Here is a 143038-nt window from a genome sequence, read left to right as displayed (position 1 = left end):
TCTGCATTCGGAATGTAGAAATTGGGGTTTGGGGTAGTAGAGATTATTTTCTCATTGCTGTCCATGTTAATTCGACAAAAATATATGGGTCCCAATGGGTTATGTGCATACTCCCTCTGTTCATTGTCCGGACAGCGAGTGGCCATATTAACGAGGCGTAAATGTATTGTAAAAGTTTGGTGCCCAAAAAAGTTGTCCATAATTCGAGTCGTCATATTAACGGGGGTCGTATTAACGAGGCACGACTGTATAGATAACACGACAACTTTCCTGCGACCGTTCCCATTGCGAGCCGATGAATTTTCTCGTTCGCTTTTCTTAATTTTGCTGCCGAGACCAATAGGTTGAGATGCAGCCCGCTACAGGAAGACGCTGTGCTTGTTTGTAAAAGCTATCTTGAAACCCATGATTACCGCATTTTTAATGGGCGTTGCGAATTTAGACGCTGACAATGCCTCGCTTTATTGCGTGGTCAGACGAAAAGGGGAGGAGTGGATTTTTACCTCTGGAATCATAGGACCATCAGGAATTAAGGTTTGGCGGGAAAATGAAGCCGCAGATCCAGAAATCTCATAGAGTTATGTTCCGGATTTTCAGATCTCAAAGAGGGTGGATGCATACATTGTCCGAATAGGGAGAATGCTTCGGGAGCTACTGTTTTGAAAGCTTCTTTGCTGCATTTTAAAAGGACGAGATAGCCATCGACAAACCGAAAGATTTTCGCAACGCACGTGCTACGAATTCTGTTGTGAAGCAACCTGTCATAGTGCGCGAGGAAAAGTTCGCTAGAAACGAGCTGCACGAGACACTATACAAACAAATCCTATATTTTGTATTCCTATATTCCTATTTTCTTATATTCGAGGATAAATCCTGAAAGGACATTCGGATATCATCAGGAAGTGCAGAAAAACTACCGCGGACGCATCCCTCACATTTCCTTCTGGCCGCACTTTCTGTATCCAAGGGAGGGCCGTAGGAAGTCCCGGAGGCTCTTCATAGGCCTTATTAAGGACATATTGGTTATATTGGTCAAATGATGGTAATTTTCCCTGAGCATTTTTATAGGCTCACGAGAGAAACCTTGCTCGGCACACGTTAAAAATATTCGCAAAGTCTAATTTACAATTTCTGCGATTTAGACGTGATGAAAGATATGAGTACAGCTGATTACAATATATGGTGTAGTTCCCATTTATACGCGGGTGAATCTAAATAGCATCACACGCTGTCACAGCGAACATGTCGAACAAGCATATGTGAAACACAGTTCAGGCTACAGAAAAGCTACAAACCAGAAGCCATGCAGCACGAACACATTGAGCATACATCGACAGAATAAAGAATTTCCACGACTTTATGCACTCCAAATGTAAGACCCTCCTTTTGGAGCCAGTGACCCGTGCAAGTTAGGCAATATTATTTCATTCTGTTATGAATCTTTGATAACACAAACAAGAAATGAAAATGAGCGGACCACGTTGCAAATCTATTAGAAAAAAAAAACGTGTCCACTCTGCTGTTTGCCGCGAACATTACATAAGCGAGCGTAATATTACGTGATTCAAGTAAATGTGCGTAACATCATACCGACGAGATATCCACAGGATAACGTGTCAGCACATTTCTACAGAAAGATTATGCACATCAAGTTAGAGTCCTTAATATCGCCCAAACGGGACGGTCCACTGTATAACGTGTTAGGACATCGAAAACGCGGACTTCCCATCGACATCCATCGCAAGTACTTAAATGTATTTTCGCAAGCACAAGGTACTAAAGTGATGTGGTTTGGCGACGTAATAAGGATATCTAGCTATGATTCGGATATCCCTTGGACCTAATGTTGTCACTTTGTGTTGCACTTTTCAGTGGACACCTCAACCGCGACGTGAGGGAAGGGATGAGGGAGGCAGTGAAAGAAGGGTTAAGAAACAAACAAGCACCGCAGTGGAGGGTTCCGAAATAATTTATCCGTCTGGTATTCATTAGTGCACTTTTATTATACATCGCACGACACAGAAAAGCGCCTCTGGCGCTTCGCCTCCATCAGAACGGGGCTAGCGCGGCCAATATTTGGTCCCGCGTTCTCGTACCCAGCATCCGAACGCCGTAGGACTTAAGCCACCATTTATTCGGCATCGTCGGCGACGACACGCCTTCCCACAAATTTAACTCAACGTCCTTCCCGTGTCCGTGCGCAGGAGGAGGGGTAGCGATGGAGGAGGACACATCCCCGGTCAGCCCATCACTGGCGCCCTAGGGTTGCTCAGTATCAGGGCGGCGCACACGAACGCGCCGAAGGCCAGCGTGAGGGCCACCATGGGCACGGCCTTCTCGATGCCTTCCTGCGAGAAGTCGGGCACCCAGCTGCGCGTCGGCAGAAAGCGGTCCTTCCAGGAGGGCCTCGCGGCGGCGACTGCCGGCAGCTTGGGCGGCGGCATGTGGATCCTGCCCTCTTCCTCGGACGTCTCCAGCTCGGGCAGGTCCCGCACCGAGTGGGTGTGCGCCTGTTTGCGGTGCACAACACGGCCTCCGTGGGGGAGGCGGCCGGTGACGCCCGTCGAGTCCTCGGAGCGGGCCACGCGGATCACCTTCTTTGGCCGGTTGCCGCCGGGCGAGGCTGGAGAGCGGTCGCGGTTCTCCGAAGGACCGCGCTCTTCCATCAGCAGTTCCATCGTCGAGCAGCTGCGTTGGGATCGCGGCCGAGGTAGCCGAGGGACGAGTGCGGCTGAATTACGGTGATGGTGATGATGATGATGATGTCCCCAGGCTTTGGGCTGGTCAAGCTGCCTGCGAGCAGCTTTTTTCTCGCCGTCCTCCCATCCAAATGTACGATGGCAAATAAAGATTATTATAATAATGATAGTGATGAACCCTGATGTTTCGTCCCCTTAATTTTTCTCCTCTTCGCCGCCAAAAGCGGAGACAGTTAACGTTCTACCGTGCTTCAAGCCATCATATTTTTCCCATGGTATTTATTGCAGTGGAAGGCATGTATGTACGAGAACTTATTTGCAGACCTAGATATAAATCAGGAAGCGGCACCAAACAGCACTCACACAAAACACCTTACAGTGAAGACACTTTTTTTAGGACTTGCCATGAGGAATAAGATGGCCTATACCAGTATACTATAAAAGGTCGTAGATTCTATTGGGGGCGTGCGCACACATGCAGACGCATACGCTCAAGGGATGCAAGGCTGAGCAAGTGGCAAAAGGGTGGTACCAGCCTGCTTTGCAGTAAGTTCAGTCACAGGCATATCTGCAGTCTGGAAAAAAATTGAATTTTGACGTAACAATAATAGACCCGCCGCGGTGGCTCAGTGGTTAGGGCGCTCGACTACTGATCCGGAGTTCCCGGGTTCGAACCCGACCGCGGCGGCTGCGTTTTTATGGAGGAAAAACGCTACAGCGCCCGTGTGCTGTGCGATGTCAGTGCACGTTAAAGATCCCCAGGTGGTCGAAATTATTCCGGAGCCCTCCACTACGGCATCTAATTCTTCCTTTCTTCTTTCACTCCCTCTCTTATCCCTTCCCTTACGGCGCGGTTCAGGTGTCCAACGATATATGAGACAGATACTGCGCCATTTCCTTTCCCCAAAAAACCAATTATTATCATTATTAACAATAATAATTGGTTTTGGGGGAAAGGAAATGACGCAGTATCTGTCTCATATATCGTTGTACACCTGAGCTGCGCCGTAAGGGAAGGGATAAAGGAGGGAGTGAAAGAAGAAAGGAATAGGTGCCGTAATGGAGGGCTCCAGAATGATTTCGACCACCTGGAGATCTTTAACGTGCACTGACATCGCACAGCACACGGGCGCCTTAGCGTTTTGCCTCCATAAAAACGCAGCTGCAGCCGCCGCGGTCGGGTTCGAACCCGGGAACTCCATATCAGTAGCCGAGCGCCCTAACCACTGAGCCACCGCGGCGGGTGAATTTTGACGAGACAAACTCACAATGGCGTCCCGTCATCAACAAGAAGAGTAAAAAAGGCTAAGGTCAAACGAATTCCTCTGCCAGGAGTACCATGACCAGCTAATCGTAGTTAATCCTACTACGCGTGCCGTAGAAATCTTAGAGTCCCTGGCGCAACGGTAGCAGGGAACAACATGGTACAACTTTTGCGCCCCCTTCCCCGCAAATACTGGGGGGGGGGGGGGGGGGGCACTTCCCTTCTTGCAATGTTCTGCTCTTGCCCGCCATCTGTTTGCTTTTGGGAACGCATGTAGTGCGACAGAAATACGAGGAACAGCAGATGAACGGGACAAGCGGTTGTCCCGTTCATCTGCTGTCCCTCGTCTTTTCGCTCTGCGCACGCTTATGCTGCTTAGTGTAGCTGACGGTTTAGTACTTTGTGTTTGTTTTTAATTTTGAGTAATTTTAGGTCCCCGCCGCGGTGACTCAGTGGTTAGGGCGCTCGACTACTGAACCCGCGTTCGAACCCGACCGCGGCGGCCGCGTTTAGATGGAGGCTAAACGCAAAGGCATCCGTATGCTGCGCGATGTCAGTGCACGTTAAAGATCCCCAGGTGGTCGAAATTATTACGGAGCCCTCCACTACGGCACCTCTTTCTTCCTTTCTTCTTTCACTCCCTCCTTTATCCCTACCCTTACAGCGCGGTTCGGTAGGTGTCCGCCGATATGTGAGACAGATACTGCGCCATTTCCTTTCCCCCAAAACGAATTATTATTAGTAGTAATAATTTTAGGCGCTGCTGGTTAATTGATGTCCCTGAAATTTGTGTTTCTTTTGTCTCCTCCTGTCATACCCTCATATGAGGTTGCTATGTGCAAAAGTAAAAAGAAATGAACATGTCAATATGGGAGAGAAGTGCAGAGGGAAAACCATTTTATTCGAGAGCACAGACCAAGCGCTCAGTTCGATTTCAAGAGGCCTAGGCTCTATCTAGGCTTGTTTGAATTTCGCGCGCTTTGGTCACTGCGTGAAGCAAAGCGGTGCGGCGGTGCTTTTGCAATGGTCGTTGAAATGAAAATATCTGAATGTCATATTTCTGTTATATTTTGTCTATATATACCTTTGTAAATTACTTTATTCTTCAGCCATAGCAAATGCTATCGTGCCATCCAAGTCAATCCAAGCAACGGTAGCATGGCGCGCGCAAATCTCTCTTCCCGGTCGTAGCGGGAGCTCATCTGTGTTTTTACACGATACGTAGTTTCGTTGTTAATATCGTGAGCAGGCTTCTCTAGTTTTCGAGTCAGGCTAAAATGCCCATGGCTGTCGAGGGCAAGTTAACCGAGGTCAAGTACACGAGGCCAGAATGCGCTTTTTGCGATATGAGCGAGCGCTTCACGCTCCCTGCGCGCACCTTCAACCGGCAATATGCCTCTTTCTACTGCGCCCGGTACAATGCCGTGCGATCCGTTCTCGAAGAACGTGCAAAGGAAAAATGGGGTAAGTATGGTCTTTGATTTTATTTTTCAAGTTGCTTTATAAATTTAATCCGCCGGGCTGTTGAGCTGTGGTAATTGCGGAATCGTGCGGTCCTGGGAAGCTTGGAGCACAATCGCGTTACAGTGATGAAAACACAAGTGGCTATCGTGCAGTTTGTTCGCATGTGCGATGCGAAAGCAAAATTGAACGCAACAAGCACGGATCAGTGTATGGCAATTAGCTTGGTACACTGCCAGGTCTTCCAACTGTTGGACACCGCTCACGTAAAGGAACTCGTAAAGGATTCATTAGGAAGAGTTTCGATAATGTGGAATCCAAAATATGTCACAGTGACCTCAGAACGAAAAAAAATAAGACATTAGCTTGTTTATCACACTGCCAGCATTGTTTTTTTCCTTTTATGACTTAATGCGGGTGTTTGAGTGTTTTAGCACAGCGCGATGCGCATTCTACTGCCATGATCCTCATACACAGAGACCCAAACGCGCCTGGACAGTGGCAGGTGCGCGGCCGCACCTGCCCCTTCGGGGTCATTTTTGCCTGCACATTTTGTGGCTGGAGGTAACCGCATGTCAAGATGCTCTATAATGTGTACCAGTTAATAGTGAGAACACTCGAAGTTCACTTCAATGAACGTCTTGCAAGTCTACCTTCTTGAGAGTGCATGCAGCCAATTAGTTTTCGTCTTTGTTTGAACCAAAAGGGCGTCATTTTTCAATATGTATTTCTCTTTTTTTTTTTGTGCAGGGAAGTTGAAAGTTCCACTAACAAGCTTGTGTGACCTCGTTGAAGACAAGAGGTCAATAGTTGTAGGCACACTGTTCAAGATCATGGAACTTCAACCGAGCATCTTAAAGGAAATCAGCGAAGAGGTGAGGAGTATATTGCAGGCTTCAGTTGTCAATGCTTAGTGATTGGTTATCATTGCTTGTTACACCTGTTTCTTCCAGCTTAATGGTCGATTTGATCTTTGGCTCCATAGATAACTTAAAAGAGGTCCATCTGGGAAGTGTTTTGCACTGAAAAAGGCGAAAGTATAGAATGGACTTTCTGTATATTGCCATGTGGTTTTTGAAATGAGGAAGTTGAAATGTCTCGCATGCTCTGTGCGGTGCGTCGGCCTCATCAAGCCTTCTCACTGGCTCTTTGTCAGCACACGCAACATCATCATGATGTTAAATAAACATGATTCTGATTCTGACTCTGCTTTTGCTCTTGGAGTATGGCTTGTTGAAGAACCATCTTCCTGCCTTCCATGACATATTTTTGGTAGAGGTGGACGTCTCTAGTGATGGTGGTTCAATATCTGGTTGAAAATTTGCAGGATGTGCATGGGACAAGCCTTTGTGCTAATAATAAACTGTGGTGTGAGATGGAAGCGCAACCTACTGTGGGCTTCCCTTCCATTTCGAGCATGGGCTGCGTCACTTGCAGACATGGCTGATTCTAGAAACAGAGTAGTGAGGATGTTGTGGTTTACATAAACTGTTGCTTTTCATTTGTGTGAATACTACCTTTGGTAGAATTTTCAAACATGTCAGGCAAAAGAAGTTTCTTAGTGTCTGTTTTTGTTTGCAGCTGGAACATTGCGATCGAGATGCTCGATCGTGGTGGAACGTGTTAGCTGATGTTAACAGAATAATATGTATTGGGTTGAAAGAAATGTCAGAAACACGCTACTGAGGTTTGTAACTCACCCCACATGGTAACCCTGTGGGGTGTGTTACCACACATTGGTTCACATTGAGATTGCTTTTGCAAACTGTGTTTAACACCCACTTCAGTTTAATTGTTTAACCTCTGCTTTATTTAAAGGTATGACACGGACTTTTTTGTGGAACTAGTACCTGCTCCTGGATTCTTGTGTTTGCAGCATTGCGACTAATTTCTAGCACACATTCAGCTCTGTATTCTTTTTAATTATTCTTTCTTGACCAGCACCATGTAGCACCCCAGCCTCAGCGCAGCCACTTCACAGACAATGCAGATTCACTTGTTCTTGAAGACGACAAGCAGCGGCTTGCCCTGTCTGGGAGTATTGACGTTCACACCCATGTCACAGGTCAGCAATCTATCACTTCTTTGGTGTCATTGCTCATTAATCTATTCATTTATACATGCATCTGGTTTGCAAGGTGAAAAGACAAAAAAATCTTGTCAGTGTTGGTGAAAAAACCTGAAATTAATGAAGTATAGGCACTAAATATTTGCTTGAGCGTTTTATTCTTCTTAGTGATGCATAAAACATTACTATGCATGGATCACCCCGTGGCATTTACCTGTAACTGGTAAATAACTTATTAGTATTGAATTTTTTTCTCTCATGCAGTCAATTTCAGTTTGAACAGCCGAACAGAGGCTGCGACACGAGTGTCTAGTATAGGTCACATGAGACACGAAAAAGCTGTGATATAATCTTTGTTCCACGATCTTAATTCACCACCACGCTTAAGCTAACCTCTCTCAAGAGCTGGAATGTTAAAGAATCAAGAAGCAGTGCTTTAAGTCACCAATTTGTTGTCACAGCCATCATTTGGCTGTTCGAATGAAAGTTGAATCAGCATGAGAGAAGAAATATTAATTATTATAAATTATTTAGCTATCGTAGGTGAATGTCACGCAGTGACTCATGTGTATTCTAATGTCTTGTGCATATTTTAAAGAAAACAGGCAGCCATCATTTTTTTTTTGCACTACTTTAACAAAATTTTTAACATGGCTTAAGAAAAGTGTTCTTGACAAGACATTATTATACAATAACATAAGCTTGTGCCACATTCTACAGGTTTGAGCAGCCTTGGCCCACAGATTTCACACAACTTCCACATGTACATTTGTTGTTTTCTTTGACTGGGTTTTCTACGTCGAATACTTTTTAAGTGCTAATAATTGGTTGATAGTTCGTAAATGGCAGTCTTTGTTAGCTTTTTGATATGGTTCAGTGGCCCACACCTTATAAGAAGTGCATAAATATTAACCACATGAGTAAATTTAATTGTAAAAATGAAAGCAAATAGCCAAAAACAGCTGTAGTCGGCTATGAGGCAACCATATTCCCACTGAAACATCCATGTATTTTTGATCTTTTACTCAAAGAATTAATTTTGTTTTTTATTCAGTCTCAACTGAATGCTGCTTTAGTGAATGTGTTATGCATAGCTTTCTAAGCCTGCACTGTGTGTTTTTTCTCTGTTTTATAGATTGTGGGTGTCTGTCCAGTTTCTTACTTGAGCGAAATTATTTCACACAAGGGTGGGAAATATCGTCAGGAAATAACTGTGGAAAAACTTTTAGGTTGCTTCCTCAGTTCCTGTCTTTGTGTTAAAGAAGAAGAAAAACCCTCACAGGCTCTTTTTATTGACTTTTCGTTTATGAGCCAAGAAATGCATTAATCCAAGCAGCATACTGTTTTGCAAGCATGCTTGGGGCCTAATTTCCACTCTATGTAATGTTAACGTTCACGCAATTTGCATAGTAAATCTGCAGACAGTTTAGCAGGTTTTTTTTGTACTGCACTGTGTTAGTACTCTGTTTTCACAATGAAATAACAATTCAATTCAAAGCAAGAACTACTGTAGTTGGATCCGGCTATGCATAACCGTAGTTTCGGTTGTCACTGCTGTTTGGAGCAAGTGACATTTGCCTTTTCTCCTTACGCTAGTATAGCGTGAAGAGGCTATTTTCGTGCTCACGTGCATTCCTCAGTCTTTAGCAAATCGTTTTCACTTTTTCATGTGAAGCTGGGAAAAGAAACTGTGTTTTGCACCCATGTTCGCATCATTTTTAATGCCATTGAATTGGTGGTTTATCAACTCAACAGCCAGCTGAGCACTTGCAATGGTCCTTGAGCCAGTAGCTTACCAGGTTAATGAAGTGGCTCAGATGACTGTCAAAATGTTGAAGGCCTTCAAACGACAGCAGTGCGCGTCCACAAGCGCAGTGTGCTCATAGCCATGTGCTGCTAAGCTACAGTCAAAGGAGTATGGCCTAAAAAACGAGTGATTAAACTTATAAAGGCAACCTGTGTTGCAGAAGCAAATAGTAGCCCGGCTATAAAATCACTGCAGTGGGCACACTTCCGGTGTTGACAGGCTCACACAAGGCACTGACATCTATGTCCTTAGTTGTCCACATGTTTAAAAACGTTGTGTCTTAAAGGTAAATAAATAGACATGCCAAAGGACATTTTGCTTGTTGCGTCTTTAGGTTTACTGCTTTTTGCTTTGGTTTTTGAACATTCAGAACCATTGCTGGCAGTGCTAGTGCCATGAGTGTTTGATGTAGAGTTCTTATTGGGGACCCAATTTACCAGGCGATCATGACACTACTCCACCAAGCTTGTTTGAGTAGCTTGAACGCCCTGTTCTGCATTGTCAGTATAGTAGAAATTTCTATGACATTGGTATTAGACATTTTAAATTTGTTGTGAGTCTGTCTTGCACTCTGTTCTCTGTACTCACCGATATGAATGAAGAACAGATTCAAATAAGTATAGTTTTCACCTTTCGACCGTAGAGGGGAAAAGAAGTAATAATTTCTAGTCATGCGTTGACTAATGTTGCACAATCGACACGACATGCGCAACGTGTAGCATCAGCTCTTGTTAACAACAGCATACTGTTTTTTTTTTGTCTATATTTACCATCAAAATTTGTTGTTGGCATTTCAGAAGCTTGTTTCACACATTCGGCTGACACAACCACATTTTATCTGTGTTTTTGCCGTTAGTGGCTCCTGGCCTGTTCTGTTCCTGCGTGCTTGCTTCTTTCATCTCCAAGGTGCACTGTTTTCTTGCTTTTTGCCTCAGGGCCACCTTATTCTCTGCGACTATTGCAAAATGTTCAAGCTGCACGAAATTGGCTACAAGCAATGAAAGATACACGCATGACAAAGGCAGGCACAGGTGTTCAGCCTTGTGCAACATTTTGCTAAAGCACATGCTCTTGCCATTGCCATTCTGCAGGTGTCCCCATAGCGGTGCTTGGCCAGGTCGGCACGGATGGCCGTTTCACAGTCGAGGGATTTTGCTACGCCGATTTGCCGGAGCAGATACAAAGGCCGCTTGTCGAGGCTGACCTGTACGTTTATGTCTTTGTATGACAACTTCTGTCATTTGTTTATCTCTCAAGGCGTGGTACTCACTGTTTCTGTGTTCATGCTACATCAAGAAGAAGGAGCTGTAATATTGGGATTTTGTTTTGGTAAACTGACGATGTCACGTAAATCGTGTCAACTTTTTCACTGAATGTGCCAAAGTCGGCAAATTCAGTCTGTGTACTGCAAGATAAAGATACTGCACCAGGGCAGCAAGTTGTTCGAGTTAGTTAAGAAGTGCGAAGCATGAGCTGTGCACAAGGAAAAAGACAATACACGTGAATTGAAGGTGATGCATGCATCTATAACTTAGGTTAGTTTATGCATGTCGCTTAGGCTGAAAAATAAATAAAGGTCAGAAAGAACAAGCACGTGTGCACCCCTTGCAGTTTGCTCCTCGTTTCGTAAGAAAGCAGCACTATTGGACTGCTCTTTCTGTTCTCCTTGAAAAGTCCACTTGATTAATTGACTCCATTTGCTCTTTCAAGAGAGAATCACTACGGAGCAGCTAGCCAGTGATTCAGGATCAAGGTCGTAACAGTGCTCCCTGTAGTACAGACGTCAGGCCTTTGCTCGAAGTAGCTCTTACAAGAGACCATACCTCGGCAAACTCACGAGTGCTCAATCAGGCTCAGTCACAAAACTTTGGTCGACTTACAGGCTCACTCAAACTCACACTCATGGAGGTCGGGCTCACTCGAGCCCATGAACTCAAACTCATTTAGGCTGAGAACTTACTTGGGCTCACTCAGACTCATCACTCATTCCGGGGGAACCACTCATGGTGACTCACGTCTCACTCAGACTCACATCTCATCTAGGCTCACTCACTCATTTGAACTCTCGATTCATTTGGACTCTCACTCATTCAACTCACGACTCATCTGGGTTCACTCATTTCGACTCGACTCACCTGGATTCAGTCACTCACTTCGACTTACGATTCACCTGGACTACTCATTTCCACTCATGACTCATCTGCTCTCACTCATTTCAGCTCATGACTCACCCAGGCTCACCTTGACTCAGGACACCTATAAGCTCACACATCGGACAGCTGAATCAATTTTATGCCCAACAGCCCAAGATACACGCCTAAAATGCCAAAAAAAAAATTGTTTAAAAACGGTGATACAATGAGCTCTTAACTGCAGTTAGCCTTAACCAGGCCTGGCTGAGAGGTCTAGAGGCCTGTAGCTGCTGCTCGCGGGACGTAAGATGGGAGGCTGCTGCATGTTTTTGGCAACCAATTAAGAAACAGTAAAGAAAGGAAGAAGTAGAACAACCACGATACAACAAGCCACAGCTAATATTCAACGAGCCCAAACGCAGCAACTAATCAGCGTTTGTCCCCTTTAAGTAATGTGCTAGAGTGCAATAACCACAAAAATTAGATGCCCAGAAATAATGAAATTTCTCTATGTCATCAACCCGACCAAAAGCGCATTCAATATTACGAGTGTGCAGGAAACTTGCATTTATGAATGCTACAAACTCCTGTCCAATCGTTGTCATGGATTCACTTGGGATCATGGGATTTTTCAACCTCACATCATAGACTTATTTGGTTTGGTAGGCCCAGCGTCTACCGGACTGACCAGGAAGACTCAGATCGCGACCTGAATATGAGCACACTCTCACCGCGACTCAGATCATGATCTGAATGTGAGTCCAAACTCACAACTCAGATCGTGATCTCAGCATCAGTCCAGACTCACTCACGACTCAGATCATGATCTGAATGTGAGTTTGGGCTCACTCACGACTAATATCATGATCTGAAATGAGCCTGAGTGAGTGGACTCACGAGTGAGTTCACCGACCTATGCAAGAGACTGTGTTATGAAGAACTAGCTCTTAAATGAGCACTGATATATTCATAAATCAAAAGACAGAAAGAGGCGTGGGTGACTTAAAGCAGTCCCAAAGAAAGATAGAAAGGCAGGTTTCTTTTAAAATGTCGCGCGCTCGCTTGCTGATTACAGCCATGTTCTGGCAGCCATAACAGGAGTGATACGAAGTGGGGAATGGCATAAAAGTTATGCAGAGGATAGGTGGTCAAGATGTGAAGAAACAAATTCTTTTCAAGTGGTTAATTGGCCCGAAGTCTTGCTCCAGGGCTTATTTCACACAATATCTTTTGCGGTGCTCAGCAAATGCATCTAGTTCACACTGTAGATGGTACAGTATCACGTGTTATACCCCTGTCACACGGCCAGTTTCAATCACCCTCGAGTCGAGGGTCTTCGAGATTCTCAATCGCCATCGAACTCGCCGCTGCTACACGGCAAATCTCAATGGCCATTGAAATGGTTCTCGTGTCTTACGCCACAGATGTGTGGCGCCACAATCGCTACTTTGGATTTTGCAAAAATAACAAATATTTGTTAAATGTATACTAAATGCTGAAATACAGGCATACGCGAAAGTCGTTAAAAACCCTTTTAATTGCACGTACGCGACGTACATATGCATACACTGCTGTAGCCACTCTAATACAAGACGAGCCAAAACCAAGCCAGTCCAACTGCGTCGGAGCGCTGCTTCGTCAGGCTTAAGACTGGGGAAATCGCCATATCTGAAAAACAAGAGCTATTTTTCTCTTGAAACTTTATGCGAGAGTAAGAATGGGCAAATCGAAGGCGAATACAACAGCTTAGAACACGATATTGCTTTGAGGAATTAGCGACGAAGCTGTTATCGCTGTGAAGCGGGCGGGCAGGGTGCCGCCATGTTGTCAACGTTAAGTACGCAAGCAACGCAAAGACTGCAACGCAAAATGAATGTGCTTAATGCACTTAAAACCAGTCTAATATAATTTTAAAATAATTTTACAGGCTGCTTACATTAAATTTTATGCGAATAATGTTTGTTCATGTTTTTGCACCGTGAATGTGTCGTGTACGAAAGTGCGCTTGGCGCCGCTCGGAGCAACGCTAGCAACCTTGGGCAGCGCTCGAAGGCCCTCGAAATCTCGATGGAGTTCTGCGCTACTACAGTGCTCTAGAATATGGGTAGTGGGTTCAGGGAGCGGCCAGCGGTGAGGCGACTTGTGTGACGATACCAGATGGCGCCACCAGAGCATGGGCTGTATGAAATGCGGCGCGCCGCGCCGTGGATGCGCGCTGTGCATAGAATCGTCGGAGAAATAAGCAAGGCTCTGTCTTTTAAAACAGGTCCTACAAACAGGTGAAGCTGTACACAGATATTGTCGGCGAATCAAGAAAATTAGATGTAGTAGTAGCCAACAGCCGATAGCGCGGTGGTGCGGACGAGCGGCCCCGTTAATGCTTCGCAACGCTGATCGTGCTCTTTTGCAGGTACGGCTCCCATATTTCAACGTTAGTGCATACTAGTATTATCGCCGCCCACAGGAAAGGCTGAGTACAGGGAGAGGAGCAAACATTCTATCGATCATCGGGGTTATCCAGCGGCCAACTCGAAGCTGTCGGCAAACGTGGCCGAGTGTACTCCAGCTTGAGCCATCGGAAGGGTTTTAGTAGAGGGGCGGGGCAACAAGAAATTGCAATAAAAAAAAACGCTTCACTTGGAGACCGTTGTGTGTACAGCGTACTATATGTGAATGCGATAATTTTAAGTGTGGTATGCATGCCTCTGTTTTGTAAAAAGGAAAGGAACGCCGACCAAAGGTTGTTAAAAAAGAAGACGTTCTGACATTTGGTCCGCGTTCCTTTCCTTTTTACATGAATCTTCTACCTGAGTTTTCGTCGAACTTTACATTTCATGCCCCTGTTTTAATTGTTATTTTGATGCATGCATTTTTTTCATCAACACGAAGGGGCAATTGCCGCCGATGTATAAACGCTGATGAATGCAAGACAAGATAAAATAACTTTTATAAAACAAAGCACTCCTTTATTGCAGCGCTCCAACTATGCACAGTGTGAAACCTATTCTTGAATTACTCAAAGGAATGCTGTGTTTTCTTGTTTGCACAGTACATTTAGCCGCGCGACTATGAGCACTTGCCCATCTTAGCATGAAGTTTCTTTTTCCTGCCAGCTTCTCGCGACTCATTGATTGATTTAACATAAAAATGCAGCCTTGTCAAAACATAAATCTTGAGAATGCTGACTGTGAGCGCTTCTGAGTGCTGGCTGCACCATACACCACATGAAATCTGAGATTTTCCCAGCACCATAACATCTACTATGCTGTTACTGCACAGCTTTTCCTGCCAAAAAAAAAAGTTGTGAAAAGGTTTTCCAGCCTTCTCACCATCAAAAAAAAAGCACACGAGACGGGTAGAGCAACCCTCCTTTGTCACAAATTGCAGTAAACTCACTGTCCTGGCTTTGAAGGAACATCCAGCTTAGAAAAATCGTCCGGCACAGATGCTTCGTCAACTTCACAAGGGTCTTGGTCGTTCGCCAACACGCTACTCTCAGTGTCAATGCCCGGACACCTTGATTCCTTAACGTCGGAAGCATTACTTTGTGGTCTTTTCGCTTCATTAGGATATGTACTTGTGCTTTTCCTCTTTCTAGGTGGTCTCTGTAGCGGTGTTTTCTTTGACAGATAGCTCGGCGCGTTCGGCAGCAAAGTTGGCACCGCATCGGGTAAACGTTCCGGCTTTCCACGCGGGATGCGGACTTCTTTGCCGTCAATGATGTGTATAAAGTCCCTCACAATGCATGATGGCTCGAAATGTAGCTCACACACACAGCAGGTTTCGTCCAAAACCTTATCTTTTCGATGAAGGTTGCGTTCCCACTGCTTCCGTCGGTTCTCATCCTTTGGCACAGCGAAGAGCGACGGCTGATCGCCTTTCGTCCACTGGTATCCTGTTTTGCACCCGGGAGCAAAACAATGCCGTTGACGCCGACGATTCGGCATGACCGTAGTCTTAACGCCGCGAACTCACAAAGAGGAAAAATGCACCGCACAAAAAGCAACAAACAGCTGCAGGCAGCTTGGCGGGACTGCTAGCCGCGCGCGCGGGCGCGCCGAGCCTACAGCCCACGCTACAACAGCGCCACCGCTTACATCCGGGACCTGTCGACACTCGCCGCCTCACCGCATCGCATGGAGCGCGCTGGCTCCTGAACCCACTACCCATATTCTAGAGCACTGTAGCGCTACTCCATTGACTCGATAGGCTATTGACTCGATGGCCATTGAAACTGCCCGTGTGGCAGCGCTCGATCGCCTTTGAGTCGATAGACTATCGGTTCGAGGACCCTCGAAATGCCCGTGTGACAGGGGTATTAGCCGTGTTTCTGTTGTAACCTTAGTCTTTTCATCAAATTCTGTTTTGCAGATACGGTTTTCTCGGTTGTACTGTCTGAACCAGTTCTTGTGCTTTTCATCAATGTGACGTATATTTGCAGTAAAAATGTGTAACTCTGTTTAACGCACCATCATAATTGGAGTGAAGCTCGATGTTAATTAAGGTCCACTGCACTTAATGAAAAGAACTTGTAGCCTCTTGAAATCTAAAAAATCACTACTGTGACAGGTGGTCCGGAAAGCTTGAAAGCCTGAAGGAGAGGGCATATATTCCCCTTAACTGATTCTTTAGTCGTATCTCTTTAACTTGAGCTCGATTCACCCTTTTGAACACTTCATTCAGTCCACTGTAGGGATATTTTGTGTTTTAAATGATTTTCATTGTGAACCATGGTTCTCATAACGACTCCTTTGTTTTGAAGAGATGTCGTTACATCCTATGGCAGGACAGGTGAGTGGGTTCAACTCGTAGCAGAAAGTTGAACCGTGAGGAGCAGCGTCTGCATCTAGTGTAGAGTTCCAAATCTCTGGCAGCACAGCAGCTACAGCACAAAGCAGGGCCACACAGTGGTTGTCTCTTTGGTTCCATTGATCTTTAGTGCTGCTCTCTTCGTTAAAGTATGTCTTTACAACTCACCCTTCAGTCGCACCTGTTAACACCTGTTGTTCTGTCTCGCAGATTTGTCCTTTTGGTCTCGGGAGTGGGCCTGACCGAAAAGGCAGAGAGCCTGCTGCCATTTCAGCTGTTGGTCGACTACGTGTCTGGCTTCCTGGGTTGCGACGACGACCAGGAGAAGGCGTCGCGCATTGTCCGCGTCATCCTGGCTGGCAACAGTCTGCGCCAGAAAGGATCAAGCAAGGACATGGCTCGGGTACTGCAGCAGCGGCATTCTGTGGATTTCCTGTTGCTTTTTGTTTGTCTCTCGTATCTGCCACAAAGACTCAGTTGTCGTGGTATTCTACTACTGAATCATGGGGTCAGTGCTGGCTGCGGCAGCAACATTTGTGATTAAGGTGAAATTCGCAAACACCCGTGGGCTATGCGGTGTCAGTGCATGTTATAGAACCCCAGGCGGTCAAAATTTTTCTGGGTCCTCCTCTTCAGTGCCTCTCTTCTTTCTTCTGTTCTCCTCCATCCCTTCCTTCATAGTGCGATTGAGTTACTGTGCTTTTCCTTTTCTCATGCTCAGCCTCATCCCACAGATGTAGAGGCGTACCATGATTTGATAAAAATTTTTAAGTGGTCACAGCTAATGAGGACCCCTTTTTTCTGACATTCCTCATTGCTGGCTTGTAGCTTTAGTGCATGAAAGTTTATTCATTTCTTTATTTTATTTTTATACTTCCTAACCATAAGTTTAATATGCTCTTGAAGAGGCTCCTAAACCCTCTTTAGCTGCTTTCTCAGTTCTTTCTGTTTTTTGCCTTGCTTTATGGCTTAGCTGTGTCAGATTATCTCTGCTTTGTCGCTGTAGATGCAACTCTATTACTAGCCAGTTTCCTTGCCAAAAGTGGGGTTTGTTCATAAGACCACTAGCCATCACAGTTGCGCAGTAGTTATGGCGCTCGGCTCCTGACCCGAAAGATGCTGTGTTCGATCCCGGCCGCGACGGTCGAATTCCGATGGAGGCAAAATTCTAGAGGCCCGTGTACTGCGCGATGTCAGAACACCTTAAAGAACCTCAGGTGGTCGAAATTTCCAGAGCCTTTCACTGCGGCGTCCCTCATAGCCTGAGTCGCTTTGGGACATTAAACCCACAAAAAAAAATCCTAAGGTCACTGTTGAAAAAGAGAAGAAGAAGCGTGCAGCATTATTTTCAGTTATTTTCCGAGCACAGGGAGCATTGCAGGGGCTGCCTTTGGCCCCTACAAAGTAGTGGTGCATGCCAAGGTATGACAGTGGTTTACCTTCCAGTATGCTATCAGTGTTAAAGGGGCTCTGAAACGCCTTCTGAGGAGAGCACATCAACTCGCTCAATCACTGCATTGGGTTGTGATAAACACCTGAGCCAAGCAGTACACTTCTGCACGCAGCAGAGAACCCACAATAACGCGCGAGAGTTGGTGAGCCCTTCCCAGCGACTTTTCATGCTCGCACCTTCCTCCGTTGCTCGCACCTGCATAGACAAGTTGAGAGATGGCTATTGGTTAGATTCTTTCAGACATCAGGCAGCTACCAAGGCCGCGACCAATAAGCCGTGTAGCTCCGGCGGGCCAGGAAGTTCTGCTGCTGGAAGTGGGGCCGGCAGAGGAGCGCCGATCTTCCAGCTTGCAAAAAGCGACGAGAGGAGAGGGAAAGACGCAAACATGCTGAAATTCAAATTTTGACTACAGATAACTCAGCTTCTACAAAGCGCTTTAAACAAATACTTGCCGGACAATATTCGTGAAGCAGCATACTTTAACATCCCAGGCATACCGCAGCGTTATTAGAGCCCTTTTCAGAGCCCCTTTAAGAAGAAAAGGAACACTTTTGTTGCACACAAAAAAAAAAAAATTGCTGCAGGTCTGTCTACAAACTTCTATAATAAATTTCATTGCACTCGACGTTATTTTTTTTTTTTTTTTGTCTGTAACTACTATGGCACATCAATTTCAGGTCACTAAATTTCTGTCACTTTGTCCGGCTGGGAAGTGCAATGTGCAACAGAATGAACATATGTTTCTATCTGCCGCATGTGTAATCTGCATGAATTCAGTGCACTAAACTGCATTTACATAATTCTGCACTTAAGTGCTTGATGTATTCATGTACTTTTCATGCCACCTAGCAATGTTTTTTCTCCTGCTTATTGGCAGTGCGACTGACCTACAACATTAGTGCAGTTTACTCTCGGTGCTTTGAACTTAAAGGGGACCAAAAGTTTACCTGACTCATGCTAAGCTCAAATAAAGGGGAGCCTTTTAAGTACACACGATGTTGATGGGACCAAAGCACCGGTTCGAATAAGTGAGAAGTTCGAATTTAAGAATTATGGTCACCATATCTTTTATTTTTATTTTTTTTTTGTTGCAGGTTTTCTTCTTTGTTATGCTGTGCAAGACATTAGTCAACATTGATCACCGTGCAGTATTCTTCTGCGACTGCAAAATAATTTATGGTCAAATTTTTTTTCTTACGCTCTTTTTGGTCTCAACAACCGAATAATGGTGGATGGGAAATCAAAGTTCAGAGTAGGTCATGTGAGGCATGAAAAAACTGAGATATGATCACTGCTTCATATTTTTAGATCGCAATGTATCCCACCTCAAGAACCACAGTGATAACAAATGAAGAAGCAGCGATTATATTGCAGTTTTTCGTGCCTCTTGTGACCTATACTAAACTGTGACATCATAGCCATTGTTCGGCTTTTGAAGCTAAAATGCAATCAGCATGAGAAGAGAAATTCATTTAGTGTTTGTAGATGAATACCATGTGGTGATCCATGTATACTATTGCAAGAAGAAAGCACGTGAACAAAATTTGGTGTCTATACTCCTTTAAGTGAGCTCAAATTGATGTAATTCAAATGCAGTGCATTACGTTATGCTGCTCGCTGTTCATAATTAGTGCCAGCAGGGCATTGCTGCTTTAGGTGCCATGAACATGCTTTGCTCGAGACAGGTGTCATACTTGCAGCAACTGAACCGCTTTCTCGGTGTCTTTTTCTCATTGTGCCTAGGCAAAGTTTATCGTCCGCAAAGAGTCATCCACAGATGGTTCCGTGGCACGCCTTCTCGACGGCCTTCTTGAGCAGCTCTCGGTGAGTGGCCTGTAATATGTTCCCTTTAGCTTTTCAATTTCCTTGCTTTTCTTCCTGGCTGTTTATGTCTGTGGCAGTCTTTGTAGCCATGCAGATCTTGTGGTGGTGTTTTTCGTTTTCAATGCACTTTTTTTTTTTCTTGAGATGCGGCATTGTCTGGGGAGTTTGCAAGAATTCGTCAGCTGCCAAGAAAACTGGTCGAAAGCAAACGCGCGTTGGTGACACAGGCACGATCTGCTTCCATGAAATGCCAAACGCACACGAGAAACGGCAGGTGCTTGCCTGACAGGTGCCGGCATCTGTTGCTTGCATCTGTTGCTTGCATCTGCCAGTAACCTGAGCTGCAAGTGCACACTTGAACCTAGCGGTTTGTTTTCTGCCAATTGATCTCAGGAGAGGGTAGAGAAGGACCAGGTGCACATGCGCAGAATGGTTGTGTCAAAAACAGGCGGATTGTAGTAAGCACATCTTTCCGAGATGCCCCCCCCCCCCCCCCCTGCAATGTATGCGTTGCCTGCCTGTGTGCCGTTTTCACCTCGTTTCCATCCAGTTTTACGTGTGGTTGTCGAAAGCTCTGCTATTGGTTTGATCCTAAGCACTGGATGATGCCTTTTCTTTCATTCTGGGGTTTATCTTTATTAAAGCTGAGTGGTAGGCATCGGAAATAAATAAGCAGTTTTACCTCAGTAGCTCCCACATGCGAGGCAGATACTGTAACAGTTAGGCCTTCGCCCAGTACAGAATGCCACTTAATGTAGGCATTCTTGGGTAGAAAGGAATGAGCTTATGACATACATCTAGTTAAAAAAATGGTGTAGAAACATATGCAATATATAGAAACGTACCGTATTTACGCGCATAATTTGTGCCCTCGCATAATTTGTGCACCCTTAACTTATCACCCGGGTTTACAAAAAAACATTTTTTACTCGCACATTTTACACACCACGCTGGGCTAGACCACCATCATGCACGCGGGCTCTACCCTATGGCTCTACCCAGCAGCATTCGGCTATTCCGTGTGTTTGTTCGGAGGGCTTTTTGAATCTTTTGTGCACTGGGCGTTCATGGTGGTGTCAGAGGCCGCTGTTACAATCGCGGCGGCACCAGCGGCATCCTCACTCGGAATAGCCAGCAGCGCTTCCAGGGAGAATCAGCAGCTGATAGAACTGAACACCACTGTTTGTTTGGCTGATGCATGTGACTCGACTGCCGGCTACGCTTTTCTTGGTGGCTCTGACGGCTTGTGTTTGGTTGTTCGGTCGTGTCTTGCGATGGGATATCACAACTATATGGCAAGTTTCAAACTGCTTGTCAGCGCCTTATCACGGCGAGGAGTGGTGAAGCCAGCGAGAATAACCGCGTGCGCACAAGTTTGCCCATAGACGACAATCGTTGTGTCGGCAAACTTGTGCGCACGTGGCTATTCTCACTGCCTTCGCAGCTCCGCGCCATGATAAGGTGCCGACAAGCAGTTTGGTCGACGCTCGCGTGGTACCGTTAAAGAATTGTATAGTGTGATAATTGATTAATTGATTCGCGCTTGCTATCCCGGACGAAGTTGCGAAAGCAAACTTACGGAATCCGCAACTACCGAACAATTGGCTGCGCCGCAAGCGACGACGCTGTTTTAGAGTCTTATTCAGCTTCATGCATGCACCTTCATGCCATCCCGCAGGGGGTTGCTGCACGGATTTTCATTTAGAGTGAACTTTTTTTCGGGGGCCGGCCAGCGTGGGGTGCGGGTCCGGGTGCTGATGTATACGCAGCAACATACACTGTACCTATATACAGTTGAACCTCTATGTAACGAACCTCTATGTAACGAATTCCTGGATTTTACGAAATTTTTCAATTCCCCAGCACATCCCCCATTGAAGCCCATGTATAGGCGACCTCCATGTAACGAACTCGTTGCGGCAGTTGACCTTGATGTAACGAATCCGTGGCTCTGATTATCGAGCTGTATCTTGTAATGTTTTGCCCGAAATTTGACCGGGCAGTGCGCAACTTTAATGAATATTGTTTAAGTAAGTTTTTATATTAAAAGGTAAAGTAGACCGCGAGCAGAACGCTTGCAATCGCAGCAAACAAGCAGACCTCAGTGATGATGATGATGTTGAGCGCCGCTATCGCCGCTCCGTGGCAAGCGTAGCAACTTTTAAGCTTTCATTTTGTAGCTTGACACTAGGTGGCACTACTATGACAAATTTTTCGTGGTGTTGCGGCGCAGTTATGGTAAGCCTTCTTCGTCAGCGTGTTGACGTGTGTGTGTTGGTGTGTGTTTACGGTGTCGGTTCGTTACGATGAGTTCTGCTGTGAGGAAACGCAAAGTTTTGTTGCTTGAAGATAAGCTCTCGATTTTGAATGCGGTTACCGCCGGCGAAAAAAAGAAGGATGTCGCTGCCCGCTTCAATATACCAGCCAGCTCCCTGTCAACCATTCTTGCTGCAGAACAAAGCATCCGCAGTGCGATGGAGTCGGGCACAAGCGCCCAGAAGAAAAGACTGAAGACGTCGACGTATGCTGATGTGGACAACGCCGTGTTTGCATGGTTTTTGGACAGACGAGCACAAAACGTGCCCATAAGTGGCGCGATTTTGCAGCAGAAAGCCATAGATTTTGCTTGTATCCTGGGCCACGACGACTTCAAAGCGAGTAACAGCTGGCTACAAGGATTTAAAAGCCGGCACGGTGTCGTCGGAAAAGTGGTATCTGGCGAGTCTGCCTCCGCAGACAGCGATGCTGCTGCCTCGTGGGTGGCCAAGAAGCTTCCCGGCATTTTCAGCCACTATGAAGCTGCCGACATTTATAATGCTGATGAGACGGCCCTGTTTTTTTAAATGTTACCGAGCCGCACGTTCTCTCTGAAAGGAGAAGACTGCCGCGGTGGAAAGCAAATTAAACTCCGCGTGACGGTTTTGCTTTGCGCCAACACTGATGCCAGCGACAAGCGAATCCTGTTTGTTATTTTCCGCAATGCCCGATCCGGATGTTTTAAAGGAACAGGGCGGATGCCAGTAAAATATGTGGCAAACTCCAAAGCTTGGATGTCGCGGGCAATTTTTTACGACTGGCTGAAGGAGCTCAACCAAGATGTCAAGCGACAAGTTCGCAGCATTTGTTTGCTGCTTGACAACTGCTCCGCGCACCATGTGGAAGGCCTACAGCTTTCTAAGGTCGAGCTGCAGCATTTGCCACCTAACTGCACTTCTCTGGTACAGCCCTTAGACAAATGGGTTATTAACAGCTTTAAATGCTGTTACCGGCGTCGATTGATACAGAAGATGCTCCTGGACATCCGCCTTGAATGGCCAACAAAAGTGGATATCTACCAAGCAATCGAAATGCTTGCTGCGTCGTGGCAAGAGGTCGGATCACAAGTGATCACCAATTGCTTCGCCAAGGCTCAGGTAAATAAGGCCATTCAAGCTACAGTCACTGAAGACGAACCTTCAAGCCCACCCGAGGTCGCAGAAGCGTGGGATGAACTACGCATGAACGGTGGGGTGCCCGACGGTGTCGAGCTGTGCAACTTTTTGTTCGTGGACAACGGCGCCGTGGCTACGGAAGAGATGACTGATGCGGCACTTGTCGAAACCGTTAAAGATAGCCTTGAAGGTGACGGTTCGTCAGAGCCTGATACGTTTTGTGCTGTTCCCACCGCGAGGGAACTGATGGACGCGGTGGACGTTCTGCGCCATTTCGTCGGCTCGCAGGATGATGAAGCAGCCATGGATGCCTTAGTTTCCTTGGAGCGCCGAGTAGTGGCTTCGATCGGGCAAAAACAGCAAGCGAAAATTACGCAGTTTTTCTCTATTAAATAAATTCTTTGAATGGCGAGTTCACTTGAATTGATATCTGTCGAATTTTTATTTCGTTTTGGCATAATCCTTACCAGTCTTAACCCAAAACTGCATGTAACGAAAACCTGGATATAACGAAAAATTGCGAACTTTTTTCAATTTCGTTATATCCAGGTTTGACTGTAGCGCAATATGACTGTGGAATTTTTTTAAGTCGCGCTCGCGAAATCCCCGCGTAATTTGTGAACCCCCTTCTTCGAGCCCTAAGTTGTGAATAAAATGTGCGCATATTATGCGCGTAAATACGGTAGATGCAAGTTTCATTAATTATTTCGTACATTGCCAGCTCTGCACCAAGTCTGTGCCTGCGGCTACCAACGTGCTAGTGGTGCCAGGATGAAAGGAAAAAAGCTTCAGAGGCAGGAAGATAACTTCTACAAGGGGTGTTGCTCAGTGCCTTTAACTCTTTGAGGTTGTTAGCTGGAAAGCAGACTACTCAGGACCATCCAACTGCGCAGCAAAACCTTTTTATTGAGTGCTCGGTGACCTGTTTCATGCACCGCAAATTTTTATCTTCAACAGCCCGTGTCAATGGAACTTGCAATAGGTTGTAGACGAATTGAGCAGGGTTTCTCGAACAGGGTTCCTGGTAAATGCATCCTGGGGCCCCTGGTCACTGCCTTATAAATAGCCCTTGAAACGACAATTGAAACAGAAGCAGGAAGGAAGGAGAAACTATACTGTAATCAGCAGCCTCTATAGATTTAATGCTCATTGCAGTTGCCTTGAAGCTTTGTTGCACAACTTAGAAAATATGCTGATGACATATAAAATTGCGACGAAAGGTTCATTCCACACGTGCCCTAATTATGGATGCCAGACACTCAGTTGATACTTGCCATTATTTAAATAACTTGTGTTGGTCTCAAACTTTCTGATATATTTTATTTCATAATTTATAATTTCGTATTTGATGTTTATTTCTGTTGTCTGTGTCTCATTTAATTTCTTCAGATACAATTATTCTTTTCTTGTTGTCAATACATGATATGCAACAATATATTTAAAATCTTGTACGTCGATGCAAGTGTACAAATCAGGCTCCATTGTGAGCTTCTTGTCTGCACCCCTAACACCGGATGATGTGAATAAGGATTTGATTTGCTTGTGAGGATAAAACGAAGGGACGAAGGGCTCCTTAGTTATGTAAAGTGGGCCTGCGTGCTTTCCCAGCGTTCAGTGGAAGTGGACGTGATGCCGGGCCTCTCGGATCCGGTGGGTGCTTTGCTGCCCCAGCAGCCGATGCACCCATGCCTCTTCCCCGGTGCCTCACAGCGGGCTGCGCTGCGTTGCGTCACCAACCCCTACCAGTTTGAGCTGGACGGCCTGAGGTGCGTGTGTACTTGTCGCTCGCGCTACTCTTCTGTGTTCACCTCTTGCAACGTGATGCAGTAATAAGGACACTGGTTGTCTGGAATGCCTGCCTCACTGGGATGCCAAGTACCACTACAGCCAATCCTGTGTAGCCCTCAGAAATGGGCACCATGATTCACAGCCGTAGACCTCGGGGCTGCACCCTGCCCCAACCCCTTTTGCACCCTTCACAACGCCGCACTCTGTCCCCAAGCTTCCCTCTGCTCTCTGTCATGCACTTAAAGCTGCAAACCAGACTGTCTCCGCCACCCCTGAAGAAGGAACCGAGCCATTTCCGAAACTCAGGAGCTTTTTAAGATTAAAAAATTTTGGTTAGAGAAAACGCCCCACAGTTTGCTAGTATAAGTTATAGTATAAGTTATTTCCGACCAGACGAGCAGTTCCATCGAAATGTTTACTTTTCAGCTCCATCCAATTTTTGCTCTTGGTAGAAATTAATTCTGTGGCTGTTTCTGGCTATGTTGATGGTGTTTAACCTGATCTTTTCTTTAAAATACAAAAAGGACCAAGACGTGCCACCATTGTGCGATTAATATGAGTTGGCGGCAGCAGTTTTTATTTGCACACTCTCGGAATGGCAAAATGTGCTGTGAATTACCACCTTTCCATAATCTCTTGCTCAGTTAAAAAGAAAGGAATAGGGGGATATTAAAGTGGTCAGAGGAAGACAGAGTGGTACAGTGATGATTAAGCACGTTACCAATTCACCCTTAGCTAGTGATCAGTGAATGCTGGCTTATCGTAATGGCATTTTCACGGTTAAGTTTGTTTGAAAAGGTCTCTCGAATCCCTCAGAACAAGTCTACACCTTCTCGGAGGCTATTGAGGAAAGGGAGAGGCATATAAGCAATATCACAGTGCCCCCCCCTTGAATTTTATGATGGCACACTGGGGTTGGGCCTTCCTGTTGCTCACAGCTCTAAGAGAGGTTGCTACACAGGAGGAAGCATTTTCAAGCTTGACATAATCAATGGAAGGAGATATAGTAGTGCGAGCCACTGGAACATGCATTTGGTTTGTCTCATGGTTGAGCGAGCAAGATTATGTGATGGTTTGGTGTATATAGTTGCAGTTTGCATAGACAAGCATGCAGAAACTGGGGCTGAAAGCAACTAAATTCTAATCTCCTTCAGCCGCATTGATAGCTGAAGGTCTTATGAAATCTTTTTCGAAAAGTTCTCACTGCATTTGGAGCCTCAGGGGGAAATTCTTGGTGTGCTCTCGGCATCTTGATTGTGATTGAAAAAGAGGTAGTTTTACTCTCAGAACACAAAAGTGTATTTGGGTTTTGATGTATAAAGTCGTACATGGTCTGTGTAATTTGTTCTGAATGCTTCTTGATTGAAATACTCGAAAGTTGCGTTTAGTTTTCAATGTCATTGTTGATGATTATTGGCGATGCGACTATTGTCATGAAAATGGTCAGAGATAAAGCTAGGGGACACCAAAAGGTGACAGCAGCAACACTGGAGATCACTGTAGTTACTAAAATATTTATCGCGTCTTTCTTTTCTCGCAAGTCCTGTCTAAAGTGGGTCAGAACTATCGTCGTGTTTCCATTCTTATTGGCTGCAGTAAATTTGTAGATGAACTCTGTTGAAATAAACATTTTTTTTCATTTCTGATGAGTGGATAGCTCAAGTGGCCCACCAACTCTGCTTAGGACTTGCATCAGAACAATAAGTTGTGCATCGTGTGCAAGCTGAGCAGGAAATTAATTTTGTCCTCTGTGGATTGCACGCAGATTCCTGGGCACCTCGGGGCAGAATGTCACGGATATCCAGCGCTACAGCCAGCTCACCTGCCCTCTGGAGATCATGGAGAAGACGCTTCAGTGGCGCCATCTAGCACCAACATGCCCAGACACACTGTGTATGAAACTTGCCTCTTCTCTTGACGTTGTTGCTTTTCCTACCTTTCTTTCTACCTCTTGGTTGTTGGATTTTCTCCTGAACTTCGTGGGGATTGTCTCCTTAACTTCATGGGGAAATTTCAGAGAGTGGATTTGAATTTTGTTCTTACTTAAAAATTATCCCCGTCAGCCAGATTACGTCCGCTGTGGTACAAAAATCTGGCCCAGTGGTTTTGAATTGTTTGTGTATCTCAGTTTACCTCAGTAGCACAGATAAACTGTATGCCATAGCTACTTGGTTTTGTCCACACTAGGTATCTCTCATGCTAGTCAAGCCATGCCTTCAATGCTGTCAGTTTCGTGAGGCGTTCTGCTGCTCTGGCGCAGCGTGATCGCAGTGCAAAAAAGACAAAGGTTAAATCAGAAGAACATAAAAGACTGGACAGACACATGTCTTGTGTGACGTGGATCACATCCAACTGGCTCAAGCAGCCATGCTATTACAGTTTGGTGCTGCCATGAGCAGAGGGAGTAAAAGCGCCTTGAAGCATGTGTGGAAAAGGTTGCGGCCTTCATTGCTTGCCCTTGCATGTCTCTCTTCCACCTGTTGCGGTGGCACTTTGGTTATGGTGTTCGGTCGTTGAGCCTGGGGACGTGAGATCGAACACCAGTCGCGGCGGCCGCATTTAAATGATGGCGAAATGAAAAAGACGCCCATGTACTGTGCGATGTCAGTGCACATCAGGGAACTTCCCACGTGGTCATAATTCATCCTGAAGCCTCCATCACGGTATCTCTCATAGCCCACATGCAGCATCTGGGTGTTGAACTGCTCGTACCATCCCATGCCATTATCTCTCCCCTGCCCTCCCCAGAGCCTTCTCAGTTTAGGGTCTCATGGTACCAACACAGTGCACTCCTCTGATGCAGATTCCCTGAGGAGGGTAGGGTCATTTCTAGTTTTAAAATTTGTTTACTGGACAGCATATGCTGAAGCACTTCCTGTACTCCATATTACAAGCTGTTTGCAGCACTGTGAAGGCTGCGGTGATCTGATTTAACCAAAACACTGTGCACTACAAAATGTGTTCCTCCGTCCCCTTACCCCCGTGACTGGTGGCTCCATCTCTGGGAAGGAAAGAGCACCAGTCTCCAGTTGCTGCGCGCAGGAGACCTGGCCGACTCCGCGGGTGCCATGTTTTCGAATGGCGGCACACCACTTCTCAGCAGGCCTCCGCAGTGCTGCGTTTGTGCAAACTTTGTCTGCTTATTTAACCACCAGTGAATGAAACGCTCGTTGTACTTGCGAAACGCCATACCAAACTATCTTTTCAATCATTGCAATAATTGCTTGAAAAATAGTTGCAACACTGCACAAATATCTGAGGGACTATTTGTTGTCTTCCTTGACCCTAGTTGGACAAGAGAGCTCCACCTTTCAAGCGCTGCAGACAGCTTGTGAGTTGAAGCACGTCGGATGCGTATACAGCACAGCCTTAGCACAGCACATGTCATCCAGTGTGCTTATTTTGGAAAGTCCCTTGAAAGAAAAGCATGGGACTACCATGAAATTCGGTACACAGGCAGTGGGCTACACGTGTTTAAAATATGAAATTTTTTGACATTGTGGGCTATTTAAAAGTGGTAACTGTGAAGCATTTTTCGTTTTTTTTTCTCTGTCACCCACTGTAGCATGAAATGCCCACGTTATTCTATGTACCACATGCGTACAATGTATCGGGTATAGACAGTCTATATCAAAAAAAAATTCTGCCTTAAGGGGTTAATTGGGCCCTGTAGGCTATGCATTGAATGTAAACTGTATACAAGAATATATGGTAGCCGTCTTTAGGCCAGGGATTCTCTGCGAGGACATGCTCATTGGAAACAAATAGTCTAGACTCTAGAGTGAGGCCTCTTTGAGTGAGAGGCAGGGAGAATTTGTGTATAAAGCTTCAAGGAAATGACAAAATCATAGCAGTCATTTCTAAAACACAGCGGTGCATTGGTGCTTCACTGTGTGGTACATCGCGTCACTGTCTCTCAGTTTGTTTGCTCAGTAAATAGTATGCTGGGTGTGGCGCTGCAAAGCTGGGCTAAGAATCTAAGAATAGCATAATTGTTTCATTGAACTCAACTCTCAACGCAACTGAATTGACATGTTTTCGTTACATCTTTGACGACCCACCTTATTGCTTTTTTTTTGCATTTCCAGAATGTCTTTGATCATTGTTCACACTTTAGGCTAACTGCCCAGAAATTACATGCACTAAAACAAGTCCATTTTATTTTGCCACTAGTCAAGGTAGTCTAGCAGTCTTTTGCAGGTATGACAGCTTCTTTGTTTTCTTGTGCACTGACAACTGTACTGGCAGAATCTGTACTGCCAGCTGCTTGACTGTACAAGTGTTGTAATTAAGCCAAGTGCCTTATCTTTGAAGTAAGCCCGTTTCATCCACTGTGACTTGTTAACTATATAAAACTCAGTTGCAAAATGTCCCCAGAGTTATTTGTGAACAGCATCCTTGTGTGTGCATGCTTTTTTTTTATTGGTCCTGCTGAACAGTTAGGCTTCATATGCATAAGCAATATTGCAGCCACGAGTTATTTTCATTTGCATATTCTAGTGAACTGTTTTATTGCTGCATTTTTTATGCATTGATGATGTACGCAGTCCCTACCGCTAAAAACATGGTAAACACTGTTAAGTCAGTCAAGATCAAATCGTTTTTTTTTTAATTGTGCTAATTATATTCTCTTTTCTTTTTAAATGATGCAGCATGCTACCCTTTCACGGACCAAGACCCCTTCATTTTGGATTCGTGCCCACATGTTTATTTTGTGGGCAACCAAAAGAAGTTTGCAACCAAGCTCTTTAAAAGTAAGGAGCATTCTTACTTTGTGAAGGCACGTTTTTTTCTGCATAGGTCATTTTCTGTACGAGTGTGAGTGCCTTAAACGTGGCTTGAGTGTTACTGGCAAAAACATTCGTGGGCCAAGATTTTTGTGCATACTGAAGAACTGCGGGTGGCAGGAAATGATGTGGAACCATCGCATGACTGGTAGTACAGGTGTAGATTTGGGAATCTTTGCTGTGAATGTGCCAGCCGAACATGACTGGAAAAAAAGATTGATAATTATTAACTCTGCGTATATTATGCAGAATTGATTGCCTGCATAGGTAGGTGATTATGCGCAGTAAACTCTCATTGCCTCAAGCTCTGCTCTTACTCATTAAAATATCTGTAAAGTCTGAAGCTTTTTTTTTTGTCACACATTTAACTCCTGTTTGTATTGTGTGTTTGTCATCACTTATCTTGAAAGGTTTTCAGGACAAAATTAAGACATCTGGAAGGCCTATATTCTCAGTATGCATGATAAGTAGAGTGAGAACATCAGTACTTCACTTCTCTTGAAACTCAGTTTATCTAAAAAAATTTCTGCGTTTTCACACTTATGAGTTAACAAAGGTTGAGTGTATAATTTCCATGGTCCGTATTCCATAAAGATCTATTATCCATTTTCCATTTCATTCGGTGTGGTGACAGCATCAGACAAAAGCACCAGAACGGCCGATCACAGAAATCACAACGCAACGAGGGCCCACATCAGCGATAGCCTTCGCCACTTGCCGCATGCGCCAGCTCACCATTTGCTGCGATATGCAGCCAATGGTGAGGTCCAGTCGCCAATGAGCCAAATTATGGGCAGCCAATGGTGAGGTGCAGTTGCCAGTGAGCAAAATGATTGGCAGCCAATGGTGAAGTCCAGTCGCCAATGAGCCAAATGATGGGCAGCCAATGGTGAGGTCGAGTCGCCAATGAGCCAAATTATGGGCAGCCAATGGTGAGGTGCAGTTGCCAGTGAGCAAAATGATTGGCAGCCAATGGTGAAGTCAGTCGCCAATGAGCCAAATGATGGGCAGCCAATGGTGAGGTGCAGTTGCCAGTGAGCCAAATGATGGGCAGCCAATGGTGAGGTCGAGTCGCCAATGAGCCAAATGATGGGCAGCCAATGGTGAGGTCGAGTCGCCAGTGAGCCAAATGATGGGCAGCCAATGGTGAGGTGCAGTTGCCAGTGAGCCAAATGATGGGCAGCCAGTGGTGAGGTCCAGTCGCCAATGAGCCAAATGATGGGCAGCCAATGGTGAGGTCCAGTCGCCAATGAGCCAAATTATGGGCAGCCAATGGTGAGGTGCAGTTGCCAGTGAGCAAAATGATTGGCAGCCAATGGTGAAGTCAGTCGCCAATGAGCAAAATGATGGGCAGCCAATGGTGAGGTGCAGTTGCCAGTGAGCCAAATGATGGGCAGCCAATGGTGAGGTCCAGTCGCCAATGAGCCAAATTATGGGCAGCCAATGGTGATGTGCAGTTGCCAGTGAGCAAAATGATTGGCAGCCAATGGTGAAGTCAGTCGCCAATGAGCCAAATGATGGGCAGCCAATGGTGAGGTGCAGTTGCCAGTGAGCCAAATGATGGGCAGCCAGTGGTGAGGTTGAGTCGCCAATGAGCCAAATGATGGGCAGCCAATGGTGAGGTCGAGTCGCCAGTGAGCCAAATGATGGGCAGCCAATGGTGAGGTGCAGTTGCCAGTGAGCCAAATGATGGGCAGCCAATGGTGAGGTCCAGTCGCCAATGAGCCAAATGATGGGCAGCCAATGGTGAGGTGCAACCACCAATGAGCTAGTGGTGGCGTCGCTTCCCACAGATGCTTGAAAGCCACAGCTGCATTACTGGACAACAGTAGCCTGCCAGAACACCAAATGGATCCAGAATGAGAAATGTATAATGGATCATTATAAAGTATGGCCCCAGGTCTCGGGGAAAGTTTGGTCAAGTGAGCTTGCTGTTCTTGGCTGCTGTCTTTCATTTATGGTAGACTGCAAGGTTATCTAGTGCTGGAGATGTTTGTTTTTTAAAGGAGTGAAGACATGGAATTTTTTGGGGCATGTTTTTGGCGTGGAATGAAGCGTACGGCAATTATTAAACATGGATCACCACTTGGAATTCATCAACTTTCAATAAATAATTTGTAATCGAATTATTTTTCCTCTGTAGTTTCAGTTTCGATTTCAGTTGCCAGGCGATGGTTGCGATGTCACAAATGAGTATGGGATCACGTGAGGCATACAACAGCTGCAATACAACCACTGCTTTGTCATTTTAATTCATTCAGACTGTTACGCTAAACTACTCCAAAAGCCAAAATGACAGCAAGGGAACAAAGAGCTAATATAGTTCAGTTTTTGAAGGCCTTACTTGATTGGGGTCCACTTATTGACATCCACCCGAGCGCAGCCATACGGCTACAAAGGAAATCTACTCCACCTTGGGGGATTCCCCCAAAAACATTTGACCTTAATTGGTGTTCACTTGCAACATCACAGCTATCTTTCAACTGCTGAACTGAAACTGCATTCAAGGACAAATTCATTTATAGGTTAGGTACTGAGCGTAGGCAAATTTCACATGGTTATTAAAGGGCCACAGAAAGACAGAAAGGTGTGTTTGAGCTTGATTTTAAAATGCTTGCACTATGTAGAGTACAGGGCATCGCGCGTCCATGCTGAGTACGAGAGCTGAAAAGCGAGCGGGAAATTTACGATACATTTTTTAAAATTCCCGCTTTTGCACCTCACGGCGACACGCGGTGCCGGGCTTTCGCGCGAAAGCCTGGGATATGACGTCACGTCGTGCAAGTGACGTCAGTAGCCGGGGGTTATCATTGGTTCACAGCACCAAATTCTTTCAGATGTCGCGCGCTACCGCGGCCACTCAGCGCGTGCGCTGCAGCTGGCGGAGGTATGGGAGGGGCCGAGTAGGTTGGGCCGTCGGAGGAGCGCCGCCGCCGTTTTGTCGTGCGAGGAGAAGAAAAGGCACGAAGATGTGGAAGGTCAAATTTTGTCTGCATATAACTCGCTTCCACAAAAACGCATTAAAATAATTCTTGCTGGAGGATAATTATGAAGCGGTGTCTTTTAACATCCCAGACTTATCACAACTTTACTTAGAGCCCCTTTCTGGGTCCCTTTAATGTTTACTAATGTCTTGTGCATTATTGAAAAGCAAAAATACACTTTGAAACGAAAATTTGGCATCTCTACCCCTTCAAGGTATACAAATGTGCTGGCACTTTTAAGCACCACATTGATGGCATCCATGTCAGAAAAGGAAATAATGGGAGTGTGTTTGACAGTGATAGCAGTTTATATCATGGCACAAGTCTTCCCCATAGTTTCTACTTTAGTATAAAATAATTTTGCTCCTGTTTAATGTATAAGCATTCTCTGTGGAAAAGGTGTTTTGCTTTCCTGAAAATGTGACCAACGCATGCTTTGGTTTTTTTTACAGGTGAGCGAGGACAAACAGTTCGTCTGGTGGCCGTGCCGAGCTTCTGCAAGACATTCACCTGCGTCTGGTTAAATATGCGAACGCTTGAGTGCAATCCAATGAGCTTCGAAACTGACTTGTGAATAGGCACCCATGCTATCCCTTGTACTTCAGCGTTCAGTAACATTTTAGCCATATATATATTTTGTGAAAAAATAAACCATGTACATCTTTTCACTTTTATTTGAGTTCACTTTGGGCATACGTGACGGGAACTGGCTGGCGACTTTGCCTGTCTCAAATGTTCTGACTTTTTTGTAGCCCGAAATTGAAGCACGCAATAGGTTGTTTGAATTGGGGTCACTACAATGCATCCGCAGCTTGCAAGCTGCACACCTAAAGCGAAGGATATTTTTTTAGTTTTAAGAGAGAGGGTTTATTGAAGAGAAAGGCAGAGAGGTTGGCCAGAAAAATGAATATCTGGCCTGCTACTCTGCACTGGGGAATGGGAAGAGGAGAAGAAAGAGAGTCACGATGGGGGATGGTGGTGACAGGAGGAGCCAGATGAAAAAATACAAAAAAGACAAGGCACACTTTCTAACATCTCAAACGCGAAACAAGGCATTGCAAACCTTTGAAGTGTTACCGGTTAGCGGCAGACAGACTTGCACGTGAATGCGACCGCAGCACATTTTTCAGCTGCTAAGTGCAAACCCCGATGCCGTAGGTACCTTGAAGTAGATGACACGGCACGTTGTAACCTCGCGCGCATTTTCGGACGTGTCAAACCCGAAGCCCCGATGCAGATATCATCAGCATAGGCACTGATGTGAATGTGAGCGGGAAGTTCACTCACCAGTCCAATCAACGCCACTCTAAATGGGGTTGGGCTGAGAACTCCTCCCTGAGGAACTCCACGGCAAACCTGATGACGGGTAGTCTCTTCATCAGGCGTAGACATGTAAACGGACCGGCTGTTGAGGTAGCTCACAATCCACCAGTACATCCGGCCGCCCATGTCGTCAAGGGCATCGAAGATGACGTCATGAAGTATGTTATTGTAGGCCCCTTTGATGTCTAAGAAGACAGCAGCGACGAGTCGGCGACTACGTTTTTCATGTTCCACTGTCGATATGAGGTCGATTACGCTGCCAGTCGAAGAACGTCCCCGCCGGAACTCGGTCATCATGTCCGACAAAGAGCATCCTGCTCTAAAAACCATTCGAGCCACACCAGCACCATTCGCTCTATAACCTTACTGACGCAGCTTGCTAGTGCAACTGACTGGTATGAGGGAAGCTCATAAGAAGGCTTTCCAGGCTTCAAAAGAACAACCAGGCGGCTGATTTTCCTGTGTTCTGGAACAATTCCGGAAGCCCATGTATCATTGTAGTAACTGAGCAGCACAGTTCGGCCTTCCATGCCAAGGTGAGAGAGAAACTCGTACGAAATCCCGTCAGGACCAGGTGTAGATGCACGCCTACACAAGGAAAGAGCAGCCTCTAGTTCAGGCATCGTGAATAGCATGCGGTAGTGGTCGTCTGGTGAAGGTGGCACAAAAGCTTCCAAACTGTTTGATACTACCGGAGTTGTGCCCACAACCATTTTGCAGAATTCTTCTGCTACCTCTACATTATTACGGCGTTGGTAAATGGACAGGGTATGGAAAGGATACCGTTCTTGTGGGGGTGAACGCAAGCTCCTGGCTACGTGCCAAATGTGTGACAGCGGTTTACGAGGGTCCAGCGATGAACAGAACTGCCTCCAACATTGTCTACCTAATCTTGCGAGGCGGTGCTTTATTTGTCGTTGAGCTAGGCGAGATCATACGTGGATTTAGTTCTTCTGTATTTCCCATTTGACGCAGAATGTTCGAAGCGGTATCAAATGGCTTGTCATGTTCCTGAGGGTAAAATTAATAGTTGAGATGAACCCCAAAATATATGTGGGATTTGCACTGACGACCTTTCTGCATCCAAACCATGCATTTCTAGGACGTTCAGGTGGCCATTACAGCTGAACCTTTTGTCGCAGGGATTTCTGGATGTTGTCCAACGATTCGTTGTGTTGTGAAGCACACATTTATCAAATTTATCAACTGACATAACAAGGAAATATACCGGCTATATCGGAGATGGCTGTAAAGTGCAATAGTAGTGCAAAATCCATGAAGTATGTGGTGCTGTTTGTGTCTTAGAAGGGATGTTTCCAGAAAGGAAACATTCACGGATGTTTGGATTTGGTCTCCTCGTTTGCTGATCACACCGATGTAAACACGAAGCTCCCGTAGCTAACACACTTAAGTCGAACACTGAGGCAGTGTTGGCAAAGGATTTTTTTTTCTCATTTTTGCTGTCTATGAATTTTTGTTGAGATTGTACACTAATTTTGCTTTAGGTATGGACAGATATCACTAGCATTTGTTTTATTGTAGGGTAAAGCATAAGTAGTTTCATTTGTGTGTGTGAAGAGTAAATATCCTTAGCTGCTGGGCAGCCATATCTTATTTTCAGCATGGCTTATTCTAAGCTCCTGTTGCAAACTTATAACATATTGGTTGATCAAACATAATCTAACCAGCAACAAAAACCGGAAAGTGCCTGCATTTTTACCCTTAATTATACTAGTTGATTGGGTCAAAAATGAAACTTATGCCTCAAACATACAAATCATCACAAGCGAGCGCCATTTATTCCCACATAAATTCAAGTAATAATTGTGACTCAAATAACATAGGCAAGAAAAGTCTGAAATTTTTTTTTTTTTGGTACTTGCCTCTTGTGCAATTTTTTTCCAGTTGACGAAAATTTTAGCCGCTATGATTCTGAAACATTTCTTTTTGTTTCTTTAACATGCTAACTAGCAAGTTAAGATGCTATTTGACTTTTTTTTTCTGCAGTAAAGCCAAGCTAAATCTTGCTAATGTACTGTGCAAAGCTCTTGTTTATGACAGCTACACTGGCTTCCTGTATTGAGTTTCCTGTAGGCTGATGTGGGCTGTTAGTGTAGAAGATGCACGGTTACAGAAATTACTGTTATTCTTCTCTACAAATAACTCTGCATTGTTATTTGTGCCATATACATCTGCATTTTTTTTCACCCTTTCGTAGTCCCCTATCGCTTCTCACGGCGTGGTTCAAGCTTTCGCCTACCGGGAGCAATTACTCTTCCTTATCCTCATCCCCGACCTCCATTTTTTTTTATTGTTTAACTCTGCCCCCCCTCCCCCCGAAAAAAAAAAAAAAGGTCTAATAAAGCCATTTGCTTCAAACGTGCTCTGCACCATACTGGGTCCATCAGGGTAACAACGGTGCTTCATTAAGGCGCCTAAAGAAGCTCATCTCGCGTAACAAAAAAAAAATTTGGTTCGATTAGGTTGGATTCGGATTCATTAAGTTTAGGTTAGTTGGTTTAGCTTTTACACAAACGATATTTCACTTCCCTGGTTTAGCTTTCTCATCAGCTGCCGCAATGAGTTATTTTTTGTGGCGCCAACGCACCATTTCAGATAACATTAAAATACTCTAGCGATGTATTTGCAATTTTTATCTCGTTTGTCCAGCTGTCTGCTTCAGTTTCGTCGCTGGTTCCGCTGACTCACTGCCCGCTCAAATTCTCGAAAACTAACAACACAGTGGCGATCGCTGGGTACGCAATCGTTTTATTTTTCTTCCCAGCGCCTCATGTACTGCGTACGTAGCAAGGACGCAGTAATTTAAACGCGTAATTACGGTCCGCTTGCGCAATTTTTCTTGCCACGACGCCTTTGTGGTCGAAACTCGTCTGGCAACATCCATCCGGGGGCTCGCTGTGCGGAGTTTCTGGCGCATGCGCAGAGAGGTCGCTACAAGATTTGTTGGGAAAAGAGTGGTGCGATGTTTCCGAAAAATCCAAAGAATCCTCGTCATGAATTGACTCCAGCGGTATGAAAACTAACCAGAAAGGTGCTTTGATAGTGGCCTAGCGCTATCCCACAGATCCTGAGCCGGTGAAGACCCCTGCCGCCGAGGTGAACCGCTGCAAAGAGTACGATATTGTTGTCAGAATCGCCCAGTATCCTTCCAAGATGGCGGCGTATTTTCGTTGAAGAAAAATTGACAGGGTACCCCAATTCTTTTCGTCCGAGCGACCAGCGGCCGATTCCTGCCTCAAGAAATGGAGCTTCGGGTCGGCAACAAGTACCGGCTCGGACGGAAAATTGGCAGCGGATCCTTCGGGGATATTTATTTAGGTAAGTGGCGTCGACCAGCGCTGCTCCGTCGCTCTCTTGCACAGTAGACGCTCGCGTTCAGCTGATGATGACCCAGACCCATTTCGGACGGCGTAGGCCCTTCCTTCCGGGCTTGTGTACTCGCCAGCACCTAGTGCAGTCTTGGAGCTTTAAACCCCGGTCTGTCTGTGTCCCTAACGGGGCCTTGTAACGCCCCTAGCGCAGGCAGCTCGCGAGCGTCGGCCCCTCAGCCGAGAGTTCTTTGTACCCTGACTGGGCGTCTCGTGAACGGGGCACAAACCGCTGTGGGGACTGCTTCATGCTCGGGCACGTTTAGCCCACATTTAGTTCCGGCGAGGGTCAATTCTTTAAATCAGGGTCCTCGCAACTGGGGGGCTTGTTAACTTGCGGCGCAGGGCATTGTGTGCGGAACCGCTTTTGTGGTGTTTGTTTAGTTGGACGCGAGAGCACCCAAATAAGTCCCAGGGTGTGGACGGCCGGGAAGGATCTGCGATGCATCTCCGTTGTCTTGTCAGCCGGGTTTTCTTCGCCGCGCTTTTAATTTCTGGGCGCTCCCCCCGTTGCCGCGGGCGGCTCGCTGTTGTCGGGAGCGAGAAAGGTTCCAGCACTTACTACGCGCGGAGGCGGCGGTGGCAATAACAAAAGAAAGGGCCGGCTCTCAGTAATCGATAGGGCTCGCGAAAAGGCCCGTGGCACCCCCCCGTCGAGTTTTTCAGCCGCCTACGGGGTCAGCTGTGGTGTGACGGCAGTCGCCGAATTTGGATCGCCACGGGACGTTTTGTTGCAAAAGCATTTTCTCTGCCGTCGACCGGGCTCCCCCCCTGCCGCTCAGCTGAGCGCTGTGGGCAGGCTTCGCTGGTCCGTTGTCTGTGTGTGCGTGAACTGATCGAAGACGGTAGCGGCGAAACGTTCGTGGGGTGTGCGTGTGTATGAGGTCCTTTCGCGCAGGCGTCGCCGGTAGGGTCTTTTTTTTTTCTTTTTTCTGGCGGCCCGCCGTGACCAACGTTCATTCTGTCATGAGCGGACCAGCGGCTCCTTTTACGTAGGCAGACGAGCCGTTCTGGGCGACTCAAGTACAATAAAAACACAAGCAAGGCGTCCTGGGTTACGGTTGCTCGCCGCCTAGAGTTGCTGCGGAAGAAAGCTCCTTTTATTTTTTTTTTTACTTTCCTGCCGCGCCTTCCTGCAAATGGGCGAGACGCGTAGCAACGGCGGTTCGGTTGATGCCCCCCCTCCATCTCATCATCATCTCCGTTCAAGCGAAGTGCGCAGTTTGCTGTGAGGTCCGAGTTCTGTCGCTCAGAACTGTCTAGAGGGGATATCCTCTCGGATCCTTGACACTCGTAACCCCTGCCTCTTGGAGAGGTTACGGCCGTGAGCGCGCACGCGATGGAGTGAATTGCTCGTTTGATAAGGTGTTCGGGCCGAGCTGTTTTGGCGGCCCCTGTTTCCGTTAATTTGCTTATCTACTGTAGCGACTTGTTTGTTGGCGTGAGCGTTTACGCTGCTATCAGCACATGCCCTCTCCCTGATAAGCGAATTTTTTAGGAGCTGACCGGGCGTGCCCACCCCGCGGTTTTGTTTTTATTGTGTCGTCTTCGGAGACTGGTCTGCGGTGAGTCACCGTAAAACCCTGACAGGGCAGCCAGCATAGAGGGCGGCATAGTCTTGGGATTTTGCGAGAACTTCTTATGTCATTGCATGGGATGTGCGAAAATCTGTGGCACTACAAAAAAAAAGAAAAGGTTTTAAATTTTCATTTTCTAGTTCGCCTTTCAGGCACATTAGACATGCTGACATTTTGGCAGGCTGATTTGTGCGTCTTCTTTCTGGTGACAACAGCCCATTTAGACCAACAAAAGCTGACGAGAGATCCAGTGCCCACTGAGAATTGCAAATTTTAATATGTCACTTGAGTTTTTATGCAGCAACTGCCCTAACAGTGCAAGAAAAATAAACGTGCAGCAGGCATTGGGTACCTGGTCATCTCTACTCGCATTCTTCCAGTTGCAAATTTGTATTTAATTTTCATTATTCATCTCTTGTTTGTATGTATTGAGGTCTGGTGACACATCAAAAATAGATGGGTTGCACCTGACATTGCGGTTGCCATGACAGCAACAGGCATAGCTTCCACAGTGTAGGCGTGATGAGCGATTTAGAAAAGTGTGCAGGATTTCACCATGCACGTGGTCACAAATGTGGCAGGCACAGTAACGTTTGTGCAAACCGTATGTGGTCTTTTTTTTTTAGCAGTATTGAAGGCATGTTAACACACACGGCATCAACGTTCTCAATCACCATGGCCTTAGTTATTGCTGGTCTGTCACAGATTATAAAAAATTTTACATTGAGTTGCATGACATCTTGTAATTGTTTCCATGCACATACTATGCAGCTCATTGTGATTTCATCATCCCTTCACAATGCCGTTGGCCGCCATGGTGGCTCAGTGGTTATGGCGCTCGGCTGCTGACCCGAACGATGCAGGTTCGATCCCGGCTGTGGCGGTTAAATTTTGATGGAGGCGAAATGCTAGAGTCCCGCATACCGTGCGATGTCAGTGACGTTAAAGAACCCCAGGTGGTCGAAATTCCCGGAGCCCTTCACTACAGTGTCCCTCATAGCCTGAGTCGCTTTGGGACGTTAAACCCTCATAATCTAAACCCACATTGCTGTTACATCAGAATCATTCACAGCTGCTTACTTCCATAGTTTCTTCCTCCAAGTACCGGCTCTCTCTTTTTGTACGCATCTGTAGCCGGTTGAGCACACTGATCTCTTTTGACATTAGCATAGACCACAACTTGCAGGGCAACTCTGCAGTGTGGGTCATGCCTTTATCATATTTATAATGGGGGCATGTTGCTGTACTGCACAAGGCATGAGGCTATGTAATGTGGCTTTGTAATTGTCTGGAATAGGTGGTCGGGTCAGTGTATTTCATGTCAAAGTACTCCTCTTTTTTGACACTAGTGCCACAACTTGGCCACAACTTGTGCAACCTTGCATTGTTGGTCATGCTTTTATCATAACTGGGCATATATGCTGTTGTACAGAAATCATATTTGTTGCGCTGTGTAATGTGACATGAAGTAGTTCACTGAATTCCCCCAGTTAATTACGGAGTACTGCAACAACAAAAAAATGCACTTTTGTTGGGAGTACATATTAGGGCTTCTGCAAACTGGTTGGCAAGTTTTTCGATACAGTGAGACAAGCAACCATTTGAGGAAGACATATGACCTAGTCTTTCTCATATGTATCATGTGACTTGTATCAGCACACCCCTGGACATGTGCACTCGGTCCAGAGCACTGTTGTCTTGTTGAGTCACTGTTCCCGAAGCGTTCACGATCAGCTTAAAGCCGTACGCCGTGACGGTTCAGGTGCTGTGTTGTGCAGCTGCTGAGTGTGAGGCAGATGGTTCGGTACCGGTTGCAACATTCACACTTCAAGGGAGGTGCAGTGCATGCTCTTTCTCTACTTCTATGACAGTACGCATTTAAGGACCTCAGGGGGTCAGATTCTGCTGTAGTCCTCTCCTGTTTGCTTTTATTCCAGCTGTAGCAGGTATAACATCAAATTTTTTTTTATAAGTCATCTCGTGTCAGATGCAAAGATAGGCAACATATTCAGGCCTTGGAAGAGTACACATATAGGTCCTGTATCCTTGTAGTTCACCTTGGCTGTTTGTTACTGTGTTCAGATTCTCCTTATTGTGCAGTGGCCTTTTAAATTCTGTATGCTTTTAATATTCGGAACAGGGACTGCGTGACTGTATGGTATTCCTCTTCGTATTGACCTGCACTGCATGCAGTGACGTAATGGGTGGTGCATTGTAGTAGGAGAGCACAATTGAATGGCTAGGTTGTGCCGAACCAGTTCTATTGAATGACTGTGGGCACCATACGGCTGGTTTTATGAAATACGGTAGTGCGCATATGTGATCTTCTAATCTGCACTTTGTGAAGAGCCTTGGCACCTGTGTAGGTGTGTGCTCAGGAGGATGGTTTCACTGATGCAGGTCCTTTGTGACATGCTGATATCATGAGTGCAGTCTTTTTTGGGCATTGCATCTGGCCTTTTCGCTGAGTGCTTTTCCACTTTGCTTGTGACCTCTTGTCTGCCGTTCTTGCTTTCTTCCTTCTAGTTGGGCTCTCTGTCTGGCTTGTTTAATTAGGTGTCTTGTCCTAGTCTAGTTATTCTTTTGCTCAAGTAAGCCAAATGCTATATAGTGGTTTTGTAATGGTGGGGGTGTTGTTTTCCCTCCAGCCATGTCCTTTTGATAAGCACTTTAGCCCTTTCCAGTCATCTGTCTGGCGTTGCCAGACAGCGGAAAAGTGCACGCCTGGTCAGCAGTGGGCATTGCCCGACAAAACATTGTGCCTGCCATTTCTGTGGTAAAAAGGGCATGCTGTCGGATGGGAATGGTTGTAGCCTGTAGGTTGACTATTTCTTTTTCTCCCGGGGGATGTTAGCATCCTACTGGTGCACAAATGTATTTTGGCCTCTTGGTTTTGGCAGCCCTGAAGCAGCGCAAGACCATCACGGCAAGGCTTCCATTTCGCCAGTCCTGTTTTACAGAGTTGCCAAATTAGTTTTTAGGAAGCAAAGATGAATGTGTACTTCTTCAGCACATTTAACATTCACCCCACCTTGTGCAATGAAAACTACGTTGTGCCATAATGCTCTTTGGCCAAGATGCCCTTGCACCATAAAAGTTCATCATCATCATTAATGTCAACAGAAAGTTCCAGCTATGAAACTAAATAGTACGGTAGTATAAACAGCAGCGATGAAGATATACCAATGAGTGTTTTGAGAACACACTGTGAAGAAGTTCTGCTGAGGATATAGTGAAGCAGAGAAAAAATAATTTAAGTAAATGTTCATAATCGAATCATTATACTTGGCATTCCCTTTATTTATCAGGACTAGAAGGCCCAAAAGAATGTCGACTGGAGTAGTTTGTGGGAAAACTACCTGACCGGAAACGGTTAAAGGATTTGCCAGCTGTGTCTTTGTAAGGTGTTGCAACTTGTAGGATGAGGGGGGCTTATCAAATCATCAAATGACCTGTGGAGGCTAGCAACTGTTTGCCGTAACGTAGTCGTCCATGTAGTTTCATCGATACTTGTCTGCTGCTGCTCGGCTTGCCGGACACTCCATGCAAGAAGTGCCAACTGTAATATTCTGTTTGGTTTCTTATGGGCAGCTACTCTGTTGGTGCTGGTAGATGTGTTCGTTTTCAGTTGCCTATGGTTTACTGTGCCCAGCATGTGCTATCCTTACACTTGTGGGCAGTGCTGACATCTGTATTGGTGTTTGGAGGCATGGGCTGTCGTTATAGGCATCTGCCCAATGTGTTTTGCTTGTAAAGTGCCATTTAGTATGAAAGGGAACATGCACCTGTATTGGCCCATATTCTGAACCTTGTGAGTGGATAATGTCAGGAAGGACGGTGCACACTCACAAGTACAAGTCATGCCGCAACATTCTTCGTCGCACTTGGCGCTAGATGTCTTGTGGCTTCAAGGCATAAATGTGACTGCCTTGAACAGCGGTCACACGCTTTTGCTGCCATTTGGCCCATACAATGCGCCATGTTTATGCAACTTGAGCATGAGTGTTTGCTGTTCGAGTCCAGGGAGTTTATAGGAAGTGGTTTGCACCGGGCACTGCACTTCTGCTTAGCCTTATGTGCAAGAGCTGGCCACCCTTGGTGTCTTAATTTTTATTCTGGAGCACGAACATTATGAAGCGCTTGCACACTGCCAAACGAAGCTCTGGCATACATAGCTTCCTGTGCCCAGTCTCTGTGGGTTTGCATGTGTACTGTGCTGGTCTCTCGACGAGTGCCTGCATTCTTCCCTGTGCAGGGACAAACATAACGACAGGGGAAGAAGTGGCCATCAAGCTCGAGTGCATCAAGACGAAGCACCCGCAGCTGCACATCGAGTCCAAGTTCTATAAGATGATGCAGGGCGGGGTGGGCATCCCACTCATCAAGTGGTGCGGTTCCGAGGGTGACTACAACGTCATGGTCATGGAGCTTCTGGGGCCCTCGCTGGAGGACCTGTTCAACTTCTGCAATCGCAAGTTCTCGCTCAAGACTGTGCTACTGCTAGCCGACCAGCTAGTGTCGCGCGTTGAGTACATCCACTCCAAGAACTTCATCCACCGCGACATCAAGCCCGACAACTTCCTCATGGGTCTGGGCAAGAAGGGCAACCTGGTTTACATCATCGACTTTGGGCTGGCCAAGAAGTACCGCGACTCGCGCACCCACAACCACATCCCCTACCGGGAGAACAAGAACCTGACGGGCACGGCGCGCTACGCCTCCATCAACACGCACCTGGGCATTGAGCAGAGCCGCCGCGACGACCTGGAGAGCCTGGGCTACGTGCTCATGTACTTCAACCGGGGGAGCCTGCCCTGGCAGGGCCTGCGGGCAGCCACCAAGCGGCAGAAGTACGAGCGCATCAGCGAGAAGAAGATGTCAACGCCGATCGAGGAGCTCTGCCGCAGCTTCCCTTCGGAGTTTGCCACCTACCTGAACTACTGCCGGTCGTTGCGCTTTGACGAGAAGCCCGACTACTCGTACCTGCGGCAGCTCCTACGCAACCTCTTCCATAGGCAGGGCTTCACCTACGACTACGTCTTCGACTGGAACATGCTCAAGTTTGTGAGTACGCATCCGTTTCCCCCTTCTTTTCCTTCCTTCCTTTTTTGGGGTGAATGTATGAGAATGTTGCTGCGAAACTTGCATACGAGTGGAAGATGTGCTTAGTTTTGCCATTTAAGTGAGGGAGGAAGAACTGCATCATGGTTCCCGCAGGACCAGTGCTTGAGCAACAACCCTGATGAAATCAGTCTGCAGCTGAATCTTTTTGTAGTGCTGAAACATACCGCTCAGCATCTAGGGGCACACAGGAAGTCTGTGGCCTTGAACGCTGCATCATCGTCTAGTGAAATTTGTTGCTAGAGCTGAGAAATCCAAAATGGTGTCACATTTTCCTGGGATCGTTGTAATTATCCGTTGCGTTGGCCGTTGGTCAGCCATTGTTTTGTATTAAAGCCGGTGAAGGGCATTGCTGGCTAGCTGCCAGCCCTTGCTTCTCGAGCAGCAACAACCTGTGGTGGAGCGGCAAAAGAGTGGAACTGGGAGAGGATTGGTGCAAAATTTGGCCCGTGATCAAGTTTTCAAGCTCTTTCAGCAGTATGTTTAGTTTTGGCAGCTTTCAACTTCATTCTCGTCTTTAACTACTCAGTGATGGTTGGTTATGTCACGAGATGTCGCTCTGGCTGCTCGAGCTGCTGCGCCGGTAGGAATCACGGGCGTTTTCACTTGCTTGTGAAACAGGCATTAGTCTCACTTTCTCCGTGAGTGACTTGTACACAGAACAATGACGCTGAGTGTGCGGCTGTGTGTGTGCAAGGCATAGTTCTGACTGGTAACAAGCACCCAATCTTGGCACTGAGCAAGTGAAGTGCGGTTTCGTCTTCTCTCTTTGTTCTGAGTTTCGTACTTGGAATAACTGTGTTTTGCAGTCTCCAGTTTCAGTTATTGTTTCTGCACTGGTCTCGGGCGAACTGATGGGGGCTCCTTTGAACTGTAGTAATCATCAGCGAAAGACTTTACAGTGCCTTTTGGAAATTATGTGTGGCGGCTATGTATTTGCTGTTGAATTTTTTTCCAGCAGCGCTCTCTTGTGTCCTTCTAATCATGTAGAGTCTCATTCCACTTGGAGGTCAATTCCTTGTCTTCTGGAAGGCAAATTTAAACCCATGCGGTAGCAGTCGGCATTAGGCTTGTACAAAACCATGCAATCATATCAGTGAAGCCTCTCGTGTGTTGGCTGTTGTGGAATTTCACAGCATCTTTTCTGTGTAGCGGGGCTGACCCTTCAGTTTTCTCTCTCCCTTTGTGTTTGTCCTTTCTTTATATAAGAGTACCTTGAAAAAGAGTGCCCCAACTTAGAGTGTGTGCCTGTCTGTCTGCCCGTGCATGCAGGGCGGCAATCGGAGCCAGGCTGGCGCTGCCGAAGCGGGGGGCGCCACGGGGGTGGTGGGCGGGGCCGAGGGGCCCGAGCACCGAGCTCAGGGGGGGGCCGCGGGAGCCCAGGCGCACCACGCATCCACGGCGGCCTCCCGGGGCCTGCCCCCGACGACGGCGTCGGGCTCCCAGCGGCCCCCATACCGGGGCACCTTCCTGACAGGCATGAACGGCGAGCAGCACGGCATGCCCGCTTCACCCCCGTACCCCCCCTGGAGGAAGGGCACCACGGACCATCACAACGCCGCCTCCGGAGCGCTCACAAAGGTGGGTTCCCCCTTGGCTGACCATGCGCGCGCGCGCACGCACACACACACACACACACACACACACACACATCCCCCTTTAGTTGAAATGCATTTCCATTATTGCAAGCTTGCTATACATCCCCTGCGAGAATAAGTAGTAATTAATGGTCGTTTGCCTGTGACAGGATTCCCACGTGATTTGTCCCTCACACTTAGTTTCTCTATTTACAATAACTAGGTTGTGTCGCTCACAGAAGTCTAGCATCAACTTGCCGTTACAATCTGCGTATCCATCCAGATCCTCAATGTGGCCATCCATGTCACCCAGCAGAATAATATTGGCACATTCTCCAAACTGCTTGATATCGTCATTGAGACGCTTAACTAGGTCCTTGTTCTCTTTCCTCCATTTGTCCCCTGTCCCTAAATAAACTAGCCGCCGCGGTGGCTGAGTGGTTATGGCGCTCGGCTGCCGGCCCGAAAGATGCGGGTTCGATCCCAGCCGCGGCGGTTGAATTTCGATGGAGGCGAAATTCTAGAGGCCCGTGTACTGTGCGATGTCGGTGCACGTTAAAGAACACCTGGTGGTCGAAATTTCTGGAGCCCTTCACTACGGCGTCTCTCATAGCCTGAGTTGCTTTGGGACGTTAAACCCCTATAAATCGAACCAAACCAAACCTAAATAAACTACTCCTAGCAATGACCTTTTACAGGCAATTGTACCTGATACCCAGACATGTTCTTTGCAAGTTGACTTTATTCTTTGCCAATTTGTTCCTTGATGTATCAGCATACCTACTACTCCTCCCTTCCTCTCCGTTGTTGTTCTGTTGCTCCCTTCCCAGACGTAGCCATCAATATATGGTGGGTCTTCTAGATCCCTGAGATGTGTCTTGCATAGCGCGTATACACCTACTTCTTTCTCCTTTAACTGCTGTTCTTTTTCTAACCACATCGCTCTCTGTCTACCACCTTGCATGTTTATGTACCTGATCCTGGTTTTAAATTTCTGAGATCACCGTGAGATCAAAGATCTATCTGTGGCTGCAACTAGAAAACAGCGCATCTCGCATTGAGACTTGTAGTGCCATCTACAATAGCACTGTAGCAACAACCACCTCCTGCGTGGCAATGAGACGTCATGGTTCAATATGGTGGATAGTGGTGGAACTACGCGAGTATGACGTCGGGGGACGAAATGCATATTTTCGGTTTCTCGAATCCAAGATGGCAGCCATTAAAATTGGTTGTGCCGTCTTATCCCCCCCTCTCCAAAAAATATCCTAGAACGGGAAGAAAAACTGTCTTGTTACGGAACCGCTATACATGTAACATTCGTTCCGCTATATATACTCCTTACAATGGGCACCCATCCGGGGACAGTTGTATACCGAATTTTGTAGACATAAAACCCTATAGGTTGTAATATAGAAATAACACCACAATTACATAATAGGTAAACATTGTATACATGCAATTACTAATTGAAGCGCTAACCATATCGCACCGCAAGTCGAATTCTAGGCCCACCTTGACCCCCCCAAACGAAGCAAATTTCGTTTGGGACGTATCTTGAGGGGGTGAAACTCGACAATGGGTAGACGTGCATCGTAATTTCTCTGATAGATGGCACTAGGCGGCGATCATTCCGCTAGGCATCGTGCGTGCATGCGTAGCCGAGCATGGTGGCAATCCACCCCGTTCCAAAGGGTAGCACATTCCGTTTCTCAAGAGGAGCGGCGCGTTCTTCTTCGCTTTCTTCTTCTAGTAAACCAAACAGCTAACGCTCGTTACTTCAACATCTTCCTGACGGTGACAGCCTTTTTTTTGGCACGTTTCAGTGCCAGAACTGCTCTTTAGAGCGGTAAAACTTTGCTAATTAGCACGCCCCATGGAATGCTGCGACGCAAGTCTGCCCGCGGTCTTTTGGCCCCTTTTCCGCATCCAAGACACTGCGGTTTTCTGGCATAGCAAAGCGTCAGGAAAACATTATTGTCGTGTGGATTCTATCACTGGGGGCACCAGCGATGGGCTTGCAACTGAGATTAAATGTTCGGGTGCGCTGAACCATGGAGTTTGATAGCTTCCGTTCACTCCACTGAGCTGGGGGCACTTGGCACTCGCTTGGTACCCGTTACTAAGCAGGCCACTGGTCGCGGGTTTGGTACTTCTGTGGCCTGTTCTAGGCCTGCATGAGTCCAATCCATCGACGGTATTAATTTGACACTGCATGCGCAAAGGGCCGCTGCCACAGCGACGATGCCTCCTCTCACCACTTCGCTCTAAGCCGGTCAAGCTCTTCGTGTGCTTCGAGTAATGCGGATTAAAATGCATGCATTTGTGTCGGGACCAGAAGAAATTTCGAATAAAGCGATTATTCGAGTAAAGCGATTTCGTTTAAATGAGGAATTACTGTATTCCAGCAGTAAAGCCAGCTGCTCACGCGAATGCATTCCAGTACTTGTTTCTGGCGCAAAGCTGGCCGATCAGTTTATTTCATTTGCCATTGGGACCGGATGAATTTAATTCTCAGAACATGCCCGCCACAAACGTGTAGTAGCTCCTAGCTCGCGATAACGAGTCTAGATGTGACTTCTTCGGGTTCTGCCTGCGCGGCGGGGTGCTATAACCGTTCATTCTAGCGCCCATTCGATAATTCGAACTTCACTTAATTTGAACAAGTTTTCGGTCCCCTTCGAGTTCGAATTAACGAGCTTTTACTGTATTCGCAATTTATGTGATGTTTTAAGCACTTTTAAACTCTGCCGCTCCACATGTAATGTCACTACCTTTTTCGGCTAAAGCCGCTGCGGTGGCTGAGTGGTTATGGCGCTCGGCTGCTGGCCCGAAAGACGCGGGTTCGATCCCGGCCGCGGCGGTTGAATTTCGATGGAGGCGAAATTCTAGAGGGCCGTGTACTGTGCGATGTCAGTGCACGTTAAAGAACCCCAGGTGGTCGAAATTTCCGGAGCCCTTCACTGCGGCGTCCCTCATAGCCTCAGTTGCTTTGGGACGTTAAACCCCCATAAAACCAAACCAAACCTTTTCGGCTAATACGCAGTTTCTTGCACACCGCTCTGTTCTCCGCTGAGCGGGAGCTGTAATGTTGTCGTGTTAAAACCAGACTGATGGCAATGCTGTTATGCCAAGCAGGCGGCCACAAGCTGCTGCCGTATGTAATTTTTTCAGCACAAGAAGGTATCTGAGACGATGTTCCCAAAAAAATATGTTTGTCCGCTTACGGGGGCTAGGGTGGATAGGTACAGTGCTAGTCCTCAACTGATCAAGCCCGTGTAGTGCCACCGACCAGAAGCGCTTCAGCCTGTGTCCGTCATGGCGTTGGATGTGTTTTGCAGACATCTAACCACTGAGGTGAAGAAGCTGGAGGACACAAACACCCACCTTTGTGTTCCCAAGGGGATGACATATGTGGTGCAGCCACTGGACATTAACATGGTGCAAAAACTGTACACAGATTGGATCTGGGAGGATGAGGTCCTGGCACCCTCGGGATGAATCAAGTGGTCGTGCTCATTTCAGATCTATATTGAATGACCGCTATAGCACAGGGGATGACATAGTCTGGGAGGGAGGAAGACTCAGTTTCCAAAAACAAAGATGATGAGTGAAAATTGTTTCTGAAAAGAGTACAAAGGTTGGCCACGATGACCGTTATTTTTATTTTTTTGCATCCATTTGTCACTACATTTGTGGTTTTATTATTTTTTTTCTCACTGAGCAGCATGCAATGTCTCCTCTCGCGTTACATTCGGCTAAATACGGTAATGCAGAATTATGAGGGCACAGGGCGTTACTTCTTTGTCTAAACTTTTTTGGCAGCCTATTGTAGGTTGATTCACGAACTTTTCAGAAAAGAGTCTTTTTCTTTTTAAAGAAAAAATGTCTTCTGCACTGCAATATACGCTAACGGTAATAGTTCAAAGGTCAGCTTTTCGGAATTAGTTAACGAGCTTACCAGTTAACACGATCCACCTAGCGTATTTACTCTTGAATGAACCCACCCCTACTTTTATCAATGAGCCTTTTAATAAACTTGCACCTGACCATCAGGGCCAGCTTTCGGCGTGTTTGCTTTGTCTAGCCACGATAAGCCATTGAATGTCACAAAACCATCAGATCGCGCCGTTATGCAGCAAACACCTTTTAAAGCGAACGGTGCTGAACACCGGCCACACGGAATATGAGTGACGCAGGGCTACAGCTTGTTGACTATCAGCCGTGCACTTTTGCTGAGGATGTATATGAAATTTTGACTTGCAAAAAATTACCAGGGCAGGGAGCTGCAATTATGCTTATTGTATTCTGAACTGCTATTGCTATGGTAGTGACCCCAGCCGGTGGTACCATGGTACTTGTTGAGTGTCAAATGCAGGGTTGTAGAAGCTAGGAGCAGATTGTAATAGCAATGTGTAACATTCCCCCGTGGCGTGAGTCTTCCAGCCTTTGTCACCTGCAGTTTGCTATAAAATTGATACTGTCCAAGCTTAGTATAAGAATAGTGGGTCTTGCTTCTTTTTTTTTTTTTTACAATAGGTGGTACAGTACACGAACGTGGGACAGCAACAGTGTCACCTTGTTTAAAAAGCAATGCTTTGAAGATTTATTCATGGTCTCGCAGAAATGCACTACTGCTCAACAAGATGAAGACTAGTGGTGCATTCACACTTGGGCATTCAGTGGCGAGAGCGAGCGGAATCCACCGCTGATTGGTCCAGGGTCGATGTATGCCGCGGAAAATTTCTGCCGATTCCCACCGGCCAGTAGAACGGCGAGTAGGAAGCTGCATTTCCATGGCGACGCTCTTCAAAGCAGGACCCCTTGCTTCGTACTAAGTTCGTTAGTGTTAATGCCTTTTTCAGTGCATTCAGTGGCCATAAATGGGGCACCGGTCTTTCGCGTTGTCTCACCTTGCCTATAAGAAAACCTATGGGTTATAAATTTGCTTTATTTTTTATTTAAATTGATGATTCTGCCTCTTCTAGGCTTAAGAGGACTGTTGGTTTGTTAACAAATAGTTCGCATCCTAAAACCAGATGGTGCCGCTATGCTGAGCTTATCGTTACATCTGTTTGCATACTCTGAACTGAAAAGAGGTAATGTTAGAAATGGCATAACTTATGCAAAATAACTGCGTTAAGTATATATAAGCTTGCATACGCTTTTGGTACATATACAGCGTCGATTTATGGTCCTTAAACCAAACCTATGCTCCTTTCTAACCATATCTTGGTACGGAGTGAGCGTTGACATGGTGGTGTGAACGAGGCAATATTTTGGTGGTGGCAGATTTCGCTCATTCTCACCGCCAAATGCCCTATTGTAAACGAGCCATAAGGCCGTGTTTTTTCGAGCAAAAATATGCAGGTCTCGGGTTTTACCGACATACTTCTGATGGCACTCGTAGTGGTAATAGAGTTGGAATAATCAGTGCAGTTAAATGTTGGAAGTTTATTGCAACAAGTATATATGTTGGGATAATCATATAGATTTATTGCAAATTAAATTCGCTCAAGCTGTAGGAATAATCAGGAGATGCCAATGGATGCTTCTTTCTAAAGCAAAGCTTATCCTTTATATGTATCATGCTGTCTTCGAATCACACGTCGGGAACTACTATACATATCCTAATATCCAGAAACTTTTGACTTTACAAAAACAGGCCCCGAGAGCTATAGCAATTGTGGATTTGCTCATACCCTACACAAACATTGTTTTCCATGCATAGGGTTATACCTAAAGAGTTTTACACGAGTTTCATGTCTGATTAAATCACAACTCCATGATTGGAGTTTCACGTTAATCCAATGCGTCGGAGAATGAGGCAGCATGAATACAGGTATGTACCGTGTCCAAGACCAAATTACGGAGTTGTACTGTCCATACTGAACTTATTTGGGTTTACTGATCATTCAGTTTGATTTCTTACAGTCAGCAACATCCAGAACATGTTCCTTTAACACATTCCTCTTGTGTATCTGTGTTGTGTATTGTGCGAAATGAATATGATTTTGATAAAACTGATAATTTCTTATCAGTTTTTCTAATTAGTTTTATTTGTAAACTGCTCACAAGTCTGTGTGTTGTAACGAGCCAAAAGTGTTTTCAAATTATTTTTTGCACAGTGCCTTTTTTTCCCATTGATTCCCCATTTCTATTCTTTCTGCCAAACTGCTAAATGAAGCAACCAGGGGGTCGGGAGCTTCGTTAAACTGCAATTGCGGCTTTTTTTTTTTTCCTCTTCCTTCGCCATGCACATGACTGGGAAAAAATAAACCTTAAAACCTTGAACTTTTTTTTCAAGGTCATTGACCATCCAACCCCACTAACCAGCCTGCTTCAGCACTTCTCAAACGTCGGTCAAGTGGCAAATCAAGGGGCAAATGTGCTGCATAATAGTCGCCAAATTTTAGCAATGCTTTCCATGGTGGCAGCCACCTTAGTGGGCGTGTGGACTGTGTCAGAGAGACTATACTCCGTTTCATACATAGCAGGCAAAGCTGCCAAAGCCAGCGTGCCTGTTTGCGCAGGCCAAGTCAGTGCCCGAAAAGCAGTTTTCCATACAGCCAAAGTGAACAAAAGTATATTTCGTTGCGGAAAATCTTGAGTACCGTGAATGGTAGCCTCCTGTACTTTGTTTTATTTCCGGCCACATTTTCGTCCTGCAACTCGAGACTTGGAGAAATAAGAATGACATGTGGTGGTATAATACGCAGCTCGTAGGGTGAATCGTCCACTCCATCCGCACCTAACAAGTAGTCCACGCTCGGTGAAAGTTATAGCTAAAGGGCTCGTACACCAAGTGTCTCAGTTTTGAGCGTGAATTTTGGTGCTACCCCTTCATTTTACACCGCTCTTCGTTTTCGTCCAAACACTCGCTAAGGCTTCGAGAAGAAGAAATAATACTAGCGGAGTAATTGGTTTCGCAGACGCACTACTTTCACAGCCTCCACAGCTTTGCCCGCTATGTATGAAACGGAGTGTAGAGTGTGGTGCGTGCTGCGGCACCTCGAGTGGGTGCCGACTGACCCCTCTCCCATATGCTTTCCTCTTTGCAGAGCGGTGTAGCAAAAGCCTCGGACAGGTAGAGCGACAACACCGCAAGCACTACTGATGGGTCCCCCGCCATTTTCTTTTCCCTCCCCCCTTTGCTTTCCCCACCTGTTGTGGGGCCAAAGTCGAGGGGGAGGCAGTGCTGCTGTGCTCCCCAAAGCGGGAACCGCGAAATCCTTGTTGGACCGCAAGGCTTTTTTTTTAGTCCAATCAAGACTGAAGAAAAGCAAAGAGGAAAAGGGGGTGCAGCCCGACTAGGCTTCTTCTCTGTCCAGTTCATTCTGCGAGGGAACAACAAGACATCGCAGCGGCGGCAGTCACAACGGCAGGACTGTGGCCCTTTCTGCAACGTCGCCCCGATTTGTTGGGGTGGTGGGCAGGTGCTGTCTGCCGTTGAGAGTGATGACGACAGAAGACATCATTGGGAAGCTTGCGACGTAAATCCCCTCCCCCTGCCCTGCCTTTTTTTTTTTTTTTTCCTTACAACGGATTGCTTTCTCTTTGCATGTGCGCCCTTCCCCACTCCTTTTTCCAGGTAGGGAAAAGAGCAGAACTGTTGCAAATCGTGGCCCTCTCACCGTGCTATCGGGCATATTTGTTCTACATTAAAGCGAGAAGCGGCGTACCTCTAAGTGAGTGAAATCAGTTGGCTGGCTAGTTATTCGTGCTGTGTCCTTTTTTTCTCTCTCTCTCCTAGGTCTAAGGTTTGCATTAGCTGAGAAATGGAGGGACGTGCCTCTGCTTCTTCCCAGTATATGTTCCTTCCCACTCATTTCGCCTCTCCCCCACTCCTGAAAGCCAAGTAACGACTACTCCGTTGGAGTTGATTGTTCAGTGCCGTCGTCTTCACTGGTGAAAGTGCTCTTGTGTCCTCTGTGTTGTGCTCGCTGCGTTCCTCCCCATCTCCCTGACACCTTCCCTCCCTTTTCTGTTTTCTTTTTCGTTTTTGTCTAGGCTCAATGGTTAGATTGCTGTTCATTGTGTCCAGCAGGTTGGCGTCAGTCACTTATAGAGCCATCCTGCAGCGCTGTTTAGACGAAATCTCAAAACTGGTGCACTTAACTGTTCTTTTTTCCTTTTTTTTTTTTTTCACTTAAAATGTCGGTGGGAGCTGTTTGCTTCGAATAAGTCTTCGTTCAGGATGCGGGGTGTATGGCAACTCAGGGGTTAGGAGATGTCTGTTCCTGCGCCAGCTTTGTGCAGGGAGCAGTTTGTAAATTTGTCACATGCGTATAACATAGATGCAAGCTCTGTTTGCCAAGCGAGAGCGCCAAAGTGAAGGAAGTGTTCCTGGGAGGTGGGACGGCAGTTGCCGATTTTCACCTCCTGGAATTGGGTAATTTGCCCCCATATATTTTTTTTTTTTACTTGCCTCGTATATGTGCGCAGCTCTTCCCCACTCCCCCGTTCTTTTTTGTACATAAGAAAGCTACATTGTGTTCTCGGCCGTCTGAAGACTGCGCACAGGGCCACCATGTGAAAGTGGAACTCATTGGAAGCGATGAAAAGCAGGCTGCCAAGATCTCTTCCGCCTGGCCAGTAGCCACGCCCGATACACACATGCGAACATATACACATGTATATTTGTTTCTTTTTTGCCTGTTGTTGACTGTGTGCATCCGAAGACACGTTGGTGCGACACAGGGCTGGCGTTTTCCGTTTTCCTCCTTTCGTGCACTGCTGATCTTGGCGGTTTCGGCTTTGTGTCGTTTTGTTTTACAAAGTGTAGCCCGCTGCTGGTTTGCAACGAAGGGGCGATAAGTTTGAAGGTAGTCAGCCTCTGCAGGACTTTTGGTGTGGGATGTGCACGATAGAGTTAGTATGCAGCTCTCCCCCTTCCCCAATAGGTTTTGTTTTGTTTGCTGCAAAAAATTTTCTTGTGACATGTTCCACTCTGACTGAGATTGTCCCGCTCTCTTCGCCGGCGCAACTCTGGTGATTCGGTGTTAGGGGTCCGAACTATTGACTCGAGTGAACGTTGCCGGTGCATTTTGTCCTTACCCTCTTTCTTCCCCTCTCCCCCAAAAGAACCGAAGCACCTCAAAGCCTGTGAGAACCTTACTCCCTCTTTCTCCTTCCGTTGTAACACATGGCAAAAAGTCCAGCAGCAGAGAAGAGACAAAAATATACAGAAATTTTGTCATGTGGCATGATGGGAAGCAGGTGACAAATAGTTGTCACATGGTGTGGCCGAGAATGGTTGCCAGGATGCTTTTTCACAGGGGCCGCTGAGACGTGGACTTGAATCTAGGCTTTTTTCATTATTTTTTGTAGGAATGGAAATGACTTTGTAAAGCACTACAAAGGAGAAACGAAAAAAAAAAGTGATTACCCTGTGCTGCGTGCGTGAGAATGCTTGTGCGAGTGGGAGCGTCTGTTAAAAAATTGTGACTGGTTTTCGAGTGTGTGGGTGCGTGTGTGTGCGGTGTTATAAGCTTGTGGAAATTGAAGTCAGGTTTCTGTTTTAACATTTTTATATACATAGTACGCCGAGGAAAAAAATGGACTCGAGGAAAGAAAACAAATGAGATGATGCTTTGTTTGACTGTCTAAACTGAGTAAATAAATATATTGAATGTATTAAAACTTGAACAAGTGACTGAGTGATGTGTTCCTGTTCAGGCTGAGCTCCCTTTCAGGTGCAGCATGTTTCGATCTATGCTGTGTGAAACAAAAACAGCTCTGTGCAAGGCAAAGCTCTCCCATCAAATTTCTAAACTCCCGAGCAAAAATTCTGATACAAGTGATAGCCTATTTGCTTATCGACAACTAATAACCAGTCTCGGTAAATGCATCAGATAGAAAATTGGGTAGTCTGTTCTTGAATGCTGGGAATTAGTGTGCAGGCCTATCGCTAGCGGGGAACACTGAAACATCTTTAGTAAGGACATGCATATCCGACTACCTGTACTGAGGGAGCTGTACTGCGGGTTGCCACATGCATGTACAGTCGTGCCTCTTTATGTGGACACTTTGGTTCTCTGGCGAACGTTCTTAAAGAGAGCCATCTGTGATAATGATAAAACTAAAGCGAGTACTTAGCGGTGTACAGTGAAATGAAGGTTATGCAAGAAGTGTATTATGCTGCTCGCCATTATCTTTAAAATAATGTAGTCCGTAAGACGCTTAGTTGTGTTGTATGCCCTACTGAGACCATGAGCCACTAGTACATCTGTAGTAAGTCTGCCGAAAGTTCCTGAATGCAGCTTTCCACGTAGCTCAAGCCACAAAGAGTTTTTAATGCGGTAGCATTGGAAGCCTCATCGGGAAGAAAAAGTGTCGTTCATAAAATTAGCTGATTGGCTGGAGGGCAGTCACGTCGCCTACCAGAAGTGAACTATATGACCATGTCGTTGCCTCGAGACAGCTGCAGGGAGATCTGTAACCACCGGGCAACGCTACCAGCTACCATGACCCAAGGGGATGCCTGGAGACTTGGAGGGGTCCGCAAATGCAACAGTGCACAAAACTCGAGGCATCAACAGCCTCTAATACTATTGCATCACCAACACATTAGACACCTTTAGCGTACCTGAATCCCGCCCACCGGCAGTAAGCATGCGCCGATTGGTATAGGAAGCCGCGGGATCTCGAATTATAACTTCGAAGGAAACCGAAATCCAGTCCCAGCGACGTACACAGGCATACTAGTTGTCAACATAGGTACTACCTCTGGAAATAAACGCAAACAACCCGGCGCCAATACGCTCCGCTGTTTCAATTTCTTTTCATCGCGCTTTTACTTCGGTGATAGCAAAAATACCCTAGACTAGTCCATGATACATTCTAGGACGACTGTAACGTCTTTTTCATACCACCCAGTTAAAAGCGCGATGAAAATAAATTCCAACGGCGGGTCATGGCGCCGGGTTCGCGTTTCTTTCCATCGAGGTAATACCAGGGAACGCTCTCGAATGATAGCTTCAAAGGAAACCCAAATCCAGTCCCAGCGACGTACACAGGCATGCTAGGTGTCATCATGGGTACCAGGGAAAGATATCCTAGTCCGCACTAAACAGGAGCTAGCTGTGTCGTCAACAGCCTCGTACCCCAACCTCGGTAGGTTGAGCAAAATGCACCCAAAGCGTCTGCCCCTGCTGCGGGTGCGACCAAACACCGATCAACCCAATCATTAAAAGCCCGAGTTCAGCGCAGCGGGAGCAGACGGCACCAGCAGGACGAAAAGGGTCTGCAGCGCCTGGTACAACGTGCCAAGCGGTCAGCAGAAGCAAGTCGCACCTTGGACTGTGCGCCCGCTGCGTTAGCGGGAGAGGGACTCCAGCAGGACGTCAAGCTGCGATAAGAAAGAATCGGTAAAGTTATCTCTGTGATCTGTGCTTGTAAAGCTTCCCTCTTGTATTTATGACCCCTCCGAGCAGCGACTTCACCATCTCAACTGGCTGACAGATTTTCAGCTTCCAGCACTCGACACCCCGCATAGCTTCATAGCCTCTGCACGGAAGATGAACCATTTCGCACGGTCACCGTACCTATGTGGATGTAGACGCTGCGTTGTCCTCGGTGGCGGACTGATATAAGGCGTGCTGTATAACTCTATTCATGACGCAGTCCGTACGCTGTGCCCCGCTCGTGCTGGGGGTCTTCATATTCGTTCTTGAGCCTCCTGTGGTCAGCTTCGAGACGTATAGCGGCACGCTCTGGTCCCGCAAAGCGTACAGAAAGGGCTAATTCGTGTAACTTATGATTAGCGGACGAGGATAGTTGGAGAATAAAGGAATGAGAATATGCAAAACCGAGTTTGCGCGCAGATGCATATGCTGCCCTGCGTACCGCCTCCACCGAAACGCGGTCGGGTTCGAACCCGCGGGTACTCCGGCTAAGTAGACGAACGCTCTAGCCACTGAGCCACCGCGGCGGCCGGGTCAGTGACCCGGCGGCTGACTGCACGAAGAACAGCAAACGCATGCATAAGCCGTGTTATAAGAATGCGACAGCAAATTGATTTTTTTTCGGGGGGGGGGGGGGGGGGGGGTAGGAATTGGCGCAGTATTGTTTCGCATCTCGGCGGACGCCTGAACCGCGCCGTAAGGTAATGGATAAAGGAGGGACTGACAGAAGAAAGGAAGAGGGGCCGTAGTGGAGGGCTCCGGAACAGGAGCTTTTTTGAGTGGGGGATGGGGCAAAACGCTTATTTTAGTAGTTATTTGTTTAATGCTCATTTACATGATAAATTCTATATTTTTATTATTTTTAATGTTCAAAGGTTGATGCAAACTGTCACGCTGTGCTGACGAAGCTCCAGCAGTCAGGAAGACAACGAAAACGCTTCCAAAAGAAACTATTTAAAGGGCTGACACGCGCCCACTAAGAACTGAATGACTCGGCGACATCGAACTCAATGCCTGCAGTTCTTGGCCACGCTCAATTTAAAGCTGGCAAGGAACCTTTTAGGTAAAGAACCAAAAGCAACTACAACAATCTGGAAAAATGTGGAAGCATTTGCACGTGCCCCGGGTTCGAACCCGACCGCGGCGGCTGCGTTTTTATGGAGGCAATAATTGCTTTTTGGGGGGGGAAAGGAAATGGCGCAGTATCTGTCTCATATATCGTTGGACACCTGAACCGCGCCGTAAGGGAAGGTATGAAGGAGGGAGTGAAAGAAGAAAGAAATAGGTGCCGTAGTGGAGGGCTCCGGCATAATTTCGACCACCTGGGGATCTTTAACGTGCACTGACATCGCACAGCACACGGGCGCCTTAGCGTTTGGAGGCAAAACGCAAAAATGCGCCCGTGTGCAGTGCGATGTCGGTGCAGGTTAAAGATCCCCACGTGGTCGAAATTATTCCGGAGCCCTCCACTACGGCACCTCTTTCTACCTTTCTTCTTTCACTCCCTCATTTATACTTTCCCTTACGGCACGGTTCAGGTGTCCAACGATATATGAGACATACTGTGCCAATTCCTTCCCCAAGAACCAATAAACAAATTTGCACGTGGCCACGATCAATGCTGATAAGTCTGGTCGCATCTCGCATTACAAAACAAAAGGATAAATTCGTGTGCCAGCGGTTTTGAGTGCGAACGAACAAACGGTGCAAAAATGTTGGGGGGCCCCTTGCCCACCCTCCCCCCTGTTCCGGGGTCCCTGAGCCCTCCTTTTCGCCGAAGAATTCCTTGACTTCCGGTTTTGCAGCAATTCGCGACACTGGGAATTTTCGCCACATTTTGCTTGTGGAAAAAAAATGCATGGAAACTCATTCCGCTGGAGAATTTTCGCGCTTCTATGCTGACACGCAATGGCTGCAGCAGAGTCCTGCCGAACTCTTGTTTCGTCAGAATATACCGTGGCAACTGCTGCACGAACTTGAGCAAAGAGAAGGAGGGAGACACCTCAATACATTTCCTTCTGACTGGAAAAGACAAGGTATGCGTCAGACTCCTAACCACTTTCCCCACCACAACCTCCCTGCTTCTTCATCCCATTCCGACCTTTCTTCATTGCTCTTTGCTAACGGTCACCGCGTTTATCTGGAGTCCCCAATGAAGCCAGATCCTTTTGTCGAAACCTTATCTCCCGCGTTGAAGGCCGTGCTTCAAGGAGCACCTTCCTAGCTCCCTTCTACCTTGGGCTGCTGCGCGAGTGACCAATGACAGTGAAGACCATGCAGGTTTTTGAAAAGGATCAGCCGTCGAACGCATTTAGCAGCAATTATCACGGGGAGGAAAGTAGCTACAGCCAACGACAGCCTAAGTTTGCCCTTCGCAAGAGTGGAAAAGAGCACATGGAATAGACGAGGACGGACATATTAGCCAGCACAAGGACTAGAAAAGAGCAGACGAAAAACAGCGCTGTGTACCGTCTTTCTTCTCGTCTTTGTGCTGCTGATGCGCTGTTTCACCTAGGCATGTCAAACCAGTTTGTGTATAGAACAAACTTGTACCTGAAACGCCCCATTACCAAGTAACAGGCATAATGCGACTGTCTTGCTATGTCCAGACCTAGGCTTGTGCGTAACGCGTTACAAGTAACTGGTTGCTTTTAATAGATTACATTTTCTTCGAATTTTGTAGCGTATTGATTGGTTTGGTAAGGTGTAACGTTCTCGGTAATCCAAATATTTTTTTCCAGTAAACGATTACTATTATAGTAATCTGTTACATTTTTCCAAACTCCAAAAAAGAAACAAAAAAATCAACAGACTGTCGTGTTTAGTCACCTTGATGTTTGTCCCCTCAGAGCGCGAGCAACACAAGCGCGGCGCTTTGCAACTTGGAGGTGGTGCGCAAGGCCTTCGTATATGTTATATATACTTCCCTCCAGTTGCTGCTGATGTGTTCACAAGGGAGCGTGTAAAAAACGCTAAGAAAACTTAGGAAAAATTGGCAGTCGCTTATCTCGGCTATGCCTAGCGAAAGCTAAGGCGGTTTCTCCTCTGACGTCACGCCAGATAGCGAGGAGGTGGCGCCGTGCTGGTCACGTGATTCGTCACGCGTTTGGTCACGTGGTGCGGTGCGAGCACGGCGGGAATGCGAGTTCGTGGCCAATGTAGCTTTCGCTACAAAACAACTGTAGGTGAAATTACCAACTGGCTGGGGGGGGGGGAGGTGGGTTCAAGATGGCGGTGGGTGGGCGGGCATGCAGCCCCCTACCTAGGAGGGTGAGGTGGCTGGTGAGTGGTGCTTCGGGAGCATGTAACTTTAGACAAGTTCGTTTTGCAGGTTACTAGCGTTGCGCATATCTTTCACAGTTAACGGCGCGCCTGAAGGACGGCGTCTATGACTTTCTTGGGATGGCGTTGCGCACACAAGACGTACACAGGAAAAAGTAGAAGATGACTGATAGAGATGAATGAAGAGACGATGACTTCACTTTCACAAGACAGCCATGACCTTTCTCCTGCAGCGTAGCAGGCTAGCTGTTCTCGTCCTAGCTATTACTATAGGAAAAGGCACACGTAATATGAACCACACTCAACGCAATGCTACGATTAGAGGCGATAGAAAAAACTACTTTTGAACACTGATTTCTGAGTTTTAACCGGGAATATTAAGGTCATTTGCTTAAGTGACTTCAACCGACTAACCGGTTAAAAAAATCCATTAATTAAAGAGTTCATCAATCAATCGTCCAATATTTAACGATATAACCTTTTAGCTTAGCGCGTTTTGTAACAAGGCGACAAACGTGATTCGAAGATGGGAATGTAACGCAGTTTAATTAGGAAAGGACATCACTAATTGTTACGCAAAGTTCACATCGAGCCAAAGCACGCAGACACGCTTATTACACGGCTAACAACAATGCCGCCATGCCCAGAAACACACTTCCTTTCCCCTGATCATGCTAAATCACCTGGTGCTGTGCGCTTTCGTCAGAAAAAAAAAAGAAGACCTCAAAGGTTTCAGTTTCCAACCTACTGAGCTGCATACACACTGTCCTGCGTGTACTGCACCGGAAGCTAACTTTCAGAGCTACAGCATATGATAACACTGAGCCACGGTCCGCGGATTTATGTTTTACTCCGCTGTCCAATCATAACAGTAAACTGAGTCAGATTCTTAATGTCTGACTATATTAAGAAAGTCAGGCGTCAAAATTCTAGAGCTTATATTTTTTTCTTGCGATAAGCTTCTTATTTAAGTAACAAGATAAGTTTTAACAGCGAACGACTACTTCTGAATGTGGGCGGAGATTCACTGTAGACTTAATACGACCATAGCATCATTGCGGAGTTGAGCCGTGCTACAGGAAACCAAAGTGACCTTGAAATATGCCGGGTAAGAGTAGCCGGGTTCATAATAAACAGAGAAGCGAACGTGCACGTCTCTGAACGTTCCTAGAGCGTTTGAGGCCAGTATATATGCCTTCTGCATCTGAGGCGTAATTCAATATCGACTCTTTTTTTTTTCTTGCCTCGACTCAGCCATGGGAGAATTTTTTTTGTTAATTTCTGCATTTTCCCTTCTGTGATGACCCCCATAATGCGCAGGTCCACACGGGACGGAGAGGCAAAGAGACACCGTATGGCTCAGTTTAAACAAACAGGTATATTCATCAGAGGCTAGGGCGTCCGAGCTTACGTGCCGACGACTTCATGGGGGCGATGGAGTGGCTCCGGAGTTGGGCTCGAGCTGTTGCTGGCAGAAGCTGCACGCCGTCGGGCTTCGGCGCTGAAGGCCCTCTTGGCGAACGATGTCGTCCTGAGCGTGTATGCAGTAGAATTTCAATAGTCGTCCGTTTCTTCGAGGATGGTTCACAAACCCTTCCTCTAGTGTCGTTCGGCTTGGAAGATGAACAGGAGGCGAGCTTGTAGATGATGACAGCAGAGCATAATTTTACAACAGAACAAACTTTGCACTACTTTACTCATCGACCGGGCAGGTTAGTGCCTAAGTAGCATCACATTACATGCTAAGCATGGAGCCCCAGCTCAGACTGGACTGCATTCGTTTACATGTGCTTTTAAGCACTTGATTAACAAAGGACTAAGGGCGGTCATTTCCAGTGGCCCGCCCAAAGCATCAATTCTCCAATCCAAAATAACATGCGAGATGGGGACCACCCCTTTGGGTTGGGCTTAGCCTCGAACCCAGAGTCTGTTAACAATACAAACTAAATAAACAACAAAAACGCCACCACTCTCTCTCAAGTGAGAGTATACACAGGCTCTCTCTTCGGAGCTAATTCACTAGCGCCTGTCTTTCCACATTCTTGGCGAGTACTGCCTGTCCGCCATGACAGGTGTCCGTCGCGGCCCTTCTGGGAAGCTGTGGGTGCCTTCCCGGCGATAGCCCACGACAAAGGGGGGGGAGGGAAAGAATGTCGTCTTCGCGGTATCGCATAGCGTCGGCTGTGGTACGGCGCGCTCTGGCCCGCTGACAGCTCCCTTGTCCTGGAATGTAACCGGAAATTGGGGAGGATAAAGCCTGTTTCCCCGGGGCGGCGGCGGGTCCGGTTTTTCTGGTCGTCACTCAAAGAGCATGGCTGGGTAATTGATGATGCCGCTGTCACGGGTCTCCGTCTACGCCGCGCCGTCGAACGTGGATCCTCGTAGCATACACGGAATGTCACACTCGCTCACCCTCCAGAAGAATGTTCTCCGAACATTTGAGTCCACGCAGCTCCCCTTGTCTTTCTGAATCGCCTCGCACAGTGCGTCCGACAAAACACTTTTCGCTGCACTCAACACCACTGCACAACACCATATGCCTCCGCTGTCAATACTGGCGTCTCCAGGGGCAGCACTGATCTTCTTTTACAGATAAACATGAAACTCAGCACCCAAGCCTCTCCTTTCTAGTCCAAACTGGACGAAAATAAATTTACCACAGTTACAAAGGAGCTCCCACTTCTAGCACGATCACGGCACAGACAAAAATATAGATAACGAAAGGAAGTAGGGCAGGTTCTGCATGCGCTCCGCATGCTCTCCTGTGCAGGTGTTACTTAATGACAGAAAGGTTTAACTACCAACTCCGATAACTTAACACATAAGCACATAGCAATGTTATGAGCTGCGGCATTACACAATTCTAACCAGTTCACAACTCCGCTCTGTTTACGCCATTAGTCCGACTTAGCTTTCCGATTTCGCAGCGGATATCGGCCTTCATGAGTCATACTAAATAAGTCTGTGCCCCTTTGTCTGCTTTGGGACTTGCGAGGGCTCGTGGCAGGAGCCTCTCCTGGCGTTATCTGCGCGGCAACCTCGCGCGCTTCTTCTTCTAGCAATGCATGAAGTAAATCCGGTGGCATTCTGGCCGTCACCTCTGGCGCCTGCCGAACAAATGCAGGAGAGGGCGTTTCTTGCGAACTATCTGCGCGCTCCGCTTCACTTCTGTCCCCATCAAAATCCGCGCTTTCCCTTTCCTCATTTCGTGAATACTGAATCGGTGCCGACTTGAGGCGATTTGCGTGTATCCTTATCAAACGCCGGTTCACGTCTCGGACTCTGAAGTTTACCGGAGAAAGCTTCTCGACAACCTCGCACGGTCCTCTCCACTTCGTCTGGAACTTACGAGCTAGCCCAATCTGCTTTTGGCAGTTTTCAATGTACACGCTGTCCCCCACATCAAACGGCGCGTCTCTAGCACTGCGATCGTGCACCTCTTTCCTGCGCTTCGCCGCTTTCTTTAAGGACTCCTTTGCGATGTCCCTCGCCACTTGCAAGCGCGATTCTAGCTCAACCTTATAGTCGTCCAGTGAAGCGTATGGGACACGACGGGGGCCCTCTGGCACTTCACTAGGCTGGTCCGGGTCTCGGCCGTAGAGAAGAAAGAATGGCGATTCGCCCGTGCTCTCGTGTGCTGCGGAATTGTAGGCAAACATTGCATACGGGAGCCACAAGTCCCAGTCCCGCTGGTCGCGCGAAACAAAATGCGACAGGAACCCGGCCACGGTTTGGTTCAGTCGCTCCACCGCGCCGTTGCAAGCCGGATGGTACGGTGTTGTCTGCTTCTTAGCGATCTTAAGCAGCTCGCAAACTCTCCTCATTAGCTGCGACACGAAGTTCGTTCCCCGATCTGTCAAGAGTTGCCTCGGGGGTCCATGTCGGAGCACGATCTGTTCGACAAATGCTCTTGCAACCGTGTCTGCCTTCTGATCTGGGAGTGCTACCGCTTCCGCGTATTTTGAAAGGTGATCGACAAATACTAAAATGTACTTGTTTCCGGAAGTGGTCGTGGGCAAGGGGCCCATTATGTCCATACCTGTCCGCTCGAAGGGAGCCGAAACCTCAGGGAACGGCTGAATTGGAGCTGGTCTTCGTCCCTTGGGTGTTTTTCTTTCGAGACAGGAATGACACTTCGCACAGTAGTCTCTAACATCCTGTCGCATGCCACTCCAAAAGTACAAACGCTCCACACGCCTGCGTGTCTTTGCTACGCCAAAATGACCGGCGCATGGCGCATCGTGAAACGCGCGAAGAACCCTTTCTGTCCACGATCGAGGTATGACGACTCTCTCCCAAGCGGTTTTCTCTAATCTCCCTTTCCTGGTTGGCCTCGTGCGCCGACACAGGGTGCCGTCTTTGCCAATGAAATAACCTAGCTGTTCGGGGTGAGACGGTGCGCCCTCTAAGCTTTCGATTATTCGCTTCAGGTCAGGATCTTTGCACTGCTCTGTGCGTAATTCGGCGGGGTCGACTACGGGGACAAACTCATCTATAGCTGCCACGGCAGCTGTGCGGCTGAGTGCATCAGCATTCAGATGTGTCTTTCCTGACTTGTGCTCAACTTCAAAGCAGTATTCCTGCAGGTGTAGATTCCATCTAGCGAGTCGCGAGCTAGGGTCCCTGACACTCATCACCCATTTCAGAGGATGGCAGTCTGTGACTAGCTTGAATTTGCGGCCGTAAAGGTAGCATCTGAAGTGCTTTACTGCCCAGACAACGGCGAGGCACTCCCTTTCCGTAGCTCCGTACTTTTGCTCTGTGGGGCTCAGCTGTCGGCTAGCAAAAGCAAAGGGATGTTCTTTGCCCTCGATAACCTGAGATAGCACGGCACCAACTGCGAACTTTGACGCATCTGTGGCCATAACGAAGGGCAAACTAAAATCCGGGTGGCGCAACAGGGGTGAACTCATTAGCTTCCTTTTCAGGGCCCTAAAAGCATTCTCCGCGTTTTCGTCCCAGCGAAAGGCGACATTTTTGGCTGTTAAGGCGGTGAGCGGCTTAGCGAGCTTGGCGAACTCCTCTATGTGCCTTCGGTAGTAACCGATCAGGCCGAGAAACTGCCGGACCTGGCGGACGCTAGTCGGGGATGGAAAATCCGAGACACACCTTAGTTTCTCAGGGTCCGGTCGCACGCCGTCAGCTGAAACAACGTGCCCGAGGTATTTCACCTCGTTTTTGAGGAATTGGCACTTAGAGGGCTTCAGCTTGAGACCCGCTGCTCTTAGTCGCACCAAAACCTGCTCAATATCGCGCAAATGGTTATCAAAACTGTCACTGTATATGATAATGTCATCCATATACACGAAGCACAGCCTCCCCAGAAGACCTGCCAGGATAACATCAGCGGTTCTCTGCCAGACAGCAGGGCTGTTGGCCAGACCCATCGGCATTCTTTTCCATTCATAGTGCCCTGAGGGCGTGTTGAATGCCGTTTTCTCGGCATCTGCCGGATCCATTGCTATCTGCCAGAATCCCGCCGCCATGTCCACTACCGTGAAGTACCTGGCAGAGCCCAGCTGAGAAAGCGTCTCCTGTATATTGGGGATGGGGTATGGATCGATGCGAGTTACGGCATTTAGTTTGCGGTAGTCCACTACCAATCGATACGAGCCATCTGGCTTTTCCACCAATAGTGCTGGTGCTCCCCAGGGTGACTTTGAGTGTTCGACAATGCCGCGATCAATCAGGTCCTGCACCTGCCGCTCCATCTTCTCACGTTGGGAGTAAGGAATCCTGTACGCACGCTGGTAAACGGGCGATGAAGTGCCGGTTTCTATCCTGTGCTTTATAACGCCACAGCAGCCCAAATCCAGGTTGGACGCGGCGAATACCTCCGAGTAGTCGTTCAGCAAACCAGCCAGAGCCTCCCTCTCCCTGGATTTTACGTGAGAAAGATCGAACGACACCTTTGGAGCAGCCGAAGGACTAGCATGCTCTACAGTTGCGAGTACCGTATCGGTGGGCTCACGTTGCTCTATCGCAGAGGTGAAGAAAGCCAATGTTTTGTTCTTGGGAAGGCTCAGTGGCTGCTGGCTACAGTTAACCACCCGTAGGGGCACTCTGTGGGCGTCATTAACTGTCACGAGGCACGCGGCTGCCTTCAGGCCATTGCTGAGAGAGTCGACCGGCTCAAGCACTCCCACGGCGCCGCTCTCTACATCTGAAGGCACAAACGCGTACAAAATGTGCTCCGACCAAGGAAGGACGACCGCCTCCTCGACCAGCCGGACGGCAACCCGCGAATATACCTTCTCCAATGATCCCACTGTTTGACGGGTGTCAATATCGGTAATGCGAATCTCAGCCCCTCTCCTGTTCAAAAACGGAACTTTTGAGCCGCCCGCATTAACCTCTTCCTCAGAGAATGAGACTACTACCTTCCCTTTTCTCAAAAAATCCTGCCCTAATATACCTGACACTCCGTTTGGCAGAGACACCGTGTCCGGGCATACGTAGCAGGGGTGCTCCAATGCAATTCCGCCGAGAGAGAAGTGTAACCGGTAGAGTCCACTTATGCCAAGAGGATCCCCCGTTATGCCTACAAATTTGGTTGCCATACCACCAGACGCTTCCAACACCTCGCGGTCCCCCTTCCTTCGAAGCGTGTTAAAACTGCTCTCCTTAAGCAATGTCACCTTTGACCCCGTATCTATCAACAATTCCATGCAACAACCATTTAACTTGCAACGCACAACAGGGCATGCCTCGTCGGCCACACAAACTACCACCACCTCATCATCTACTGCTCCCTCCCCACGCTCCTCAGGCTGGGGAGGACTAACTAGTTTTTTGTCTCGGTATCTGGAGCCCCGCTGTAGGCTTGCTTAGGGCGTGTCTCGCCTGCTTCTCTTTGTGGCTCCCCACGGCGCACGTTTTGGCAGAACCTGGCGATGTGTCCGCGACCCTGGCAAGCGAAGCATACGATTTCTTCAACATCTCGCCTACCGCGCCTGTAGCTTTGTGGCGGTCTCCGGTTTCCAGCGAATGAGCGCTGTTGAGCGCGCGTTTCAACCTGGCGTTCTACCTGCTGAGTTAGCAGCTGTTCCAAGCGATCTAACCGCTCTGTCAAGAGAGTAACCTCAGGGTTGAGCACCGCTCTCTCTATGACGCGTACTCTCGCTGCGGCTGTCGTTAACGCCTCATTTCGTTCCTCATCCAATGCGGCCTCCACGGCTTGGTCGAAATTGCTCGGCTTGCGCGAGAGCACGAACCGGCGCACGGGGTCTTGCAGACCAGCCACGAACAAAGCGGTCATTTCCTCTTTAAGTATATCCTCCGCGTATTTCTTCCTTAGCTGGTCTCCTTCCTCCTCCCTGCTTAACGTATCGCGTGCTAAGCGCTGAAGCCGCGACGCAAACGTTCGCACGTCCTCCCCTACCATCTGTTCGGCGTCACGGAACCTCTGTACTCGCACGTGACGTGGTTCAGTGTCAAAATGCTCAAACGCGAGCTTCTTAAATTCCGCAAATGATTTTGTGGATTTTACTTTTTCGTCTCGCTATGCAAAATCATGAGCAGCTCCTGCCATCTTACACCTCGCCATTCCCAGCATTTGAGCATCGGACCATCCCCCCATTTTCCCAATCTCTTCTAGCATGGAAAAGAAATCGCAGATTGGAACCCCTGTCTTATCTCCCGTAAACGTCGGAATGACGCTTCCTAATGCCAGCATGCTTGCTCCGAGCGACGGCTGTGGAGTGGGAGCTCCCTCAGATACAGTCATTTTTTTTTTTTCAAGCCCTCCAGTGCCTCAAGCCTCTCAAGTGGGGGTAAAAGTCCCACAATCAGTCCCGTGATTCCCTTTTGATTACAATTTTGAAGTCATGAATGTCACAGCATTCAGAGGACATTTGCTTTTGAGACCCCACTTTTGACACCAGTGTGATGACCCCCATAATGCGCAGGTCCACACGGGACGGAGAGGCAAAGAGACACCGTATGGCTCAGTTTAAACAAACAGGTATATTCATCAGAGGCTAGGGCGTCCGAGCTTACGTGCCGACGACTTCATGGGGGCGATGGAGTGGCTCCGGAGTTGGGCTCGAGCGGTTGCTGGCAGAAGCTGCACGCCGTCGGGCTTCGGCGCTGAAGGCCCTCTTCGCTAACGATGTCGTCCTGAGCGTGTATGCAGTAGAATTTCAATAGTCGTCCGTTTCTTCGAGGATGGTTCACAAACCCTTCCTCTAGTGTCGTTCGGCTTGGAAGATGAACAGGAGGCGAGCTTGTAGATGATGACAGCAGAGCATAATTTTACAACAGAACAAACTTTGCACTACTTTACTCATCGACCGGGCAGGTTAGTGCCTAAGTAGCATCACATTACATGCTAAGCATGGAGCCCCAGCTCAGACTGGACTGCATCCGTTTACATGTGCTTTTAAGCACTTGATTAACAAAGGACTAAGGGCGGTCATTTCCAGTGGCCCGCCCAAAGCATCAATTCTCCAATCCAAAATAACATGCGAGATGGGGACCACCCCTTTGGGTTGGGCTTAGCCTCGAACCCAGAGTCTGTTAACAATACAAACTAAATAAACAACAAAAACGCCACCACTCTCTCTCAAGTGAGAGTATACACAGGCTCTCTCTTCGGAGCTAATTCACTAGCGCCTGTCTTTCCACATTCTTGGCGAGTACTGCCTGTCCGCCATGACAGGTGTCCGTCGCGGCCCTTCTGGGAAGCTGTGGGTGCCTTCCCGGCGATAGCCCACGACAAAGGGGGGGGAGGGAAAGAATGTCGTCTTCGCGGTATCGCATAGCGTCGGCTGTGGTACGGCGCGCTCTGGCCCGCTGACAGCTCCCTTGTCCTGGAATGTAACCGGAAATTGGGGAGGATAAAGCCTGTTTCCCCGGGGCGGCGGCGGGTCCGGTTTTTCTGGTCGTCACTCAAAGAGCATGGCTGGGTAATTGATGATGCCGCTGTCACGGGTCTCCGTCTACGCCGCGCCGTCGAACGTGGATCCTCGTAGCATACACGGAATGTCACACTTCTTTTAACGCTGTTGGTTCTGAAACACGTTCCACGTTCGGAGAATCTTTGCGAAGGACAGAAGAACAAGGAGAAAAATATAACTGTTTTGATACTTATTCTTTTGTTTTAATTATCTAGTCCCGAATAACGGACGAGCCGAACCATACGGGAAAATGTGCTCAGAAAAATCATCGTCAATGATAAAAAGTGCCTGGAATATACTAGCTTTGCAGTCTAGACCTATTGTACTGGCATTTTTTTTTCTCCTGATAAATTTGGAGTCACGTGCTCTCTTCATCATAGTTCGCAGAAGCCCCATAAACTTGGAAACAAAAGGCGTGTGCTATCTATCAGTGGTTGCGGTTGAATTAAGGCACTCGAATTTAATCCGGAGACTTCACTATACGGCGCCCCTCCAAACGGCTGCACTCAGTGCTGAGCAGGAAAGCAGTTCTTTTGGAATCACGCCGCCGTCACTGCGCGCCCTTTTTCCGAACGCCCGCCGCCCCTAGCGCGGAGCACAAGGCGGTCCCCTGCGTGCAATAAACATGGCCTCCGAAACGCGCGCGGCCGCTGCTATGCTGCGTACGGTTGCGTGCGGCAGCTCGACGTGCCGAAGACGACACGCCAGCCCTGCTAGAGTTTCTTTACGCTGAGTAGAGAGAACGTTAACGCATTGGGCGCCTTCAGCTCCTCGCGTTGTTACACCAGGAAACTCGGGAAGCGCCAGGGAATCGAACGTGCTAAGGGTTCCCCGAATATCGATAGTTGAGAAGCTCTAAAGAGCAGCATATATTATTGTTATTATCAACATCATTGTCATAATGATAATAAACGCGACTCGTCCAAATTTATTGGCGCCTGCCATGCAGGAAGAAAGAAAACAGATCTGGAGGGAGCGTTACGTAATGCAGGCCGCCTTCGCAAGAAGCTCTTAATTGAAGCCGCTCCCTTTCTTGTTTCTTCGACCACGACAAAGCCGGGCCACGTGATGACTGAGGCCCGGTCCTGGCCAACCAAACACTCCACGGGACGGTGCGTGGGGGCTGACTTTCTCCTTTTTATTTCAGGCTTCAAAACTACCACCTGACGCTCACTCCTAGGCTTTTCTTCCACCATCGGGCCTGCCGTCGACTCCACGACCTCTCTTGCCGAAGATTGAGGAATACCAACTGATGTGTTCGAAATGCGGGACAAAGCAAGAGACGAATCCAGGGAAGTATACAAACTGGCAGCTGATTCATCTGGCCGGTATCAACACGCCGCTTTTGAACGCCACGGGGAAGCTGCCTCCGTGCAGCAATTATTATACTCCAGAAATGGTGCCCCCCTTTTTTTTCTTTTGCACATTAAGAATTACTGAATGGATGAAAAGTAATTTAAGTTAGGCGTCGAAAGTTGTCGGGAGTACTTGGGGGCGACAAAGAATTTTGCAGCCACGAACCGTGCATTCACTTGTATCTCACGCTGCTCCATATCTGAAGCACTTTCTCGCTTCAGAAGGCACATTTACAACACATCGCTCCTTAAGTGTATTCAAGCAGTCTCACTAAGAAAGAAATGGAGCAGGTCCTCGTCTTTATGGCACCGCTTGGGAGAAAATCTTTGGTTACTACTTTTCGCTCACCTTCAAATGCTGCGGGCGCCACCCCAAGTGTTCGCTCGACGAGTGCTTTTTGGAGGATATATGATAATGAATCACAATGTTCGGTACTCTATATCCTGCTTTATTCTTTGAGTCATAATGATGCGTGCTAAGTTTGTCCTGTGAAATTTGTCTAACGATAGAGTTTTCTTGCTTTTAGTGGCTCTGGCTAAAGTTTCGATCACACTGAAGACCGCTCCACCTTAATCGATGAGACATATAAGGGGACAGACAGGCGGAAATTTAACGTGATGATAATCTTTTCACGCAGACACACTCGTGGATTATTAATTTTCACACAAATCCTATATAGTGTACAGTCCGTGGACTATTCAGTCCTTAATTTGAAAACGATTCGGTGCCCTTCCAATATGGATTGCGGCCTCCATTTCGAGACGATCTCTCTATCGACAGCATACTAATGTCGTACGGCTGTAAAGACAGCGTCTACCAATATTTGAACTGTCTATGGCAGTACTTTATGACATCACGGGATAACGTAGCTGACGAATAAATCGTCAGCAATTCCTGAGGACTTATGTTGGCGTGTCGCCTTTCAAGAGAAGTGACGCTTTATGTCATAACCGGGAATTCCCTTAATTAGACCCGAAAATCCCCATTTCAGGCATTTTTTTCCTCCGCTAGCAGCTTGAAACTTGCGCCGATTCGGAAAAAGTAATGAAATTTGCGCCAATTCGGAAAAAGTAAGACTATTTCGGTTCTTAGTTCCCCTTTTGCTTTTCCCATTTTGCAAAATTTTATCCCTCACATTCCCTGAAAGGGAAAATTTCTCTAATGAAACATCACTGTTCAAGAGCAACCTGACACTAATAATAATAATTGGGTTTGGGGGAAAGGAAAATGGCGCAGTATCTGTCTCATATTTCGTTGGACACCTGAACCGCGCCGTAAGGGAAGGGATAAGGGAGGGAGTGAAAGGAGGAGGTGCCGTAGTGGAGGGCTCCGGAATAATTTAGAGCACCTGGGGATCTTTAACGTGCACTGACATCGCACAGCACACGAGCGCCTTAGCGTTTTTTCCTCCATAAAAACGCAGCCGCCGTGGTCGGGTTCGAACCCGGGAACTCCGGATCAGTAGTCGAGCGCCTTAACCATTGAGCCACCGCGGGGGGTGCAACCTGACAACGGTTCCGTATTTCACCGGATCAATTCTTGCGCTACGCACTGCCCTCGCCTTTGTAAAAGAAACAAAATAAACGTTAGCAATTCAGCCCTACAATCTGCCGTGAGTTGCACAATATATGTGTCACGTTCAGGCGAAATTTCATTGGCCTTCAACTAATGGAAGTAGATCCTTGAACGACCGCTGTAGAATAGGGCCTCTTTCTCAAAAATTCCTGTTTCAAACTTGCAGTATGTTGCTACAGTAAACAAAAAATGTATGAAGGTCAAAAGCCAAGACGGGGAAAAAAAAAATAGAGCTTGGCCGTAGTTAGCTTTCGAAGGGTGGCCGGTTTGGGCTGGTGGGATGCTCGTCGCGATCGACGAATGACGATGATACGAAAAGCACTTCGGGTCTTCGTCCGCTCGTTACCGACATGTTGCCGGCTCGTGCTCCCTCGGGTAGTGTAGAAGAAAGAAAATCATTTTTGTTTTTCTCAAATCACGTGGAAGGGTGCAAGTATGCCATATGTTATTCCTTCAAAATGAATCCTTTCGACTAAGCGCTAAAATATTTCGCGAATAAGAATGAGTCCAAATGAAATCACTGGGACCAGGAGGTCCTATTGTAGAATAAACAGCGCGGTCGTATTTTAGATGCTTGCGACTGCTCGTGTCACGTAATTGACTCTTTCGCAGTCTATACGTAACAATAAACGTTTTTTTCCGAAGAAGGTGCGTACTTTCAGCGCAAACACTTTTCATACGGAAAGGAAAGAGTTTCAAGAGCGGCCCACCAGAGGTGCCAATTCATCGAATGATGAAGAAATAGCATTCACTGCACGTAGATCAGCAACAACAATAACTCAAAGGCGAAGCATACGACAAAAGAATTGAACCTCTATAAAATATAAAATGAAAACTGCAGGACGATGCAGAACCGAATGGATAGCGCAACTACACCGAAGGTTGAAAGCTCAGCCATACAGCATTCAGCCTCTGAAACGCCGACCAACTCGGACAACAGTTCGTGTTGCGCAACCAACGATGTCATCAGAAAAAAAAAAAAAAAACGTGTTGTGGATGCAGCACGACACTTGCTCAGGACTAACTGGTGGGCTAGTTACACATACCAAATGGTTCCCGGCGCACGCTTTTGCGATTCACTGAAAGGAACATCTTCACGGCACGAGTACTTCAAACGCTCCCTCATGTACTAAATCATTCAGATATTCGCATTTTTAGCTTGTGCATTAAGTAGATGCTATGATCTCCGGGCTGTAAATCTGGATACTGGCAGCGTGGTTGCCCTGCCGCTAAAGAAGCAGCGCTTGTCTTGAACGAATTCAAGAATTCCGCTTACATAGGACCTCACAGTGGCTCGCACACAAGAAAGTAACGACAAACGTATGTATACAAGCTGTGTGTCATGTCATAAGAACTATGACATCGAGTCCTAAATAATTTCGACCACCTGGGGAACACGTGCACTCACATCGCACAGCACAGGGCCCCTTTGAAGTTTGAATTTTCTCCACCGAAACGATGCGACAGCAGCATTTGCTAGGGCATACACGTGTAATGCATGTTTGCATGTAGCGCAGTACAGTTCAGTTTGTTGTCTGATTTTTGGTTTTTAGACTAGGCCTCGCCCAAACGGGCAAGGCCTCTCAAAAATTCGCCTATAGGCTCATTGGAGTGCCCCTCCCCACGGTAACCTTTAGTAAAAGGCGAATCAGGAGAAGTTTATTGTACTGTCAGACAAAGGATACAAAACTGACAGGAAATCCAGGTCATACACACCTGCATGCATGTACTGTACATCCATACACAACATGTGTATATATACACTTTAACATGCACATATATACAATGACAACCCTGCAGAATTGTTATATATTGCACACATACCTCTAACATGAATACACAAATACTATGCTCACCTGTTAAAAATAACTAAAAAAAAAAAAACGACAAGCAGAAAGATTAGTACGTATAGAGTGAGGAGAGGCCTGAGCGATGGATAGCCAGGAGACCGACTGACCAAAGGTCCCCACCGACGTGGGCCTTTCAACAGAGGTAAGCTACGTAGTCTGTTATGTGCCAAATTACTTTTTCAACTCTTGACTGAAAGCACTGTTATCATTAGAATTACTGGGAGAAGGATGTTTAAATTTGTCCTCTTAACTGAAAACAGCAGATGTACCCGTCAAATAGCTTAAATGCTCTAAATTTATACCTCAAAAACATTAGAAACGGCATATGTCTGAGTGAACGATTGTTCTGCCCTCTGGCGGATTCATGTGAAGGACAGCAAAAAAAAAAAATGGTTTTGAGGTATGGAAATGAAGCATTAAGTCTCACTTCACAATAAATCTGTTTCAAGCAGGGCTTCACTTCTCTCAAGTAACAAAACGTCACTAGTCGTCACTTCTTCGCACCTCTGAAAGTAAACACAAACCGTGGTTTGGCGGCTTGGCTGTTTCAGTTTACCCGGTACACCCGCGTCCGCGCGTTTGTGCGCGGTGTGTGCGGCGCTCTCTTGTTTTGTTTTGTTTATCGTGCTCTGTGCTACTTCGGTGGCATCGGCGTTCCACCTTTCGTGCAGCTATGAGTGACTGTCCTGAACGGCAGCGACTTATTTTCAAGAAGTATCTCCAAGACTTGCGCCAGCAAGATGGTTACTGGTACGGATACCTCAAATCGGACGATGAACTCAAACTGTTTGAAAGGGCACTGGCTGCTGCGAATGTGAAATACGCTGTGCGGTCATCAAGAGAGCCAGTTACGTCACCCAAAGGTGAGGGAATTACATGACAGTGTCACGATTCTTGAAGAGTAGAAATGGTTGGACCCGCCGCGGTGGCTCAGTGGTTAAGGCGCTCGGCTACTGAACCGGAGTACCCGGGTTCGAACACGACCGCGGCGGCCGCGTTTCGATGCACGTTAAAGAACCACAGGTGGCCGAAATTATTCCGGTGCCCGCCACTACGGCACCTCTTTCTTGCTTTATCCCTTCCCTTACGGCGCTGTTCAGGTGTCCGCCGATATGAGACCGATACTGCACCATTTTCTTTCCCCAAAAACCGACCAAAAAATGTTTGATCTGAATTAAGCTTACTTCGTACAAAGCTAAGCTCTTGGATTGCTGGTACGACCCAGTAGCCCGTCACACAGAGCTCAAGCTGTGGCATAACACAGCTAAATTTTTATGCTACGTTGCTTCAGAGTCTAAAGTTAATAGTAGAACAAGAACTACTACTACTACTACTACTACTAGTACTAGTAGTAGTAGTAGTAGTAGAAACAATTACAGGTTTTTCCAATTATTATTAATTGCCATTTCAAAACGGTACAGTGACAGCTGTTAATGGCCGGTTCCCTTGGTTTCGCGTTGCTGTTGTAGCAGTAGCGTAATAGTAGTAGTAGAATCACTCTTTTTGGTCGCTCAAAATCAAGCACCAAGAAATGGAGTGTGCCTGATTGTGTTGCTCAACTGATGCACATGTTGTCGGTCACAAATGTTTTCGGGAGGCTTGTGTTGGGGAGAAAATTTATTGCTGTACTGCAATTTCTGCGAGTCAGTATCAAGTAAACTTTTGGGGCTGGTAGTAACGTGTGGTAAGTATTAGAACAGTGCACGAAATGCTGTGGATTTGCTTACGTTTCTAAACAAGGAAGAAACAGTTGGCAGGCAAGGTTGCTGCTGCCCTGGTGTTTTAGTGACACCTGGGAGCTTGTACAGCACTTAGGCATTAGTCCACACCTAATTCCTCGACGCTGTTGCAGTACATGCTTCTGGAAAAAAACCCTCAGACTTTGAACACAGCCATTTCCATTTCTCTCTCACTTCAGTTTTGTGCGATCTTTCGGACAACCATTCTGAGTGCTTTTTAAAGGAAATCTTGCTTCATGAGCTCAAGCATCCACAGTGTGTCAGTAGGTCGGCATTTCGTTGTTGCCTTGTTGTAGTGTGTGATCTTTCTATCTCATTGCAGCATCCCACAGACAGGAGGGACTCTTGATTGCTCCCTATAATGCAAAACAGTGTTTTCATTTCCTTCTTCATCTTTTTTTTTTTTTCAGCCAGAATTGTCTATTCCATGAGAATGCGTGGCTTCAAGATTTCTCTGAACAACGTGCCGTTTCGAGTTTTGAAAGCAGCTGACAAGGTCTGCATGTTTGGAGTGGAATACTACAAGACGGCACAAGAAAATCAAAAGGAAAGAGTATGTGCAGACTTTTTAGTTGGGCATTGCCTGTGTTGTTTTTTGCACTGTTATATAGATTCACGGTGCTCTCAAGTGGTCCACATGTCAACTGCTTAATACATTGCATAGATGTACTGGTACAAACTAGAAGGTGGCTTGTTTTGTACAAGCCAACTATAGACTCCGTGTGGCATGGCAGCAGAAGCTCAGCACCTCCAGCAGAATGTCTTCCTGCAGAAGGAAGATTTTTTTTTCAACTTGTACACTGTTTCGCATGTCCGGAGTTGGTGCAGACGGATTGGGAAAAAAAAATTATTAGATCTGAACTTACCGGCTTAGCCCCGTAATTAGCAAAAGTTGATTGGCATTTGTGGCCGAGGAGTCTGGAGTGGCAGGCTCATTTTGACATTTCACAGGCAGTTGCTCGGTTAGGCATATCACAGGCCCGTTTGGGCATCTATACGTTCACGAGCATACTCGGTCTTCTTCCGCTTGTGGTCTTCGGTTCGATCGCATTCCCGGCACACTTCATGGACTTCAGGGCCCACTTGCACGTAGCAAACAGTCTAGTTCCCAGTGTTATCTTGTTCGCAGTCTAATCCTCCATTGGTTTTGAGGAAAGGAAAGGTGCATAACTGGCTCACTGGGTCAGGGGACGACACCTCAATTGTACTTTAAGGTATGGGGCAATGGTGTCCACGTACAAAAACGCACTACCCTAGCCATTGCATGGTAGGTTATGTTTTGTTATACTGTTATTGCTTCTACTAAATGGCTTGTACAAAGCTTTTGCAGCCTTTGCTGCAAAACTGGAAATAGCCTTCCTGCTCAGTAAAAATTCTTTCCATTGACAGTGTGGACTTACTGTAGGGCAACAGCTCTGAAGAGTGCCTCTTATTTTTGTTCTGAGGAGTGCTGGTGTCGTCTGTCTAGAGCAAATGTGTTCGTGGCAGCTTTGGGTACATATGCTGCCACGAACATGCTGCCATTGTCAGCGTTACACTGAGTCCACTTAATTCCTGAACCAAGGGTGCTAGCGAAGTGAAGACTTTGGAAACTGTGATATGTGCTTGGTGCATTGAGCTGACACTTCACTACCATCTTCGATTTAAGTTTGTTCACATTGCTGGCATTGCCAGATAAAAAAAAAGAAAATGTAACACCCTTACCAAACTTTACATATCTAAAAGACTGTGGTCTGGATGAAACCCCGCAGCTATAAGCAGCAGTGGGCAGCTACGACATGCCTATTATTCCTTTTGAATACACTGCTGCGGCGGGACGCCATACCATATGGAACACAAAACTGACCACTGTTGTGTTGTCTTTTTGTTCTCGACAAAAAAATGATTTTTTGGCCCCCTGTGGCTATGTCAATGTTCTTTTGGCAGGAAAAGATGCATTTATTGCTAAGAAAATTAGAGTTATAAGTTAAAAAAATTAGAGTTATAAGTTAAAAGTGAGAATTGAGTTGAAATGGAGTATAGCCCATAACCCTTTCAGGCGCTGCGTGAACATTTGAACACATTTCTTGAATGCTGTCAGACAGACACACACGCACGCACGCACGCACGCACCCCCACACACACGCACGCACGCGCATGCACGCACACACACACACACACAGTTAGAAGGCATCGTTTGCACTAGTGTGAGCTCTGTAATAAAGTGGCAAAATTTGCTAAATTACCTGCAGAACTATTTCATGCCAGGCCTGTGTTCGGTGCTAACTTCTTTGTTTGTTTTGCAAGTATGAGTGTTTTAAACTGCTTGAAACATGTTGATTTCTATGGGTAACAGGAATGAGTCAAAACCACTGTTGAGGCACTATCTATAGGTAGGAGGTCTCAGCAGAAACTACATAAATACAGCATCTGGGAGGACAGAAATTTTTCTCTACTATCTTTGCATGGTGCTCAATAAAGTCTGAAACTATAACGTCTTTCCCCCTTGGTTAATGATTTGCACTTAAAGTAGGTAAATTCTATTTGTAGTGAATGTATTCCCTTTGTAATCAAAACGTGGTAATTTATAAAGATAACTCAACTTCAGGTGCAGTTTTTTTAAGCTGTGTTGTTTGGATGATGAACACATGAAAAAGTTTGGAATGGGAAAAACAGACGAGATATCAAGCATATGGTTTGGTGAAATGCAGGCTGTTCTTGATTCAGTGTGTCATCGAATCCTTCCTTCATACTAACCCTGTGACAGTTACAGTTGGGATTAGTTTCTGTGGTAAAGAGAACACAACCAAACGTAGTAGAATCCTTTTTAGACACATTGCAGGGCAGTGTCCTTCCTGTGTGAAAGAATATGGTGAACAGTTTTGTAGCGAAAGCTACATTGGCCACGAACTCGCATTCCCGCCGTGCTCGCACCGCACCACGTGACCAACCGCGTGACGAACCACATGACAACAACTAGCTAAGCCACTGCCAATTTTTCTTGATGACTTTTTCCACATGGCTGCTAATGATACAAACATGAGGATAGAAAAGTACTCGTTACTTTAAGGGACTCTTAAACACCTTCCAAGGAGAGGACATCAACTTGCTCAATCACTGCACTGTGTTTTCATGAACACCTGAGCCAAATAATACTCTTCTGCACGCAGCAGAGAACCCACGATGACGCGCGAAAGTTGGCAAGCCCTTCCCAGCGACTTTTTCATGCTCGCACCCTCCTCCATCGCTCGCATCTACATATACATGTTGAGAGGTGGCTATTGGTTAGATTCTTTCAGATGTCACGCAGCTACCATGGTCGCGGCCAATAAGCTGCATAGCCCCGGCTGGTCCGGAGGTGGGGCCGGCGGAGTAGCGCCAACCTTCCAGCTGGTGTGCAAATAGTGACGAGAGGAGAGGGAAAGGCACGAAGACGCTGAAATTCAAATTTTGATTACAGATAACTCTGTTTCTAAAAAGTGCATTAAAAAAATTCTTCCTGGGCAATATTCGTGAAGCGGTGTGTTTCAATATCCCAGGCATGCCGCAACTTTATTAGAGACCCTTTCAGAGCCCTTTTAAGGGCACAGGGTGAGCTAAGATTAAAAAAAATTGGTTTTTGATTTTTTTTACCAATTTCGAGTTCAGAAACTATCTTTAACATTATTCAAGGACTTGCATGCTTTTCTGCCCTTTAGTAGAGCCAGAACAGCTTTTTTTTTTTAAAAACCGGGTGGCATGCAACCATGGCTGGCGTTGCATGGTTGGCCAGTAGCAAAAATTCGTTTAGCAGTTTGTGCCGCATATTTGCACGTTTGCTAATGACAGCAGCCTCTGTCACGGGCTATGCTTGAAAGACCTTGGCACTGTGTGTGTATGGCAACAAATTATGAATGAGTCTTTTGTGTGCAAATACCCATCCAAATTAGTTCTTTAGTGTTGTAAAGCCTGTTTTCCCGCTGCCATATTAGCCAGAGCTTCTCAAGTAGTGTCACCGTGCGCAAACCAAAAATACCTACAAGTCCTTTCATTATTTTATCTTGAGTGTTCTCTGAAGGATGCCTTGTGCACCTCAGAATTGCCACCTTAGACGCAGCTCTCACATTCGGTGATGGGAGCATGCTCAAAGTTAACATCCTGAAGACACCGGCTATCTGCGATATGCTGCATCATGATATGGTTACATAAAGCGGACTATCGTCAAAGGTACTTCACTTGGAGGAAAGCAGTAAAGATAAAAAATGAGGCCACAGAAGCTAAGTGACAAGCAAAGAAGCATAAAATTGAGACTGCTGCTTACCACGTGGTTTGTGGCTGGTAAACAGATGTTTCAGTGCATGTTGTTTCTAGCTGAAAATTGAAATAATCATGTCTTTTTTTTTTGTCACTGACCTTGAATATCTCAAAATATCAGTTTTTGTTAAATTTGACCTATTATAAGAAGGAAAGAAAAATCAGTCCAATTTTTTCCAGCTTTGTTTTGCACAGAGGTGCAAATTTACTGATCTGGAATAGTAGTAGGCATCCGTGCTGTAATTCTTTTACTAGAAGAGTTTTATTCTGGAAAAGAAAAGCAAAAAGTGATATCGTTAAGGGAAAACGTTAGAGATGTGAATACTTTGTACAAAATAATAATTCTAGGTAAGTTAAAAGAAAATAAAAATAAGGCATACAATGAAACAAACTAGAATAAGCCAAGTGCAGTAGTTGCTGAGAAAATGGGTCTTGCTAAACACATGATATGCATCCATGGATACTTTTCTATGCCATTAACTGCTTGATGTTCATCATCATAACCATCAATATCACCCTACTGTATACCTCTGCAGGACAAGGGCCTTTCATTCAACCTTCAAATACTCCCTATTTTTGCCTGCTGCAATCTTGTTGCTCCAGCTGTCTGATCAATTTTCAAAACCATTGCACATCAGTTGGCAGCTCGAAGCAATGTTGTGAGAGTCGGGATGCTCCCATTTTTATTTCGTTGTTGTTTAAACCATGTTCACGTGATGCAGCATTCACATACAAATGCACAGGGGCCTGCCGAGGCGCTTTTGCAACATGGAATCCGCAGAAAAGCCCAATTTTTATGGCAGTCCAGGCGTGCAGTCCCAAAGCAATGCATTGTACTCTGTGCATTATGCACCACCCACACAGTGAATCCCTCAGTGTCATGCCGTGCCTTCTGGCGACTGCGGGGAAGCTTGCCTTTTAGTGCAAGAGCACTACTTCACGAAGTCAAGCCGGCTCACCGAGCTGGTGGGAAGCTTGACCTTGAGGGGGACCTTGGTCGAACCATAAGCAAATAAATATATAAAATAAATATTGCCGTGACTAGGATTCGAACCCGCAGTGACTCGAACAGATCAGCTTCACTGGCCATTGCACGAGAGCACTATGCACTATGCACTCTCTTGCTGTGCATTGCAAATCATCGTCTTCATCAGCTAATGGTACTACTGAGCTAATGTCATCGCCAGATGTCCTAGCGACCCAGCGAAGCAAAACCATGAGCCGACCAGGCTTAGCACATGCTTTTGCATGTCTGCTAAGTTTAACTACCCTACCCTTTTTTTTGTGAGTTCTCTGTTCTAGACACTTCAGTGCACACCTGTGCACTGTTCTTAAATGGATAAAGCGCGGAAAGTCGGGCAAGTTGGTTTAAATGTTATCATTACACCCTGAGTGATGAGGCTAAAAATTTAAATTCCTTATCATTCAACACTACGGAAGTGTGACTGATACATTTAGCACTATTAAAGCGGATGTAAAGGGCTTTCATGAGTTCGCGAACCAATTGGTTGCTGTGTGTAAAAAGGAGGTGTGCGCTGTTTATTTTTCTTTTTGATGTTAGTACCATACATGCGTCAATGCTGGCAATGCTTTGGCAGGTTATCCTTAGCCTCATCACTTGGTTTGCAATGATAATCTTAGTGCTTTGGTTTCTACGCATGATGTCAGATGTGATGATTTTTGCCTTTGTGTTCCTTTGTATACGCACACTTTTCTCGCATAAGTGGTAAAAAAATGGCATATTAGTAAACAGTTCTGAATTTTTATTCAGGATCTTGCTACAACTGACGGGCAAAAAAAAGTGCGGCGGAACAGCAAAGGCACGAAGAAAAAGGGATGCCCAGCAACTATGCATCTGAAGTGGATTGAAATTTTCCCAGACTTCAAGGTACGTTTTCCATAAGCTAGGCTTAATGAGGCATTCTCTTTTAGGAGGTCTGATGTGTGTTTGCATTCAAACATTTATCTGAGGACTGAGGGTCTTTTTCTTCATTATTTTGCTAGTCCACACGCATAGTAGTGCAGTTTATGCATAACCATTTTTAAAACTAAATTATACCATTAATTGCACACAAGGTAATAGTATATAGCAGCTTTAACAACACAGGAGGAGACTGCAATACAGTCAAATGCCTCTGTAGCAAAATGGACAGGACTGCGAAATCGCATTGTTGTAGAGGTAAATTCGTTGTAACCATCGCACCCCCCAATGTCTTCCGCTAAAGTAGAATTAGCAATTCTGGCAGAAACCAAGCTTTATTCCGGTTGGGTAGAGCTTATAATTAGTGGAAGAAATGGAAGGAATTAAAGCATTCATGGCATTCTGGAGAGCAACTATTTTGGGGAAGCGGTCAGCACTGGCTGCTTTTACTTTCTGATGCTGCGGTTGCCCATGGCACTAGAATAGTCACTAGTGTGAAATCATTACTGAAGGAACCATCATGTCTTGCCATGCATGTTCATTACAAGGTGACAAGTATGTGGTCTGGAACATGTAAAAATTTTGATTAGGCAGTTTCGTTGTAAATTGTAGTAATCTTCATTGTTCCGTTGTTTTGAACACCTTGTTAGACTAGGAAATCGGCCATGGAAAGTGAACTCTTTCCTTAAACAGGTAATTTTTTAGTAGCGACATCCCGTGTAGAGGCGTTTGACTGTATGTACTAATTGCATGCTGCTCCAGCAGTAACAGAATGTGATCTAGAGCACAATTAGTTGAGGGATGAAGCTGGTCTTAAAAAAAATTATTAATGATTCAACTTTAAGAAAACATCAGGGAATATGTATTTTTGTGTGCCAATTCTAATATGTAACTTAATTTTATGTAAAACAAGTCCTTGCTTTGCATAACAGCATAAAAGCATTTTGCTGAGAGCTTTCAAGAAATTTTGCTGCAGGGAACTTGCTACAATGCATGCCATTGGCTTCTTTTGAGATCAAGCTATATAATAAGGGTAAAATTAATATCCTGCCTGTCATGGAAGTTAAAGAGTATTGAAGTTGCCACTTCACAAATGGGAAGAAAAGTTTGAATTCCTATTTCTGAAGTGACAGCTTCAAAATCCTGTAAATCAACTTCTATGACAGGCAGGACGAAAATTTTTTCCTGATTGCAAAGTTTGATGTCAAAAGAGATCAATGGCATGCATTGTAGTAAGTTTCCTGCAGCAAAATTTCTTTAAAGCTGTTGGCAAAAAGTTACATAACATATTGCATAAGTGTAGGAGGACTTGTATATAAAATTAAATAACATATTTGGAATCAACACACAAAAATACATATTCCCTGATGTTTTCATAAATGTGGCTTCAATAATAATTTTTTTCTAAGACCCTCTTCCCCCTTAAGGCTAACTAATACAGGGACTTGAATTTACTTACTGGATTCAAAGACATGCCACATTATGCTTTCACTTCAGTGGACTACTAAAGACATCGAAATAAGTTTGCTTAACTCAAAGTTCATTAAAGCACTTGAGCGCAACCAGAATCCTTCAATACTTTGTGGCAAAGCTTCTTGATTGAGGAGAGTATTAAAGGACTCTATGTACAATTTTTTTGCAGTAAAAACCTATTATTAGGCTTTTGTAGTCATGTTGATGTTTCTTTGGCTCTAAAGATGTATTTAGTGCTGAAAAAAACTGAATTTAAAAATGGAACATTTTATTCTGACCACAAGACTTTTGCGACGTCAAGACCAAAATTGACTCCAGGTCGCTGTTTGACAGTGAATGGTGGTGTAGCTTAGCCTCGGAGATCAGCATACAAATCACTTGCGACGTTGCAGTTTGTGAAAACGACCTGTGACAGTGATGCCTGTGTTTCATTTTTTTTGTCCCTTCTAAAACTTATAAAAGCTCCATTTTCAATAAAAGTAGCCTCTATTTCATTAAAATGTGGTAATGTATCGATACAACCCAACTCCAATTTGTCTTTGGTGTCGCTTTTTTCTTAATTTTCACTACACGAAATGACACAATTAAACCATGTTAATTGGTGCTGAAAAGACTGAGGCGCAAGGTACATAGGCAGAATGTGCACTAAGCGTGGAACTTACACTCCACTGTGGAAGCAGAAGCACACATGCGCACGCGAAGCCCCGGCGTGGAATAATGCTTGCCACGGCAAGAAGTCCTTGGCTCCTAAAGTCGGTTTTCTCATATCGCACGTGGATGCTTCCCCTGTGTACCATGATAGCACCACTGGACGCGCTGCACTCTGACCGAAGTAAACACCTCTGCAGGTCTGTGGCTGTCACTACTCTGTATTGGTATTGATGTCAGATAAGGCACTGGAAACAATATTGTTACATAGTGGTGACTACAGTCCAGCAGTCAGGAAGGTACCGGAAGGCTCCCAAAAGGAACTCTTTATTGGGCTGATGTGCGCCCACAAAGAACTGAACAGATTGGCGGCAGCGATAGCAACAAGCATGCTCGGCAGTCGTCGAAGAACAGAATTGCCATTACTCTCGGCCACTCTCAATTAAAGCAGGCAACGAACTTTCTAAATGAGGTGTGAATAGCATCTACAATAATCTGCACAGCCTAGAAACAGTTGTGTGTGGTTGCAATCATTAGAGATAAATCTGATCACATGTTGCATCAGAAACAAAGTGATAAAGCAGCATGCTGGTGGCTTTGAGCATAAAGAAATAAATGCTAAAAAACTTTGAATCAATATTGACGTGACTGACGGGAAGTACGCTTCTTGTGTCCTCACTGCTGGCTACGTCACGTGAACAAGTTCCTGCTAGGCTTGTTTTCCTCTGCTCTTGGAAGCCCCGGAACAAGCCGCTGCCATCGCCATTCGAGAAATTCCCTTTCGTGTAAAGAACGACTTGGTCGTACTGGTGGGAGACTGCAACCAAAACATCAATAAACACCTGGAATTTCTGGGCGCAGTTCAAGATAATGTCGGTCTCATCTGGCAACTTTCAAATGATATGTCGACCCAGTGAAACACGTGCATAGATCTCGCCTTCCACAACCAAGCAGCAGTCAAAGACGTTAAATACATTAGTGTCCCCTTCTGTGACCACAAGGTTACAATGGTCACATTTAGCTCCTAGCTCTCCCACCCAACCGCCCATACCCAACCCCTCTCGGTGAGAAGCCACTGCTTCCAACACAGACCTGAATGACCAGCACAGACTTATCAACCAGGCAAGCCAGACTGGAGCAGCTTATGAGGCCCTGGACTAAGGGCTTCACCCTCTGGGAGCTATAGGGAGTATTCACCGATGTCATAGCGGCTGCCGTTTTGTTGTCTGTGAAGCACTGTGAAAGACCTTGTGTGTGTCTAATGACAGTATCGCCTCCTGCTCCAACCGGCACTACTGAAGCCACACCTTGGACAATAAAATGGCGCCTGTGACGTCACGTGAATGTCCCCTGTATAGCCCAGGATTAAATAAAGTTTTTCAGTCAGTCAGCCCAGTCCAGCCCCTCTGAAAAGAAATTTGTTGGATACTGGACACCACATATGGTCTGAATCACCTAAAAAGAAATTGCCACAGTGCAGTATAGGAATCAGAGAGAAAACTTTATGCCTCTGTAATTTCTTTACATAGATGACAACATAGTCAAGTAGCTTGGTGTAGAAAACTACTGCTAATGCATGTATGTCGTATGAATTTCATTGATTGTCTGTGAATTTTGAATATTACTGCTCTTGAACGTAAAATTTCTTGGAAAAAATTATAGACGATCAGTGCGATTGATGCGGCAGAGTGTGCATTGGCATTGGTGTCTCCCTGGACATAGCAGCTGCTGCCGCTGACGGTTTCAGACCCTGTCAGCAGGTGGCATGATGCAGTCCCTCAGTTACCGTGTGGCACGTCGTACCCCAGCTCCATACTCCCGATCCAATCCAGCAATCACAGTCTGACACACCGTGCCCCCTCCACTCTCCGCCACCTGTCGCCTTCCCCTCTCGTCCCCTCTTCCTCCTCTCCTGACAGTGGAGAGGGGGATTTCCCTTCTCCACTTCACCACCTGCCAACTGCGGCTTCAGATAGACAACCTGACAGATTTTTCCAACGTGGGGGTTCTAATGCTTACACATTAAAATGAATGCCAAATAGCTTAAGACCGCATTTCCTTTGCGCTCATAGAAGTCTATCAATGTCAATATAAATGCCCACTTGTGCTTATGCAAACAAGCAGGAGACATTTACTGCTGGTATTACTTTTCACAGTACAAGGACGTTGCCTGTGCATGCTTCATAACCGTGGCAGTGCTGCATGGAAGTACTGAGATAGAGTATAGTGTAATAACAAGCTGTCGCAGAATGCCACACATAATGAGCTGCCAAACTATTTTACATAGCTGCTTAGTCACATGTATGCATAGCAGCCTGGTTTATACTTGACAGATTTTTTTTTTTTTTTTTTGCGAAAGAACTTGTTACCCATTTGAGGTTAACAACATAACCTTTTTCTGAGAGTGTGCTGCACCTAGCAGAGATTTCTTTCTTTAGGGTGGATTTGCCATGCTTCTTATCGTAAATAGGGTGGTTTTTGCCGGCTAGCAAATGCATTAAACCATGTTTCTAAAAATCACATGGTAGCACGTCCTCCACTATTTTCATGCAGGCAGGCTTTCCAACAGGCAATAATATATATTCTTTTTTAATTTTTAGCATCGTGGACATATTCAAAACTGAAAGTGACCCCATAATTGCTTGGGTGATTTTTCTTTTTGGCAGATCTTGGTATTTCGGTGTAGCAATTTCCTACTATTGCGATACCGTATGAAATTTTGTACATACCTGTTAACAATTACCTGCTGGTGTATTGCCTTGGAAAACTAACTACTGTATATTATCACGTATAATCAACTCCAAATATAGCTTGATTCTTCTACTCGCAACCCTCACTGGCCAAAAAAAAAAAAAGCTCTCCGTATACAAGTAGATGTGTACACCTCCATCATGCCGCTGCATTCTTAATCTAGTTTCCTATGGGATGGCATTGCATCACATGTGCAACGCATAACGATGCAAGCGCAGGACCAGCAGCTATAGACAGATGAAGATCAAAAGCCACAAAGCAGCACCCCATACTGCCTTCCATGCTTGCGGCGCAGCTCACTAACGGCAAACTGATCGCTGCCAACAATTCTGTAGTTTCAGAATCCAGCAATGCACAACAACTCACGCTGTGGAAGTTGCCAGAAATTTGCTCCCGCACCATCTGCCACTCCAGAAAAGTGAGCATGAGTGATCTGCGTACAAATTGTTTTTTTTTTTATGCACAGAGCTCCATGTATACTGCTGGGAGTAGGCACTGGCACGGAGTGCATACAGCTGTGGCTCAGCCAAAAGTTATCTTACACCCCAAAAATAGGTCGACTTCTTGATTTCAGATTATTGTTTTTGTAAAAAAAAAAAAAAAGTCCACTTGTACACAGTCGTATACAATAATTTGCTTTCTTGTGGCTTGGGCATACTATTTGTGTGGGAAATTATTGTTTTGATTTGAGTTAATAAGCGACGCATGGAAGTTTTAAGCTCAGAAGGGTGTGCGGTTTTTGTACCCTCTTTAGTAGTTCTTGTGTTTCTGGGATGTGAAGTCTCGCAACCTCCAAAGACAACAGAACGATAAGAGGGGCTCATTGAACCTCCGAAGATGTGCTGCAGCTTCCAGGGCTATTACAGATGTTGGTTTCAGCTCAACTCTTGCCCAGTCATCACGAAAGTGTTCTGGAAGAATAGTGAAGACTACACCGTTGATCTAGGTCGTTGTCAAATTGTGCGTAGTGCTCAAAACGGAATATGACTTCCCACATGCAGCTAATGGCACTTTGCTCCTCATCCCAAGGTCCATCATTTCATCACTTGGCTCCTTCAAGAAAGAGGTGCGGAGTACAAGGGTTTATTATAAACATGCCGGTGTCCAGCTGTTTGCTCAGTTGATATGTGCACTTTTGTGAAGTATGTAAGATCGCGATATATTTTACATGCTTTGGATAGGAAGACTGCTGGGGTTCTTGCAATGTTCATAATTCAAAAATGCTTTGTTACTTGAAGTTCATCAAGTGGGAGTTTACTCTAACATGCTTTTGCAGAATGTTGTGCCAGTTTTCATTCACAGAAAGGTGCGTGTCATGTGGAGCACCAAATTTCACTATTACCAGCACCTGCTACATGAAATAGCACCTGTGTTATAGCAGTAAAGGAACTTGGAGGATTAACTGAAGTTGGCATGTATCAATGAACTTCCGCGTTCTAGTGGCTTAAAGGCTACTTTCTCTGAAAATGGAGCTTTTATTGGCTAGAAAATGACAAAAACTTAAATACAGGTACTGCTACCACCAGCCACTTTCACAAGAAAACTGCAAATACTACTTCAAACTGTTCTTTGGCTGTGGATTCCCGAGGCTGGTCCACACCACTATTTACTTCCAAATTGGGATCACGAAGTCCTTTTTTCTTAAGATGTCTTGAGATCGAATAGAAGTAGGAGAAAAAAAAGTTGTTCTATAGACCTTTTCACGGCCCTCAGGAAAACCGGTTTCCTGGGCTGTGGGAGAACTTGGGGGCGCTTAATCCTCAACTCTTTCCTGTACTACGAGCACAGTCCAGTGCCCAATATGGTGGCACCTGTGGACCTGTTTGTGAAAAGGTCTATATTCAAATCCAATTTTCTCAGAAATAAATGCGTCTCTTGCAGCAAAAAAAAAAAAAATGATAGCCACAAAGAGGAAAACAAGTAATTAAAGCCAGAAGCAAATTGGCACCTTGATTGATATGTGCGTATTTCAAGCCATGATGCTTGATTTCTAGGTGGACATCCCCCAGCCATGTGGCGTAGTAAAACAAGGTGTGCTGAAAGCCAACAGGGCTAAGGAGCTGGACGGAATGCTTGACGAAGCAGCCAGAACTGTAGCCAGCGGAACAAGGATCTACGTTGCGATTGCCGACAGTATCTCTCATGACAATCACGGGTTTGATGACGCCAAAGGTGTTAGCCAGAGGATAGACGTGGATGTTGCCAAGCAGATTGAAACCTTAGTGAGAGGTGGGATCACATCGGTGAGTGACGTCAAAAAACGTCTTTGTCATTTTGTTCATGATGTGCTTTTTGCCACTAAGGAAAAGCCCGACAGTAGTTGCAAAGCATTTTTTCCGGACAATAGCATTATAACCAGCCACATTCAGTCTGCCTTAAGAAAAGACCGGTTCAGCTCTAACGGTCAAGAAAATGCTGATAATTTGGTTAAAAGAATCAAAGCTGAACAGCCTGAAAGTTCTGTGTTCTACCGACCGTGCGTTGCAAGCAAGGACTCAAGCAGCAACATGCCCAACAACACAAAAGAGAGCATTGCTGGTGAATGCGAGGATACTCTCCTTTTCTGCTTCCAGTCGAAGTTCATGAAAAACATATGTGCAAAATATGGAACTTCTGTCGTTTGTTTGGACGCCGCACACAGAACTGGCGACTGTGCCCTATCGCTTTTTATTCTGGTCGTAAAGACACCGTTCGGTTACACGGCTGCCGGTGTGTTTATTGTGCAGTTTGAGACAACTTCTTGTATCGCCGAAGCTTTGAATGTCTTCAGAGAGTGGTCTCCTGATCTGTCTCCAGAGAAGTGGATGGTGGACTGTAGTCAAGTAGAAATGGACGCCATCTGCCAAGCATTTCCGGGAAGCAAAATGTTCATCTGCGATTTCCACAGGATCCAGGCATGGCAGAGGTGGATTTGCAGAAAGGAAAACGGCGTGTCATATCCCGAAGATGCTCTCTTTCTCATGGAATCGGTGGCCAGTGCTTCTAATCATGACGAGCTTGAAAAGGCTCTAGCAGCCCTCATTTGTTCCGAACACTGGCAGAATGAGAAATTTCGGAGTTACTTCGAAACAGTATGGCTACCTGTGAAGGAATTGTGGGTCTTGTTCCACCGGCTGGAGTTTGGCGTTGCCTTCACAACAAACAAGGGCATTGAGGCACTGAACAAGATGCTCAGGGCAGACTGCCCAAAGGCCTGTGCAAACAGTGGTAAGCATTCAGTGAATTCTCTTATTATTGCCCTTGTTTATGCATTCCTTCCTCACTGTGAAAAGAAATACAGCGAGTCGGAAGCGAGGCAGTTGTTGCTGTACAGACAGTACAGCGAAAATGTTCCCATCTACCTTCGCGGCCGACCTGAAGAGTTTATCAACCACATGCTGCGAAGGCTAGTGGACGCTGAAGAATTCACTCCAGCTGACGTAATTGAGCTACCTGACAACGGGATGTTTTTGGTCCGCTCTGAGAGTGCTGATGATTCAGCTCATACAGTGGACTTTGGCAAACCATCATGTACGTGCCTTGATTTCGCCGAGTGCAAGTATCCCTGCAAGCATTTCTGTGCTGTCTTTAAGTTGATTGATGGATGGAACTTTCTGTCGCTGCCACAAGAATATCTGAACGAGCCAAAAGTTGGGTTGGAGGAGCCATGTACAGAAACGGAAGAAACTTGCTTGAACGATGGCAGCACTGGTGCGGTGGACTTCGTCGCAATTGAAATTGAAGTGACTTCAGAAAATGTGGTTCCAGAGACTGTGCCTTCGACAAGCCCGACGGTTTCAGAATTGCGCAGACTCATTGTTGAAGAGTGTGAAAAGTGCACTTTACTTCTTGACCATTGTTACGATGTTCAGGCACTCACGGAAGCCGGGAAACTGCTAGAGTCTGCTATTCAGTGGCTGGCCGAATCTCTGCCAGAAAATTTCTCTCTGCATGTTGAAGGTTTGATGAATGGTTGCTCGCCTCCAGAACTTTCACCAAAACGAAGGCGCCTTCAGAATAGCTGATGTCCTTCTAAGACATTGGATAATGACAGTTGCAGTACACCCCCCCCCCCTCTCCACACTCACACACCACTCAAAGAAAGAAGGACCTTGATTAACCAGCATTAACAGTCACGTTCCTTAATATTGTCACCGAAAGCCGGCAGAAAGGGCAGAAAGGCACACCAGGACTAGCAAAGCAGGCACACTCGGAGAACCCACGCACGAGCCGGTGAAGACAACGAATACAAGCGGGTGCTCTCACACTGCATGTCGCCAGTGAATGGCTAGCAGCGTGGCAATAATGTCACATGCCCCCTGGAATTGTTTGAGGCCAATGGTGCTCGTTGTGCTCCATTCCTGTCACTCATCGCAATATGTCATCACCTCAGCGCGACTTCACACTAACTCGGCCAAGTGCATTCTTGATCAAGTTTGCAAGCGATTCTAATTGTTTACGCTCAGATTTTTTCAAATGCATGTGCATCTAAAACTGAACACGTGAATTTGTTCAGATGTGTGTACGAATGCTGTCCCCTGCAGAAAGGAGGTGGAATATGACCCCTGGAATATATAATGCACGATTATGCGGAGCTGGAAAACAACTGCAGTGACATTGGCAGTGGCCAGCTAGTATTGACTCAAGCAGAAGAAATAGAACGTTTTGTCTCAGATCGCTATGAAATGGGGAAAAGAATGTTTCTTCAGCAACATGTGCAGCCAAAGTTCATATGCTATATTTTTAATTTGCTGAATTTAGAGCTTATGCTTTGTGAGGTATTCAGCTTTTTGTGCTGTTGTTGGGAAACTGTATTTTTGTTATTGTTTTTACATTGTTCCTCAAGCTCTGGCCTCTGCTAGAATTGTGATGAAACTGCTCAGAGGCGACTTTTTGCATGCTGCAAAGCATGTTATAGATGCTCATTGTCATATCTGCCACTCTTGCACTAAGAAAAGATTGTATGTGTTACATTTGTCGTGAATATTGTACAGTTACACTTTTTGCTTTTCTGCTGTACAGGCACATTTGTACTAAGCTGCTTTTTAAGCTGATGGGCAGTGTAATGTACAGAGTTGTATTTTTCTTGTATTGTATAGAATTCATGAAGCTGGATTTATAATACAGGAATGTTTGTACAGAGCTTCATTTTTTATATACAGGCTGCATAAAGATATGCTTGCTGATTTCAATGCTCAGTGTGTACACTGTAAAAATCTGAAGAGCTCTATTTATTTGAATATATTGTGTCGAATACATGAAGTAGAATTTCGATCTTGTAGTGAAGACATTTCTCCATTAAGGTCTGCGTTGAACTGCACACACCGCATCTTCTAACAACAGTAAAAGAAATAATGAATCAGGAGACAGCACAACACTGTTCGCACAGTAATGTTTAATTCAGTGTTACCTGTTAGGTCTGTTAGCTCGAGCCGTCCAAAACAGGGACAAACCAAACAGTCATGTGGGAGGGAGCTCCCATGATCAGTGGACATTTCCATTTTCTGCAGCTCGGGACACTCAGCAGTAGGCAAATGCTTGGTTTGAGCAGGGCGCATGATGGCTCCAGATCGGAGTAGATTGCGTGGTCAAAGACAAGCAGCATGACAGGTAAGCAAAGTGACTGGAGTAACTAATAAAATGTTGGGGGCATTCAAGCAGATGTCCACGTGAACGCCTCCCAGAGGTGTTGGCCACCCGAGATTTCCTCGACGTCTTCTTGTACTCTGGCTGCAAACTAAGCAGGCAATTTGACGTCAAGCTAAAAAGATATCAGGCAGCAGCAATGACAGTCAAGTGCACGATGATCAGTGGGCGCAGTGACGACAGTAGTGCTGCAGTCATTTAAAAGCAAAATAAGCATGTCTGTGTTAACACGTCACAAGGTGTAAGGCATACGCGATGCGAGTGTATGTCCACAACCAAAACTGTGACAATTATACCCGTTTCCAACATAAGACTGGGGCAGCGTCTAGCTCGTAAGCACATGCTCAAAGAATCTTAAGCTCATTTGGTTCTCCCTGGAGTAGATGCAGTCAAAGATGATGAATGATCCCCTTCCAGGCACATACATTACTGGCTAGGTTCCAAAAAAAAAAATGACGGTGACTATGCCTTGATTGAATATGCAGGGTGTGTACCACGGTCTTATCTCTCAGGCAACTTTCGGACTATGGACATGAAAGGCGTACTATACAGAGCTATCAAGACGAGAGGCCATGTAACGAGTTCGTACCGCCGTACTTGCATGTGACTTCACATGCAGGGCTAGCGCGCATCTATAATAATCTGCAAATACGCCGTGAAGTGCGTCGCGACTGGACCCTCAAAAGTGCATCTGATATGTTGAAGAAAACATCGGCCACGAGTGGTGTAAAGTGCACTTCTTATTGTTTCAACAAGTTCCTAAAGAGCAGTGCGGACGTGACTTCAACAACTTCTCAAGTATGAACAGTATGCAATTCTCCGGCCAGCCTGCCATCTTGGTTTTCATAATACTTACAGTCTTGCCTAAGGAGTAATGAAGTGCTCACGACACACCCTGCACGACTGAAACTGAGAGCATGGCGTGGCGCTATTGTTAATGGCGGGACAGTAGAGCTTACGTTGGTTCCTGCATCTCAAATGCTTGCAGAAGCAAATAACACACTTTCACCAGTGAATTGTTTTTCTATGTCAAAGCTCGGCTTGTTCGCTTAAGGCGGCAGGCCTCGTCTGCTCTATCTTCGGTTATGACAGACTGACACGTCGGGCCTAACAGCTGTGACCCTCGGACTATACTTCACCTGAGCACACCACCTCAACTGAATACACAAAAACAAGAACGACACCCATGGTGCCCAGCTTCCTCAAAGGCAACGCTTCTATAAGTTTCAAGCTTGCTTGTGGCACCGACTATCGTCGAGTCGTTCATTGCAATCCCTGTTGCAATCCAGGTACTCTAAACGCTTTGCGTCGTAAGAGTAGCCCTCCTCGCTGCCTGAATTCACCCTGAGGAAAGCCAGCAGGGCTACAGAGAAGTAACTGCCGAGCTCAGTGACAGCTCCGCACACTTATGTTTTGCTAAAGTGTGTCACTTAATTTGCAACCATAGGGGCAGACAGAGGGTACCAAAAATTATCTTCTGGTTTTGCCAGTGCGTTTTCGGGCAAACAAATACCAACTGCAGGATGCGCAGCTCCTGGACCTTCGTAGGCTCCATAGGAGCAGGGACCACTGCATACCCTCTCAATAAGTGGCGCGCGTGGAAGCAACATGCCGCAGCTAACCCTTCTGTCACTTATTTGCTGACTTGCGTCAGTTATAAACATAGTGCCGCGGCAGGGTGCGAATTGCAACCCAGCCTTAATGCTGGATGAATTTACCATTGCCGAAAGGCTTGGTGCGCCAGTAATTCTTGCGCGATAACCCCGGAAGACGGACCTGGACTTTGAGTGCGCAGGCAGTGCGACGGAAAAAAACCCTTGGCTCCTTTTTTAACAGCGAAATGCAGAAGCAAAGAGAACAAAGCAGGGTGCAATAAAAGCGATAACAGGCACCGACGAAAAGAATATGGTTTCTCTCGAAATACAGTTCCGAGCTGTGAGAGCCATATAGGCAACAGGATGCTCGGTTGAACGGGTGGTACATGTCGAAAATGAAAACCTGGAAGGACAATGACTGGTTCCATGCTAGAGCTGTCTTTGTAATCGTTGCTGACTCTCCAGTTAACTTTGTTCTCTTTTTCTTAGGCATGCAGAAGTTATCGCATATCTCGGAGTTCGAGTCAGTAGCTAGCCTCGTAGTAAACAGCCGCCATATGCATTTAGGGAACCGGTTGAGCAATAGCCGAACGGCTTGACCTGACCGTAATACTTCCAACAACGCTACCACGAGTCGACGCAGTTGTATAGTCACTTCATAAAAGAAACACTTTCCAATGTCTGTCAACCTCACAGTGGGTGTTTCCAAGGCGCGGAAAACACAAAGGCCCTCAAGAATCGTCAAGAAGGAGTGCACTGTTCGGCGTTTTGAAAGTAAACTTTCCCGTTAAAATCTCTCTTGTTGGGAGAAGGAGTCTTCCTCGGCTGAAGCGCATTTTTTCTTCACATTACACGGGTTTGGCACACACCGAAGATGGCTGTCAATTATCTGCGGCCATCTGGTCGAAGATATCTGTCTTCTTTCCGGGATCAGCAGCAGATTCTTCATCCCGACGGTCTCTATTGTTTCCCTCTGGGCTAGCCATGGAACAGCTGGTGCCGAAGACACAGTGCTACGAGAAAGACACCTCGCTAGCGCAGCCGAACGGGACATATATGCACTGTGTTTTGCACGCACCAGCAACGGCCGTGTGGGCGGATGTTGGGACCGTCGGGAGCTGCCTCACACCAGCGAAAAAATAGGCACCGTGATGTTTGCCAACATCTCTCTGCCGAAAGTTATTGCCTGCGCCTCGGCCACCGGTATAACGTTCCACGGGTCGTGATTCAATATACTCGTGAGTAACATTGATATTGCGGACGTTAGATTGCCGAGTCCCTTGAGTAACACCTGGGCTCGGCCCATGTTCCACACGCGAACCACGTCCAACCGGTTGTTTCCGTTGGCCAGCTGCGAGATTTGGATCCAGATCACACTGCCCGAGAGCTTGATGTCGGCGTCGCCGTTGTACAGCAGGTGCCGGTGATCGGTGAGCACGCGGTATTTGGCCGTCGCCATGATGGTCTCCAGACGAATGACGAGCCCCACAGTGACGTCGCCGTTTTTGCAGATGACGTAGGCTGGCTTGCGCCGGGACAGCGTGTAGACGTTGCGGGCTTGGACGTCGTACAGGAACACCTGCGCAGATGACGTTGAACGACCCTTGTGATTCTCGGAACCAGTTTTCAAACCTGCGATTGAATTAGCTCCAGCAACTTAATAACTCAAAGCTGGGATGAGCGAATATTCGAAATCTTTGAATAGCGAATTGAATATCCTTCTCGATTCGCTGAACTAACCAAATAATGCACGCTCAGGACTACTCGAAGCGAATCGAATGCGTTACTAAGTGTTTGAATAGCTTCTGAATAATTGACCTAAAGTTCGAATAGAGGACGCCGTAGTTTTTTTCGACAACTGTTTCAAAAACCGGGCCCACAACCGCACAGCATGATCCGCGATTGGTCCATTCGTGAAACATCGTTCATAATGCTCATACATGGCCTCCAAGATTGGAAGACACGACAGGGCTCAAAGATAGGTTTAGCAAACCCAGCTTTGAAGGCGCCGTTCTCGGAGGCCATGGCTGAAACCCTCTCATCTACCGCAACATGACGCTAGTTTGTTCGATGTCGCAAGCCATGATCCATGACATGATGGTTATAGAGTTCATAACATCGTGTTTCGTGCCTCCCAGTGGAGAGCAATGTTGCTTCGCTCGACAGCTGCAGCTTTAACTCAATTATAGCGTAGCCGCTATCGCTTCACGGTTTTGCATGAATATTCGTTTTTTACGATTGTTTCCACAAATTGCGAATAATCACAAATATTCGATTCGGTTGTTTCACTATTCGAGTGCTATTCACACACCCATACGAGTCTTGTCTATTTCGCATGGAAAGAGAAGAGGGGAGGTGTGAGACTTGTGGCTTATCTGCTAGCTGTTAGTGCTTAATGAGGACGGCGGGAACCGTACGCCCTAGGGAATTATTCAGCAGGCAGGGTATGGAAAGAGGTGCTCTTTATGTGTGCCCTTCGGGAATAGGTTGTCAGGGCGAACCTCGGACCCTTTCCCTAGTTGAAAGGATGATGCTGAACGCAGCGCCAAGTGTGTATGCTTTTTGCTTTTCTGAGCAGCAAACCCCGCCACCGCCAAGGACACTACTCCTATTGCCTCCACTTCCTCTGCCGTTCTTGGCACGTCTGGCTTTAGTCTTTGATGGAGGACAACGAGTCAAGCGCAGGAGTATATCGGAGGATTGTAGTCGGATACAATTCAAGAACGAAGCAGGAAATGCCTCTCAAATCAGCCCCTTCAACCAATGGCGTCGGCTTATTGTCAAGACGTCGCAGTTAATCCGTTAAGCCAATCCCCTACGATGTGACGTTATCAGGTGCGCCATTGGCTAGAAGAGCTCATTTGAGGGGCATTTTCCGCTTCATTGTTGATTTGTATCCGACAGTAGCAATAAATCCTTCAGACAAATAGCTCTGATGTTTGGCTGATTGGTTCATATTTATCAGTTAAACGCAGCGAAAAGGAAGACGGGAAACTCTCACGACTTATCTCAAAGCGCACAACGACGACAGGGCAGACGCTGAAGACAGCACCAGCCCTGCCATGCGTGTGCTTCTTCAGTTATTCTTTTACGAAGCTACGAGCACGATTATCCAGTCGTCCATTGCGAATGTTTAATAAGACCTGCGGGCACTTGGCAGTTCATCCCCGGGACTATACACGTTCAAGCATTGTCCGAGCCACTCCACGCTCACCTGAAGGTGCTCCTCAATGTAGATGGTGAAGTTTGGTCCCTGGATGGGTTCCATGGCCCGGATAAGCCTGGTGGCGAAGCGGAACAGGTAGTCGACGTAGTCGTCCAGCTCGGTGCCATTATTGCAGGGTACCTGGCGCTTGCTGATGCGGTGCCCGTGTGGCGAGAAGGTTCGCGGCACCTCCGAGTGGGGCGTGGGCACCACCATCGACTCCAGCATGTCCTGCACCTCGCTGGGCTTCTGGGACACTGCCTGCAAGGGTGGTGCGCGAGCGACACTTAGCGGCGACCGAAGGAGTATGGTGTTCTGCCATAGGGCTACCGACTGAAAATTTTCTCTGCGCTGTTCGTGTCGGCGTCTGCAAGCCTACCGCCAGATACCGACGGCCAGGAATGCACCACCCTCCTAGAGGCCATCACCTGCCACATATGAGACATATGAGCTAACCTATATTGTACAGTAGGACACCTCTGCGGTGGCCAACTGTGCGATGCTTCCGTCTACTTCAAGCCCAACGTCATAGTTTCGGAGGCTAAATGTTACTTCTTTACCTCGTCAATATCTTGCTGCCCTACAGGCCCTGTCCCATGACTCTGGTGGGAGACTAACATTCAGGCAACAAAAAAAAAGCCGATTTCGTCAATGACCTTCAAACCCCATGCACTAATGTAACAGCTCGAAACGGACCCCAAAGTGGTCACCGCATTCAAGAAAACGTGCATTGAGGCTTTGTGATCATTGAAATGCTTTGTTATGTTTGCATATCTTAACTATAGATCTCTGTTTTGAAAGGCATGGTCCTTGATATAAACAACATCACCTTTACCTCCATTCGCGATCAAAAGCCAGCTAAAGCTGTTGAGCATCATTCGCGTTACAAACTCGTGGGCGTTTTGTGATTTTTTGGTCTCATAATCAGCTCCTTTAAATCAACGGGACGATCAATCAGGACTTGTCACTCTGGTTGGGTGGCTGTCAAGTTCCGCTGGTGAGCACGGGTCGATACTCAGCTGTGAAGTGGCCGAATTTTGGTTGGGGCTAAGCACGTTCAAAGACACTCCTACAGTAAAATTTCGGTGTATCCGGCTAGTATTTGTTACAAGATTCTGACCGATTATAACTATAATTCCTCAGATTGCCCATAAACTACTAGAATAAAAAAATGCTGTTAAGACATTTGTTATGAAATTGGTTGCACACTACGAGAGACACATGTCACTGATAAACAAAGTTTGCGGGAGATCTATGGCTACGCTGTCAGAGAAAACAGTGAGTTTAGCTTGAGCATCACTGTTCTTACTCTGCTGTTCTCTCCTTTAGGAAACCAGCCTATACTCCAATCATGAAAGGAGTAAAAAAGGGAGTAAGCTCTCCTCTAGCACACTCCCTTTAAGGGACAGGGTATGCTGCCGGAGCCCTGGTGTACACTTCCATCACTAAAACTATGGAATACTTACAGCTGGCAACGTGAACAATTTCCCTCTTCAAAACAGCGGAAGTTCTATCAGTTACTCAGATTTTCACCCAGGTTTCAATCTCCATTTATTAACCTCACATCATCCGGTGCCGCGTATAGAGGCCACCTTCAATTGCTGACTGCATCAAGTTACTCTGTTTTGCAGTGGGAATATACCTGCGTTGCCATGAGTAACTGTTCTGCATACTTAGTGATCGAAATCTACTCCGGAACTTGGGTAGCGTACCCTGCCCATGTATAGCGTATTCGTGTTTAGAGTGCATGGTACCAGCGCAAACGCGCTAGAACAGTTGCTTCGTTGGTCCTGGCGTCTGCCTGTCGGGTTGTCATGTCGGAATAGCGGCTGCCTTAAAACCGCGCACTAGAAACGTTGGAAAGACCGAATCCGATTCCGGCAGACCTTGTATACAACCACGGGACTTGGCTGGCCTTCTTATCGTTGAGAGAAGCGTCATTGTACGAGTGTCTTACCGTAACTTTCGCCTTGTCCGCTATAATTTTTATATGAAGTAATTCGAGTCAAAGCGTGGAACGTCCTTTTACCAGAAGATCATATCACTTCATTTATATTCATGGGGCCTTTCCGATGTAGTACTCGGCAACAGAGATGCATGCGCTTCTGCGACCGACGCGTTAATGTCTACATGACACCAGCAGCGCACTATGTTGATGACCTCTTAGTCTGACACGAAGTGTACACACTTCAGATGTTCCGTTACCTTAAGAGGTCCAATGGCGCGAGGTAAAGTGCTGTAAGATACCGTATATACCGGTATATAGTCGCCGGGTTATACACCATTTATAAGTTTCCAATAACTATCCAAACGTGCGGACTATAGAGAATTTTTCTTTTCATTACCGCCGGATATAGCATGAAATGCCCAGCTCGGTTCTATATGCGGGGTTCGGACAATATACCGGGTGCGGTCTAGTATGTAGCTGGTGCGGATACTATAATATTTTAGCCGAAATTGAGCACTGCGGACTACACATTGCGTGGGGATTGTACATAGGAAAATTACGGTAGATGAGGTGAAACAGCCGTCATCATTCTTTCGCGACAGCTTGTAGGGACTATGCGTTGTAGCTGAGGAGGACTATGACGAAGAGAGCGTGTTTCTGGGAAAAAAAAAGGAAATTCCGCACTTTCATTCGAATGTAGTGTAAATTTCAGTAGAGTTAGTTGTTCGGCTAGTTGGTATTGTAAATTGAAGCGCTGTGTTCGTCCGTCATGTTCCTATATAAACATGACAACTCATCGCTGGACACTCCGCAGAAGTTTTTGATGCCGAATGGCATCTTATGTGCACAGGCGTACTCCTGTCGTCTCCGCTGTCCACTTTAGTGACACGAGCGCCTGAATATAGCATCTGTCCTTCACCGAAGAAAAGGTGCCGCGGTGAAGAAATCTGCCACACACCTAATAACGGGCATTCGGATTCGGAGTGGGGAAGACAGCTCCTCTGCTAGTCTTTATTATGACTCGATGAGAGCCAGATTCTACTTTGATCACAATTCACACAATTAATCTTATTTCACCACAACTGGGGATTTTATATTTAAAAAAAAATTCTGGGAAAGGCCCGACTGTCATATTCCAAACAATCCCGTGCTACGTCTTCCCTCACTATTTTTTTATGTCCCCAATTTAGTCTTTACGAACGCATACAGCAGCAATGCGAACGATCATCTCGTTGACCCCCGTTCTTTATCCTCCACCCCATTACCAGTTTAATTTTACAGGCACCCTGCAAGATGAACGGTCCTGCATAATTAACGTTTTTGCAGTGATTAAAGAAACGAATACGAGTGCCGTTTTCTGCTGGAAGCACCGGAAATCGTTTATGGTTTATGGGGGTTCAACGTCCTAAAGCAACTCAGGCTATGAGGGGCACCGTAGTGGAGGGCTCCGAAAATTTCGACTGCCTGGGGTTCTTTAACGTGCACGGCACTGCGTCCCGTCCTCACCTTAGTTATGACTCCGTTGAGCCGGTCCTCCACCATCTGTCGCACGTGGTCCACGATGCTGGACCCGATGACGTCCAGCACCTCCTGGTCCTCGGGCCGGGTCTGCTGCGCCCCCTTGCCCCTGGTGGAGTGCGGGAACCGCTTGGTGATTTCGTCCACGTGCGTACGCAGCCCCGTCTGAGCGACCAGCAGGTCGTCCTTGTCAACGTGCAGCACCCGGGCGAACCAGGACATGGCCGCACGCCCCAGCACGGCCTCGAACTGCCCGCTGTCTTCGACCACCTGGGGCTCCCTGTCCCCGTCTCCGTTGATGTAGCCCTGGGTGCGAGCCGGGGTAACGCAGTGTCAAACATTGCACAGCGTGACGATCAACTCGCAGTACACCCGGTACATAATATTGTCACGTGGTGGCGACGGCAGTCGAAGCAGTGAGGAAGGCTAGCCGAAAGTTTTTCTAAAAGAAAACTGTTTATTGAGCTGATCTGCGCCCAGAATGGACTGAATGACACGGCGGCGAAAGCAACAAGCGTGCTCGGCGGTCGTCGAACAGAATGCCCGCTGGTAGCGAACTTTGGAGACATCAACAGGACTTGTCGGGCTAGTTGGTTGATCATAATGCAAAAAAGACGAACTGCGCAACAAGAACACGGACGAAAGGGAGGCAGACACACACTAACGCAGGTGTAACTGCGTTAGTGTGTGTCTGCCTCCCTTTCGTCCGTGTTCTTGTTGCGCAGTTCGTCTTTTTTGCTTTGGAGACATGGCGTGGAAAGTTACTATACAACGTTCTGGAACAACCTAGAATCGGCTCCGCCTGGATGCGATCAATCGAGATGAATCCGGTCGCGTCTTGCATCACAAACAAAGCAATAAAGCGGCAGGGCAGCTTTGAAGAATGAACAAACACTACAATGATCTGCGGCAACATGACTACCATGGCAGTTTTGGCAAGTTAGTGTGGCATGACTTCACAATTATATCGCAGATAGAGACAAGAGGCACACGCGACACATTTGGGATCGTACGTCCCTGGCCTTTCTCATGTCCTGGTCCCGATTTGCGCTATAAGAGGAACCAAGCTGTCGAAAAATGCGACAGAGCCGGTCCCAAAATACAACAGAAATTGTTGTCCTGTCGTTACGACAGATTTTTCTGTAGTATTGTGAAGTTGTCTGTTGTTGCGACAGAACTGGCTCTGTCGTTTCGACAGGGGACTGCTCAACACTACAGGAAGTCCTGTTATTACCACAATAAGTTCTGTTGTCGGGTCCTGAAATACTACAGGAAAATCTGTTGTGACAACGGAAGATTTTATGCTGCGTTTTTCGATAGGCTCTCCTGGGAGATGACGTGAGACCTGTGTCCAATCAACAGACAGTGCTGATGATACCGTTGCATGGATATGATGTCTCTCTAGTGTTCCAAAGCCTCTCTTTTCAAGCGAGTCGTTACTTTGCAGATTAGATATCCACCCTTATTTTACGGTATTGTAACGGGAACGCGACACAGCTTTGAAAACAGAGCTTGGCAATTATGAAAATCAATCTCTTCGCAACCTTATATAAATTTGAAGGTCTAAAGGCATAGGCTAAAATGGTGTTCAGTTAATTCTTATAGAGCATTCCTCCCCACGCACAATCTTATCATCCAGTCCAGACAGGTGCAGTGTTTGTTCAGTTAGAGCATTCCTCTTTCCACGGAAACTGGAGCAGGACCCAAGTTTTCCTCTCTGTGCTTGGGTGACTGTGCACACTGTATACCGGAATATGCGCCACTCACCTTGATCCGGTATGCGCAGTGGATCTCCAGCCGGGGCATGATCATGAGCACACTTGCCCGCATGGCTGCGTTGTTGGTGGCCACGTCGCGTATGGTGAAGTTGGATAGGCCCGTCACGGTCACCTGAACCGGCAAGAGAGGTCGTGGGTGACGACTGGGGCATCCGCGTAGCTGCGTTTGTTTCTCAAAAAAGCATCGCTTTTGAATGTACAGAGGCACAACGCCGACCACCTGTCGGCGTCTCTCCCCACCATTAATGGCCATATATATTAAACTTCGTTATCAGCTACTTCGACGTGAGTGGAGCTGTTGGAGCCGTTGTTGGAGACGCTGTCGGTCCGCTGATACGATGGTATCTTTGCTATACCTTGCCTTCCATCGCGCTATAGATTCGACTGAATTGAATTGCACTTATAGTTGCGCTCTGTGAAACCTCAAAAACCCTGTAGATTCATTCAGCCTGCAGATAGCCTGCTAGCCTAGGTATCACATACGCGAGCATATGAAAAAGAAACAAAGCTAAGAACTTATTAAAAAGCGGGCAGTAGTATGCAGGAAAAGAATTGCTCGCAGATATGAAGTCAAATTGAATCTTATTGTTCCTAGTGTTTTAGCTACGAGTCCGATGAGTGTTTTCCTTTGTTTTCGTGCGTTCTGCTCGGCAGCTGCGGTCCTTATGAACAAGCCAGCCGCCGGGAACACCGTGAGATGCTCCTCTTGTAGCCACGCGTCATTTCCCGGTTCTCTGTTTGCACAGATCACGAAGATATTTTTCTTTCATTGGACACGCAGCAGTTCATCTATGCGATGGGGTCACTCACGCGTTCAACTCGTGTGCTCTGCAGCACTGTCACCAAGTGCAGTCAAAAGCATAAACTTTCACACTGTAACATGCATCGAACCTTGATTCGTGCCTGAGCGTGTTCGTGGCTTATTGTTCTGAAGAATAAAAATTTGGCAGACACTTAAGACTGCTGAGGATGCGACAGCATTCTAAAGTGCTCAGTCGTGCTGTGCTGCAGAATGATTATGACTACGCGTAATTTGTACAAACTCTGTATACCTTACCTTACGTTAATTGTAAAATGCTGAGTCATGTACGTTGCATAATGAGTCACGACTGACTATGCGCGTCATAACTACGCATACTTTGTGCAATCTCTACCAACCTTACATTAGGTTACTTGTAAAGTGTTGAGTCATGATACGTTGCAGAATGACTGAGTCGATGATGACTGTGGGTTTTTTTATGGCGCAAATGCATCTGTGGCCAAAGGGCGCCATTGCACAAGGCGTTTTCGTGTTCTCAAGGTGTGGTCAGTCTCATTTTCCCAAGCATTTCACCCTAAAGAAGCCGAGCACCAGGCCAGGGTAAAGCTTGTACAGTATGTATCACCGGTGGGTACCCGGCGGCACTGGGGATAGAACCCCGCACCTCTCGCATGAGAGGTGGTTACTCAAACCACTAGGCCACCGCTGCACTATGAATCATGACTACGTCTACGAGTCATGACATTCATAGGTCATAGTACGTTAAGTCTCATCTTTCACAACTGTACATGTTCGCTTGCATGTGTTGTGACATCGTTCACTCGGCGTTCTGACATCCTCCGAATTTCGTGCCGTAGACTGCGGACGGCGGACGCCGACATTTGTGCTATTCGGACGTATAATGCTTTCGCATTAAAACAGACAACCGTAATATGCTTGGCGCGGGAGTAGGTACGGGAGAGGAGGGAAAAATGGCAAAGGGAAGATTGCGCCATGTCAGCTGATAGAAAGGTGAAGAGAGGGGGAAAAGGCAGGGATGTTAACTAGAAAGGCTTCCGGTTGGCTACTTATGACTTAAGAGGAAAGGTGAAGGAGGTGCGAAAGCGGGCTTGGAGGCTGCAGGTGCAGCCGGAAAGCTTTCTTTACCGAGAGTTACTGAGAGTTTACAGACGCACCTTGGTGAGGGAGACGTTGACGTAGGCGCCCGTCTCCTGGATGAGGAAGCCCATGTTTCCCGCCTGGAAGGGGTCCAGTCCCCGGCTGACCTGGCTGCGGGCCCGTTCCAGTTTGCGCTTGAGCAGCTCGTGCAGAGACATCACCTGGTCCTCGTTCATCGAGCGCATGTTGCCTTCATGGACACGGACAGAGCACGCATCGCTGTTATATACGGTTATCACCAAGCACACGTTGGAAGTGATCGCATTTATGAAGCGTACCGAGACGAAAGCTCAACTAGAAGGCATATATACCTGCAGGTGCTTCACAGAAGACCTGATGCACTTCTCAAAAATAGGTTTTTGAATTGGAATTACGCTTTTTTGGCATTGCATTGTCAGTGGTGAAGTACATCGGAATACAGCTAAGACGTGCTAACTAGCAGGCTGGTTAACTAATATTGAATAGCTAACTTTTTAACTATCACCGTTAGGCGTCTTAATTATTGAAAGGCGTGTAGCACGACCTAAGTAATATCCGTATCAGTTTTTAGAATTTCGAAAACGCGGTTACCCTCGCCGCTGTGGCCCATCCAATTATGGCTACATCGCGCCAAAATACGTGCGCTTTCGAGAATTTTGCAGGCAAAGCAACCTCTCCAGTGCACGAAACTCGTCGAAATAGCCAGAATTTGCTGGGCCACAGCGGCAATGGTAACCGCGTTTCCGAAACGACAAAAAAAAACTGACATGGGTATTACGGTGGGCTGCACGCCTCTCAGTAATTAAGGAGCCTGATAGTAACAGTTAAAATGATAATTATTCGATGTTAGTTAACCAGCCTGCTAGTTTTCATGTCTTAGCTGCATTCTGATGTACTGCACCGCTGATAATACTATGCCGAAAAACCGCTGTTCTAACTCAAAAAGCCTATTTTTTTTTAAATTGTGAAGGGTCCTAGCCGAAACACCGTGTATAGGAGACTGACACAGTGCTGTACCTGCCTCCTGTCTTATAGTATACTTGTGCTTTCGGCTTGGCGCGCTACGAAAATACCGTGACACTGTTTCAACTAGCCCAAGTGTATGTTCTATTCCAGTCGTCGCCCTTATAATCATCACCGCCATCTTAATCATCAGGCCAACTGCAGAACTTCAGAAGAAAAGCGCACGTCGCAGTGAACTCGAAGGATGGATGGATGGAAAACTTTATTGGGTCCTGCAAGTAGTGATAAGTAACCACTAAGCGGGCCGCTCCCACGTCGGAACCTGAAGACCAAGCCTCACGGCCACGTCGTGAGCCTGCTGGACAGCCCAGAATTGTTCATCCAGTTCCGGGCTGCGAAGTGCAGCCTCCCACTTGGACGCGTCCTTGATCGCAGAGTCTTCAATTCTTGCGCAAGACCAGAGCATGGCTAAAGCACCACAATCCTGGCAATAAGGCTCCGTATACGTCTCAGGATAAAACATGTTCAACCTCCATGGGCAAGGATAAGTACCAGTCTGTAGTAGGCGTAATGTAAGTGCCTGAGCCCTGTTTACTTTAGGACGCGGCAAACCATAAACCCTGCGATTAAGAAGGTAATACTTCGTGATCTCATTGTATGTGGAAGGGGAGTCGAAGAAGTGTCCCCTATATACGTTTCCCTTCCCACTGGAATCCATCTTAATTGCCGTCCTCAGATATCATCGGTGCTCTGCTCTGAGCATTACTTGTCCCGCGCAGGTCAATTTCCTACCTCTTTTATACAGTCTTTCTTTTGCTCAAAAAAGGTGATAGCGTTTTCACGTATTTGAACCGAGTAGACGCGCGTTTTAGAGTAGAGGTGCATGTGTTTAGCTGGTTGGCTCATGGTTTTGCTTTGCTGGGTCGTCTGCGCGTCTGGCGACTATATTAGACTCAGGTTAAGCTCTGATCGTGGTTAAGCTGGTCTGATCTGTTCATGGCGCAGATGAAAATTGATTTAGACGACGACGCGCAGTGCACAGCGCGAGACTGTGTTGTAGATTAACACGAGGCTTCCTTACCTAATTTCCAGTTTGTTTTAGGTCGCCCTAACCTCCTGCAACCTCCTGTGCTACGGAAACAGAGTTACCCAATTTTTGTTAGGTCATCCCACGGTTGCCATATGCAATTTAAATAGACACCGCCTGGTTATGGCCAATCCCCCTTGTGGGTATGTGCCATTTTGTGAGGGGAACAACAACAATAACAAGAGGCGTGATCGGCTGCGGCGATAGTATATAGTGCTCTCGTGCAGTGGCCAGCGAAGCTTGGTTTGGCCAAGGTCACCCTACCATTGGCTGCAGCTGGCGCGACGCTCCTCCGGACAAACCCGAGCGTACCCGAGTTACTCCGAGGCTTCACACAAGGTTCTTGGTAGGGACCGCGTTATGTAGTGCTTTCGCACCAAAAAATTCACATTCAGAGTCATGCCGCGGTGGGTGGCTCAGGGGTTATGGCATATGAATAGATGGATGTCTGGAGTTGCTGGTAGTTCTTAGTCGAAGAATTAAGCGCAGCAGAAAAGACAAGGGAGAAGAAAAGAACACAGCGACAAGAGGCCCCAGTGTTCCCTATATACACATCCACTAAGCTGTTACGTGTGTAAGCCTTTGCTAAACGTATGCGGTCGCGTCGAACGTCCCTTATGAGCTGTGGGTAGATTCAGTCTGCGAATCCTGCTGCAACGTCTTCAAGGGTTTTGCGGTCATTACATTATTATTCAGCGAACGAGTTCGGTGGAACACTTACAGCGTTACATTTTGGAGCCCTTCGACACTACCAAATAGCCATTAAAAAATGTGAGCGGACACTTAAGCTCCGCCTTAAGCACGGAGCAAGACTATATAGTAGGAGGTGAAACTCCCGTCAGCGCGAGCGAGCGCAGGCGACCAGATAAAGTCACAATTGTATGCGCCGACGGGGCCGTATGCAGTGGCGGCGCCATGCGGCGCATCATAGAAGCCGCAGCAAAAAAAAAAAAATGCAACGCCCTGGCAGGCGGCTCCGGCGGAGCGGGCTCAAAGCAGACGACACGGGTGTTTGCTTCAGCGGGCACGCGGTGACGTTGTATTTCAGTAGTTTCTTTCCAGGCCGCCAGGCGCCGCCAGCAGGATAGTGGCGCCGCGGGCTTGTGACCTTTTCTGGTCGCCGCAGACGGGGGAGTTTCCACTCCTATATAGCCTTCCTCGGTGGCCTTAAGGGTATGACGCGATAGCGTAATGGGTTCATTCCCGTATATACAGAAGGTCATTCTCTACTTTACACTCATAAATACCGGGGGTCCTCATGCTAATACTGGCGGAGTGGTGCAGCGGTTAAGCGATTTGCCAATGCCCTGCATGCGATGGCAGGTGCCCCAGCGGTGGGCCTTGTGCGACCCAGGTTGCTGTTTCCGTGCGACCAATTAACTGCCACCTGCCACGGTGGGCAGTTCGCTCACAATCCGGTGGACAGGTTGTGATGCCGAGAGGTCATGTGACCTAGGTGGTCCACCTGCCTCCCAGGTTGCTCTCTGGGGACCACCGACTAGAGCCGTGCTCGTGATTTTTCGCTCACTACGCCGACGCCAGATTTTCCGAACACTAGCTATACAATTGGAAACAGACAAACACGCTCTACCAACGTGCTCGGAATTCCTGCTAAAAATGCCGTTTACATAACCGTAATGAGCACGATGACATGAAATATCGTACCCCCTGCAGTTTTCAAGGCGTCGTCTGTGCATCTTAAATAGCATTTCTGTGCGCGTGCACGGTATAGATCAACTTTTCATGTCGACGTATAAAACACCCGCGAAGGGGCCGCCGAGCTGAAGCTGTGATCCCGCAGAGCCATCAGCTCTTCTGTGCCACTTTTAGCGATCGGGCACGTGACGAACCAAAATGGCGGCCACTCTCGCCGTGGTAGATTGGCTGACTGAATGATTCCAGGCTGCAAATTGTAATCGTCCCGAGCGTGTACTGACCCGCCGACCGGCAGCCATTTTCGTGTACAATTACTTCTGCTTCAGGAACCTCGTTCGTCACAGACTCCGAGTGCATCGACGCAAAGACTCAAATGCTTCCTGCAATCTCAATTACATAAATCACATCTTTCACTGTCACGACGCGCTAACACTCGTGCTACAGGCATGGTTCAAGACATTACGCGGGCAGGTGCGACGAACAGGAAGGGACGCGTGGTATTCAATTCCGCTCGAAGTGAAACGCCCCGGCGGAAACACTCGGCTTTCCCCCTATGGCGAATAGGATTATACATGAATGGGCACGTCGCGTATATATGTGAGCGCTAATGCGCCTTTAATATATACGCTTTCCCGGCGGTACCTTTTGTAGAGGCTACTTCATCTTCGCAAGCAGGGCCCCAGAAGGCGGAAGTTCAAGGGTGTGTCCTAATCTACAGTGCGGTACACCAGGCAGTCGTCTATATGCCACTTAGAAAGTCCTCAAGCCTGTGTGCCGCATATATAGCAAGCGGTCTCAGCTTCGAAACTAGCGGAACTGTGGCGTCCCCTGGTGTGTTATAAAGACATCAATAAACAGCTCGCGGTGGAGGCTATTGAGAAATGGTCACCTGTGGTACAGACGATCCTGTTTGAACGATGTAGCTTCAAGCAAATAGACGCTAATTCCGCTCTGGCGTCATTATAAACAGCGAATTTTCCACCTATCAAAGCATCCCACTTAAAGAACCCGAAAGGGGTCCAAGAAAATCTGGAAGGTTCCACTAGAAGAAAGCCGGAAGTTGGGCGATTTGGTGAACCGTTGTTCTGTCCGTCCTTCGTGTTTCCTTCGCGTTATTTTTCACACCATGAACTTTCTCTCCTCCTTTCACTCTCTTTCCATCCCCTCTCTCACGGCGCTGTTCTATGTGTCCACCAGAAGCGATATTATTAATGCGTCTTTCGTTTTCTCATAAAACATTTACCTACGCAGACGACCGCGCGGGGTCTTGTTCGTGAATCCTATATGCACCTCCTTTTTCTAGTGGAGAAACGGAATTGATATTGATGACCGCGGAACTGACTGAACGCGGGCGACGTATAGGCGTCCGCTTAGCCTTTTCTACAGGAGCAGTTGGAACGCCACCCAGGCCAAGTTCCGAACGCGCGCGTGAGCAGCATGTCACTTCCGGTTCGTACGTTCTGCAAGCCCTAATCCTGCAGCGGGTGCCGTATACGGGAAGAAGACTTCGCACGTGACAGATGTTGCAGATAGCGGGTGTAAATATACCGTTTCGAGCGAGCTCTTGTTTTTGTGTGTGGTGCCGCGGGTTGTGCGATACGGAACTGCTATGGCAAGGGAGGACGATCTTCGGCATCGTTAAGAGGATTTCCGAACGCACAAGGAGAGAGAGAGAGGGCGAGCGAGGTGGGAAATGGGAGGCGCGGTATAGGCTTTTACGCAGTGTCTTCCCTTTCTCGTTTGTTCTTTTTTTCCGCTTCCGGTATCAAGCGCACCTTGTCTGTGGGGCGGCTGGCGCTCCAATGAGTGTACGTGCACGGAACACAGCTGCAGGTTTCCGCCTACGCGACTTTGCGGCGAAAGGGAGCTCGTTACGTGACGTCCTGTCTTCCGAGCAGAACCGCCTTACGCTCGGGTACGCGGTAAATGTGTGCAATCTGCACCACGTGCCTTCAGGTCCGCAGCACTCCCTTACAAAAATTCCATAGACAGTCTATATACTGTCTGTAGACAAATCCTACGGACTAGTCTATAGGCAATACAAACCATATAGTCAATCAATAGACTATGGTTAGGGTACGCGGTGAATGTGTGCAATCTGCACCACGTGCCTTCATGTCCGAAGCACTCCCTTACAAAAATTCCATAGACAGTCTATAGACTGACTGTAGACAAATCCTACGGACTAGTCTATAGGCAACACAAACCCTATAGACAATCAATAGACTATGATTAGACAAAATGAAATATCTAGAGGCAGGCAATACAGTCTATAAGAAGTCTATAGGCAGTCTGTAGGCCATTTTTATAAGGGCTAGTCGTTGGGAGAAATTAAACGAGCCGCTTTTCGTGCGGAGGTGGTAGTTAGAACCACGCCGCATCACACTTAATTGACCCGAAGAATCGCATGCTTGTTGATACTGAGGTGACACTGTAACGCGAAAGTCTGCGGGAAGTTTTGGAATCTGTGTTCATGTCGCTGAATGTCTCAGTTGTCATCATCTCCGTGGTCATCAGCTGGAGCAAGCGGCACAGGTATAGTGTTCTATAGAAGAGCTGCGTTCACTGCAGAACAAAGACCTCTATCATTGATCTCCGATTAACTTGTCCTGTGCCAGCTGCCGCCACCTTACCCCCGCACACATCCTTACCTCACCTGTCCACCTTACCTTTCTGCCCCCATTCCGGCGGCCTTCATGAATCCTTTGTGCTGTGTCACTGTTTGCCTCCCTCTCAACGACGCTCCAGACGGAGTAGTCCAGTGGATTTAAATCTGGAGAGCTAGGTGTCCACGAGTTGGCAGTGGCATGGCTGTGGAAGTTTCTGGCCAGCCGTTGCAGGGGAACACAGGCGGTGTGGGCGGGAGCTGAATCTTGCTGAAAGACGTAACGTCTTCCTATTGACACACCCTTTGTCCAGGGTTCTACAACGGTGTCAATCATCTCCACGGGCGCAGCCGTATTAAGCAGAGTCTTTCTTCGAAGATGTGCAGTAACATGACGACATCCTCGTTGCTAACGACGGCTAATTCCATCACAGACGACGGAAATTTCGTGTGCGTCACTGTAAACACCTCTTCAGAGGTTGCGCAAAGCCACCTGTCGTTACGCCGCTTAGTTTTTGGTTCTGGTCAGAGTTGTTTTAATGGCTAATATGGCATGGCTAATTTACACCTAAGCCAACCTGCGAGTTCTGAATTCGCAGCTTTGGTAAAAGTCACGGACTGAAACCGGAGTAAATATGGCACTGCGGTCGGTCCGCATGTCTTGCGGGAGCCCGCGGTGTGACGACGCTTCTGACGGGCTGCCGTTCCAAATTCAATATCGGGCCTCCATTACACTGGAGGTAGAACTTGCGCAGCTTTTATCTCTGAAGAATGACACTTTTCCAGGGAGGGTATGAGGCACGCGGGAATGTAGAATTTTCACATCGGACGAGGGCCGAAGCGCGTCTCCCACATGGTGCTCGAAATAGCGGGTTGCCTCTCTCTTTTTTTTTTTGGAATACAAATGGCTCGTAATAATCAATGCCCAGAAAATATTTACTTCGTTAAAGCGCCTTGTGGACAGCACTGGCTCCCGTGGGAGCTTTTTAAAAAGTATCACACTCTGTTTTTTCCGCCCATCAGCTCGTTATATAAAGTCTTTTCGGCGAGGTTAAGCTGTGTATTTACGAGGTCAATGACCGCCAGAATGTGATTCTGAATCCCGAAGGCGTCGCTAAACAGAAGTGGGACGCTATATCGTGCGTTTTTCGTAAAACATAAACTCGCCTGCTTCCTGACCATCTGCGCATGCGTTGTGGCGCCGCGCCCTCTAGCGTGTATGGCCAATCGGCGTCCCAAAAATATCGCTTTTTGTCCCTCCAAAAAGGTTTAGCGCCACGCCTCACACCTCTTCAGCGGGTTATTGACCACAACCGTATACGCACTTGGTCGCTTAAGTTGCCTAAAATGTCCCACGCGGGCGGATGCCCAAGCTTTCGTGTATATACTCTTCGCAAGATTTCACGGACATTCGGTCGATGATAAATCAGAAAGAGTCTGTCCCCCCCACCCAATGATACGAGCAGTGGACATATACAGAGTGTGCTTCCGCGTGTGCAGCACTCATTTTTGACGAATTAACGCCCTTCCAGATCTGGGCCCCCGTTCGCACAAATCTCATTCCGCTCGTTGCTCAGAATAGCTCGTATCCTTACGCACTCGGACATCTCGGCTCCTCGAAGCGTCGTGCGCAGTCTGTCCGCTATCGCCGAACGCCTTTGCGCGACCGGTGAAGCGTCCAGTTCCCTTCGTCGGGCCCCGTGCGATTAATTCGATGGGCTGCCGCTTCCTAAGGACTATACTTACGGGGCCGCCATCTCGGCTAGAGGCGGACTGCCGTAACAACAGTCGGCAATTGCGCGCGCCCGCCCGCCCGCATGATCTTCCGACGCGAGAAGAAAAATGGCCGGCCAGGCGACTCCCTGGGAGGAAAAGGAGCACGTGACACCCGACCGCGGCGGCTGCGTTTTTATGGAGGAAAAACGCTAAGGCGCCCGTGTGCTGTGCGATGTCAGTGCACGTTAAAGATCCCCAGGTGGTCGAAATTATTCCGGCACCTCTTTCTTCCTTTCTTCTTTCACTCCCTTCCTTTATCCCTTCCCTTACGGCGCGGTTCAGGTGTCCAAAGATATATGAGACAGATACTGCGCCATTTCCTTTCCTCCAAATCCAATTATTATTGACAGCCGGGAGGAAGTGATTGAGCTCTTCTCAACACGGTGCGAAAGTCTACTATACTGCGCTTAAGTAAGGACGCCAGAGGGACGATAGTGAACCTCTGTGATCCTGACCTTCTTGTGCACTGCAGCCGCAGCGTTATGTCTGATAAAGTTTGCGACAGTTGAGGCGAAATGACTGCGTGCACTGGGTTAATGGGGCTCTGAAACACCTTCCGCGGAGAGCACATCAACTCGCTCAATCACTGCATTGCGTTGTCGTGAAAACCAGAGCAAGATAATGCATTTCTGCACGCAGCAGAGAACCCACAATCACGCGCGAAAATTGGCGAGCCTACCTTACAGCGTGCAAAAAGTGACGACAGGAGAGGGAAAGGCGCGAAGACACTGCAATTCAAATTTCGGCTACAGATAACCTATAGCTTCTATAAAGCGCATGAAAAAAAAAAATCTTGCTGCGTAATATTCGTGAAGCCGCGTGCTTTAACATTCCAGGCACACCCCAACTTTATTAGAGCCCTTTTCAGAGCCGCTTTAAAGCTATCGGACACCAGAGGGACGAGAGGAAGTCACTGTGCTCCTGCCGTTCTGGTGCGTTGTGCCGGAGAAAGAAGGCTTTCGAAACCTCTCGAGAGCTGTTGTCCTGGTTCCCCGCGTGTTGGCCTTCGCGGAATTCGGATGCGCCGGAGGTGGGTATACCTTGCATGAAGTCCGAGGCAGGGATTGCAAAATGATTGTCTCTCCATAGCTGGCACTCGTAACCGGCGTGTAATCGCCATTAATTTTTACCTTGTGTGCGAACACTGACCCAATGTGATCTTCTCCCCATCCCACCCCAATGTAATGCCCAGCGGTGCCCTTAGGTTAGTTAAATAAATGTGACATGTACATTGTGCCAGAAGACCTTGTTTGCGCAGAAGGACTCGATGAGACGGATTTTTTTCTTTTGGAGTTGCGGTAATGTTTCCGTTTGCCTGTAATTAATTTTCCATCACGCATTCATCATATTGGGAGAGAAGGAGTAGGCGGCTCTGACAGCGGACCCCTTACATTTCTTCATATCACATCTAAATCAAAAAAGGAAAGCACATAGCAACAGGACGCCCCGTGCCTTTTTTACTACGTCCTGTTGTTTCGAGTTGCTTTTCTGAACATCACCCGCGCTATATATGCTGCTGCTCCTGTGTGTGTGCGTGTGCACACGCGTCTGTTCAAGGTAGTTTCTGCAAACTGGAGAAAGCCGGTATTAGTGCTCGCTTGTATGGTCTGCCTGGTATGATTTTCAGGAAACTGACGCCACACTGCGGCAGTGCCGCGCACTAGTTCATGGAGGACCGGTGCGCTCAGAACCGCGTCGTTTGCTTCGTTGGAGTGGTTCCTTAGGGTTAATTGGAGGGACATGGGAGAGGCCTTTGCCCTGCAGTGGGCGTAGCCAGGCTGATGATGATGATGATGGGTCGAAATAAGGAGGAAGAAATGGGCAGAGCATGTAATGCAAAGACAAGATAACCGCCGGTTCTTAAGGGTAACGGAGTAGATTCCAAAATAATGCAAGCATAGCAGGGGGCGGCAGAAGGTTAGGTGGGCGGATGCGATTAGGTAGTTTGCAGGCATAGGGTGGGCGCAGCTGGCAAAGGACAGGGTTAATTGGAGAGGCATGGGAGATGCCATCGCCCTGCAGTGGGCGTGGTCAGGCTGATGATGATGATGCTCTCGCTTCATTAAAACTCAGCATCATGATCAGACGAATGGTAACAATCGAATAGAACCGGGCAGAAAGAATTGTATCATAGCGGCGTTACATTCACAAAACGTCTTAATTCCAGCGCTTACGAACAAAGTGCCCGCAAGGTGCGGTTGCTCCGTGAAAACAGTGTGAGAAGAATGGCTACCTCATTCCTCTATAGCTTTCCACCTTCACATATGCTCTTAGAAATCTATGCCGATATTTATAGTCGCAAGTGGTTGGTATTTTACAATTCATCACAAGAGGCAAAAGCTTTTGAGCTAAAGCTCAAGCGACAGTCATGTTCACTTGGGATCCTCGATTGTGTCGCCTCTTGCTCCTCCTTCGTGCTGCTTTGCCACACAAACACATAGCTTTATTCTTATCATTATTCTGCTATTGTTTGCGCTATGTTAACGCTGTGTCACTGCCTTTACACTTTTTTTTTCTGTTTTGCCACGCCTGCGCACTGCGAATGTCAAGGACGCAGGAAGGACTAAAAACAGCCCTGTGATTTTGCCCCACTTATATCGTCACGAAGCAGCTCCTTCCTTTAACGCGACAGCTGTTAAGGGCACGTTTCCCGATTCGGCGGCGTCGTCGGCGTTGTACCACGCCTCGCTGATTGGTCAGCATGCTAAAACGTCACCTACGACGTCGCTGTAACGCGTCATGGAAACGCGTCACGGTGAATGACAGGCATGCAGCCCTTGGCCAGTCCTCGTGACGTGTGCCATCCGCGGGTTAAGTACTGCGCTAACGCTGAGTGAAGGACCCGGGGACATAGAGTTTTTATCCTGCGCACTTGTGTGTCGTATTCGCAGTTATGCTCTTTTCTTGTTTTCTAGCGGCCATTCGGCCTTTCGAAAGCGTTAATTGTGCTTTCATTCTCGTGTGGCCGTCTGTGCTCCTTCACACGGTTCATTCGCTACGTATACAACAACTTTAATTCTCATCATGCACTCTCTTTCAAGATCAAGCAGTGCTGTTACAGGTCTTCGAAACTATTAAGACACCCTGATGTGCAACCTCAGCTGGAACCGCACCCTACGCCACCCACCACGCGACCACCCATGTTGGCCTGCATGAGGCCCGCCTGTTCGCATCCGGCTAGCCGCATGGCTTGGCGCAAGCGAGGCTACTATAGTCGGATACAAGTTAACGCCCATATTCAGGGCCACCGCACAGAATTCCTCCACGACAATAAAGTAGTCCTTTGTTAAAACTTTTCTTGTTTCCTTAACAACAAGCCAATCAGGACGCCGCCAGACCGTACGGCTCAGTGTTAACTGCCTTTTTTTTCAGGTTGTATCCTACTATAGCACATGTGCACATGCAGCTCGAAGCAATTCATTTACTTGGTACGCAACTGTATTTTTTCGTCCCTATAATCTGCTGTTGCTAAAAAAGCGAGCACAGTCAGTTTCCGTTACCATAGCTTTCTTCCGGTCTCTTGGACATCCTGGTTCATTTTAGGGCAGCGCCTTTTGTCGAAGCGCAGCGTCCTGCCCGAAACTTTTTCTATATAGGCTTTAAGTTTACCACGTCTGACTGTCAATGCCACTACAGCTTTAGATCCACCATACGCCTTTGGAGTTCCTCCACCTGTCGCTTTACTGTCTGGGAGATTATCTCAAGGTCCGAGTGCGCGCCGCATGGCCTGTCCAGTTGCTCTCCGCTGGAAAGGCGGCCGCGGCAGGACTCCCCAAAACGGTGCCTCATCCTGCTGCGCAGACTCAGCACGGCGCAGGCGGTATACATGGGCGTCTGCTCGTTCAGCCGGCTGGGTCCGATCCTCCGCTCAGGAAGTGTACGAGCGCCGCCACGGTGGGAGGAGGCGGGCGCTTGGAGAAAAACCAGTTGCTTTTATTTTTATTTTCCTCCAGCGGGATAAATGGCTGGCGCGAAGAGTCGAATGGCGACGACACATTGGGTCTCCGGAGCGATGGCAATCATCTGGACGCGATCGCCGCCGACGGGGACGATTCGGCCGGCCCCAGCTGAGTCCGCTCGGGAAGTGGCGGAGCGTTCTTTTCCGAGTCACGTGCCGCGTGAGTCGGTGGTAATCACGGCGCTGGAATCGGCGGCTGGTGTCTCTGTGCGCTTGAGGACCGGGACGATTCGGCGCAGGAAGCCGAGGCATTGGAGAGTACTGACGTCAGAGTTTTTGTATACGGCTACCGTACATCGCTGCCGCCAGTCGGCAATTAGAGCGGCAGCGATTTATGGTAGCAGTGCATACGGCAACGATGTGCTAAATCTCTAATGAATGCTCGAAGGATACCCGCCGCGGTAGCTTAAGGGCTGTGGCGTTCAGTTGAAGTTTCAAGTGGTCACAGCCCATGCGAAGCTTGGGTACCCGACATACCATACCGTGCCATATCATGTCATACCATGTCATACCATGCCATCCATGCCATACCACTGCAATGCTCGAAGAGGCGGGAAGGAAGGCAATAGTGTGCGTTGTATTACACGCCGTCCGCATAAGGCGGTGCTTATGAGCCGTAACGAAGACACGCTACTACTTCCGGATGGATTAGGGACTTTAAAAAACGAACTGTTCGAAGGGAAAGTCTACTGTTTTTTCCGGCTGTAACCTCGTGGGCTGTGCCGTGGGGAACACCTCGGATTTTATGCTGTGCTGTGCGATTATGATTAATTATTTTTTTTTTTACCTTCTCACAGCAACTACTTTATGGGGGGATTTCACCAGTCTGTTTAGCGCAGTTGTTCCTGGGCTGAGCGTTTCGTGACCGAAAACTGTCGCACTACCTCATAAAAATGATTTAGAGACTTTCTATAGACTTTATAGGCCCTATGGACATCCTTTAGGCTTTTCCTTTATTATACAGGCAATAGACAATATATAGAGTAAAGTCTACAGCACCATTCATTTCCTTTCGTCTATAGACTATTTATAGACTAGTCTATAACAACCTTGGTGGCCTTTTGTCAATATACAGTCTATAGACTGTCTACAGACTAAAGTATATAACACCCTTCATTTCCTTTTGTCTATAGACACTCTGTAGGCTGAAGTCTATAACAACCTTAACTTCCATTTGTCTAAAACGGTCTATAGACTATATATAGACTAGTCTGTACCAGCTCTAATTTTCTTTTATCTATAGATGGTCCATGGACTATTTATAGGCTAAGGTCCATGACAGTCTTAATTTCCTATTTCTCTATTAAAGGTTCATAGGCCAAAAACTATATTATAAGAGCGGTAATTTCTTTTTTTCTGTAGATTATCTATAGCCTAAATCTAAGCCTTATTTTCTTTTTGTCTATAGACGGTCTATAAACTATCTATAACCTAAAGTATATAACAGCTTTAATTTCCTTTTGTCTATAGACAGTCTCTAGACTATAGCCTAAGTCTATAACAGCCTAAACCTCTTTTTAAAGGCGGTCGATAAGCTATCTATAGACCAAATACTTAAATTTCAATTTCATCTTGTCTGTAGACTGCCTTTCGACTAAGTGAATAACAATTTCAATTTCTTGTTGTCTGCTCGACGTCTATAGATGGTACATAATGCAGACTCAAGATGATGCAAAGGTCAGTTGGCAGTCACTGGTGGATGTCCCTTCCATTTGTCTTAGGGATAATCTGCTACAGCTCCATCGAGCCATCATAGTGCATTCACCTGAGACAAAGGTTTTGCATTCCTGCAACGATAGCGTTCACTGGATTCTATGTAAGCAGGATGATAAGTTACTTGATCCGTTGTAAAATCTGAGCATCTTCTCGGCCAGTGGTTGAAGACATACAAAAAACAATTTGCTATCACACATAAAAAATTGATGTGGATTAGCTCAGCTAATCCAGGATATTCAAAGCGAAAGCGAGATTGAGGTCTCCACTGACCCACAGAGCCGGTTGTGCGCCTTTCCTTTCGTGAAAATGAACGGTCTTTGCAAAGTTGTCAACGCCAACGAACTGTATGAACGCCGTCGGCCCACTTGTTTTGTTTGGCTTTTGAGGAAAGGAAATGGCACAGTAACAGTGTCACATATCTCGGTGGACACCCGAACCGCGCCGTAAAGGAATGGATAAAGGAGGGAGGGAAAGAAGAAAGAGAAAACTAATAATAATAATAATTGGTTTTTGGTGGAAGGGAAATGGCGCAGTATCTGTCTCATATATCTTTGGACACCTGAACCGCGCCGTAAGGGAAGGGATAAAGAAGGGAGTGAAAGAAGAGAGGAACAAATAGGTCCGTAGTGGAGGGCTCCGGAATAATTTCGACCACTTGGGGATCTTTAACGCGCACTGACATCGCACAGCACACGGGCGCCTTAGCGTTTTTCCTCCATAAAAACGCAGCCGCCGCTCGAACCCGGGAACTCCGGATCAGTAGTCGAGCGCCCTAACCACTGAGCCACCGCGGCGGGGCAAAGAGAAAACTGAAAGTTGGATTTTCGAGTAAAGGCGCGGCGCTGCGCAGGGGCGGAACACCTGTGGCTCAGAGCTAATAGTAGCGCATGCGCAGTAGTGACTAGGGAGCGAGAGAGAGAAACGAAAGGTCAGGCGACGGATTCGGCGGCGGCCATCTGCGCCGTGCGTGACGTCACTCGTGCTCAGACATACGCCGGCTCGCGCGAACCGCGGTGTTGACTAGCGTAGTGAAGCTTTTCGCTTCAAAAATCTACCATATGTTAGCCAGCATGATTAGCTTATAGTTGTTCCTCTTGGGGACACTTAATGACTTGTGTCGACACAACCTTTTAATCGCGCGCGACATGTGGGTAGCATCTTTACTACCGTTCTTGTCGAAGCTGGGAGGGTCTGACACCACAGTCTGTGTCGCACCTGTGAACGTGCTGAATTCAAGTGTCCACGTGTTAAACAAGATGAACATTCAGCACTGCATGCAGAGGGGGAACTCTGCAGCGGGTGACCAGAACCATGGCTGGATAACTACACCTCCTTCGCTATTTCGTTAGTTTAAAGAATATTGGTTGAGCGCAATGCAATGCTCTCCTGTATATTGTTTTCAAGAAGCCTTAAAAAACTCATTTGCATTATACTATGACGTATATTGTAAGTACAAATAAAGAACATTTAATGCTAACAAGTAAAGTGAGGAAAGACAGCTGTTCCTGAAGTAATTGCGCCCGCAAACTGTACTACGTCAAACGAACACGGTCTCACTTAAAGGAATCGCTAAAAAGACAATTTCATTCCATCTCTCGATCGTTGCTGTAAAACAATGCGTGATACAATAAACTAACTCAAATCATAGTCTTTCTGTTACAGTCCAACGCGCTTAACTCAGAAACGTTTCCTCACCGATACTACATTTATCCTTAAAACTTCCTGAAAATAAAGGGGGTAAGATGGGTGTGAGATTTAAAGTATGTGCCCATCTCTTAGAAGCACCGTTAGAAGAGCCTCAAAGGGCATTGTCCTCTGCTAGATTAGCATCTTCCATTTAAAGCTTTGCAGTTGGCATTCACGTGAAAAAGTGCTGCGAGGCAACAATCACAAAGCCGGTATTTTTTCGTTCCTCCCCATGTACCTGCTGCTTCGGAGCCGATGACACGCTGATGTTGCCCATACCAGTTTTGTAAATAGAATTGGTTTTTTTTTGGGGGGGGGGGGGAAGTAAATGGCGCAGTATCTGTCTCATATATCGTTGGACACCTGAACCGCGCCGTAAGGGAAGGGATGAAGGAGGGAGTGAAAGAAGAAAAACAAAAAAAAGAATTTACGCTATGCAACTTTTAAAATAATTATTAATAAAGTGTTCCATGTACCAGTAAGGTTAGGTTTTGTTTTCGCGAAAACAACACAGTTTTTAAAGCGCAGGTGGAAACCAAATTTGTAAACAAATTTATTAAAAAGTTCGCAAACAAATTAATAATAATAATAATAATTGGTTTTTGGGGAAAGGAAATGGCGCAGTATCTGTCTCATGTATCGTTGGACACCTGAACCGCGCCGTATGGGATGGGATAAGGGAGGGAGTGAAAGAAGAAAGGAAGAAATAGGTGCCGTAGTGGAGGGCTCCGGAATAATTTCGACCACCTGGGGATCTTTAACGTGCACTGACATCGCACAGCACACGGGCGCCTTAGCGTTTTTCCTCCATAAAAACGCAGCCGCCGCGGTCGGGTTTGAACCCGGGAACTCCGGATCAGTAGTCGAGCGCCCTAACCACCGAGCCGCCGCGGCGGGTTAAACAAATTGTTGTTTGAGTCTTTCTGGATAACGCGCGCGGCATGTAAGCGCTGCAACCCGCTTGTTGCTAAGAGCGCGTGCTGGTGTATGACAATGCTGTTCCCTCTTTGCGATTCAAGTTATGGCGCGAAACTGTGGTGAACTGGTTCGCAGTCTGCCTGGTAGGTTTTGCATGGCTTATGCTAGTTTGAGTGTCAGCGTAAGTACCAGGCTTCACGTAAGGTATTTTGAAGCTCCTGTTTAATAGCGGGTATTATAACAAATTATGCAATATTCTCCTGTTCGGATCCCTGTGCAAGGAATACTGAATGTGCATTTTATCGGGGTGACATTCTCAACAGCTCGCGGTCAGTCAATGCTGCTATGTGACACAGTTCTTTCAGTCTCCTGTTCCAATGTAAAAGGAATGCCATAGAGAGGTCGGTATTGGCAGTAGGTATTCAGTGCAGAGGAACAGTGCTCCATGGATTATGGGCCTTTGTTACAATGTCTTATGGAAAGCATTTATAGTTTGTCATGCGTATTTAGAAAAATGATGAAGCCGGTGCGATGGCTCAGTAGTTATCGTGTTCGTCTGCTGACCCGAAAGACGCAGGTTCGATCCCGGCCTCGGCGGTCGAATTTATCCACACGTCTTCACTACAGCGTCCTTCATAGCATGAGTCACCTTGGGTCATTGAATCCCATAAAACCAAACCAAAACGAACGAGCTTACGTTTTTAGAATGGGATAGCCAAGATATGCCTTGGTTTGTAAAGCACGCGTGTGGAGATGACGTAGAATTTTTTTTTCAGTTACCCTTATATTATTTTTTCCTTTTGCGCTGTACAGGTCGACATGCCCGGATGATTGACTGCAGACAACTGGTCGCAATACTTCTGAATAAGCTGGCCGGACTTTTACTTTCAACTTTTATTTGTATAATGTGGTACATTCTTCTGGTGCATGTATTACATATTCCCAGTCTGGATAGCTTGGAGATAAGCTTTGTAAGTATATTGATCGCCATGTCATTTGTGAAAGCCGTTTGGTGACTTTTTTCATTGGTTGTATACTATGGACAGTGGTCCACTGAAGGTTTAGTATACAGGTCTAAAGACTGTCTCTAGCATTGTCAGGCCATAAATCTAAGGAATATCTACGGAAAATCTATAGACGTATGTCTACTGGACCAGTAGACATTTGTCTATAGATTGTCTAGAAAAATCTACACGAAGTGTATGACCATAAGTCTATAGATCGTCTATAGACTGTCCATAGACCTGTGTCTATTAGTTTTTCAGTGTACATTTGTCTATAGACTATCTATAGACAAAAGTCTACTACAAGTGTATGGCCACAAATTTATAGATTGTACGAGACTAGTGTATAGGATTTTTCTATAGAAATTCTATATACTTCATGGACGAAAGGCTAGAATATCTATGGATTGTCGAAAGAGGTTATTGTAAGGGTGACCTCCTCCTGGCCATCCAAAATACCATCCATGTATTGGGCTCCTGAGAATGTGCGATTTGTAGGGCATGCGATCCATCTTGTCATATATGGGAGTGTTGCGGTGAAATTTACCGCCTTCACTTCTTCGCCCAGGTACACAGCGCGAATTATGAGAGTTCTTTGCAGGCACAGCTGCACCATAGACCAACGTGTGTGGCGTCGTCGGCGTTCTTAGCAGTATCGCTGTGGAAAATCCCTGCAAGCGGAAGTGGCGACCACGGAAGCATGTCGCTTAAGATAGAGTATCGTCGGATGCACAGGATCAGCGTATGTGGCGAGCAATTACATCGATTATGTTGGAAATTAAATTTCGAAGGCCCTCGAACCGATAGTCTGTCGACTCAAAGGCCGTTGAGCGCTGCTACACAGGCAGCTTCAATCAACGTTACTAGATGGCTTCAATGGCCATCGAGTCAGTAGTCTAGCGAGTCAACGGAGCAGCGCGGAACTCCATCGAGACTTCGAGGGCCTTCGAGCGCTGCCCAAGGTTGCTAGCGTTGCTTCGAGCGGTGAAAATTGGTTGTTGGGGCAAGGAAATGGCGCAGTATATGTCTTCGCATCTCGGCGGACACCTGAACCGCGCCGTAAGGGAAAAGGTAAAGGAGGGAGTGAAAGAAGAAAGGAAGAAAGAGGTGCCGTAGCGGAGGGCTCCGGAATAATTTTCACCACCCGGGGACCTTTAACGTGCAGATCCCCAGGTGGTCGAAATTATTCTGGAGCCCTCTACAACGGCACCTCTTTCTTCCTTTCTTCTTTCATATTTTGTTTTCATGCACTGTCCAACATCTACAAGATCCCGCAGTTGCTATGCAGCGGTTGCCATCTACCATCCGTATTGAAGTGTGTGGAGCGAGTCGTCCGAGAACGGTACAAGAAGACGAAGGGAAGGCGGCCCCGTGAAGACCCAGTCATGAAGAAGGAAGCCGGAGCGAATGAAAGTCAGTTGGCCTGTTTAACGGCAATAAATTGCGTATTTCGGGGCATGTTGAAGCTAACCTAGAAAATCTTGCTGCTGAGCTGGCTGCTGAGTTGTTTCCCTGATTTGTGAACGCCCGTAGACAATTAACAGCCCTCAGCATACGCGTGGACAGCTTTGGAGGCACTATTTCTAGAGATGTGTTCTTTAGTGTCGTTTACTTTTATAAGTTCGACCTTCGCAAATCATTAACATTGACCGTTTAAGGGCTTTCTCCCAAGCAAAACGAATAATAATGAGGGCCTCATCATTGTTTCAGAAAGATGTGCTCACGTCGCTTTGATTTATTAACTCAAACACTGATAAGCGATGCAGATGCCCGGATGTGCATATACGTAGAATAAACAGGTTAGCACCTTTGGACCTCGCGCTGAGGGGGCTTTTACACCGGAAAAATATATATAGGCCCAGAAGGAAATGATGAAATGGTATTTATAAATAAATAAAAGGATACACTGAAGTAACTCGATTATGGCAGCATGTTGCAAAAAACGCCATCCCATCAGAAAAACGCCATCGGATGTTCCAATGGACCAATCGACACCGCTTCATCCGGACCATTCAGTTGTTTATACAGCACAAAAGAAAAAGAAGCAGTTGACAAGGCCATAGCCGCTGACGTAAACATTTGAGCGCGGCGTATAGTGAGAAACAGTGATGCAGCAAAGGCCCTAAACCACTTGCATGTACCGTACCATGACGTCACAGTCCACCTGCAGCCAAACATGATGCTTGTAGCCACAGGGGCATCGAAGCCACGACATCGTGTGGTATACGCCACAAATCACATGCATATGCCATGACGTCACACCCGCATGCAGTCGGTTCATGTCAGAATCCTGCGCCGCACGCGAAGGCCAACGACTGCAAGCACATTCCAAGACAGCACAATCATCTGCAGGAACCGCAAAGGCAATGCGTGCGAAGATGACACAACTAACTTATCGCTGTCATTTCTTAGCTCACCTGAGGACAGGAAAGCGACAGGTAATTTCCTCATTCCTGTTCTCCGAAGCGCCGAACTGACGTGTTCCTGCTAGTCAAGCAAATCTTTTAAGGCGTGTGCCTCTCGGTTATAAACCAGCAGCAGCAGCGTCATGCAACGGACGGCGCGGCGATGGAGCCTCCAACTATTGACAGGCCGGTACCCACCGAGATTTAATGGGCCTGTACTCCTATCCTATTCCCAGATATCCTTCCTGATCGAAGGATTGACGCATTCACACCAAGCGAACTCAAAAGTAAAGGCAGCGACAACTACAATAAAAAAAGAAGGAGGTCCGGAGGAGAGGGAAAGTGTCAGCGCGCGACTGACCCCCGGGGCCCCGTGCGACTGACTGACCCCTTTCCGGGTCGGCCGCCCGAGTCGCGCCGCATCCTTTATCCCTTCCATTTTCCCCTCGGGCAACTCCGATCGCCTCAACTACGCACCCCCTTTGACCGAGGCGATAAAGAGAGGGCGGGGAGGCGCTCCGAGCGTTTTTTGTCTCTGCGGCGCCGAGGCCACGGGGAGAGAGAGTGTGCGGTCAGGTCGCCGAAGCCCATCGCGGAAGACTTTCGCATGGCCCAGGAATCGACGAACGAGTGGCGGCGCGACGTTTCCTCGTCGAGGCCTCGAGATGCGGGGACTTCACCGGTCTTCTTCCGAGGTCGCGGACCTTTGCGGGAGCCGCAAATCTTTTTGGACGGCGACGCGCATGACTGGCTCCGTCGCGACTTGAGACGCCTCTGACGCGACGTGACGGCGCTCATCGACTGCACGTTGACGCCGACGCGTCTTATATGTGCGTCTGTTCTGCTGCGGCGTGTGTAGTTCAGTGCAGCTCCAAGTAAACCTCGTAGACTTTTCACCAATCGAAAATTCCTGTGGCTTGACAATAGCAGTCATTTGTTGTGCAGTTGTGGTCTAGCGTAGTGATTGGGTAAGTGTAGTAGGATACAACTTAAAAAAAATTGGCAGTGGCTTAACACAGCTATACCAGGATATGCGTAGCGAGAGCGTAGTTCTCCGCTGGTTACGCATGTTGTCGAGTTTGTTGTAGTGACTAAAATGTTAAGCATGAGGAACTATTCGGTGAGGCACATTGTTTAATTATTCAATTGTTTTGACAGAGATAAACACTGCCTGATGATCGGTAAAGTAACACGCAGTTGTCTCAATGCTGCCTACACAGTATTTAGACTGGTTGCTTTCTCTCAAATACACAAGGTCAATCCTTCCTGTCCTGGATCAGGAGTACCCAGGTTCGAACCCGACCGCAGCGGCTGCGTTTCGATGGAGGCGAAACGATAAGGCTTCGTGTGCTGTGCGATGTAACTGCACGTTAAAGATCCCCAGGTGGTCGAAATTATTCCGGAGCCCTCCACCACGGCACCTCTTCCTTCCTTCTTTCACTCCCTCCTTTCTCCCTTCCCTTACGGCGCGGTTCAGGTGTCCAACGATATATGAGACAGATACTGCGCCATTTCCTTTCCCCAAATAATAATAATAATTATTATTATTATCTCTTTCATTTCATTCTCCATCTATATCATTTCATTTCTCCATCCTGCCTGCTATCCTTTACTTCCGCTGCCCCAGCTCAGCTGCTTCAGTATCGATGGCAGATGCCGGGGCTAGCAAATGCCTTTTCCTTCCTTTTATTTTATTTTAATAAAACCACTTACTACTACTACTGGTGCATCTTTGCCTCAGTCATAAAGAGGCAGTTATAATCAGGCCATGGTGGGAACATACCTACCGTCCACCATTCACTAATGGATACTTTAGCCATAGCGCGTACCGCTGCCGCGCGCCGCCGGTGCACACGCTCTTATTGGTGTGCCCTACGGCTGGCACGATCTGGCTCCTTCAGGGCGATCTGCGCATGCGTACTAGCGGAGTCGTGGCCTCTGCGATCGGCTCCGGCGGCGCGCTTGGCGCAGTGGCGGCGCGTGATGGCGGTGGCAGTACCATTATGCTTAGAGTCTAATAATTAAAGGTCGTAATATGTATCGGCCCCGTTGCGGGAGCATTAATCTCAAATGAGTAGTGGTGCTAATGCATCTTTTAACATTAAATTATTGTAGTCGCACAGTAGACGTAGGAACACAATCAGTGAACGGAAACTCTGACAGCTGCCGCTTTGTTTATTGTATTTGTGATTCCGGATTGTATTTGAGATTCAAGCTCGATACAATCTTTATTCTAACAATCAATTTTATGGTAATTTCTGGGTTTGATTAGGTTTACCCGGCAGCAAAATACGTTATTGCAGCGAAAATTGAAACATTTTACGCCACTTAGTGGTCCGCGTATTAAAATGATTTCTCGATGTCACCGCACTTTGCGAATTCTCCCAGAGATGGCGACACCTGTATTCAATTCTTTGTGGGAGGGGGTACTTCTGAGCTAAAGAAAACTTCGTTTTTATTGAGAGTTCGAACCCGACCGCGGAGGCTGCGTTTTTATGGAGGAAAAACGCTAAGGCGCCCGTGTGCTGTGCGATGTCAGTGCACGTTAAAGATCCCCAGGTGGTCGAAATTATGCCGGAGCCCTTCACTACGGTACCTCCTTCTTCCCTTCTTTCACTCCCTCCCTTGTCCCTTTCCTTACGGCACGGTTCAGGTGTCCAACGATATATGAGACATACTGCGCCATTTCCTTTCCCCAAAAACCAATTAAAAAAGAGAGTAGCCGCTTTTCCTTTGGAACGCGGTGGTATATCAGTACAGGCCAACTTCATTTTTGCCTGGGTCTCTTTAACCTATCCTTAAATCTACTTTCACGATCGCTCGTCTCGCAGAGTTAAAACAGAGCTGGATCTCAAGTTGCCCTTCGTGAAATCTTCGAGATATCAGGCACCGACTAATCTTCAGTGCCAGAGCACCTCTTTCCTAAAAATTTCTGGCAACCCCATTGCTCACAGCTCCTTGAAGAAGGCTCTTTTATCACGACCAGGACGCACGCACGGAGCGCTGAAATAACGTCACAGAAATAATTAATAATAAAAAAAATAAGTTGAAGGGGCCCGGTGATTACTTCGTTATAGCCGTAGCTTCGTTGTAGCCCGTGTTGACCGAGCTTCCAGGAGAATCGTCATTCCTTCGTTGTATCCATTATTTCGTTACAAGCCGTTTCGTTATAACGAGGTTCGACTGTACCAATTTTGCTTTACCTATCTGCCTGCTATGTTAGCATAGTTTTTTTCGTGTTTTCCTCTTCCTTTATTATATCCATTATTTCGTTACAAGCCGTTTCGTTATAACGAGGTTCGACCTTGCCAATTTTGCTTTGCCTATCTGCCTGCTATGTTAGCATATTTCTTTTCGTGTTTTCCTCTTCCTTCATTATATCCATCATTTCGTTACAAGCCGTTTCGTTATAACGAGGTTCGACCTTGCCAATTTTGCTTTACCTATCTGCCTGCTATGTTAGCATATTTCTTTTCGTGTTTTCCTCTTCCTTCATTATATCCATTATTTCGTTACAAGCCGTTTCGTTATAACGGGGTTCGACTGGACCTATTTTGCTTTGCCTATCTGCCTGCTATGTTAGCATATTTCTTTTCGTGTTTTCCTCTTCCTTCATTATATCCATTATTTCGTTACAAGCCGTTTCGTTATAACGGGGTTCGACTGGACCTATTTTACTTTGCCTATCTGCCTGCTATGTTAGCATATTTCTTTTCGTGTTTTCCTCTTCCTTCATTATATCCATTATTTCGTTACAAGCCGTTTCGTTATAACGGGGTTCGACTGGACCTATTTTGCTTTGCCTATCTGCCTGCTATGTTAGCATATTTCTTTTCGTGTTTTCCTCTTCCTTCATTATATCCATTATTTCGTTACAAGCCGTTTCGTTATAACGGGGTTCGACTGGACCTATTTTACTTTGCCTATCTGCCTGCTATGTTAGCATATTTCTTTTCGTGTTTTCCTCTTCCTTCATTATATCCATTATTTCGTTACAAGCCTTTTCGTTATAACGGGGTTCGACTGGACCTATTTTGCTTTGCCTATCTGCGTGCTATTTTAGCATAGTTCTTTTCGTGATCTCTTCAACGTTTCCCTCGCGGCTACTGGCGGTGCTCTATATATACCACCCGGAACTTAAACAGAACCACATGCAGGAGCTTCGCGTCATCTCACCGGCTCCTTTTTGAGCGCTTCTGATTGCGTTGATCCGTTCCGGCGTTTCTGGTCGGACTTAACGGCCGTGTCCACCTCAAAATTTTCAGACGCTGTGCACCACGAAGTGTGAGCAGTGGAACTGCCGCTAGGGGTTGTCGCGTATCCGTGTCGCAACTATATACGCGTGCCTTCGAACGCGGCGCGTTGCGCTTACAGCGGCGAGGGCTGTCAGTAGGGCAGAGGTGACGTGACCGCATGTAAGACTGCACTCATTCCTGCCCGCATACTGCACCGTCTTTGACTCGCTTCATTACTCGTGTCCGTCGCCTTGGGCATGGTCGAAGAACCGTCGATATAAACCGACCCGGCTGACACGTGAGTTTAGGTTTGAAATGGGCCTGAAGGCGGCGCTTAGCTCGGCCAAAAGTTTTCAAAACTCGTGAAAAGCAAAGATGAAGGCCTTCCAATGCTTGCTGGTTGGTAGGTCCTCGAAACGAACTGGTAACTAATTTAGAGTCTGGGGAACCAATTGCACTGAAACCACCACCAATAGAGTCAACTACACGACACAGTTTGGAGTAGAAAAACCAGTGCTTAAAGTCAGGGGGATCACGGTGGGTCTCGGACCCTTCTCCTAATATAGGCAAGGGATCTGAAACCCCCGTGCTAGAATGTAGGAACTGCCTGAATCCGAAGCAAGCAACCATTTTTTTACCAATCTTGGTGGTCGAATCATTTTTTCTCTATCGTTCCGAAAATTTCCCTGTTATTTATAGTAAGAACCATTAACACGTTTTCTAAAACCCGCTACGGAGAAAAACACAAAGCTGGCAGCATTGCGCAAAAGGTGGGAGAGTAAGGAAAACCGATGCCCTTACACCACGAGCCAGTCCAGAGCTGGCCGCTCGGGGCCAAGGCTTTACAACAATTAACGAGCACACTGGCTGAGCGTGGGGATTGTTTGTTTTAGGTCTGTGACAAACTGAGTACACAACGACCTTTAAAGATAAGTTATTTCTCTCCTTTGTATAAAACGATGTGTGAACCAGGCGGCCAGCCGCTTTCTCTCTCTCTCCCTCTCCACCTGTGCTGTAATCACTAGAGAGCCCCCTTCGATGGAGCCAGATACTGAGTAAAACTAACTTGAACCTTAGAAACCAATTCGGACTATCCAATTGGGATGAGAACTATAGTGAGATACAACTTAAGTCTACAGTGAAGCTTTCAGGACCGGCGCACAGAATTCCTCCACGGCAAAAAAGTATTCCGTTGTTAAGCTTTTCTTGTGACCTCAACAAGAAGTTAATCACGAGAAAAAAGTTATAAGCTCTAGAATTTTTTATACTTGGTTTGTTTCATAAAATTAAGCATTAAAAAGCTGATTTCGTTAACTTTTGTTTCTGTCTAGCGCAGTAATGCAGTACGCCGCGGACCATGGCCAGTGTTAACAACTGCTGTTTTTTTTAAGTTGTATCTACTATAGACACGTAAAACCGACGTCCTCGTTCGGAGATCAAGTCCCACCTGTCCTCCCCGTTTCTTTGCACCTAATTCTTCTCAGGCACAGGCAGTTTTTTTTTCTTTTTTTTTTGGGGGGGGGGGGGACAGGAGGTGTTACTGCAGCGTCCGGTTGGAACCAGACAAACCAATTGGATAATATGGCAGGACTTGTTTGAATCTAATCAGAATGCTCAATTGGGCAGAGGTGCACGAAACATATGCCTCAAATTATTTCGTCTCTGTGCAGCACTGAGCCACGGAACAAGTACCACGCGAAAATGGGCGCGCTTCCACGCTCTAAACTGGAATACGCCTAAATGGGAGTAGAAAAGGGGAGAAAGCCGTCCCCCAGTGCACTCCCTTTTATTAAAAGTGTGTTCTGTTTAGAGTTCAGAATGCGGGCTCTTGAAAGCGTTCTCTCCTACCTACTCATAGCATCGAAGTTTACGACAAAATCAACGACGGCGACTCTCATGTTATAGGGTAGACATCCGGGCAAGTTAGTGTGGTATCGTAGCTATAGCTACCAGCGCGAAAGACGGGAACGTGTAAGGAGACAAGCGCTGTTTTGTCTCCTTTCACTTCCCTGCAGCCTTTCGCGCTGGTATAGATTCACTACGGTTCATGCTGTAGCTATATAAGCCGGAGAAACCGCCTCACATATCCACTGCTTGGAATGGAAACAGCAGAATGATGGGGCACGTCATCGGCCCATTCTTGAACAGATGGAAGAAACGCCATTCCCCCCACGAAGAGAGCCAGGGCAGCCGAACAGGGTCATTCCAGATGTGGAAGTGGCGGCCGACTGCGGCCACTTGTGCTTCTTGTGGGCTTTCTTGCTCTTTTATTTCCACTACTTGCAGTCCACTGCTATATCTCGATCGGCTGCAGTGCCTGGCCCCGGCTATAGCTTCTTTTATTACGCGGGCCGCTCAGCATAGTGGGTCGCGCGATCCGGTTCGGAAGCGTAGTATCCGCTTCCGATCTGGCCCAAGCCCGGCTGTGTAAACCAGGAGGGGTTTGGGGGAGAGGGGAGGGGAAGCGGCAGAAACGGAAGAAAGCGTGTCGCGCGGCAGGGCACCCGGCATTTCTTCTTTCTTCATCTTTTTTCTTCTTTCTTTCCCTTCCTAACGAAAGCACGCAAGTCGGGCAGGTAGCAGTCCAAGCGCACTGTCGCGATTACGTCACCGAAACCAGGAAGTGCGCAGGAAACCCTCCCTTTCGAATGTAGTCAGGGGAAAGAGCGGTTCTTATTTTCTTCACGGTTTTGAGGCAGCTGTGCTCGCTTCGAGTGGAAGAGCCCGATCTGTGTCCTGACGTGAAGACGTGCAGCAATGCGTGTGTGCAGGCACTCGTCGTCGTCTGCGTGTGCGAATTTTATTTGTGGATAGGGCTTCGTAAACTTCACTGCCCACAGCAGTGGCACAATAGCTGCGGATAAAACAATCGTGGGTTCGTGAGTTCAATACCGAGTCGTGGGTTCAATACCCAGCCGCGGCGGCGGTGTTTCTCTGGATGCTAACCGAAAAAAAAAAAAGTTTAAGAACACTTGCCCTGCTGAGATCGTCGTAGAGACTAAAACCAACTCAGGGAAGTCGATATTACTCCACAGATCCGATGCATGAAGTATATATATATATATATATATATATATATATATATCAAAAATTGAAGAAACATAACAGGATTTAATTCACGACGTTTCGGTTGTAGGACCACCCTTTTTCGAGAAAGGCTCGAAAAAGGCTGGTCCTCCAGCCGAAACGTCGTGAATTAAATCCTGTTATGTTTCTTCAATTTTTGATATATATATATATATATATATATATATATATATATATATATATATATATATATATATATATTTCGCGGTAGTAATAATTTCGCGGTAGTAATATATATATATATATATATATATATATATATATATATATATATATATATATATATATATATATATATATATCAAAAATTGAAGAAACATAACAGGATTTAATTCACGACGTTTCGGTTGTAGGACCACCCTTTTTCGAGAAAGGCTCGAAAAAGGCTGGTCCTCCAGCCGAAACGTCGTGAATTAAATCCTGTTATGTTTCTTCAATTTTTGATATATATATATATATATATATATATATATATATATATATATATATATATATATATATATATATATATATATATATATATATATATATATATATATTTCGCGGTAGTAATAATTTTAGACTCGTTGAGATGGTGCTCAGTAAGGTAGCCGTGGCTACTGGGACCACTGATCACAGGGGCTGCTGCCGGGACGTTTGTACATTCCTCTTGTTTATCGATGAGTATTCCGTCATCACCTTCATCGGTACGAGACGTCACCTCTCAAAAGCACCGCCGGCGCACAGGTTCCTCTACTGACTGCTGTGCGTTGCACACATTGTTCATTTCTCTCTCCACTTCCTCGTTGCTTCCCTCTTGTGTGAAAGCCTCTTGTGTTAGAGTCTGAAATATATGCTGCGCATAAAGGTGAGTCCTAATTAAGGCGGTTATAGACTTTAGTCTACAGATAGTCTATGGCCCATCTATAGACAGAAGGAAATTAAGGCGGTTATAGACTTTAGCCTGTAGATGGCCTATGGACCATCTATAGACAAAAGGAAATTGACGCGGTTATAGACTTCAGTCTATAGATAGTCTATTGACCATCTATAGACAGAAGGAAATTTGGTGCGGTTATAGACATTAGTCTATAGATTATCTATAGACTGTCTATAGAGAAAGCAAAATCTAAAAAGCGGCTATAGAGTCTATAAAAAGTCTATAGACAGCCTATAGACCATTTTCATAAGGGAAGGCACAACGGAGCTTCCAACTCGGCACGCCGCTGCAGCCGTTTCAGCCGGGCCGGATCAGCAAGACGCGAACAACATTCTCCCATACAGCTCGCCAAATGCGCAAGACGGGCATGCATCATGTGAAGTAAAATGACTCGTTAACGGCTACATCGAGATCAGGGCGATGAAGACCCTTCACGCCGAATGCGGGTCCGATTTATGTTTGCACGTGGGCACGAAGTGAATTCACTCCGAGCCTCAAAAGACGCCGCTCACCACTCGTGCAGAAAGAAAAAAATATGGTAAGGTTTTAACGTAGTTAAACCGAGCTAGTAGACGTGCAAAAGCATGTGTTTAGCCTTGTTGGCTGATGGTTTTGCTTTGCTGGGTCATCGGTGCATCTTGCGACGACATTAGAGTCCAATTAAGCTCTGATCGAGCACAGGCTGATCCGATCTGTTCGCGCCGCAGTGGAAGTTGATGAAGACAACGACGTTATAGTGGCCTCGTGCATTGGCCAGCGAAGCTGATCGGTTAGTGCTGGGATATGGGTTTGAAACCCAGTCGCGGCAATATTTATTTTATTTCTGCACCCTCAAGGCGATGCAAGCCACGTGATTCTTGGTTGGTTAGGTGAAGTTGAGTACTTTCGCACTAAAAGAGGTTAAGTTCGACGGTGCGAAGAGTTCAGTATAACTAAGAAATGAGACGTTTGTGAAAGACGCAGTATGATTAGCAAGACCGGCGAACTTTTGAGAAACTGAGTTATGCGAAAGGTAAAAGGCATAGGAATGATCAAGAATGGTTCACCTCTCTTGTAACCGAAAATAAGGGCAAATGACTGCAGAAATACGAGGAAAGTTTTGCCTCTCATTCGAGCCTTCGTGCAGTCGCCGGGAGTTTGGCGTCGGCAACACGGACTCGATCACATATGTGGCCTGTACCCACCTGCCACGGATGGCTGAGCCCTACCTCTGAAAGGGCTAGTTGGCGTATTACTGTAATTGGTTTTAAGCGCGATTTGTGCTGTACTTCTGCGCTTAAAACCAGTTCCTCTAAAAGGGCTTTTCCGGGTTGACGTCACCACGTGGGCAGTAGTCCTTACACTAGATTCCTTTCCGCCGCCGCGGTGGCTGAGTGGTTATGGCGCTCGGCTGCTGACCTGTAAGACGCGGGTTCGATCCCGGCCGCGGCGGTCGAATTTCGATGGAGGCGAAATTCTAGAGGCCCGTGTACTGTGCGATGTCAGTGCACGTTAAAGAACTCCAGGTGGTCGAAATTCCCGGAGCGCTTCACTATGGCGTCTCTCATAGCCTGAGTCGCTTTGGGACTCTAAACCCCATAAACCAAACTAGATTCCTTTCCGTATCCATGAAATTTCTGCTTACTCATCTTCACCCCACACCGCTGCTGGATAGTTCAGGACAACTATACGGTGCGGTCGGACAGCAGACTTGCATTGGTATCGCACTTCAACGCACGCACGCGCGCTTTCAACACCGGGACATTGCGCTTTCGTCTCGCTTATGTGTGGTGTCTGGGTTGCTAGACCTTTGCCTAACAGCTGTCCTGCAGACCAGCTTTTCGTGAACTACAGCTGGACAGAAGATGGTCTCCGACAAAACCCTTGGTTTGTTTCGGTTCTGGATGCAATCCGAACAGAACTAAGATTAGTCCCGAGTACACCACCTGCATTTTTTTATCTAAGTGGAGTGACGTGTACGCCAATCTTTATGGAACGAACCTGTGTAGAAACTAACGTTCCACGAATAGAGAGTGCTGTCTTTTTTTTTTTTTTTGGCCTCAGAGAGTGGGACAAGGCAGTGGGTCTCTACAAGAGGTTTTGGTTAAGAGTGTCGAGTGAACCAGGAATGTTATAACATAGTCTTCTAGCATGTATACATTTTGTTCTCGCGTGTTCCGGTGCTTTAAGCCACTCGCAAGCATGCACCGGCACCGTCGAGCGCGCTAAAAGCTTGTCGGAAAAAACCGAGATTTAATATTCGTTTCGTGTGCCAGATTTTGCAGCAGCAGAGCCGCTCTTGTCATGAGTAAATTTATACGAAGGAGATGTGTCGACATATATGCACGACCTTGGACAAAGCGGCAAATGTGTTTCGAGGTGACATATCGCGGAAACGCTAGCCGTCTCGAGTAAAGGGACTTGGTTACAACGAGTGCACTCGGCAGGTTGCCTAGCTTTTATACCAGCTTCTTAGGCCACAAGAAAATGCTCGAGTTTATCAAGAAGGCTGAAAGTTTTGTTAGATCTAATCCTACGCACTGGCGTTATGATAGTAAAGCGCCCCTGTGATTTTTTTGTTTACTTAGGTAACAAGAAGAGCTTTAACAGCGAACTACATTTTGTGACGGAGGAATTTTGCGTGGCGGTCATTGAAGACTTAAGCTGCATCCGGATTTTTTTTTAATATATAGTCAAGAAAGCCATTGTTGTACAGAGAAATGGAAGTTTGCGGAGGGTAGTCGAGGGCAAGCCCTGGCGGTCACTACAGACTTGAGTTGCACAGCGCTATAGCCAAGAAAGCCATTCTGGTACAGACATGCCCAGCATTATCGGGCAAAATTTTTGAAAACTATAGAAAGTTGTAAGATACTGTTATGGAAATATTGAACGTAATGGTCCATTATAATGATATGTAGAAAAATATTTCTTTTAAAATGTTTCCATCGGTCGCATCGAACAGTTAAGACTGCCATAGAAAACCAATGGGGAACGCTTTGGACGATAGCAAAAACGTTAATAGAAAAAAAATTTCAAGACTGCCGTCATGTGATCTTCGTATATATTGATTGTTGTAGTGAAATATTACATTATATGAAAAAAATTGCGCTCTTTAACGGTTTCGTGATCAAAAATAATTTTTTTGTCCGGAATTGCTGGGTATGGAAACGGCTTTTTCTGGGGTGTGGCATCCAAGCTGCACTTACAATGCTTAAACGGAAGCGTGGGTGTGCAGCACGCTCATGGCGCCGCACCGCGGAAGTTTCCGGAACTAGTGCATAGAGTGCAGTCAAGGCCTAATAGGGCAGTCAAAATCGAAGAGCCCTGTAGTGAACTGGGCAACTCCGAGCAGCAACGGCTCACGCGTGTTCACCGACGCTGAAAGGATGACCTGCCGTAGTTTTGTTCCGCTTTTCTGAGCAGCACTGGCCGGTTTGCGTTACGGGCGCGAACACGAACGCTACATCGCGTGCTCGAATATTCTGTCACGGTCCTGTTACCTCCGCGCGGCCTCTGCAGAAGCTGCGATTAGACGCCGAGTCGCATGAGGCGTCGCGGATCACGTGAGCTCCGGTGAAAGGCTTTGCGAAACACGCAGGGTCAGTAAAAAGAAATACCAGCAAGCTTCAATGGCACTGGGGTGCGAGAAAACGCACACTTACAGGCGCGAGCACGAATTCGGCCCTTTTTGGCACCACCGTGTTTTGTAACCGCAGCGGTGGCCTATATAGTGGTTGAACATCCGCCTCGCGCGTGGGAGGTGCGGGGTTCGATCCCCAGTGCCGCCGGGTACCCACCGGTGAATCAAGAGGTACAGACTTCCCCTGCCCTGGTGCTCGGCTTAATCAGGGTGAGATGCTTGGAAAATGGGTCTTTGACCCAACCTTGAGCAAACAAAACATGCCTTGAGCCATGGCGCTCTTTGGACGCAGATGCCCTTGCGCCATAAAAATTCTCCATCATCAACATCTTGTTTTGTGTTTATTTTAAAGTTGTAAGAAAAACAATGAAAATATTTCATTACTGCTACTGCTTACTGCCTAGACTACTACTATTGCTACTGCTGCCACTATATATTACATGCTACCGCTACTATTGTACTACTACTACTAAGCCATTCCTTTTACCAGTGGTTAGGTCGCTGAGGATGCATAACGAGGCTTGCAGCAGGCCTCGCGCGCAAACACTTTGGGCCGCATACTTTTGACGGGGGGTGTACGTTTTGGCTAGAAGCGAGAGGCCAAAGCACGGGAACTGACCAGACATCTTATCGACATCACTGCAACCAGCGCTATACACGCTAACGGCGTCCTCCAGGGTTCTTGCGCATTTAAAATGGTCTCTGTGATGTTGGATGGTTGTGTGTGCAGTGTACAATGCAAGAAGGCCTTTCACGGGTGAAGAAGTGCTGCGGTAATGTATACGCGGCAAAGTAACTACAATAAATGAGAGAAAAAAATCTGATCTGGTAAACTGGTTCGTGGTTTATGGGAGTTTAACTTCTCAAACGACTCAGGCTAGGAGGGACGCCATAGTGAAGGGCTCCGGCAATTTCGACCGCCTAGGGTTCTTTAAAGGTGCACTTACATCGCACAGTACACGGGCCTCTAGAATTTCACCTCCATCGAAAATCGACCGCCGCGGCCGAGATCGAACCCGCGTCTTCCGGGTCAGCAGCCGAACGCATAACCACAGAGCCACCGAGGCGGACGATTTGGCAGACTTGTTTTTAGTACAACCTGTCATTTTTATGCTTATTGCTGTTGTATGTTGTCGTTTCTATGTTGTTCATGAAATAATGAGCAGAAAACAAGGCGTGTTATGTCACACACAAAAACGAGCGCTTGTATTGAATTTTCATTATGCCGCAAAACCGGGCGAGAAAAAATTCTTTGTACGCTTAAAAAGTGGCTGCGGCTTAGTTCGGCTAAGCCCGGTTATGCAAGCGAGACCTCCGTTATGCGTGGTTATGCTGTGTTGCCAAGCCAGGTTAGACTCGACCTTCGTCCTCTGCCGAAGTAGTGGCGGAGGCAGCAGCAGCAGCAGCGGTTGCCTCCAAAGAAAGCTCTTCGCTGTCACTTTCCGGCATCCTTCAACAACCGCTGAGCCAGTCGACGCTCCCGTTCTTCGTCGGTCTCTGCACGCCGCTAGCTTGGCATGTTTAACTTCCCAGCCTTCAGATAAATACTTAGCATGACTGGCAACGCTCGCCGGATGATCAGACTCAGCCCGTCGTCTACGAGAGCGTCCCGACGGCGTAGACTGTACCGGCCGACTCGCTTCATCCAGAGCGAGAAACTGCGAGGCGGCAGTGCGTATGCACGCGAGAGCGCCGCCATCTCCCTTTCAAGCGAAGGGTGAGTCACACGTTTAGTCACGTGGACACAGCTGGCGAGGCGGCGGCGGCGAGTCACGTGGTACGTCACGTGGCTGACACGCCTCTGCTCCTCCACTTGAAGGTCAAATGTACCGCCCCGATCACCTTGGCTCGACGAGGCAAGTAAAGCTTTTGCTTTAAAACTTAATAAAATACAGTAAGAGCAAGACAAATTCAGTATTGCGCCCCCTTCCCCCGCAAAAAAATTGTTCCGGAGTCCCTGCCGAGCACAAACATCGCATAGCACACGGCATGGTTTCTGCATTTCGCCTCCATCGAAATGCGGCCGCCGCAATGGGTTTTCAATCCGCCCTTTTCACAAGACGTGGAGCCCTCTGGGGAATGGCGAAAATTCGTCTGCTACCGGTTGAAAACAGACGCACGTGGGAGACGCAGACGCGATCCGGTTCCACGTGGAGCGAGCTGCTCGTGCGAAGCGGTGTGCTTGACAGCTGCCGCCACCTGTCGCCTGCACCCGTCACTAACATGAACTGCGCGTGCGCAGTAGGGGCTGGCGGCTTTGTTTTCAACCAGTGAAGCAGGACGAGAAAAGGCGCGCATGTGCACAGCGGCTGTGTGAAGAAGGTGGATTTGGGTGCACTCGCAAGGAAAGAACGCAGTCTTACGACAGTCATTGTTTACGGCGCTCACGAGTGACAAGTGTTAAGCGCGAATACCTAGTAAAGATGTTAATGACTATACGCCTGGTTTAATTAGTAATAGTTGACATAAAAGATGGTGGAACGAGTAAACAGAGCGAAAAATAAATTGTCCCGGCTGACAGTGGACAGCAGTGACGCTATGGGTTTAGCCTCAGGAGCGAAGGCATGGTTAACGAGCCTGTTTGAAAGGGGAACACAGAGGTTTGAAAGAGGAACACGGAGCTGGTGGTTTTAACACTCGTTGGGTCGAGAGAAGAAAGAGGTGAGGGGGAAGCAGAAAGAAATTATAAAGGGGTCGAATGCACCCACTCTCACCTCCTCCCCTCTCAATATGCGGGAAGAAATGCCATGCATCACTTCTTTGCAAGCAAGAGGATTTCTATACATTGGTTCAGTGGGCCTGCTAATATTCCCTTTAAAGAATAAACAAAATACATATCAATTGCTTTTTTCTGTTTCATTTGGTCCTGAGCCCCGTAATATGTTAAGAATTTTAAATAATCCTAGCACTCCTTTATGTTGTGTTTTACGTGACTTCGCGGTCGGAGCTGAAAAGGATTTCTCGTGCTCCCAAAGACATGCTCCCCGATATCGCAAACGCTTGCTACTATTTCGGTCATTTTAAGGAAACACTCGAAACGGTGAAAGCAGCTCAATATTGCGGTCACAGGTGCTCGCTGGCGGCGATAGCGCTGCGGCACGTATGCCGTTTGCCAGAGTCATGTGATCCCGCCGAAGGCGCGCCACCTTCGAATCGAGGAGTTGTTATCGGAAGCGTGGTTTGTATACTGTGAGCGCACTAACGCTGGAATGGAGGTCGGCAAGGCAGTCTGGAACTGTGCCAGTTCTTGTCGCTATATCAACGCTAAGATGCTAAAACAGCTGTCGCGAGTAGGTCAGTTCCATCAGCGCTTTGAATTACGTTCATCAGTTATTTTCGTATAAAACGCACCTCGGAGTCTGCCAAAGGCGTTTTTAACAGCGGGAAAAGAGTGAAGCAAATCATGAAACTGACCCCCTATCAATTTATCTTCTTCATAACAACTGTCATTGAAATTTACAGCAGTTTTATGGCTCCTTATTCAATCTTAGAAGAGAGGAAATATTATTCAAGGGCTCCACTACGCTAAGTGGATAAACGCTACACTCGTTTACGGGCAACAATATTTGACTCTGGACAGTGTAGACAATATCCGTGATTGGACTGTACCACGGTTATTACACATTGTCTTGCATGGGATGGTCTACATGAACTAAGGCTGGCATGCTGTCTACGCTGCGCTGATTTTCCAAGCTTCCAAACGACTTGAAGGGCACGCATATTCTAACAAAAGGGCAGTTTCAATCGCTTACCAGTTATGTTCAGGGCGGATGAGGACGATGGCAGGACGACTTCCTCACCGGACGTCACCAACTTCACGGCGCACAGCGCCATGACGGCTACGCAGATTTCTTTGGAAATCATTTCCGAGTGCAGGCCGTTCGGGCTACCTCCGCATCACTGGGTAACCGTCGCTTTTTTCCGTCGAACCACCGGCACACGTCCTTTCCTGCCCGAAAAACTGCGCGCGCGTAATATGGATCACGTGGCTCGATCGACGCAGACGACGCGACGCCGTCAAACTACGCACCGTCTTCTGTCTCGCTGTCAGTCCACCATCAATCCTTCCTCGCTGGCTGCGCTTCACGTGGAAGTAAGACGTCTGTTAGCTGTCGGCGACGACGCTGGCCGACGGAGCCGTGTGCGGCAAGGAAGTGGCCGGCTACCTCCTTCTTCCGGTTTCGGTTTTTCCACGAGGGCGCAGACGGCGGCGACGGGTCGGCGACTGGCGAGCAGACGACACCGACCGACGCTGGCAAGGCGAAGGACGACGCCTGCTCACTCGCAGCGACGCAGACGGCAGGCAACGCGACAGTTTCGTAGCGAGCTTTGCACCCAGCTTTCCAGGAGCGGAGGTTGAAAGGGGGGAGGGGCTGACCCGCGGCGAAACGGCACGACTCTGACTTTCTCTCTCTTCCAAGATCGCACGCCGTGTGACGGCGAGCGAGTCTACTTCGGGAAAAAAGAGACAAGTCGGCAAGGAAGCAGCCGCCGCGGTGTGGCGAGGAGGGCGACCAGTGTCCGGAAGACCTGCCGCCGCCATATGTAGGTCACATCGTTTCGGCTCCGTAACGGCGGCGGCGTTACTTTCACCCACTGCCTTGGAACGGAGGAGGAACCGCTTTCTCTCTCTCCCCCCCCCTCTCTCTGCTAAAAGATTCGCCGGAGGTGGTGCTACAGAGTCGAGTTTTTCGGCTATATAGAGGCCCCGCAACGAGCAACGGGGTGAAAGAAATCAGAGGGTAAACCGGGCCTCTCCCAAGCAACTCCCGGGCCCCATTTGACCGCTTCGGTGACCTTTACAGATCGCCCGTCTCCACAAGCTGAGCGCTTCTGTTCCAGCCAGAACGAGCGTCAAAGTCCTTATGTATTTAGACTGATCGCTCCGTCTCCCTTGGTCCCGGCGACGGCTATAGACGGACGTGCCCGCCTGTTCCGCGAATGTAATACAACGTTCTTTTTTCCGTCAACGGCGCCCGGCTTTGGGAGCCGTTGTCTCAGATCTTTACGCACTACTAATTGTCCCACTTCGCCTCGAAGCGCTGCCCGGATTTATTTTTTATCGCCGCCGTTTTTGGAGCTGCCGCGGGAGCGTGCAATACCGAATCCGGGTGATAAGAAAGAAAAAGAACCCGGAGGCCCGTTGCTCCGCTTCAGCAAGGCCGTGTCATCGCCGCTGAGGCGCAATTAAGAGCGCGAAGCAACGGCAACAAACCTCTTCCGCGCTCCAGGCTCGTGGAAGTTAGCGCGGTACCCTGAAACCTGCTGTCGCTTCCTGATGTCTCTCGAAGTCGCTGACACGGTCGCGCATTCCTCGTGTACATTCTTTGGCTTCCACCGTGTTTTGCCGAAAGTGGGCATGACCGCTGTGAAGAGAAGAAGAAAAAATGCCTTCACGACGGCGTTTTACCACCGTTGCACTCTCTTTGTACTTTTCTTTCTAGCGTTTTCCTGTTCCGTTCTCTGTTTCTTCTTTTACTTGAGAATGGCTGCGTGGACAACTGCGAACCCCTCTCCTGGACAGCCCGACACTGGACCTGTTACCAACTTATTCTACAAAGGGGCATAATGCACAGCTGTCGGCTGTTTTCTGGGGGTTGGTATACCACCCAACTTTCGGCCTTTTGGTGCAGTCGTTGTTCTTATCTGGGGCAGACTGTGACAAGCCGTATGTTCAGCTAAGAGCCTCTATTATGTCTTGAAACGTTCAAATTCTTCGAAAAACATAGGCTGTGAAGGAAGGCTGTTGTCCCCTCGCGCGAACCTGCAATTTTTCTGTCACGAAATTGGGTGTCCGGCTCCGAACTCGAAGAGTGAGAAGGACAGTGCATGCCTGTTAGGGCCTGCTTGACTCTGTATTGGAACTGGCAAATGCCTGCACTCAGGAAGCGCTTACGCTGGCATCGATGGGATATAACGAGGGCCCCTCACATTTGAGGGAAATCTGATTGTTCCATGCGCAACTTGATACGTCCCAGATGCATCGGAGGGGATTTATGGGCCGTTCTTGAAGGGGCAGTTGTGGGGGAGGCGGTCCTATTTCATCCATGTATTTCTAGGACTTTTTGCTTGATTAAAGGAGTTCGCATCAGTTGTCTAATGTAAAATTTCTTACTTGAGGGCTGGGGAGATTAAGTGTACCCTCCAATTTTTTTGATCCGGTGGAGAATTGCGTGGCACCGGGATTGGAGTCCTGGTGCTCTTGCACGCGAGGTGGATGATTTACCTCTATGACATCGGGCTGCGTCATAACTGAGATATTCACTATTAACTCTTATCCCCAACTGTCCCCAATCCAGGACTCTGAATACCTCGTGTAAACAGGCGGTGAACAGCATTGTCGATATCATGTCTCCCTGCCTGACACGCTTCCTTGTGGGAATTTTGTTGCAGACTTTTGGAGGACTATGGTGGCCGTGGAGCCGTCATAGATATATTCCGGTATTCCTACATAAGGATCCTCTACACCCTGAGGCTTATCTACACCATGACTGTCGAGGTTTGGACTGATCGAGTTAAACGCTTTCTCGTAATCTATGAAGGCTATAATAAAGGGGTTGGTTCAGGCACGTAGCCAGAATTTTTTTTCGGAAGGGGCCTGAGGCAGCTTTAGTATAGGGCGAAGCCTGGAGATGGGGGGGGGGGGCAGGGCCCATGCCTAACAAGAACACTGCTGGGGTGGGGGATGGGGGGAGGGGGGGGGGGCGAGCCACTTTTGATACGTGCCTAAGTTGGTTATATTTTGCACATTTCTCTATCATCTGATTGACGGTATGAATATACTCTTTTGTCGAGTAGCCTTTGCGAAAGCCTGCCTGATCATTTGGTTGATTCAAGTCTAAGGTTGCCGTGACTCTATTAGCGATTACCTTAGTAAATACCTTGTAGGCAACGGACAGTAAGCTGATCGGTCTGTAACTTTTCAAGCCCTTGAAGACACTAAAAATTCGTTTATTCCAGATACTTGCAAGCGGGCAAAGCTGCCCCCCCCCCCCCCCCCCTTCCCATTGGACCGCGCCTGAACGCTGCGTAATCTAGATCGACACGCTCCACCACACCTCTGACGATGGTGTTCTCCTGGTTTGGATGCGGGATTTTCCCTCCTCAAGAGTCGGACATACCTGTGCCATCTGCCATCACTTCATCGGCACCACCCCGGTCTACAGCGTCGCCCC

At 47.1% G+C, this 143038-nt stretch overlaps 5 protein-coding genes across 8 annotated transcripts; 3 read left to right on the top strand and 2 right to left on the bottom strand.

The window, feature by feature from the left end:
• Positions 1-1984: 1984 nt before the first annotated feature.
• LOC144100686 (uncharacterized) lies at positions 1985-2876 on the bottom strand. The gene has a single exon (XM_077633542.1). It carries the CDS (start codon positions 2676-2678, stop codon positions 2241-2243), a length of 438 nt encoding a protein of 145 aa, XP_077489668.1. The 5' UTR covers positions 2679-2876; the 3' UTR covers positions 1985-2240.
• Positions 2877-5108: 2232 nt separating this feature from the next.
• PolD2 (DNA polymerase delta subunit 2) lies at positions 5109-33181 on the top strand. Its single transcript, XM_077635339.1, has 10 exons — positions 5109-5427; positions 6175-6299; positions 7366-7489; positions 10391-10505; positions 16451-16643; positions 19437-19517; positions 24557-24714; positions 26502-26629; positions 29389-29490; positions 32960-33181. Exons 1-10 carry the CDS (start codon positions 5241-5243, stop codon positions 33079-33081), a joined length of 1335 nt encoding a protein of 444 aa, XP_077491465.1. The 5' UTR covers positions 5109-5240; the 3' UTR covers positions 33082-33181.
• A 3572-nt stretch (positions 33182-36753) lies between these two features.
• On the top strand, positions 36754-55145 carry LOC144102063 (casein kinase I-like). Of its 2 annotated transcripts, none has more exons than XM_077635338.1 (4): positions 36754-37169; positions 43052-43860; positions 45190-45498; positions 52556-55145. In XM_077635338.1, exons 1-4 carry the CDS (start codon positions 37094-37096, stop codon positions 52583-52585), a joined length of 1224 nt encoding a protein of 407 aa, XP_077491464.1. In that variant the 5' UTR covers positions 36754-37093; the 3' UTR covers positions 52586-55145. The 2 variants fall into 2 exon arrangements, with proteins under 2 accessions (XP_077491464.1, XP_077491463.1); XM_077635337.1 differs by having other exon boundaries at positions 43052-43864.
• A 19219-nt stretch (positions 55146-74364) lies between these two features.
• On the top strand, positions 74365-121598 carry LOC144102061 (uncharacterized). 3 transcript variants are annotated; one of them, XM_077635335.1, is made up of 6 exons: positions 74365-74722; positions 76009-76151; positions 81642-81758; positions 88658-88906; positions 92153-92252; positions 121408-121598. In XM_077635335.1, exons 1-5 carry the CDS (start codon positions 74533-74535, stop codon positions 92219-92221), a joined length of 768 nt encoding a protein of 255 aa, XP_077491461.1. In that variant the 5' UTR covers positions 74365-74532; the 3' UTR covers positions 92222-92252; positions 121408-121598. The 3 variants fall into 3 exon arrangements, with proteins under 3 accessions (XP_077491461.1, XP_077491459.1, XP_077491460.1); XM_077635333.1 differs by lacking the exons at positions 92153-92252; positions 121408-121598 and having other exon boundaries at positions 74392-74722; positions 88658-91909; XM_077635334.1 differs by lacking the exons at positions 74365-74722; positions 76009-76151; positions 81642-81758; positions 92153-92252; positions 121408-121598 and adding an exon at positions 87005-87081 and having other exon boundaries at positions 88658-91849.
• On the bottom strand, positions 92246-140316 carry LOC144102062 (uncharacterized). Its single transcript, XM_077635336.1, has 6 exons — positions 139616-140316; positions 104268-104440; positions 102322-102444; positions 100543-100860; positions 97098-97349; positions 92246-95462 (listed from the first exon to the last, which is right to left on the bottom strand). Exons 1-6 carry the CDS (start codon positions 139725-139727, stop codon positions 95007-95009), a joined length of 1434 nt encoding a protein of 477 aa, XP_077491462.1. The 5' UTR covers positions 139728-140316; the 3' UTR covers positions 92246-95006.
• Positions 140317-143038: the final 2722 nt, after the last annotated feature.

This window comes from Amblyomma americanum, chromosome 8 (assembly GCF_052857255.1).
Source record: "Amblyomma americanum isolate KBUSLIRL-KWMA chromosome 8, ASM5285725v1, whole genome shotgun sequence".
Classification (NCBI taxonomy): Eukaryota; Metazoa; Arthropoda; class Arachnida; order Ixodida; family Ixodidae; genus Amblyomma; species Amblyomma americanum.
The sequence above is the reverse complement of the archived record's forward strand: the minus strand, read 5'-3'. Positions and strand labels throughout refer to the sequence as shown.

Bases quoted from the DNA above. Each gene is read 5' to 3' on its own strand.
- LOC144100686 (XM_077633542.1), bottom strand. From the start codon at position 2,678: ATGGAACTGCTGATGGAAGAGCGCGGTCCTTCGGAGAACCGCGACCGC.
- LOC144102063 (XM_077635337.1), top strand. From the start codon at position 37,094: ATGGAGCTTCGGGTCGGCAACAAGTACCGGCTCGGACGGAAAATTGGC. The intron at 37,170-43,051 runs GTAAGTGGCGTC...TTCCCTGTGCAG, and splicing joins CTTCGGGGATATTTATTTAG to GGACAAACATAACGACAGGG. The intron at 43,865-45,189 runs GTACGCATCCGT...CCGTGCATGCAG, and splicing joins GAACATGCTCAAGTTTGTGA to GGCGGCAATCGGAGCCAGGC.
- LOC144102062 (XM_077635336.1), bottom strand. From the start codon at position 139,727: ATGATTTCCAAAGAAATCTGCGTAGCCGTCATGGCGCTGTGCGCCGTG. The intron at 102,445-104,267 runs GTGCGTCTGTAA...TTGCCGGTTCAG, and splicing joins TCAACGTCTCCCTCACCAAG to GTGACCGTGACGGGCCTATC. The intron at 97,350-100,542 runs GTGAGGACGGGA...CCACCCTTGCAG, and splicing joins TCAACGGAGTCATAACTAAG to GCAGTGTCCCAGAAGCCCAG.
- LOC144102061 (XM_077635333.1), top strand. From the start codon at position 74,533: ATGAGTGACTGTCCTGAACGGCAGCGACTTATTTTCAAGAAGTATCTC. The intron at 74,723-76,008 runs GTGAGGGAATTA...TTTTTTTTTCAG, and splicing joins GCCAGTTACGTCACCCAAAG to CCAGAATTGTCTATTCCATG. The intron at 76,152-81,641 runs GTATGTGCAGAC...ATTTTTATTCAG, and splicing joins AAGAAAATCAAAAGGAAAGA to GATCTTGCTACAACTGACGG.
- PolD2 (XM_077635339.1), top strand. From the start codon at position 5,241: ATGCCCATGGCTGTCGAGGGCAAGTTAACCGAGGTCAAGTACACGAGG. The intron at 7,490-10,390 runs GTCAGCAATCTA...GCCATTCTGCAG, and splicing joins CGTTCACACCCATGTCACAG to GTGTCCCCATAGCGGTGCTT. The intron at 10,506-16,450 runs GTACGTTTATGT...TCTGTCTCGCAG, and splicing joins CCGCTTGTCGAGGCTGACCT to ATTTGTCCTTTTGGTCTCGG.